This window comes from Pristiophorus japonicus, chromosome 7 (genome assembly GCF_044704955.1).
Source record: "Pristiophorus japonicus isolate sPriJap1 chromosome 7, sPriJap1.hap1, whole genome shotgun sequence".
Lineage (NCBI taxonomy): Eukaryota > Metazoa > Chordata > Chondrichthyes > Pristiophoridae > Pristiophorus > Pristiophorus japonicus.
The window spans coordinates 151,987,692-152,131,870 of NC_091983.1; the positions used below are offsets into that span (position 1 = coordinate 151,987,692).

The following is a 144,179-nucleotide window of genomic DNA, read 5'->3' on the forward strand; positions in this document are numbered from 1 at the left end:
ATAAAACGAGGAAGGTGGCTCAACCGTGGCTAACACGGGAAATTAGGGATAGTGTTAAATCCAAGGAAGAGGCATATAAATTGGCCAGAAAAAGCAGCAAACCTGAGGACTGGGAGAAATTTAGAATTCAGCAGAGGAGGACAAAGGGCTTAATTAGTAGGGGAAAATAGAGTATGAGAGTAAGCTTGCAGGGAACATAAAACTGACTGCAAAACCTTCTATAGATATGTGAGGAGAAAAAGGTTAGTGAAGACAAACGTAGGTCCCTTGCAGTCAGAATCAAGTGAATTTATAATGGGGAACAAAGAAATGGCAGACCAATTGAACAAATACTTTGGTTCCGTCTTCACGAAGGAAGACACAAATAACCTTCCGGAAATACTAGGGATCCGAGGGTCTAGCGAGAAGGAGGAACTGAAGGGAATCCTTATTAGTCAGGAAATTGACGGGATTGAAGGCCGATAAATCCCCAGGGCCTGATAGGCTGCATCCCAGAGTACTTAAGGAAGTGGGCCTAGAAATAGTGGATGCATTGGGTGATCATTTTCCAACATTCTATTGACTCTGGATCAGTTCCTATGGACTGGAGGGTAGCTAATGTAACACCATTTTTTAAAAAAGGAAAGAGAGAGAAAACAGGGAATTATAGACCGGTTAGCCTGACATCGGTATTGGGGAAAATGTTGGAATCAGTTATTAAAGATGAAATAGCAGAGCATTTGGAAAGCAGTGACAGGATTGGTCCAAGTCGGCATCGATTTATGAAAGGGAAATCGTGCTTGACAAATCTTCCATAATTTTTTCAGGATGTAACTAGTAAAGTGGACAAGGGAGAACCAGTGGATGTGGTGTAATTTGGACTTTCAAAACGCTTTTGACAAGGTCCCACACGAGATTAGTGTGCAAAATTAAAGCACATGGTATTGGAGGTAATGTATTGACGTGGATAGAGAACTGCTTATCAGACAGGAAGAGAGTTGGAATAAATGGGTCCTTTTCAGAATGGCAGGCAGTGACTAGTGGGATGCCGCAGGGATCAGTGCTGGGACCCCAGCTATTTACAATATACATTAATGATTTAGATGAAGGAATTGAATAATATCAATTACAGGTGTGAACTGTGAGGAGGATGCTAAGAGGCTGCAGGGTGACTTGGACAGGTTGGGTGAGTGGACAAATGCATGGCAGATGCAGTATAATGTGGATAAATGTGAGGTTATCCACTATGGGGGCAAAAACAGGAAGGCAGAATATTATCTGAATGGTGTCAGATGAGGAAAAGGGGAGGTGCAACGAGACCTGGGTGTCATGGTACATCAGTCATTGAAAGTTGGCAAGCAGGTGAAGAAGGCAAATGGCATGTTGGCCTTCATAGCTAGAGGATTTTAGTATAGGAGCAGGGAGGTCTTATTGCAGCTGTACAGGGTCTTGGTGAGGCCTCACCTGGAATATTGTGTTCAGTTTTGGTCTCCTAATCTGAGGAAGGACGTTCTTGCTATTGAGGGAGTATAGCAAAGGTTCACCAGACTGATTCCCAGGATGGCAGGACTGACATATGAGGAGAGACTGGATCAACTATGCTTGTATCCACTGGAGTTTAGAAGAATGAGAGGGGATCTTATAGAAACATATACAATTCTGACGGGATTAGACAAGTTAGAGGCAGGAAGAATGTTCCCGAAGCTGGGGAAGTCCAGAACCAGGGGTCACAGTCTAAAGATAAGGGGTAAGCCATTTAGGACCGAGATGAGGAGAAACTTCTTCACTGAGAATTGTTAACCTGTGGAATTCTCTACCACAAAAAGTTGTTGAGGCCAGTTTGTTAGATATATTCAAAAGGGAGTTAGATATGGCCCTTACTGCTAAAGGGATCAAGGGGTACTGAGGTTGAATGATCAGCCATGATCTTATTGAATGGTGGTGCAGGCTTGAAGGGCCGAATGGCCTACTCCTGCACCTAATTTCTGTTTTTACAGCTTTGACCCAGATGGAGGATGTATTGGGAAAGGCAAGATTGCTGCAGTCTGAACTTTGATCACCCGTGGAAATGGCCCAATACTATTTTAGCTCTGCTGTGCCTCTGCGCTTTAATTCTTCAGATCAGAAGGATGTACTTTTTCTTCCACAGGGAGGGAACTTTCTTCATGAAAAACATTTGCTCACATGAACATCTCTGATGAGATTGTTGCATTTACTAGCTGCGCTTGCCCTGAGGTTGGATTCAACAATTGCTCTGGAATAAAATGGATTCCCAAGCTTGTGTGCTTAGCCCAAAAATATCACTGCTTCAAGATCCTGAACCAATGTGAGGTAGGATGGGGAAAACAAGCTCCCTTCAGTAGTTTGAACAGATGTAACTTTTACCAGCTGCTTGACTAATGCCCAAGTAGAATTAAGAAGAATAAAACATAAGACCAGAGCAGGAGTAGAAGGAAACGTTTCACTAACCATTCTAGCTTGCTTCTAACAATAACATGTTTTTCTAAATTGATGGCGCACCCTCTGCTGGGTCTTGGTTTAAAGGCTGGCTTTTTAAAAATTTGTTCATGGGATTGTGGGTGCCGCTGTCAAGGCCAACATTTATTGCCCATCCCCAATTGCCCTTCAGAAGGTGGGGGTGAGCCACCGCCATGAATTGTTGCAGTCCGTGTGGTGACGATACTCCCACAGTGCTGTTGGGGAGGGAGTTCCAGGATTTTGACCCAGTGATGAAGGAACAGCAATATATTTCCAAGTCAGGATGGTGTGCAACTTGGGAGGTGGTGGTGTTACCATGCGCCAGCTGCCCTTGTCCTAGGTGATGGAGGTTGCGAGTTTGGGAGGTGCTGCCGACGAAGCCTGGGCGAGTTGCTGCAGTGCATCTCATAGATGGTACATACTGCAGCCACGGAGTGCCGGCGGTGGAGGGAGTGAACTTTGAAGGTGTTGGATGGGGTGCCAATTAAACAGGCTTCTTTGTCCTGGATAGTGTCGAATCTGTGGAATTCTCTGCCCAAGGAAGCAGTTGAGGCTAGCTCATTGAATGTATTCAAATCACACATATAGATTTTTAACCAATAAGGGAATTAAGGGTTATGGGAAGCGGGCAGGTAAGTGGAGCTGAGTCCACGCCCAGATCAGCCATGATCTTTTTGAATGGCGGAGCAGGCTCGAGGGGCTAGATGGCCTACTCCTGTTCCTAATTCTTATGTTCTTGAGTATTGGAGCTGCACTCATCCAGGCAAGTGGATTCCATCACTCCTGACTCGTGCTTTGCAGCTGGTGGAAAGGCTTTGGAGGCAGGAGATGAGACACTCGCAGCAGAATACCCAGCATCTGACCTGCTCTTGTTGCCCACAGTATTTGTGGCTGGTCCAGTTAAGTTTCTGGTCAAGATTGACCGCCAGGATGTTGATGGTGGGGGAATTCGGCAATGGTAATGCCGTTGAATGTTATGGGGAGGTGGTCATTGCCTGGCACTAATGTTACTTGCCACTTATCAGCCCAAGCCTGAATGTTATCCAGAAGTTGCAAATGGAATTGAACACTCTGCAATCATCAATGAACATCTCCACTGCTGACCTTATGATGGAACGGTGGAGGAAAGCCACCTCACTATATATTATACTTAAAGTGAGTGTATCCTTAGGTTTTCTCCCAGTATTATACACTTTATTTCGAGGGCTGTACTCTGGTTACTGTTAAATCACAAAATATAGTTTGGGTGATTTCACTGGCTGCCTTTTACTGGTTCATTGGTAATTTTCCTACCTGTTTATTCAAGGGAGGAAAATGGTATTCTTCAGTTTTAATATCAGGTACAAGTATGATGCTTGGCCAGTCAGTTGACCACTTTTAAAAGTTCTGATTGGAGAGCAGAGTTTCCCATACACCATTGCTTCTAAGTTGTATATTCTATTTAAACTTTACAAGCAGGGTGATTAAAGTGGCACTACTTGCATATACTCCAGCAATAGAATTTAGTTTTTTTTAAAGAAGGGTTTCTCCTGTCTATACTATGCACCATTCCTAATCAAGGAGCAGGAGCAACAGCAACAAACCTGCCCTGGGGTTTTTCTAAAACTAGTTTTAACTCAGTATCTCGAATATGCACAGCAACAGCCAGAGAGGAGGAAGGAAATGCACATTAATTCCCATCCTCCCTGCTAGAACCTCACTTAGCACTAACATAACAGCCAAGATCTGGAACATTTTATGCATGAGTGATTGCAGGCAGAAACATTCTGCAACTATATACCACATGATACATGACCCCTGTAGAAAATGAATGAAGAACATGAACTTTACCAAGACGCATCTGTTATTGTCGATTAAGATGCTTTATTTTGAACATCTTTACATTTTTCTAAATGTCACCATCTACTGAGCAGAGGTATAAAAACTCCAAATTTTAAACTATTGGAGAAATAGTTCACAAATGTTTAATTTGCATTCCCATTTATAGTTTATTTTAGTATAGATGGTTAACAGACACGTGATATGTTCGGTAACCTTGATCTCAAAGTATTTGAATTTTGCAACCAGCAGTAACTAGCTATAAGGCAGCCTTCAACCAGTATTTAACCTACCACAGATACTTCTAGTTAAGGCCAGATTATGGTAGATATTTGAAGTCAAACACTATTCTTGCAACACTAACGTGCTACAGTGAAAACCACAAGTTATTCAAGCAATCCTATTTTTGCCAATTGTAGCCCTGTGTTATTCTGTATTCAGTGCTAGGTTAAAGATGCAGGCTTAAAACATTTCAAGCATATATCATTAAAACATTGCATCAATGTGACGGTTTGTGGATTTAGAGAAGTGAAGGCAGTTGCGAAAACAAATCCTATTTTCCACAAACCCATAAACAATCTGGATCAGATTTGTCCACTTTAATGCACTACAACAATTTATAAGGTTAGTTTTACAATTCACTTTAATAGCAAAAAGACATCTGAAAATGTGCTTTAAGAATGTCAGTAGTAAAGTTTGTTGCTCTTCACTGTGAAGTGTAATAGTCTCTACCGACTTTCATGATTCAACAACTGTACTTTCAGAAAATATTTTTTCCCCACAGGTAAAGTCACAGCTATTAAAAAGTCATGTTTTAGGATGGCTCAAAAAGTACCAAATGTAATAATGCCCGATAACACAAATGTGTATCACTCTCTAACAGAGACAGGATAAAAAAGACTTGGATTTATATAGCGCCTTTTATGACCTCAATGTCCTAAAGCACTTCACAGCCAATTAAGTACTTTAAGTGTAGTCACTATTGTAATGTAGGAATAACAGCTGTAATCTCACAATTACACACATAATCTGATACAATTATACTTTCATAAAAAGGAATTCAGCATTAAAAATTGATGCCACTCAAATGCTGACAAATTTAATTAAAGTTATACAAAGGTGGAGTGTCAGGGGAGAAGGAAACATCAGTGTATGGGGACACAATTTTGCCAGACATGAACAGAAAATACACAAAGTATATGCATGTTTATGCTTCACCCATGACAAGACAGTCAAAAAGCAGCTAGAACTCAAAATGGCACTGGTCCATTTACTTTATTTTTAAAAATTCAGCCATCTGCTTTCAAGTTATTGAACAAATAAAGTAGCCAGAATAAGTTTAACCTTACTAAATATTACCATAATTGACTAACCTATATGACCATTTTATATAGATGTAAGGGCCAATTTCAAAGATTGGTTGCTATGTCACCAAAATGTTGCAATAGAGTCCTGCATCAACCAAACTGGAATTTACTCCTTTGAAAGTTTTATTTTAAAAATGGTATTTCTTCAGAATTTAATTTTTAAACATGAAGTAAAATGAGAAAATAAGTTTTACTCCAAAGCTTTTAAAAAATATGATGGATCAATGTCTAGCATTATATCTGGAAACTTGAGTGGAAAATCTAAACCTTGTCCTGGTGAAAGTTAGAAATATACCTGGTATATTTCTAGTTTTAAGGTATAAGGAAATGGACTGTCTGGAAAAGATTTTCAGGAGCTTACAAATACAATTAAGTCACTGCATTATACCCCTGTCTACCCGAATTGCTCAGCCATCTTTTCTTGGATTTTAATTCAGAATTGAACTCGGGAATCTGCATGAATCTTATATGGTGTAGATTTTATTACACACAATTCTAAAGCACAGTTCGAGTTGGACAATAGAATGTCCCCTCAAACACATGGCACAGTTACAAATATAAATGATCAAAGTTAAATGAAACTCAAGTGTTTGTTTTGCAGCAGCAACTCTGAAGAGTAATTTTCTTCGTTTCCGACGATAGCTTTTCTTTCTTTGAATAATTGTCATAATTCATGTCCAGTCTCACAAACCACATTAAATGTCTTCCCGCCACCGCAGTTACTGGCAGAAAGTCTTTATGAAGTGAAAGGAATTTCCTTGTCTATCAAGACAGTCCAAATTCACTTCGTTCCACATCTTTTGGTACACAAAACTGACAGTTTCTTAGGACTGGCTGTAGTTAGAATTTTGACTGCCATTAGGGCCCTGTTCTCCTTCACTGTTTATATGACAGAGAGGAAGAAAATGAATTAAAACAGTGAAAATAAAATCTCCAAAGATTATAAAAACATTTTTTGTAATCTATTTCTCTACTCAAAGCATTCAACAACCAAGCCAGTCAACTGACCCACTTCTAGGCCTCTACAATTGCCAACTAACGAGAAGGCATAGGCAACTCATCACAGAATGGTTGCAGTACAGAAGGCAGCCATCTAGCCCATGATGGCTCTCTGCAAGAGCAATTCAGATAGTCCCTTTCCCTGTAGCCCTGCAATTTTGTTTTCCTTCAGGTGCATATCCAATTTCCTTTTGAAAGCCATGATTGAGTCTGCCTCCACCACCCTTTCGGACAGTGCATTCCAGATCCTAACCATTTGCTGGGTAAAAAGGTTTTTCCTCATGTCACCTTTGCCAATCACCTTAAATCTGTGTCCTCTGGTTCTCAATGCTTCCACTAATGGAAACAGTTTCTCTCTCTCCTGTCCAGACCCCTCATGAACACCTCTATCAAATCCCTTCTCTGCACCAAGGAAAACAACCCCAGCTTCTCTAGTCTATCCATGGAACTGAAATCCCTCATCCCTAGAATCATTCTCATAAATCTTTTCTGCACTCTCTCTGAGGCCTTCACGTCCTCCTTAAAGTGCAGTGCTGAGAATTAGACACAATACTCCAGTTGAGGCCGAACCAGTGCTTTACAACAGTTCTTTCTTGCTTTTGTACTTTATGCCTCTATTTATGAAGCGCAGGATCCCGTATGCAATGCTTTCTCAACCTGCCATCGCCTTCAATGATTTTTGCATATATACCAAAGTCTTTCTGTTCACGTGTACCCTTTAGTTTATATTGCCTCTCCGCATTCTTCCTACCAATGGCGAAACATCAAACCTCCAGTTAGCTGAAATTAGGAAATCACTGAGGAATCACAGTCATCAAAACAGTCCACTTTGCATGTTGGAGTTCCACAGTACTGTAATAACTCATAGTTTTATGTCATACAATTTTGCCCAAGTACTGCTCATCTTTATTCAGAGATTCTAACCTTATATATTTAAAATCTCATTTCAGACAGTCTAACCCTCAAATAAAATGTCCTTTATTATATACCGATGAGCCAAATGGCCTTCTGTGCTGCATCATTCTATAATATACCTGTTTGGAGGTGGTTTCGGTTTTGGCATCTTGTTAAGGATTGCAGCCATTTCCTTTCGGTCATCAAAATTCTTCCATAGATCATATAGCTTCAGAATGACTCTGATTATCTCAAGGATCTGCTGACACAAACAAGAGCCATAATGTTAAAACTAATTCCTTTAAAACTAATTAAGAAAAGCAAGTAAAGTTCCTTATGTGTTAAAATTTTCCCCTCCAGTTATGCTATAAATACAATTTAGCATACTTTAATAAAGGTAATGTTCACCTCATAGATTGAATCTTCAGATTTTTTTATTCACTGGAAATTTTTCAGAGCAGGAGTAGCTGCTACATGGGACCTGGTTCAGGGGGGAAACTACTGAAATGTCTCTTACAGAAAGGCTTTATGCAAAGAGGTGGAGGTAACAACTACCAACATTTTTTTTTAATGATCTGGGCTAAAAAGGGCTAATGGCCAACAAAAACAATTAAAATTATTCAAAATAAAATGCACTTACATTTTCAGTTGTTTAAATTTCCTAGAAAGGTTTCATTTTTAGATTAGATCCGCCATCTATTCCATCAGCATCGGTGCACTTTATACTCTCTCACCTTGGTCCTCAGAATCCCACCACAATCAGCCCGAACAGCATCACCACCAGACACACCAGCAGCACCAACATTCTCTGCAATCAACTGATTCTGCAGAGGACACAGGGCATCAGCACCCGACCATGATGCTGCCCGGGAGGGTCTCACCATGGCCAGATTTGTTTCACTTGACGCTGTACACCCTGGCTGCCACATGATGTGCCAGGTTGGTACCCCCCACACCAACACCATAAAGCATCCTTACAATTTCAAAACCATTCCTTTCATACTCGTGACCATTGCGGGGATAACATTTTGATCCTGAAATTCCGATGTCCTATGTCCGTATGAAGTTTCTACGGACCCGGGAAGGCATCGGAAAAGCCAGGTTTCTGCGCGTAATGCACTGAAAACCGGCTTTTCCGATCTGTCAAGTTTCTGGCTTGACAGATCATCCGGAGATCGGGAGCGACGACATTTTCAGGGCAAGATTTCCAATATTTAGGAATATCTTGCCCTGCAAATGTCCTTTAAAATCTTGCGCCTGAAAAAGCAGGCATATAGCCTACTTTTACAGGCGCAAGTATTTAAAAATACACAAACATATAAAAAAGTTATAAAAACACATTTTATTTTTAAAAACCCTCCCCACTACGGTAAGTTTATTTTAAGGCTTAATTAAAAAAACTTTTAAAAAAATATTTTCCTGACTTTTTTTGTAAAAAAAAAAAGAACTTTAACTTAAATGAATGTTAAATATGTAGTTTATTTTTTTTATTGTGTTTGGGGGGAGAGGGGGGGGTTCTCATTCATAGTAATAGGAGTTCCGGACTTACGGAACTCCTATTACTATGAATGAGAATCTATACTACACTTGATTGGCTGCTGTCTCCAGATCCCAGCCTGCATACATCCCCACGTGCATGCGCTGCGACGCGCAGTCATGGGAGGCTTCAGGCACGGAAGTTCCAACGGGCGCAGCAGCAACAGGTAAGTGCGTATTCTTTTCTCTCTTTCTGGCGTTTGCCCGTGGGAAGAGCTCGAACGGAATTTCAGGGCCTATGTCTCACCATTCACTGCAACTCACTAAGCCACTTCCAAAAGGTGCACATAAATCTGTCCAAGAATGGAATGTGTTGAAAATAAAGGTTTCAATGTTTGACAGCACATTAACAGGAACTTTACATGAACAGTGGATAAAACACCCAAGTGTCTACCCTTATGTGTTGTGAGCTGGTATTGCACGAGGAGGAGAGTGAGTGAGTGAGTGAGGGGTGTCGAGTGAGATGAGGATGTAATAAAGTACATAAGAGGGATGGGTGGAGGTGCAAGGTAAGTTGCTGCGAGTAAGGATGTGCGGGAATAGGGTAGGGAAGGCAGAGTGATGGGGATGTGCTGAGAGGGACAGTAGGATGAGGTTGAGTGTGGCTTTGTACTAATGTTTCGTGATCTACTGAGATCATTGAAACTTTTGCAGCACCCAGGTCCTCCTGACCCTGCTTGTGCCCTCCTCTGTAATATGCAACAAGACTGTGTTGATTTTCTAGGGAGGTCTTCTCCGCCCATGGGAAGGGAAGAGGACCTCCCTGCCTGCTGTGACACCCTCCATAAGCATATGGAGGGAGTCATGGGAGAGTCTGGGTGCAGTCGTGCACCTCTGTACAGTGCTAGTCAGTATCTCAATGCTATAGAACACTGACAGCACAAATGTCAAAATAAAATTGACCCTGGCCCCTTTAAGGAAACTAGCTTATGATGCATCATCAAATGACATCACCAGACCCACTTCTTCTAATTGGCCAGGAAATGCACTGGGTGGGCTTAACAAGCCCAATTAGGGCAAATTCATTCTACACAGCGGGCTGGAGCCAGCAGTGGGGCTGGGATCCGACACCGATGTCGCCTGCCACTGTCCTGCCAAGGTTCGTAAAATCCACCCCTGTCTACTTCAACGGATTTCCCTACGTTCTAGTTCACTGTGGAGCTGCACTCAGTGCTTGAGCTCTGGATAGAACAAAAGAACCAGCACATTAGGAACTGCTGGATAATTCAATTAAAAAAGGTAAACTCTGATGGGAATGCAGCCCAAGCAGGAGAAACAATTAATGAAATCCTGCACCTCTACATTCTGATCCAGCTATACGTCCAACTGAGGGCCACTAAATAAATGTCTTTTGTCTTAAAAATCTCGAGTATTCTTGGGTCCAAGATACCGCTTCCCCAGAATTCTCCAAGGCCACAAAACAACCACAAACCATCTTTTTACCAGCCTACAATACCATTCCCCTCAAAAGTTTGCCTCTCTGCCTGTTGCTGCTCCAAATGACACCATACTTCTACCTCTCATCTCATCTCCATCCTATACCTTTTCCCAGGCCCATACAGTCACCGGTGCTCCAAATTACCTTCCCTGCCACCCACCCGCCCCAATTCTCCTTCATCATAAGCACTCCCACATTTCAAACCATACCCACAAATGCTCCTTCAGCCTGTCAACAACCCCCTCACCCCCGCATAGTATTCACCGACACCAGACGCACCAGCTTCGCTTAAGCTGCCAAAACCCTAGCTCACCCATTCCCTCCCAAATCCCTGCCCTATGCCCCTCCTCTCTGCAACATCCTAATTATGTGATCATCGACCTAAGGTGCCAACCTTGGCACAGTGAAAATGCTCTCGCCTCAACGCAGAAGGTTTGGATTCAAACCCCACTCCAGAGACTTGAGCACATAAACTATGCTGACGCTCCAGTGCAATACTGAGAGTGCGCTGCACTGTCAAGAGGTGCAGTCTTTCGAATGAGACTTTCTCAGGGGGATGTAAACTATCTCATGGCACTACTTCAAGAAGAGCAGGGGAGTTCTTCTAGTGTGCTGGCCAACATTACTCAAACAAATTAGTTAATTATATCATTGCTGTTTATGGGACCTTGCTTTGTAGAAGTTGGGTGCTACGATTGCTTACATTACAGCAGTGATTGCATTTTTTTTTAAGTATTTTATTGATTGTGAAGTGCTTTGGGACATCCTGAGGGTGATGAAAGCAGCTACAGGAATGCAAGTTCTTTCTTGCTTTCTTTGATGCCACCAGAATCTTGATTGGAATTATTAAATTGGAGAAAGTTCCATTGAACTCTTTCTGTAGGGTTTAGACATTGAAGTTCCTTACAAATGAGCTGCACAGTATAGTCAGACACAATATGATCTCAAAAGCACAACTTCAGAAGAGAAAGCCACAAACATAGGAACAGGAGTTGGCCATTCAGCACCTTGAGTATTTTCCACCATTCCATTAGATTGTGACTGTTCTACACCTTAACTCCATCTACCCGCCTTGGTTCCATGACCCTCAATATCCTTACCCAAGAAACATCTATCAAGCTCAGTATTGCAATTTCCAAAATAACTTGGCCTCAACAGCATTTTGGGGAGAGGGTTCCAGATTTCCACTACCCTTTATGTGAAGAAGTGCTTCCTGACATCACCCCTGAACAGCCTAGCTCTAGTTATGCCCCCTTGTCTGGACTCTCCCACCAGAGGAATTTGTTTCCATTTACCCAATCAAATCATTTAATCATCTTAAACACTTCAATTAGACTACCCCTTAATCTTCTACACTCAATGGAATATAAGCCTAGTCTATGCAACCTGTCCTTATAAATTAACCCTTTTAGCCCTGGTATCATTATGGTGAATCTGTGCTGCACCCCCTCCAAGGCCAATACATAACTGATTTCTGGACCCCTAAATCTCTATTATTATCTGAATGGTGACAGATTAGGAAAAGGGAAGGTGCAACGAGACCTGGGTGTCATGGTACATCAGTCATTGAAGGTTGGCATGCAGGTACAGCAGGCGGTTAAGAAAGCAAATGGCATGTTGGCCTTCATAGCGAGGGGATTTGAGTACAGGGGCAGGGAGGTGTTGCTACAGTTGTACAGGGCCTTAGTGAGGCCACACCTGGAGTATTGTGTACAGTTTTGGTCTCCTAACTTGAGGAAGGACATACTTGCTGTTGAGGGAGTACAGCGAAGATTCACCAGACTGATTCCCGGGATGGTGGGACTGACCTATCAAGAAAGACTGAATCAACTGGGCTTGTATTCACTGGAGTTCAGAAGAGTGAGAGGGGACCTCATAGAAACGTTTAAAATTCTGACGGGTTTGGACAGGTTGGATGCAGGAAGAATGTTCCCAATGTTGGGGAAGTCCAGAACCAGGGGTCACAGTCTAAGGATAAGGGGTAAGCCATTTAGGACCGAGATAAGGAGAAACTTCTTCACCCAGAGAGTGGTGAACCTGTGGAATTCTCTACCACAGGAAGTAGTTGAGGCCAATTCACTAAATATATTCAAAAGGGAGTTAGATGAAGTCCTTACTACTCGGGGGATCAAGGGGTATGGCGTGAAAGCAGGAAGTGGGTACTGAAGTTTCATGTTCAGCCATGAACTCGTTGAATGGCGGTGCAGGCTAGAAGGGCTGAATGGCCTGCTCCTGCACCTATTTTCTATGTTTCTATGTTTCTACGCTCATCCAGAGTTCCTAGCTCCTCACCAATTAGCAAATACTCTGATTTATCTGTCTTAAGTCCAAAGTGGATGACCTCACATTTCCCCACACTGAACTCCATCTGCCAGTTTTGCCCACTCACTTAATCTATCAATGTCCCGTTGCAACTTTCTACACCCATCTACATTATTTACTGTGTCACCTAACTTAGTGTCATCAGCAAACTTCGATATACGGTTCTCTATTCCTTCATCCAAGTCATTTATAAATATAGTGAAAGGCTGTGGCCCCAATACAGATCCCAGGGGACACCATTAGTCACTGCCAATTTGAGTACATATCTATATCTGTACTCTTTGTCTTCTATTTCCTAACCAATTCCCTATCTGATAGATTGCCTCCAATTTCATGCACTCTCATTTTTCTTAACAGTCTCTTATGTGGAACCTTGCCTTCCATAGACACTCCCATGTTAGTTAACGCCTCGAAAATTTCAACTGGGTTTGTTGGCCATGACTTACTCTTTACAAATCCATCTCTCTGATCAGCTCATATTTGTCCAAATGTTCAATCACTCGGTCCCTAATATCAGATTCTAGTAACTTCCCCACAACTGACGTTAGACGAATAAGCCTATAATTTCCTAGTTTATCTCTCCTACCCTTTTTAAATGTGACATTGGCAAATTTTCAATCCGAGGGCACAAGTCCTGAATCGAGAGTGTTCTAGAAGATCATGACTAACACATCAATTTCCTCAACTACTTCTTTTAATACCCTGGGGTGGAAACCCTCAGGTCCTGGAGATTTGTCTATCTTTAATAACAGTAGTTTCTACATCAACCTGATTTTACTTATATTGAATCTAGTTAGTTCTCCTGAATTTATTTTTATTTTTCCTTATAGTTCTGGTATTTTATCCTCATTCTCTAATATGAAGACCAACACAAAGTAGCTTAGGTGACTTAGGAGTCCAATGCGGGACCTACAGTCTCTGTCACAGGTGGGAGGTGGGGCAGACAGTGGTTGAAGGAAAGGGTGGTCGGGGAGCCAGGATTGATGCACGCTCCTTTCACTGTCTATGCTTGCTTTCTGCTTGTTCTCGGCGATGAGACTCGAGGTGCTCAGCGCCCTCCAGGATGCTCTTCCTCCACTTTGGCCGGTCTTGGGCCAAGGATTCCCAAGAGTCGGTGGGGATGTTGCACTTTGTCAAGGAGGCTTTGAGGGCGTCCTTGAAGCATTTCCTCTGCCGACCTGGGGCTTGCTTGCCGTGTCGAAGCTCGCATAGAGCGCTTGCTTTGGGAGTCTATTATCAGGCATGCGGACGATGTGGCCTGCCCAACGGAGCTGATCGAGCGTGGTCAATGCTTTGATGCTGGGGATGTTGGCCTGAGCAAGAACACTGATGGTGTGTCTGTCCTGCCAATGGATTTGCAAGATCTTGTGGAGGCAGCGCTAGTGGTACTTCTCCAGCGCTTTGAGGTGTCTGCTGTATATAGTCCACGTCTCAGCCATACAGGAGGGTGGATATCACTACTGCCTTGTAGACCATGAGCTTAGTGCCAATTTTGAGGTCTGGGTCGTCAAACACTCTTCCTCAGGCGACCGAAGGCTGCGCTGGCACACTGAAGGTGGTGTTGGACCTCGTCGATAATGTCTGCTCTTGCTGACAGTAGGCTCCCGAGGTATGGGAAATGGTCCACGTTGTCCAGACGCAATTGCGTCTGCACATACTTGGAGGCCGAACTCGAAGCCATCGTCGACACCTTCACCAGGCATACGAGAGCATGGACTTTACGCTAAACATCCGTAAGGCAAAAGATCCTCTACCAACCTTTTTCTTTGCTATGCCATTAGTCCTGACATGGACCATGACAACTGGTTCTGCCCCCTCCCTTTCCAAATTTATTTCCAGCCACACAGATATCTTTAGAACCAGCTAGGCAACACACCCTGCGAGACTCTTGATTGAGGCTGCAGAGGATGCTATCTATCCCCCTAATTATTGAATCCCCTATAACTACTATGTTTCTATTCAACTCCTCCCCACTTTGTACAGCCCTCTGTCTAACAGTGCCTCGGTCAGCATTGTGACTCTCCTCCCCGCTGTCTGTTTTCTTATTCTCACAGGTATCAACTACCTTGGTCCTGTTGGACAGGACCAGTGTTTGCAGGACCTCCTCCTCAGTTCCCCTTACCTTGCTGACTGACAGTCACATGCTCCTCTTCCTGTGCTTTCCTCGAGATGTGACTGTACTTTGGAGTAAACTATAAATAAATTCCTCCCCCTCCCTTATGTATCGAGTGTCTCCATCTCGCACTGTAGCTCAACAACTCCGCGGTTGAGTGACTCAAGGCAGAGACCTATCCTGCAGATGTGGCAACCCAGGACAGTCTCGCTGTCCACAAACTCCCACATATTACAAATAAACACTTCATCTCTCACTACTAAACCCGTGACATTTTGTGAACAATACAATGGGAAATCAACTAGTAACTTAAACAAATTAAAATTGCATTGGTTGCAATAACTATGCAGAAAATTGAGGATAAAAGAGGATTTGCAAAGCAGTAATGTCATACCATTAACTGCAATGAAGAAGTTAGAGAAGTATACAACAATCACCTGAACCGATAAATTAGATAATTCCTTTAAAACTTTCCCATCAATCTTCTATAATGTATACTGGAGTTTGAGAGGGTAGTTTTATTCTACTTTCTTATTTACTATTAGTGGATGACCTGACAGCCACAATGCTCTTGTGCAGGTGATGTAAAGGACTAAACAATTGATGCAATCATGCAAGCTTACCCAGCAGTACTTAATACTACTTTGTAATATCTGGTTGTGTTTCACAATTCCTTCCAAAGCTATTTTGAAAATTGGAAAATTAGAAGGCAATACAAACAATCAGTTGGATTTCTACACAATTGCATCACCTTCTCCATATCGACTGAGAGTTCAGCGAACCACTGGCGTGCATCTTTTTGCTGGACCACACATGCCACGTGCAAACAAGCTGTAAAGGGAAATCAAAGCAAATTCAATTTACTATTTGTTTACTCTTCATAAAACATTACTATTTTACAAGTCCCCACCCCCCCTCCTCCCTCCCAATAATAACAATGTATAAAACTGTGCTTTCATGTTGGGAATGCTGCAAGCACAAAGACTGAACCTAGTTGTTATACATATCCAAATTCCAAGTAGTCTTTACATATCCACATAGTAACTTAAAAGGATTAACCAGTGTGCAATGAGATGATCTCACAGATACTGATTAATCGTTTTGTACAAGTGAGCAAGCAAAAAAAAGTAAACACTTGTGTGACTACGTGGACTTAGAAACAGGACATGCATCTACCACTTTGGAAAATAAAGCAGGAAATAGTCTACTAATTGCAATGATCCTGATACATTGGATAACAGTTTGTGAATTAAATAAATAAAATATTAGAAAGTATTTCCACTTTAAAAAATAAAATTTAATGAACTGTTAGGTACCCAAGTTAATGCTGTTTTAGGATTTAGGTCAAATGGAAAGACAGCCTTGAGGTTTAGCAGATACAACAGAATTAACAAAATTAATTTAGAGTGCCTACATATTCGACCAAGGAACCCAGCAGTGAAATGTTTTGAGGTTTGAAGGCCCTATTCATGCAGCCACCTCCAAAATCTGATATGAGCTGGTGGGGATTCCTTTGATGGTAACAGCTCAGCATCACTGCACATGGTAGTTTAGCTAATCTTTAGACTTCTGAAATTATCTCAAACTTCATATCCAGCAGGGACAACAGAGGGGAATAATTTTTTGAAAGTTTTTTTTTTCTTCTGTGTCCCCTAAACTTTGCCCTTTGGAACTTGAACTGCAGGACTGAGGTCTGCTAATCTGCAATTTGGGTCTGATACCACCAGATTCCAGATAGGCGAGTCCAGAGATCATTCAATCTACCACTGACTCAGTTACCACATTATGTTTAGCGTCATGGTGAGGTGATGCGGTATCTACAGCTAAAGATGGTGTGTGAATGCACCAGATTATAAAATGTAGAAACTAGCTTTCAGACCACATACTTTGCTTTATCAGGGAAGTATTCATTTAATCTCATGACCAAAAAGCTACCAAAAATGGCTAAAACACTTATCTCTCCTTTCCTTTGTTACACTTCTGTGTAAAAATAAAATATAAATTTGTTCATCTGTTTATTACAAGTCTGAAATCCTCACCGACGCGAGCAAGCTCATTCTTTCTTCTTTACTTCTCACTAAAGTCTTTCAAAATAAATCATGTTCCTTATTTTAACACCAATACGGAGAATTCTATTCAAAATTAACTTCCAAATATATTAACAATTGAACTGCAAGTCAGTTATAAAATACTAAAACAAATTCCTATCATGAACTGCTAGTGATTTTATTGGTACTATTAATTCAATGTTAACTCCTGTTGGAAACATCAATTCAGAAATCCTTGAAAGAATGATAAATTTAGATTTATTAATGATACCCAACAAACTTTGTCAAGTCCAATGACTATATACTCACCCAAGGCTATCATGAATGGAGGATACATGAGGCATAGGTCTGTCCTGTAGGTGTCATTCACTATCCTCCTGTGCAGATTAAGGCACGTAGTTTTAAAAAGATAATTTCCTCAATGTAACTACAACTATTAAAAACTGAGCTAAGCAATGCTATTTCCAATAAGCCTTATTGCCAGAACCCAAAAGATCATTGACAGTAGCTTATCTACACCTAACCTAATTCAATTTCTGGTATTTATGTTCTGCAAGTATCAGCTACAAATAAAAATCATGTTTCATTTATCTTTGGCTCAGTTGCTAGTAGTCTCACCTCCAGGACTGGCCCACATAATCTAGGCTGACACCTCAGTGAAATACTGAGGGAGTGCTGCATTGTTACAGATGCCATCTTTCAGACGAGGCAGATGGTCGTAAAAGGTCCCATGGCACTTTTCCAAAGAAGAGCAGGAGTTTTCCCAGTGTCCTGCCGAACAGCCAACACCACCAAATCAGATTCATTGGTCCCTTTTCTCACTACTGTGTGCAAATTGGCTGCCACATTTCCCTACAAAACAGTGACTGCACTTCAAATATAATTAATTGGCTGTGAAACACTATGGGACATTTTGAGGACATGAAAGGTACTATATAACTGCAAGTTCGTTCTTCTTTACTTCTCACTAAATTCTGATAGGTATGCTTGTGAAGAACAGGCAGATTATCAATGAGTTGTTCATCATCGATATTTAACATAAAACATGCAATGTACAACTTTAAGTGAAAAAGTTCCAACACTGTAACTGCTGCTAACATTCTTCAGCTCCACTGTTTCAATGTACAAGCCTCGGAACTGCAGTCCAGTAATACTGCACAGTTACCAGTCACAATATTACTGTTTATGTATCAAAAATAGTTCTGCAGTTAATGTATTGGCTGTAACACGCTTTGAGAAGTCGTGATAAGGCGCTATATAAATGAAAATTCTCTTTCTGAAGGAAGCATTTTGTTGGAAGGGAAAAAGAGCTGAACAAAAATCCCTAGCATTTGTAAATATAAAATATGAAATGAACTCAGTAGTCTTGAACAACATAAGCAACAAAACTTGTATTTTTATAGAGCCTTTAACATCGCAAAACATCCCAAGGCGCTTCACAGGAGCATTATCAAACAGAATTTTACACCAAGCAACATAAGGAGATATTAGGGCAGAATCTTGGTCAAAGAGCTAAGTTTTAAGGAGTGTCTTAAAGGAGGAAAGAGAAGTAGAGGCGGAGAGGTTTAGAGAGGGAATTCCAGAGTTTTGGGCCTTGGCAGCTGAAGGCACGGCCATCAGTGGTGGAGCGATTAAAATCGGGGATGCTCAAGAGGCCAGAATTGGAGGAGAGCAGATATCTCAGAGGGATGTAGGGCTGGATGACATTACGGAGATATAGAGGGGTGAGGACATGGAGGAATTTGAAAACAAGGATGAGAACTTTAAAATCGAGGCATTGCTTAACTGTGAGCCATTGTAGGTCCGTGAGCACAGGGGTGATCAGTGAATGTGTTAGGACACGGGCAGCAGAGCATTTGGATGACCTCAAGTTTACAGAGAATAGAAGGTGGGAGGCCGGCCAGCAGAGCATTGGAATACTCAAGTCTAGAGGTGACAAAGGCATGGATGAGGGTTTCAGCAGCAGCGGTCTTAGTGATGGAGTGAATATGTGGTCGGAAGCTTATCTCGGAGTCAAATATGACACCAAGGTTGCAAACAACCTGCTTCAGCCTCAGACGGTTGCCAGGGAGAGGGATGGAGTCAGTGACTAGGGAACGGAGTTTGTGGCAGGACCGAAGATAATGGCTTTGGTTTTCCCAATATTTAGTTGAAAGAAATTTCTGCTCATCCAGTACTGGATGTCAGACAAGCAGTCTGACAATTTAGATAGTGGAGGGGTTGAGAATGGTGGTGACGAGGTAGAGCTGGGTATCGTCACTGTACATGTGGAAACAGATGTGTGTTTCGGATAATGTCGCCGAGAGGCAGCATGAGATGAGAAACAGCAGGGGACAAAGGATAGACCCTTGGGGGACACCAGAGGTGACGATGCAGGAGTGGGAAGAGAAGCCATTGCAGGCGATTTTCTGGCTACGACTGGATAAATAAGCATGGAATCAGGCGAGTGCAGTCCAACTCAGCTGGAAGATGGAGGAGAGGCTGCAGACAGGTTGAGAAGGACGAGGAGGGATAGTTTACCTGCATCACAGTCAAGTAGAATGTCATTTATAACTTTGATAAGAGCCGTTTAGGTACTATGGCAGGGACGGAAACCTGATTGGGGGGGGGATTCAAACATGGAGTTCTGCGAATGATAGGCATGGATTTGGGAGGTGACAACACGTTCAAGGATTTGAGAGAGGAAAGGGAGGTTGGAGATAGGGTGGTAGTTTGCAAGAACGGAGGGGGTCAAGGGTTGTTTTTTTTTTAATTAAGGAGAGGGGTCATGAAGGAGAGGTGGACAGCACCCAAGTAGAGAGAACTGTTAACAATATTAGCTAAGATGAGAGCCTGGAAGGGAAGTTAGGTGGTCAGAAGTTTAGTGGGAATAGGGTCGAGGGAACAGGAGGTGGGTCTCATGAACAAGATGAGCTTGGAAAGGGCATGAGGGGAAATCAGAGAGAAACTAGAGAAAGATGCAAGTTCAGGGCTAGGCGGGGGCGGGGAGGGGTGGAATCTTAGAGGAAGTTTGGCCTGGTGGGCTGGGGAAAGGGAGGGAAGTGGCAGAGGCAGCGGATCAGATGGTCTCAATCTTAATAACAAAGAAGTCCATGAACTCCAGCAACTTCTTGTTGAAGGTGAAGGTGGAGGAGACAGGGGAGTGGGGTTTAAGAAGACGGTTTGCAGTAGAGAAAAGAAGCCGGGTGTTATCTTTGCATTTCAGGATGATCCTGGAATTGTCAGCAGTGTTGGCATGTGAGAGCCGGACCCAATAGTGCTTTATGTGGTCCAGCCAGATCTGGCGATGAATGGCTAAACCAGTCCTCTGCCATATCCGTTCAAGTTGACTTAAGAGAGCGGAGAGGAGGGCCATACTAGGCAGAATGGACAGTGTGAGAGAAAGTAATGTTTTTAATGGAGACTAGGGCATCAAAGGTGGTGAGGATGTGGTTGAGCAGCAGAAATGTTGTGATGAATGGAGGGCCAATGGCTGGACAGTTGGGATTTTGCAAGTGCATCTGTAAACCCGTATCAAAAATGCAAACTCCCTTAATCCATTACAATCATAGGCGCATATCAAGGCTACTGATCACTAGACAATCTTACCATGCTAATGGCAGCAGCATGTCTTCTTGTCCCATATCTTGTACATACTGTAGCAATGGTCTATATGGATGGTATACTATCAGACAGCAATCCTTATAAAGAATGGAAAATAGTATTAAATAGCTGGCATGCGAGTCTCCAAAACAGTTTCAAAGGAAAGCACAAAACTGGATGGTGCAGTGGGTTAGCAAAATATCTTTTCATCTCTGGGATCAAAGTTTTCTCAACATCTCTCAACCCCTCTAAATTGTTAGACTGCTTGTCTGACATCCAGTTCTGGATGAGCAGAAATTTTCTCCAATTCAATATTGGGAAGGCCAAAGCCATTGTTTTCGGTCCCCGCCACAAACTCCGTTCCCTAGCCACTGACTCCATCCCTCTCCCCAATTTCTGTCTGAGGCTGAACCAGACTTTTACAATCTTGGTGTATATTTGACCCTGAAATCACATATCCACAGCATAACTAAAACTGCCTATTTCCACCTCCGTAACATCACCCATCTCCACCCTTGCCTCAGCTCATCCGCTGCTGAAGCCCTCATCCATGCCTTTGTTACCTCTAGACTTGACTATTCCAATGTACTCCTGGCCGACCTCCCACCTTCTACCCTCCGTAAACTTGAGGTGATCCAAAACTCGGCTGCCCGTGCCCTGACTTGCACCAAGTCCCGCTCACCCATCACCCCTGTGCTCACTGACCTACATTGGCTTCTGGTTAAGCAACGCTCGATTTCAAAATTCTCATCCTTACTTTCAAATCCCTCCATGGCCTCGTCCTTCCTTACCTCTGTAATCTCCTCCAGCCCCATCTCCCCCCCCACCGCTGCTCGGACACAATATTAGACCCAATTCGGCACCCGTAGCGCCCAAACAATGGGCACCATGAAACCAAATTTCTAGGTCTGGGTGTCTGAAATAGGGAAGTGGTCTATATTCCAGAGCTAACATCCCCTGATGAATATTTTAAAAAGCCAAAGCACTTACCATTAACTCTAACAAATAGAATTCACATTCCAATATCTGTAAAACATTAAATAAAAGTTTCCAATTAGTAAAAGCAGTTTAGCAAAGTAGAAATATTTAATTTATTTAGAAATTCTATAAATAGATGCTTTAAACGCATTGATGATTGCTGCCTCTCTGTAGGTGAAACATCTTATTTTGAAGGAGAGGAAATAAGTTATTTAACAGATAATATCAATGAGTATCTTAAAAGCCAATGTGATGAGAAATTATTCCACTCACTCGATTTATCAGGTCTCACTATTTCTGGAGCAGGGACAGCAGAAATAGGTGAGAAAGGCACACACACATAAGCACAGCACAACAGTAACAGAGGCCTGGGAGTAGATATTACACTAACATTCTTGTTAGTACAACTGTATAAACTCCAGGCGGATCTAAAAGAATGGAGAGAAAATAACTCACAAAATAAAGATACCCTGTATCTAATTTTTCTATCTTCATTTTAAGAATTATTTTGGCAATGGCAAACTGAACAAATCAAATCCTGCACACCAAATGGCAAGTTGGAACAAGAACAAACAAAAAGCTATAGCCCCTACATAGCCAGATTAATGCATCACATCGGCGAGAGAATAAAACGTTAATCTCACTCACTTAACACAACAACACTTGCATTTACATAAGAAATAGGAACAGGAATAGGCCGTTTGGCCCCTCGAGCCTACTCCGCCATTTAATAAGATCATGGCTGATCTGATCGTGGACTCAGCTCCACTTCCCTGCCCGCTCCCCATAACCCTTTATTCCCTTATTGCTCAAAAGTCTGTCTATCTCCGCCTTATATATATTTAATGACCCAGCCTCCACAGCTCTCTGGGGCAGAGAATTCCATAGATTTACAACCCTCAGAAAGAAGAAATTCCTCATCTCAGTTTTAATTGAACGGCCCCTTATTCCCCTAGTTTTAGTTTCCCCTAGGAGCGGAAATATCCTCTCTGCATCCACCTTGTCGAGCCTCTCTCATTATCTTACATGTTTCGATAAGATCCCCTCTCATTCTTCTGAACGCCAATGAGTATGGGCCCAACCTACTCAACCTATCTTCATAAGTCAACCCCCTCATCTCCGGAATCAACCTAGTGAACCTTCTCTGAACAGCCTCCAATGCAAGTATATTGAGAGGCTGGAGTTCGTGGAGGCACAGGCCTATAAACGCCCAGCGGGAGATCAGACAGGCAGCGGCAGTCGAGAGGCGGGAGTTCGTGGAGGCAGAGGCCTATAAAGGCCCAGCGGGAGGTCGGACAGGCGACGGCAGTCGCGAGGCGGGAGTTCGTGGAAACAGAGGCCTATAAAGGCCCAACAGGAGCGTCGGCAGTTCGGGGAGGTCGGCGGGGAGTCGAGGAGGCCAGCCGGTGCAGCTGCAGCGGGGTGAGAAGGCAAAAAAGTAGAAACAAATCGATGGGTGACGTCACAGCCAAGGGGGTAAGTGATTGGTGAGTAGCTTTTTTTTTCTTTATCAGTAAGTAACCTTCAGCATTGTTGTTGCTAAATTAAGTTTATCTAAGGGTTAAGTCATAAGGACAGCTCGGACATGTGTCATGCTCCTCCTGTACTATGTAGGAAGTCAGAGACGCTTCCGGTGTCCCTGACGACGACATGTGCGGGAAGTGTATCCACCTCCAGCTCCTGACGGACCGCATTGCGGCACTGGAACTGCGGGTGGATTCACTCTGGAGCATGCACGATGCTGAGAATGACATGAATAGCACGTTTAGCGAGTTGGTCTTACCGCAGGAAAAGGGTACACAGCCAGATAGTAAATGGGTGACCAACAGGAAGAGCAGTGCAAGGAAGGTAGTGCAGGGGTCCCCTGCGGTCATCCCCCTGGAAAACAGATACACCGCTCTGGGTACTGTTGAGGGGGATGACTCATCAGGGGGGAGCAGCAGCAGCTAAATTCATGGCACCGTGGGTGGCTCTGCTGCACAAGAGGGCAGGAAAAAGAGTGGGAGAACTATAGTGATAGGGGAGTTGATTGCAAGGGGAATAAATAGGCGTTTCCGACCTACGTTTGTCTTTACTAACCTTTTTCTCTTTACATATCTATAGAAACTTTTGCAGTCCGTCTTAATGTTCCCTGCAAGCTTCCTCTCGTACTCTATTTTCTCTGCCCTAATCAAACCCTTTGTCCTCCTCTGCTGAGTTCTAAATTTCTCCCAGTCCCCAGGTTCACTGCTATTTCTGGCCAATTTGTATGCCACTTCCTTGGCTTTAATACAATCCCTGATTTCCCTTGATAGCCACGGTTGAGCCACCTTCCCTTTTTTATTTTTACACCAGACAGGGATGTACAATTGTTGTAGTTCATCCATGCGGTCTCTAAATGTCTGCCATTGCCCATCCACAGCCAACCCCTTAAGTATCATTCACCAATCTATACTAGCCAATTCACGCCTCATACCTTCAAAGTTACCCTTCTTTAAGTTCTGGACCATGGTCTCTGAATTAACTGTTTCATTCTCCATCCTAATGTAGAATTCCACCATATTATGGTCACTCTTCCCCAAGGAGCCTCGCACAACGAGATTGCTAATTAATCCTCTCTCATTACACAACACCCAGTCTAAGATGGCCTCCCCCTAGTTGGTTCCTCGACATATTGGTCTAGAAAACCATCCCTTATGCACTCCAGGAAATCCTCCTCCACCGTATTGCTTCCAGTTTGGTTAGCCCAATCTTTATGCATATTAAAGTCACCCATGATAACTGCTGCACCTTTATTGCATGCACCCCTAATTTCCTGTTTGATGCCCTCCCCAACATCACTACTACTGTTTGGAGGTCTGTACACAACTCCCACTAACGTTTTTTGCCCTTTGGTGTTCTGCAGCTCTACCCATATAGATTCCACATCATCCAAGCTAATGTCCTTCCTAACTATTGCATTAATCTCCTCTTTAACCAGCAATGCTACCCCACCTCCTTTTTCTTTTATTCTATCCTTCCTGAATGTTGAATACCCATGGATGTTGAGTTCCCAGCCCTGATCATCCTGGAGCCACATCATATCCATTAACATCTATTTGCACAGTTAATTCATCCACCTTATTACGGATACTTCTTGCATTAAGACACAAAGCCTTCAGGCTTGTTTTTTAACACCCTTTGTCCTTTTAGAATGATGATGCAGTGTGGCCCTTTTTGTTTCTTGCCCTTGTTTACTCGGCCTTCCACTATTGCTTTTTACCTTTCTACCATCTGTTTCTGACTCCATATTACTTCGCCCTATCTCGCTGCATAGGTTCCCATCCCCCTGCCATATTAGTTTAAACACTCCCGAACTGCATTAGCAAATGTTACCCCTAGGACATCAGTTCCAGTCCTGCCCAAGTGCAGACCGTCCCTTTTGTACAGGTCCCACTTCCCCCAGAACTGGTTCCAATGTCCCAGGAATTTGAATCCCTCCCTCTTGCACCACTGCTCAAGCCACGTATTTATTCTAACTATCCTGCTCCCTCTACTCTGATTAGATCAATATGTCGAGGAACCAACTAGAGAGCTGGCCATCCTAGACTGGGTGATGTGTAATGAGAAGGGATTAATTAGCAATCTTGTTGTTCGAGGCCCCTTGGGGAAGAGTGACCATAACATGGTAGAATTCTTTATTAAGATGGAGAGTGACACAGTTAATTCAGAAACTAGGGTCCTGAACTTAAAGAAAGGTAACTTCGACGGTATGAGGCATGAATTGACTAGAATAGACTTACAAAGGATACTTAAAGGGTTGACGGTGGATAAGCAATGACAAACATTTAAAGATCACATAGATGAACTTCAGCAATTGTACATCCCTGTCTGGAATAAAAATAAAACGGGGAAGGTGGCTCAACCATGGCTAACAAGGGATATTAAGGATAGTGTTAAAATTAAGGAAGAGGCATATAAATTGGCTAGAAAAAGTAACAAACCTGAGGACTGGGAAAAATTTAGAATTCAGCAGAGGAAGACGAAGGGTTTAAATAAGAGGGGGAAAATAGAGTACGAGAGGAAGCTTGCAGGGAACATAAAAACTGACTGCAAAAGCTTCTATAAATATGTGAAGAGAAAAAGATTAGTGAAGACAAACGTAGGTCCCTTGCAGTCGGATTCAGGTGAATTTATAATAAGGAACAAAGAAATGGCAGACCAATTGAACAAATACTTCGGTTCTGTCTTTACGAAGGAAGACACAAATAACCTTCCGAATGTACTAGGGGACAGTGGGTCTAGTGAGGAGGATCTGAAGGATATCCTTATTAGGTGGGAAATTGTGTTCGGGAAATCGATGGGATTGAAGGCCGATAAATCCCCGGGGCCTTATAGTCTGCATCCCAGAGTACTTAAGGAACTGGTCCTAGAAATAGTGGATGCATTGGTGATCATTTTCCAACAGTCTATCGACTCTGGATCAGTTCCTATGGACTGGAGGGTAGCTAATGTAACACCACTTTTTAAAAAAGGAGGGAGAGAGAAAACAGGTAATTACAGATCGGTTGGCCTGACATCAGTAGTGGGGAAAATGTTAGAATCAATCATTAAGGATGAAATAGCAGCGCATTTGGAAAGCAGTGACAGAATCAGATGTAGTCAGCATGGATTTATGAAAGGGAAATCATGCTTGACGAATCTTCTGGGATTTTTTGAGGATGTAACTAGCAGAGTGGACAAGGGGGAACAAGTGGATGTGGTGTATTTGGACTTTCAAAAGGCTTTTGACAAGGTCGCGCACAAGAGATTGGTGTGCAAAATCAAAGCGCATGGTATTGTGGGTAATGTACTGACGTGGATAGAGAACTGGTTGGCAGACAGGAAGCAGAGAGTCGGGATCAACGGGTCCTTTTCAGAATGGCAGGCAGTGACTAGTGGAGTGCCGCAGGGCTCAGTGCTGGGACCCCAGCTCTTTACAATATACATTAATGATTTAGATGAAGGAATTGAGTGTAATATCTCCAAGTTTGCAGATGACACTAAACTGGGTGGTGGTGTGAGCTGTGAGGAGGACGCTAAGAGGTTGCAGGGCGTCTTGGACAGGTTAGATGAGTGGGCAAATGCATGGCAGATGCAGTATAATGTGGATAAATGTGAGATTATCCATTTTGGGGACAAAAACACGAAGGCAGAATATTATCTGAATGGTGGCAAATTAGGAAAAGGGGAGGTGCAACGAGACCTGGGTGTCATGGTTCATCAGTCACTGAAAGTTGGCATGCAGGTACAGCAGGTGGTGAAGAAGGCAAATGGTATGTTGGCCTTCATAGCTAGGGGATTTTGAATCTAGGAGCAGGGAGGTCTTTCTGCAGTTATACAGGGCCTTCGCGAGGCCTCACCTGGAATATTGTGTACAGTTTTGGTCTCCTAGTCTGAGGAAGGACATTCTTGCTGTTGAGGGACTGCAGCGAAGGTTCACCAGACTGATTCCAGGGATGGCTGGACTGTCATATGAGGAGAGACTGGATCAACTGGGCCTTTATACATTGGAGTTTAGAAGGATGAGAGGGGATCTCATAGAAACATACAAGATTCTGACGGGATGGGACAGTTTAGATGCGGGAAGAATGTTCCCGATGTTCGGGAAGTCCAGAGCCAGGGGACATAGTCTTAGGATAAGGGGTAGGCCATTTAGGACTGAGATGAGGAGAAACTTCTTCATTCAGAGAGTTGTTAACCTGTGGAATTCCCTGCCGCAGAGAGTTGTTGATGCCAGTTCATTGGATATATTCAAGAGGGAATTAGATATAGCCCTTAGGGCTAAGGGGATCAAGAGTTATGGAGAGAAAGCAGGAAAGGGGTACTGAGAGAATGGTCGGCCATGATCTTATTGAATGATGGTGCAGGCTCGAAGGGCCGAATGGCCTACTCCTGCACCTATTTTCTATGCTTCCTTAAATACGGAGACCAAAACTGTACGCTGTACTCTAGGTGTGGCCTCACCAAAAACCTGTACAGTTCTAACAGGATTTCTCTGCTTTTATACACTATCCTCCTTGCAATAAAAGCCAACAATCCATTTGCCTTCCTGATTACTTGTTATACCTGCAAACTAAGGACCCCCGGGTCCCTATGTACTGCAGCATTCCTTTTTACGTACCTGTAGAAACTCTTACTATCTTTTTATATTTTGTGCTAGTTTACTTTCATAATCTAACTTCCCTCTCTATCATTTTTAGTCGTTTTTTGCTGGCTTTTAAAAGTTCCCCAATCCTCTGGCCTCCCACTAGTTTTGGCCACATTGTATGCCTTTGTTTTCAATTGGACACCATCCTTTATTTCCTTAGTTAGCCACGGATGGTTATCCCTTCTCTTACAGACTTTCCTTCTCATTGGGATATATTTTTATTGTGAGTTATGAAATATCTCCTTAAATGTCTGCCACTGCTCATCAACCATCCCATACTTTAATCTATTTTCCCGGCCCACTTTAGCCAACTCTGCCTTCATACTTTTTATATAGCACCTTTAACGCAGTAAAACGTCCCAAGGCGCTTCACAGGGGCATTATTAAACAAAATTTGACGCCGAGCTACATGAGGCGATATTAGGACCAATGGTCAACGAAGTAGATTTTAAGGAGTGTCTAAAAAGGTGGAGAGAGGTTGAGGGGTTTCGGGAAGGAATTCCAGAGTTTTGGGCCCAGGCAGCTGAAGGCATGTCCACCAATGGTGTTGCGATTAAAATCGGGGATGTACAATTTCTAACTGGGCTTTTTTTAATATTTTAACTAAACTGCAACATGCTGTTTTCTTTTTGGTATTCTTCTGTCTCTATAAATCGCCTTACATAAGCAAAAGTAACTGTTATTTTATCCTAGACAAACTTTTTAAACTGACAAACTATGAAGATATAAACAAAAGCAAAATATTGCAGATGCTGGAAATCTAAATTAAAACAGAAAATGCTGGAAATACTCAGCAGGTCAGGCAGCATTGTGGAGGGAGAAACAGAGTTCACGCTTCAGGTCGGAGACATTTCATCAGAACTGAGAAAAGTTAGAGATGTAGCAGGTTTTAAGCAAGTACAGAGGCAGGAAAAGAGGGGGGGCAGATGGAAGAACAAATGGGAAGGGCTGTGATAGGGTAGAAGGCAGGAGAGATTAAATGACAAAAGGGATGATGATGCGAGGCAAAAGGCAGTGGTAATGGGACGAGTAAAGAAACAAAAGATGGGTCTAGTTGAGTTGTAAATGGCAATAGCAGAATAATTACCAGCACTTGCCGTCCAAAAAAATGGGAGCAGTGGTTATGGTCTGAAATTGTTGAACTCAATTTTAAGTCCGGAAGGCTGTAAAGTGCCAAATCGAAAAATGAGATGCTGTTCCTTGAGCATCCACTGAGATTCATTTGAATAGTGTAGGAGGCCGAGGACAGAGAGGTCAGAGTGGGAGTGGAACGGAGAATTAAAATGGCGAGCGACTGGATGCTCAGGGTCCAGCTTGCAGACTGAACGGAGGTGTTCAGCAAAGTGATCACCCAATCTGCGTTTGGTCTCCCCAATGTAGAGGAGACCGCATCATGAACAGCAAATAAAGTATACTAAATTGAAAGAAGTATAAATAAATCACTGTTTCACCTGGAAGGAGTGTTTAGGGCCTTGAATGGTGGGAAGGGAAGAGGTCAAAGGGCAGATGTGGCTTCTCCTGCACTTGCACGGGAAGGTGCCGTGGGAAGGGGAGTGGGTGTTGAGGTTGAAAGAGGAGTGCTTGTTGTGGAGGGAGCGGTCCTTTTGAAATGCTGAAAGGAATGAAGGAGGGCAAGGTGTGTGGTGGTGGCATCATGCTGGAGATGGCGGAAATGGCAGAGGATGATCTGTTAAATGTAGAGGCTGGTAGCGTGGAAGGTCAGGACAAGGGAAGCCCTGTTGTGGTTCTGGGAGGGAGGGGAAGGGGCGAGACCGAAGTGCGGGAAATGGGACGGACACAGTCGAGGGCCCGGTCAACCACGGTAGAGGGGAATCCTCAGTTGAGGTAAAAGGCATAGCGGAAGCATTAGTATGGAAGGTAGCATCATCAAAACAGATGCAATGCAGTCGGAGAAACTGGGAGAATAGAATAAAGTCCTTACAGGAAGCAGGGTGGGAGGATATGTAATCAAGGTAACTGTGGGAGTCAATGGGCTTATAGTAGATATTGGTTGGCAGCCTATCCCCAGAAATGAAGATTGAGAAGTCGAGGAAGGGAAGGGAAGAGTCAAAGATGGATCATTTGAAGGCGAGAGGGGGATGGAAATTAGAAGTAAAATTTATGAAATTTTCCAGTTCAGGGCGAGAGCAGGAAGTGGCACCGATAGAGTCATCAATGTACTGGATAAGAGGTCAAGGAGAGGACCTGTGTAGGACTGGAACAAAGATTGTTCCACATATCCCACGAAAAGGCAGACACAGCTCGGATCCATATGAGTTCCCATACCAACACCTTTTATTTGGAGGAAGTGAGTGCAGTCAAAGGAGAAGTTGGTCAAAGTGAGAACAAGTTCAGCTAGGTGGGAGAGTGGTGGTGGATGGGGACTGGTTGGGCCTCTGCTCAAGGAAGAAGTGGAGCACCCTCAGGCCATCCTGCTGGGAGATGGAAGTGTAGAAGGATTGGACGACCATGGTAAAAAGACAGGTGGGAAGAGACTGAAAACTGTTAAATGGCGGAGGAAGAAGAGTCATGGATGTAGGTGGGAAGAGAATGGACATGGGGAGAAAAACAGTTGATACACGAAGAAATAACTTCCATGAGCAAGATCAGGCTGAAACAATGGGTACATCAGGGCAGTCCTGTTTGTGGATGTTGGGAAGAAGGTAGAAGGGGACTGTATGGGAGAGCTCCGGAGGAGAGAAGATCAATGATAGTCTGGGAAATGATGGCTTGATGTTCGTCAGTACGGTCATGGTCCAGGAGGAAGTAGGAGATGTCAGAGAGTTGGCATTCAGCTTCCACAAGGTAGAGGTCAGTTCACCAAACAACAACAGTGCCACTCTTGTCAGCAGGTTTAATGACAATGTTAATGTCGAACCTGAGAGAAAGGAGTGCTGCAAGTTCAGAGGGAGGCTGCAAGTTCAGATGGAGTGAGTGAGCAAGGAAGATAAATCGAGATGACTGATGTCACGCCAGCAGTTTCCAATTAAAAGATCTAGAGAGGGTAAAAGGCAAGAGTGAGGGGTCCAGGTGGAATGAGAATTCTGGAGACGGGAGAAAGGGTCCGTTGTACAGAGGGAAGACTCCTAGCCAAAGATGTGGGCGTGGAGGCAAAGGAAGAAAAGTTCAGTGACGTGCCGAGCTCAAAATTCATTGAGCTGGTGGCGTAAGGGAATGAAACCGAGGCCTTTGCTGTGAACTGATTGTTCAAGGTCAAAGAGGGAATAGTGAAAACACGGCAAAGAGAGAGATCGGAAGGAGGGATGGGGTCAGAGGAAAGTGAAGGCGTAGAAGGATCCGGAGGGGCGTTGGTATCCAAGAGTTGTTGAAGCTTGTGGTCCTTGACACCAAAAAGGAAGAAAAAAAGTTTTTTTGGCAAAGCACCAGGTGAAGCAAAATGGAACTGCAGACCAGGACAGAAATAGATTGAATCGGTGCTGCTGAAGAGAGCCATGAACATTTACATTGTATCATTGAAAATGAACTGCTGTAAGAATGGGGTTTTACAACCAACTGAATAAAAATTAAAAACTGAGCAATATTGGGCAAGGGCTTCCTTATTAAAGGAAAAAAGAATTTTAAAATTTGAAGATACACTATGCAATGTAAAGTTAAGGTTGACAATATAATCTAACTGGAGTGTTAAAAGTAAAGAAAATTGAATGCTAAAAGGTGTTCTGCTGAAATGTCTGTAGAACCTGGGCATTTCACATCATTACACCAGTGTCTCAGATAGGAATTCATGACTTAACAAATACATCTTAAATATGCAAGAGTGCCCAACCTCAAATTCTCCATCCGATTAATATAATTAATTGCATTGGCTGTTCTATGAAACATGAAAGGCATGTAACAACCTTCTACAATATTGTGGACATGTTGAAACCCACCCAAAATGAATCACCACTGCAATGCTCAGCCAAAGGGATGGATTAGTGTTAAAGTGAAGCCTCAAAAAGATAGAACATAGAAAAATAGAAATTTACAGCGTGGAAGGAGGCCATTTCAGCCCATCGTGTCCGTGCCGGCCGACAAAGAGCCGCATGGCCCTCGGTCAGCAGCCCTGAAGGTTACACATAAACCTATGAACGATGAACAATGGCGGAAAGGTAAAGAGCAACCAGTCCGTCCCACACAACTACGACACCCTTTACACTAAAACATTCTACACTCCACCCCATCCTGGGTGAGGTAAAAACCAGATAAAAACCCAGGCCAATTGGGGGGATTAAAACTTGGGAAAATTCCTCTCTGACCCATCCAGGCGATCGAAACTAGTCCAGATCATCACCCTGGCCGTATTAGATTCCCTGCAGTACTTACCATCGTATCTGCGCCAGCCAACAAAAGGTTATCCAGTCTAATTCCTGCAGGTTACGTCACTTCAAGTGCCCATCCAAGCACCTTTTTAATGTGGTGAGGGTTTCTGCGTCCACCATCCTTCCAGGCAGTGAGTTCCCGACCCCCACAACCCTCTGCATGAAGAAGCCCCCCCCCTCAAATCCCATCTGAACCTTCCACCTTAAAACTATGCCCCCTCGTAACTGACCCCTCCATCAGTGGAAATAGGCCCTTGCTAGCCACTATATCCAAGCCCCTCAAAATTTTGTACACCTCAATGAGGTCTCCTCTCAACCTCCTCTGCTCCAATGAGAACAAATCCAACCTATCCAATCTGTCCTCATAGCCAAGATTCTCCATTCAAGGCAGCATCCTAGTAAATCTCCACTGCACCCTCTCTAGTGCAATCACATCCTTCCTATAATACGGCGACCAGAACTGCATGCAGTACTCCAGCTGTGGCCTAACCAGAGTATTATACAATTTAAGCATAACCTCCCTGCTCTTGTATTCTATGCCTCAGCCAATAAATGCAAGCATTCCGTATCCCTTCTTAATCACCTTATCCACCTGACCTGCTACTTTCCAAGCACGCCAAGGTCCCTTTGTTCATCTACACTATTAAGTGGCCTACTGCTTAATATGTATACCCTTTCCTTATTAGCCCTCCCAAAGTGCATTACCTCACACTTCTCCGAATTACATTCCATTTGCCACTGCTCTGCCCACCTGACCAGTAGATTGATATCCTCCTGCAGTCCATGACTTTCCTCTTCATTATCAACCACACAGCCAGTTTTAGTGTCATCTGCAAACTTCTTAATCTTACTCCCTATATTCAAATCTAAAATCATTGATATACACCACAAAAAGCAAGGGACCCAGTACTGAGCCCTGCAGAACCCCACTGGAAACATCCTTCCAGTCACAAAAACATCCATCAACCATTATCCTTTGCTTCCTACCTCTAAGCCAATTTTGGATCCATCTAGCCACTTTGCCCTGGATCCCATGGGCTTTAACCTTCACGACCAGTCTACCATGTGGGACCTTATCAAAAGCTTTGCTAAAGTCCATATGCACTACCCTCATCGACCCTCTTGGTTACCTCCTCAAAAAATTTTATCAGGTTAGTCAAACATGATCTTCCCTTAATAAATCCGTGCTGACTGTCCCTAATTAATCCTTGCCTTTCCAAATGTAGATTTATCCTGTCTTTCAGGAATTTTTCCAATAATTTTCCCACCATCGAGGTTAGGCTGACAAGCCTGTAATTACTCGGCCTATCCCTTTCTCCCTTCTTAAACAAGGGTACTACATTAGCAGTCCTCCGGCACCATGCCCAAATCCAGAGAGGACCGGAAAATGATGGTCAAGGCCTCTGCTATTTCCTCTTTTACTTCACTCAACAACCTGGAATGCATTTCATCCGAGCCTGGGGACTTATCTACTTTCAAAGCTGCTAAACCCCTTAATACCTCCTCTCTTACTATGTTTATAGATCTGTTCCATTTAGGCAAGCATCACTGAAATGACCATGCATCTAATGGGTAATTATATTCCATTAAAAAGAGGAAAATCTTTGATACTTACATGGTTCATTCTGTAGGGAAATTCCTTAGGAAATGCATAAGAAAACCTGGTTTTCACTACATTTTAAAAGAAAGATGACAAATTTAAAAATGAAACTCCAGTCCAACAGATATATATGAATATATGCAGCATATATGTTCTCTTCAGTTTTTATCTATTCACAAATGACAGTATTTGATGAAGAAGATGCCTAGGAAACTAAGTTAATCCATAACATGGAATACAGTAGTCCAAGGTCAAGTCAATTACTCACCTCCAACAACAAGTGCGAGGAGCTCATGGACACTTTGTATCAAAGATTGAGACCATCCGATCAGCTGCCTCTGTGAGTTCCCTTTCTTCACAAGCCCACAGGGCCAAACTGCATCTGACGCTCCCACCTGCCCTAAGCCAAAACTCATATCTTTTTCTAGCTTCTCTTTGATCTCCCCTCTTAAATCGTTCCAAACTCATCTTATCTATGAGACCCACTTCCTGCTCTCTTGACCCTATTCCCACTAAACTACTGACCACGCAACTTCCTTTTCTGTCTCCCATGTTAGCCGACATTGTTAACGGTTCTCTGTCCTCAGGTACTGTTCACCTCTCCTTCAAATAGAAACATAGAAATTAGGTGCAGGAGTAGGCCATTCGACCCTTCGAGCCTGCACCGCCATTCAATAAGATCATGGCTGATCATTCAACCTCAGTACCCCTTTCCTGCTTTCTCTCCATACCCCTTGATCCCTTTGGCTGTAAGGGCCATATCTAACTCCCTTTTGGATATATCTAACGAATTGGCCTCAACAACTTTCTGCAGTAGAGAATTCCACAGGTTAAGCATTCTCTGAGTGAAGAAGTTTCTCCTCATCTCGGTCCTAAATGGCTTACCCCTTAATCTTAGACTGTGACCCCTGGTTCTGGAACTCCCCAGCAACGGGAACATTCTTCCTGCCTCTAACCTGTCCAATCCCATCAGAATTTTATACGTTTCTATGAGATCCCCTCTCATTCTTCTAAACTCCAGTGAATACAAGCCCAGTTGATCCAGTCTCTCCTCATAGGTCAGTCCTGCCATCCCGGGAATTTATCTGGTGAACCTTCGCTGTACTCCCTCAATAGCAAGAACGTCCTTCCTCAGATTAGGAGACCAAAACTGTACACAATATTCCAGGTGAGGCCTCACCAAGGCCCTGTACAACTGCAGTAAGACCTCCCTGCTCCTATACTCAAATCCTCTAGCTATGAAGGCCAACATGCCATTTGCCTTCTTCACCGCCTGCTGTACCTGCATGCCAAACTTCAATGACTGATGTACCATGACACCCAGGTCTCGCTGCACCTCCCCTTTTCCTAATCTGCCACCATTCAGATAATATTCTCCCTTCGTGTTTTTGCCACCAAAGTGGATAACCTCACATTTATCCACATTATACTGCATTTGCCATGCATTTGCCCACTCACCTAACCTGTCCAAGTCACCCTGCAGTCTTCCAGCATCCTGCTCACAGCTCAAATCTGCTGTCATCACCCCTCTCCTCAAAAAAATAACACACTTGACCCCACTTTGCTTGCTACCTATCTCCCCATCTCCAACCTCCCTTTCCTGTCCAAAGTACTTGAACTTGTTATTGCCTCCCTTCAATCTGGTTTTTGCCCCGCCACAGTACCGAAATCGCTCTCATCAAAGTCACAAATGACATCCTTTGTGAGTGTGACAAAGGTAAACTAACCCTCCTCATCCTTCTGGACCTGTCTGCAGCCTTTGACACAATTGACCACTCCATCCTCCTCCAACACCACTCCACCAATGTCCAGCTAGGTAGGACTGCTTCACCTGGTTCCATTCTTATCGATCTAATCGTAACCAAAAAATCTCCAGCAATGGCTTCTCTTCCCACTCCTGCATCGTTACCTCTGGTGTCCCCCAAGGATCTGTCCTTGGTTCCCTCTTGTTTCTCATCTATATGCTGCCCCTTGGCGATATCATCCAAAAACACGGAGTCAGTTTCCACATGTACACAGACGACACCCAGCTCTACCTCTCCACCACTTCTGTCAACCCCTGCTTGGTATCTAAATTGTCAGATTGCTTGTCCGACATCCAGTACTGGATGAACAGAAATTTTCTCCAATCAAATATTGGGAAGACCAAAGCCATTATTTTTGGTCCCCGCCACAAACTGCGTTCCCTAACCACTGACTCCATCCCTCTCCCTAGCATCAATCTGAGGGTGAAGATTGTTCACAACCTAGGCGTCATATTTGACCCTGAAATGAGTTTCCAGCCACATATCCGCAGCATAACTAAAACCATCTTTTTCAACCTCCGTAACATTGCCCGCCTCCACCCCTGCCTCAGCTCTTCTGCTGCTGAAACCCTCATTCATCTCTTTGTTACCTCTGGACTTGACGACTCCAGCTCACTCCTGGCCGGCCTTCCACATTCCACACTACATAAACTTGAAGTCATCCAAAACTCAGCAGCCTGTGTACTAACCCGCACCAAGACAAGATCACTCATCACCCCTGTGCTTTCTGACCTACATTGGCTCCCAGTTAAACAATGCCTTGATTCAAAATTCTCATCCTCGTTTACAAATCACTCCATGGAATTGCCCCTCCCCATCTCTGTAATCTTTTTCAGCCTCACAATCCCACAAGATGTCTGTGTTCCTCAAATTCTAGCCTTTTGGACATCCCTCATTATAACTACTCAACCATCGGTGAACGTGCCTTCAGCTGCCTGGGCCCTAAGCTCTGGAACCCCCTCCCTAAACCTCTACGCCTCTCTACCTCTCTTTCCTCCTTTTAGACGCTCGTTAAAACCTACCTCTTTAAACAAGCTTTTGATCATCTGCCTTAATTTCTTCTGTAGCTCGGTGTCAAATTTATCTGTTTGACTGTTGTGAAGCGCCTTAGGATGTTTTACTATATTAAAGGCGCTATGTAAATAAAAGTTATTATTATTCATCTTATTATACCAGCTCAAAATTACCAGGTTAGCTGACTCCACCAGACAGCTAACATGCTAAAGCTTCAAACATTTCTGTGCTGCAAACAAGCAACATAGATGAACCGTAATACTGATAAAGGTTGGACCTCTCTGGTCTGGAAACATCCATGGTTCGGCTTCAGCATCCCGCACTTCCTGGCTCTCATTGATAAGTGCGCAACTGCTGCTTTGCATGCGTGGCGTCCCGGTTTCCCGTGCTTCAGTGAGGTGGCCAGGCAAGGAAAGGGAAGGGAAGGGCAGGTGGCTGACTGAGGCGCCGAAGCTGGGCCTGAGGGAGAGGAGAGTTTATAAAAAAAAAAGAGCACCAAACCAGCGCGTTAATTAAAAAATGTGGCTGGGAGATTTCTACACGAAGAGAGGAAGTGAGGCCCGAGTTTCGCAGCCTGAGCCGGAGCGTGGCGGAGGCGTTCAGGAGCCCGGGTGCTGTCATCAGTTACCGGTAAGCCTAGGTTCGGCGTTACCTCCCATGGTTCGGAAAATTCTCTGCTCTGGCACCGGTCAGGTCCCGAGCATGCCGGACCAATGAGGTCCAATCTGTACATGCTAATAGCTTCAAATTTATGGAATATATATATATTTTTTTAAAAACAATTCCATAATAATGCAGTTACTACAACTACTTTAACACTAGCCACTGACAGTTTAAAAATGCATTATGCAAGCTCTCAACATGACTAGCCTCAAACATCGTCAACAGTAGACAAATCTCCATATACAAGCCAATTCAAAGCAGTCTCACAAACCAAAATGTACAATCAGTAACAAAATTAGCCAAAGGTCTTCTCAATAGAACAGAACCAAACAAACTGCCACAAAGGCTGCCAATAACTCACACATCTTAACCATTCTCTTGGACAACTAGACTGCAACGGATAATGTCACAAGTACTGTGGTGATAATGGGCCCTAAGCATTCTGTGTGCTACTGCTTACAAATATGTAGGAAAAGAGAGTTTAAAAATTCTCATAAAATGAAAATCCCTTTTGAAATTTTAACTGTACCATAAATAAATTGAACAAATATGTACCTGTATCATCATCATAGGCAGTCCCTTGAAATGAGGATGACTTGCTTCCATGCCAAAACAAAGATGAGTTCACAGGTGTTTCAATGAAGGACCTAATATTCCAGGTCCTGAACTACATACTCAAAGGGTGAAAGATGCCCGTGCGTAGATTTTTTTAACGTGTGGTGGCCGTTGCACACCAGCCACCATACGGTCTTGACAGAGCTAGGTCTTGGTCCAGTGGCAAGGATTACCCAAGACTACTGGAGACCTGCTCTACTGCACGGACCTAGTGCGCACACATATCGCAGTGTGGGCTGGCCCGTGCTGCCCCTGGCCCTGAACTCACGCCACTCTTGGGCCCCAATCACATCCCTCCACAGTCTCTCGCCGCTCCAGCTGTATCTGCCCACGCTCCAATCACCGACATGGACCTTGATGATGTCACTCTTCGCTGCCGTCGCCCTCCTGCACCAGCTCGCGCTGCTCCCTGAAGTGGGACGCCTCTACGCTGCTCCGGGACCGCCGCACCTCCGCTCCTTTTATGGCCCCGACCTGCCGCTGGTGTTTTCACGCAGGTCGGGGCCTCCACGTTACCTGTATATGAAACTGTTGACCACTACATGTATTCCACTTGTGAAGAAGCCTGCAAAGTTCACTCGTGACGACTGTTCATAAGTTATGCAATTTCCCTCACTGATGCAATAAACAGAATTCAACAACTTCATATGCAGTATCTTCTGCATATCTTCTGTTAACTGAATGGTTATAAAATTAGAATCTTTCGTTCTGAAATGTCAAGATTTTCTTAACAGAAAAAGACTTTGTACTCACACACTGAGGTTGAAGCTGAAATCAAACGTGTGTTTGAGACAACACCAAATTCCTAAAAACAAAAAGTAGATTATAGCAGGCAATTATGTTCAATACAACATAACAAAGAGAGCAATACATTTATTTGGATGCTTTAGTTTTAGTACCTCAAAAATTAGGGCTGTGAACATATATAGATTAAACTTTAAATTTCCTCTCCTAAATTCACACAACAGGAGTAATCAATTCTTCTTCTCGAACTAAAGCTGTCTATATTTATCAGGGGCAGGTGGAGGGCTGGAGAAGTTCTCCTGCTTGGCCAGCGTAACTTCGGCAGAAGATCACCAGAAATCCGGTTTGTTCGTCTATCCAGGGTTTCCATTGATCTTCCATGGCAACCAATCAAGAGAAACCGAGAGGAAATTCCTGAATATCTTTTTACCTCTTACGATTTTCAAACTAAATTCCTCCAATACCATTTCAACCACTCTGAGATACACCTCTTTGCAAGAATTATTTTAGTTGGTGACAATATATTAGACAAACAGTTATAATGAGCAATTTTTTAATTACTCTTTAGTTGTAACAACTACTTTCACTTTTTCTGACTTTAAATAACAGTACAAGGCAACAATGGCTTTGTTTTAGATCATCCCAAACATTTGTCAACACAACTCTCCATTCAACATTGACAATCCTAGATGTAACTAGCTCCTGCCAATAATTGGAACCAGCTGCTAATTGTGAAAGATAATTTTATCCACGCAGTACTGTCTTGAGTACTCATGGTTCTTAGCATTAACTCTTGTCCATTTTTCTCAGAGTTCAGTAGCATTGTTACAGACAACATTTTAGGACATCTTTGGATATTTTTAGGGCTCTTTGGAGTCACTTGTCCTACAAAGGAAGAGAACTGCTCCCCAAAACTGCAACAACAATGTGTTAATTTCACCTCAAGGTTCAGAATTGTTCGAAACCACTTCAGTTTCATCTCAAAGTTTACATCATTCGAAACCCTTCACCAATTAGTGTCATATAATCACTCCTGGGTTATCAATTATTCTCCATGAATTTTCTAAAAAAATTTATATATTCACAATTTGCTTGAACAAAATTGTACCTTAGTAAAATCTTCACTAGAACTAGCAAGTCAAGTGATGAGGTTCCACTATCTGAATATCTATAATCAGAAACTGGATCACATTATAATATTATTATTTGAAAATACCTCTACTTTCGATGCTAAAAATACACAAGTTGGAGCCATCAGTACTGGATCTATACTCTTCAGTGAGTATCTGAAATGGCAAAAAGAAGGTCTCAATACCAGTTCACTCACCATAATACAGTAAAAATATTTTCTCTCAGTTTTAATCGACAATTCAATTTTCTATTGATAAACCCTGCTGCAGTATTGTGTCCAATTCTGGGCACCACACTTTAGGAAGGACATGTGGGCTTTGGAGAGGGTACAGAAGAAATGTATTCAAATAATTCCAGGGATGAGGGATTACAGTTACATGGATATATTGGAGAAGCTATGGTTGTTCACCTTAGAGCAGAGAAGACCAAGAGATTTGATAATTTTTTTAAGTCATGAACAGTTTAGATAGAGTAAGCAACAACAAAAAGAACAATTTGCATTTATAGAGCGCCTTTAATGTTGTAAAACATCCCAAGATGCTTCAAAGGAGCATTATAAAACAAAATTTGACACCGAGCCACACAAGGAGATGTTAGGACATATGACCAAATGCTTGGTCAAAGAGGTAGGTATTAAGAGGATCTTAAAGGAGAAAAGAGAGGTGGAGAGGTTTAGGGAGGGAATTCCAGAGCTTAGGGCCTTGGCAGCTGAAGGCATGGGGATGCCAGAATTAGGAGTGCAAATATCTCGGAGGGTTATGGGGCTGGAGGAGCGAGGCCATGGAGGGAGGCCAGCCAGGAGTGCATTTAAATAGTCGTCTAGAGGTAACAAAGGCATGGATGAGGGTTTCCATGCAGATAGGCTGAGGAGAGTCGGGCGGTTTTCCAGAGGTGGAAATAGGTGGTCTTAGTGATGGCATGGATATGTGGTTAGAAACTCATATCGGGGTCAAATATGACACTGAGGTTGTAAACAGTATGGTCCAGCCTCAGACAGTGCCAGAGAGCGGGTTGGAGTCAGTGACTAGGGAACGGAGTTTGAAGCAGGGACTGAAGACAATGGCTTCGGTCTTCCCAATATTTAGTGCGAGGAAATTTCTGCTCATCCCATACTGGAGAAGCAGTCTGACAATTCAGAGAGAGTGGAGGAGTCAAGAGAGGTGGTGGTGGTGAGGCAAAGCTGGGTGTCGTCAGCAAACATGCTGTTTCCAATGGCTGAAGGGTTGATAACAAGAGGACACAGATTTAAGGTGATTGGCAAAAGAACCAGAGGAAACATGAGGAAAAACCTTTTTATGCAATGGGTGGTTAGGATTTGGATGGACTGCCTAATAGGGTGGTGGATATAGATTCAATAATAGCCTTCAAAAGAGAATTGGATAAACAATTGAAGGAGAAAACATTCCAGGGATATGGGCAAAGAGTGAGGGAGTGGGACTAACTGGATTGCTCTTCAAAAAGAGCTGGCACAGACTCAATGGGCCGAATAGCCTCCTTCTGTGCTGTACTACTCTATGATTCTATAAAGCTACAGTAAATCCCGAGTGTAGTGCTTTCCGATGATACATTAAATCAAGGCTCTTTTTGTCCACTCCAGCAGTCCAATGGCCCTTTTCAAAGAAGAGTAGGGGAATTCTCCAGATGTCCTGGGCAACATTTATTCCTCAAGCAACATCACTAAAACAGATTTTCTGGATATTTATGTAATTTCTGTTTGTAGGATCTTGTTGTATGCAAATTGGCTCCTGTATTACAACAGTGACTGCACTTCAAAAGCACTTAATTGGCTGTGAAGCGTTTTGGGATGTCCTGAAGTCATAAAAGACGCTATATAAATACATCTACTATCTGCATGTGTGTGTGATGTCCTAAGTGTTTACCTAATAATTCAGAAACACTGTCCTTTCAATTATATCTTGTTTGTTTATAGTTTGTATTTAATGGAAAAGTGGGTGATATTTTTATTAAATAAAACTTGTAAAGACCCAGATTTAAAATTAATGGAATTCTATTCATAGGACTCTAGTAAAATAAAATAAAAACTTTTATAGAGTGCAAAGAACATAACTATACCAAAGGCAGTAAAACCATAATTTATCCACACCCCTTCTTCAATCAATTGACTAGATTAGGGAATATATAAAATACAAGTAGTCAGCTATCTGGCACAGAATGTCAGATATGGGGCAATGATTTTATCACTGTACACAACTGAAAGTTTACACCAAAATAAATAATGCATAATATGACTACATGTATATTGATACACAATACCCACCATGTGAAAGCTAACACATGTGAAAGCAAAATTCGGTCAGGCAGAGTCAGCATGGATTTATTAAGGGAAATCATGTTTGACAAATTTGCTGGAATTCTTTGAGGATGTAACGAGCAAGGTGGATAAAGGGGAACCAGTGGATGTGGTGTATTTGGACTTCGAGAAAGCATTTGACAAGGTGCCAAATAAAGGCTTACTGCAAAAGATAAAAGTTCACGGAGTTGGGGGTAATATATTAGCATGGATAGAGGATTGGCTAACAGACAGAAAACAGAGAGTCGGGATAAATGGTTCATTCTCGGGTTGACAATCAGTAACTAGTAGTGTGCCGCAGGGATCAGTGCTGGGACCCCAACTATTTACAATCTATATTAACGACTTGGAAGAAGGGACCGAGTGTAATGTAGCCAAGTTTGCTGACGATACAAAGATGGGAGGAAAAGCAATGTGTGAGGAGGACACAAAAAAATCTGCAAAAGGACATAGACAGTGGGCAAAAATTTGGCAGATGGAGTATAATGTTGGAAAGTGTGAGGTTATGCACTTTGGCAGAAAAAAATCAAAGAGCAAGTTATTATTTAAATGGAGAGAGATTGCAAAGTGCTGCAGTACAGCGGGACCTGGGGGTACTTGTGCAAGAAACACAAAAGATTAATATGCAGGTACAGCAAGTGATTAAGAAAGCCAATAGAATCTTGGCCTTTATCGCAAAGGGGATGGAGTATAAAAGCAGGGAAGTCTTGCTACAGTTGTACAGGGTATTGGTGAGGCCACACCTGGAATACTGTGTGCAGTTTTGGTTTCCATATTTACGAAAGGATATACTTGCTTTGGAGGCAGTTCAGAGAAGGTTTACAAGGTTGATTCCGAAGATGAAGGGGTTGTCTTATGAAGAAAGGTTGAGTAGGTTTGGCCTCTACTCATTAGAATTCAGAAGAATGAGAGGTGATCTTATTGAAACGTGTAAGATTATGAGGGGGCTTGACAAGGTGGATGCAGAGAGGATGTTTCCACTGATAGGGGAGACTAGAACCAGAGGGCAAAATCTTAGAATAAGGGGCCGCCCATTTAAAACTGAGATGAAGAGAAATTTCTTCTCTGAGGGTTGTGGACCTGTGAAACTCACTGCCTCAGAGAACTGTGGAAGCTGGGACATTACATAAATTTAAGACAGAAATAGACAGTTTCTTAAATGATAAGGGAATAAGGGGTTATAGGGAGTGGGCAGGGAGGTGGACCTGAGTCCATGATCATATTGAATGGCGGGGCAGGCTCGAGGGGCCATACAGCCTACTTCTGCTCCTATTTCTTATGTAAAGGACATTCATTATGTTCTTATGTATTACAAAAAAGCCACATCCCATTTGTACACAATTTAAGTGTCTGCTGCAGCTGTCAGATATGCCAGACAAGCATCACTAACACAACTTGCAATGCTCTTAAATATTTGTGCCTCTGTTGCAGCAGGTGTACAATGTAGACATATAATGGAATGAGCGACGAGACATATGCAAGTCTTAGTATCAAATGTGAATGGTCTGTCTTGTTCCAGTAGGTACTGTATATTGATGGAACAGTTTCATGTAAAATTGTATTTAAAAAAAACATCTTACCTGGCATAGAATCTCTTGAAGTAGACTGTTGCAGTTGCAATAACCTGCTGCCTCAGTTTGAGGTGTTCCCCTAGGGCTTGGATTACTATTGGTGAGACAAGAAGAAATGTTTATTTACGCTTTAGTGATATACATAATTTATTAAACTAGGGAAATTTTTCATTATTCCCAAAATAAGACAATAATGTTCCTTTACAAGAAAAAAATATATATTTTGCTTTTCTCATACAGCCTCTCTCTTTAGCAACAATTGATAGAAACAATGGTGAACAGAATTACCATTAGCAAAAAATATTTGCAATTTCCAATATTCTTCTTCAGTCAGGAACTTCAAGTCTTTCTGCCGCTCCTTCATTACATCTTGCTTATCAAGGATCCACTGTAAACTGACACAGAACAAACACAAACTTGGTACAATATTTAAAGCAGACAATGATAGGTGGCAGTGGGTTGCACAGAAGGCAAATTACAAGTTTAAGTATATTACAAGTTAATTTCATAAGGAGTTCAGAAAGCTCATCATGGTCACCTAAACCCTGGGATGGCTTATTGCCTTATAATGTATAACATGCACTGGAGAATTTTACAATATATATGGTGGAGTGTTTTTGTTCCGTTTTTGCACTGCTTATTTTCTTTTTAGGCAGTGGTGTCATAAGAACATAAGAGATAGGAACAGGATTAGGCCATTCAATAAGATCATGACTGATCTGATCATGGATCCAGCTCCACTTCCCTGCCCGCTCCCCATAACCCTTTATCCTCTTATCGATTAAGAAACCGTCTATTTCTGTCTTAAATTTATTCAATGTCCCAGCTTCCACAGCTCTCTGAAGCAGCAAATTCCACAGATTCACAACCCTCTGTCACAATTAAACTGATGGGCAATCTCCCGTCAACTCTACGATTTAAACTGAAGGGGAAATCAGGTTTTATTTCAATGCATTAAGAGAAATGGTGTATTCTGGATACAATGAAACAGTTTAACCTAGCAAACTGCTCCGGTTTTCCCTTGCAGTTTTACAGAAATATCAGTCAATGCAAATTAGGTTTTGGGAATACAATCCGCTTGCTACAGCTTTTCTTTTTTCACAAGGAGCGTTTCACCTTCATCTGCCTCTCCATCCACCAGACTGGCTGACAGCCAAGAGTCCAAGCAACCAAACGATTGCTCTTCGCTCTTTGGCTGGAAGTCAAGCCCACCTACTGCATAAGATTTAACAATGACTATAATAGAATGGATTTTCTCAGTTTCTATACGTCATCATCATAGGTGGTCCCTCGCACGAGGATGACTTGCTTCCACGAGAGTTCACAGATGTTTCAATGAAGGACCCGATGTTCCAGTCCTGAACTCCAGTTGAAGGCGTGGAAGATGCCTGTGCGTGGATTTTTTTTTAAATGTGGTGACCATTGCACATCAGCCACCATACGGGCTTGACAGAGCTAGGCCTTTATCCAGTGGCAAGGATTAACCAGGACGACTGGAGACCTGCTCTGCTGTATGGACCTAGTGCGCACACATATCGCAGTGTGGGCTGGCCCGTGCTGCCCCTGGGCTCTTCTGGACCCTGTACCCTCATTCGCTGCACCTCCGCCACAAGTACAACTCCACTGACTACAGTTGTGGAGTTCACGAGGGCAATAAAATATATATCATCCCGGAATTGAATATATTCACATGCATTCTTATGAGTTACCTCCTAGATCTAAATAAATACTTAACAGTATTCATGTCCCTAAAACCTCAAAAATATGAGCACAACAAAAATCCAAAACTCACTATTTGACAGAGCCTCAAAAATAACATCACTCACCAACATATTTTGGTGTCTAGAGCAGATTGCAGCATTAAGACTTTATAGCCAAAATTCTCCCTTACAGTCCCATTATATCAGTTGATTATGGTAACATTTCAATTACATTTTAAAATAAACTAGATTTATAGAACACTATTATAAATATACTTAGTATAAATTAGTCTTGTTATTTCTGGACAACCCCACCCCCAAATATAAAACAAAAATCAACCTGCTCTATCTGTTCAAGTTCTTTCATTGTCTCCCCCTCCCCCGGGGAGTTGGTTTTAATATTAATTTCAGACTGATGCAGTTTGTTTAAAGACACTAGAACAGGAAGATAGGCCATAATTTAATCTGAGATGCACCACAACAGGAATAACGCAGAGCAAAGGAAGAGCACAAGCTGCAGTTTGAAATAAGATGGGAGCAACTTTAGAAATTATTGACTAGAATCCTCTTCTTGCACATCTTGTGTTTAGGCCTCGCACTCTGAGCCCTGACATCAAACACTCACTAGTGCGAGCTCTGCCAGAAGTTCCCCGCCATCTCCTTGCACTCAGGGCGGGCCGGCCGGCCGGCTCACCTCCCGCTCCGCTCGGATCCTCCGGGTTTTCGCCGATTTCTTGTTTTTTTTTTCCTTCTGGGTTAATTTCTGCAAAATGTAAATCCTAAATTTCCAGCCCTGCTCCCTCTGTAACACCGAAATGTTTCCGTCAAGCAACCCGGGGTCACGGTGAAAGTGCCCGGCTAAAAGCTTTCCGGGGCAAGTTAGACCTGCTGCAAAGAGGAGAGTGGAGGATCTGTGCTCTTAACCTTTAGGGAAGACAGGGTTGATTATATGATGCAACGCATATTAGCTTTATTTTACATTTTTTTTAAAATAAAATCAAGAATAATAGTTCATTGGTTAAGGATAATAATGAATTGTGATTTATATTTTTTAAACTGCCAAAATAAATGTGTTTGTATTATTTTTCTCTGGCCCATTTAATAAATGTATAACTTGCATTAATATAATTCATTTTTCCAGTTTGTTTTTTAAACATCTGAATGAATTAAAGAAACACAGAACACCAGTTACAGCATGAAGACAGATGTTTCAAGTTGGGTTTTTTTGTGTTTCAAGTTGTTTGCAATCCTCTTCGTGTGCAGGTGGAAATTCTGCACAGCCAGTGATTGAAGCATCTCGAACATTGCAAGCTGAGGTTGCAATTGGTAACTCCCTTCAGTTCATTGAGTGAGCTTCGACTACGTTTTCAGCCAAATGGCGGCCTATTAGGGACAGAGTGACTGAGCACTGAGACAAACATGAGCTGACCAGGGAAGTCATGCCGAACGAAGCGAGTTGAAATTTTTGATGAGCTAACTAACGTGGTAGATAGGGAGTATCTATGGATATTATTTAATATGGACTTCCAGAAGGCATTCAACAAGGTTCCACATAAGAATCTGCTAACAAAAATGAGATGGGTAGGGAATTGGATGGGAGACAAAGAGTAGGGGAAATGGGTATGTACTCCAATTGGCAGGATGTGACCAGTGGAGTCCACAGGGATCTGAACTGGGGCAACAGCTTTTCACTATATTTATAAATGACTTGGATGAAGGAATAGAGAACCCTATATGGACTTTAAACTCGAGGGGAATCAAGGAATAAGAAGATTGGGCAGGAAAGTGGAGTTGAGATCGAAGATTGGCCATGATCTTATTGAATGGCGGAGCAGGCTCTGGCAAAGGGACAAATTAAGTGAGTGAGCAAAATTGTGGCAGATGGAGTTTAACATGGGGAAATGTGAGGTCATTTGCTTTGGACTGAAGAAAGATACATCAAGAGTATTTTTTCTAAATGTAAGAAGCTAGGAACTGTGGAAATCGCAGTGCAAAAGATAAGTAAATAGATTAATGGAATGTTTGCCTTTATCTCAAGGACTGGAATACAAAGTTATGTTACAATTATATAAAGCTCTAGTTAGACCCCATCTTGGGCACGGCATTCAGTTCTGATCGCCACACCTCAGGAAGGATATATTAGCCTTGGAGGAGATGCAGTGCAGGTTCACCAGAATAATACTGGGGCAAAAAGGGTTAACTTATGAAAACAGGTTGCATAGACTAGACTTGTATTCGCTTGAGTATAAAAGATTGTGGGGTGATCTAATTGAAGTTTTCAAGGTAATTAAAGGATGTGATAGAGTAGATAGAGGGAAAAAAATTCCTCTGGTGAGGGAGTCCAGATCAAGGGAGCATAACCTTCAAATTAGAGTTAGTCCGTTTGAGGGTGATGTCAAGAAGCACTTCTTCACACAAAGGATAGTGGAATCTGGAACTCCACAAAAAGCTATTGAGGCTCTCTTCCTGCAGGAAAAAAAAAACTAGTCAATGGTTGATGTCTGCTTGATGTATGGCTGAGTTTGGGAATCTGCTGCGTTGGAAATTATGTTATGCTACATCAGCACACGATACAAAGTACCATCGCAGCACAACAACAGTATTTGAAGTTCTGACGTCATTCTCTTCATGTAACAGAGACATATTAGAAGAGCAATAAGGAAAAAAGTTTGTATGAAAATGCTAAAATGTAGAGTCACTTTGTGATAAATCAAAGGAAATCATTATTTAAGATTCTTAGGTGTAACATAAATTAATATTGCACAATTAACATTTACTGAAAATATATCCATAAACTTTACCTCTAACATTTTTGAGGAAACATAGAAACATAGAAAATAGTTGCAGGAGTAGGCCACTCGGCCCTTCGAGCCTGCACCACCATTCAATAAGATCATGGCTGATCATTCACCTCAGTACCCCTGTCCTGCTTTCTCTCCATACCCCTTGATCCCCTTAGCCATAAGGGCCATATCTAACTCCCTCTTGAATATATCCAATGAACTGGCATCAACAACTCTCTGCGGCAGGGAATTCCACAGGTTAATAACTCTCTGAGTGAAGAAGTTTCTCCTCATCTCAGTCCTAAATGGCCTACCCCTTATCCTAAGACTGTGTCCCCTGGTTCTGGACTTCCCCAACATCAGGAACATTCTACCCGCATCTAAACTGTCCCGTCCTGTCAAAATCTTGTATGTTTCTATGAGATCCTCTCTCATTCTTCTAAACTCCAATGTATAAAGGCCCAGTTGATCCAGTCTCTCCTCATATGTCAGTCCAGCCATTCCGGGAATCAGTCTGGTGAACCTTTGCTGCACTCCCACAATAGCAAGAATGTCCTTTCTCAGATTAGGAGACCAAAACTGGGCACAATATTCCAGGTGAGGCCTCACCAAGGCCCTGTACAACTGCAGTAAGACCTCCTTGCTCCTGTACTCAAATCCCCTAGCTATGAAGGCCAACATACCATTTGCCTTCTTCACCGCCTGCTGTACCTGTATGCCAACTTTCAATGACTGATGAACCATGACACCCAGGTCTCGTTGCACCTCCCCTTTTCCTAATCTGCCGCCATTCAGATAATATTCTGTCCGTGTTTTTGCCCCCAAAGTGGATAACCTCACATTTATCCACATTATACTGCATCTGCCATGCAATTTCCCACTCACCTAACCTGTCCAAGTCACCCTGCAGCCTCTTAGCATCCCCCTCACAGCTCACACCGCCACCCAGTTTAGTGTCATCTGCAGACTTGGAGATATTACACTCAATTCCTTAATCTAAATCATTGATGTATATTGTAACGAGCTGGGTTCCCAGCACTGAGCCCTGCGGCACTCCACTAGTCACTGCCTGCCATTATGAAAAGGACTCGTTTATCCCAACTCTCTGCTTCCTGTCTGCCAACCAGTTCTCTCTCCACATCAGTATATTACCCCCAATACCATGTGCTTTGATTTTGCACACCAATCTCTTGTGTGGGACCTGGTCAAAAGCCTTTTGAAAGTCCAAATACACCACATCCACTAGTTCTCCCTTGTCCACTCTACTAGTTACATCCTCAAAAAATTCCAGAAGATTTGTCAAGCATGATTTCCCCTTCATAAATCCATGCTGAATTGGACCGATCCTGTCACTGCTTTCCAAATGCGCTGCTATTTGATCTTTAATAATTGATTCCAACATTTTCCCCACTACTGATGTCAGGCTAACCAGTCAATAATTACCCGCTTTCTCGCTCCCTCCCTTTTAAAAAGCGGTGTTACATCAGCTACCCTCCAGTCCATAGGAACTGATCCAGAGTCGATAGACTGTTGGAAAATGATCAACAGTGCATCCACTATTTCTAGGGCCACTTCCTTAAGTACTCTGGGATGCAGACTATCAGGCCCCAGGGATTTATCGGCCTTCAATCCCATCAATTTCCCTAACACAATTTCCTGCCGAATAAGGATATCCTTCAGTTCATCCTTCTCACTAGACCCTCGGTCCCCTAGTACTTCCAGAAGGTTATTTGTGTCTTCCTTTGTGAAGACAGAACCAAAGTATTTGTTCAACTGGTCTGCCATTTCTTTGTTCCCCATTATAAATTCACCTGATTCTGACAGCAAGTGACCTACGTTTGTCTTCACTAATCTTTTTCTCTTCACATAGCTATAGAAGCTTTTGCAGTCAGTATTTATGTTCTCGGCAAGCTTCTTCTCGTACTCTATTTCCCCCCCTCTTAATTAAACCCTTTGTCCTCCTCTGCTGAATTCTAAATTTCTCCCAGTCCTCAGGTTTGCTGCTTTTTCTGGCCAACTTATATGCCTCCTCCTTGAATTTAACACTAACCTTAATTTCCCTTGTTGGCCACGGTTGAGCCATCTTTCCCGTTTTATTTTTACTCCAGACAGGGATGTATAATTGCTGCAGTTCATCCATGTGATCTTTAAATGTTTGCCATTGCCTATTCACTGTCAACCCTTTCAGTATCATTTGCCAGTCTATTCTAGCCAATTCATGCCTCAAACCATCGAAGTTACCTTTCCTTAAGTTCAGGATCCTAGTTTCTGAATTAACTGTGTCACTCTCCATCTTAATAAAGAATTCTACCATGTTATGGTCACTCTTCCCCAAGGGGCCTCGCACAACAAGATTGCTAATTAGTTCTTTCTCATTACACATCACCCAGTCTAGGATGGCCAGCTCCCTAGTTGGTTCCTTGACATATTGGTCTAGAAAACCATCCCTAATACACTCCAGGAAATCCTCCTCCACCGCATTGCTACAGTTTGGTTAGCCCAATCAATATGTAGATTAAAGTCACCCATGATAACTGCTGTACCTTTATTGCATGCATCCCTTATTTCTTGTTTGATGCTGTCCCCAACCTCACTACTACTGTTTGGTGGTCTGTACACAACTCCTACTAGCATTTTCTGCCCCTTGGTATTCCGCAGTTCCACCCATACCAATTCCACATCATCCAAGCTAATGTCCTTTCTTACTATTGCATAAATTTCCTCTTTAATCAGCAATGCCACCCTGCCTCCTTTTCCTTTCTGTCTATCCTTCCTAAATGTTGAATACCCCTGGATGTTGAGTTCTCCGTGATGCCAATTACATCATACCCATTAACTGCTATCTGTGCAGTTAATTCATCTACCTTATTCCGAATACTACTCGCATTGAGGCACAGAGCCTTCAAGCTTGTCTTTTTAACACACTTTGCCCCTTTAGAATTTTGCTGCAATTTGGTTCTTTTTGCTTTTTGCCTTAGGTTTCTCTGCCCTTCAATTTTACTTTTCTTCTTTCTATCTTTTGTTTCTGCCCCTCTTCTACTTCCCTCTGTGTCCCTGCATATGTTCCCAACCCCCTGCCATATTAGATTAACCCCTCCCCAACAGCACTAGCAAATACTCCCCCTAGGACATTGGTTCCGGTCCTGCCCAGATGCAGATCGTCTGGAAAATACATTCATAGAATTTAAAAAAATTAAATATCTGTTTAAAATATTGTATTTGGTTTATTAAACATTATGCTTGTATCATGTTGGACATTTTGCTGCTAGTTTCTGCTTCTTTTCCATCAAAGTTAATACTGAATTATCCATACGTACGTATGGAAAACTTCACCGTTGGAAAAAATATTTCTGAAAGTATTTTCAAAAATTTCTATCATTATGTATATTATAAGCAACAACAATTTTCATTTATATAGTCATTTTAATATAGAAAATACAACAAGACACTTTGCAGAGGCATAATCAAAAAATGGACCCCAAGCCAGAGATGTTAGGAAGGAGAGTCATAATGCAGGAGAGGGAGATGAAGGAGTTTAGGGAGGGAATTCCAGAGTGTGGGGCTTAAGTGGCTGAAGGCAGATCAGCCAATGGTGAGGCAAACGTGGGTGGGATACATAAGAGACCAGAGCTAGAGGAACCGAGAGATTGGGGTTGGAGGGAGTGAGGGGGGTTAGGAATGGAGAGTTTACAGAGATAGGGATGGTGAAACCAGGAAGGGATTTAAACACAGGCATGAACACTTTAAATTGGAGGACTAGGAACCAATGAAAATCAGTGAGGACAGGGGTGATGTGTGAACCAGACTTGGTGCAAGACAGGATATGGACAGCAGAGTTTTGGATAAATTTATGGAAGGTGAAGGTTGTGAGCCAGGCCAAAAGTGCACTGGTGACAAAGTCATGGATGAGGGTTTCAGCAACAGATGGGCTGAAAGTAGACAATCTTTCTGATGGAGAGGATACAAAGTCAGAAGCTCAGCTCAACTCAGTTCAGGGTTGACTAGAATGCTGAGGCTGCAAACAATCTGGGTCAGCTTGAGATAGTGGCCAGAGAGAGGGATGGAATCGTATTAAGTGTGCCGAGTTTGTGGCGGGGGCCAAAGATGAGGGCTTTTGTATTCTCAATATGTAGCAGGAGGAAATTGCAGCTTATACAAGACTGGATGTTAGAAACTAAAGATGCCTAAAAATGTATATGGTTATGTGATTAAAACTGTGACACAAAGAAATGCTATGTGTGAATAGTTGTGCTCAAACTGCAGGTAGAAAGTCTCTTCGGACCAGAGAAATACTTAGAAATGCTAATGTCTTGGTTTCCTGCAGAGGGCATAGTTCTTTGTACTATATGCAATCTTCCTGTTGCAAAGCGATTATCTGTTGTTTTTAAGTTAAGACTTGAACCTTGTTTATGTATTTTATGTATAATGCTAAGATAGGATTTGAAGTTAGCTTAACAGAATTGGTTGCAAAGATAATGGAAGGAAGTTCGTAGGATTTAACATAAACACAGGCAGTTTGCTACGTTGTAAAGAAGCTAACGACCAGTTAGAGGTTGAAAGCTCTTCTTTGAGCTCATAGTTCAAAGGGTAGAGGACTAAGGCCTTGCATTAATTGTACCCAAGAGAATAGGGACAAAGAGATATTAAAGGAATTCCACAGAAAAGCATCTTCCGAAAGGTATAAACAAAGACATGTGGCCAAAATCATAAGACATCATTAGGGCGGGGTCTTGAAACAAGAATCGAGACAAAGAACACAATACGGTATTGGATAACAAGTTTTTAGGGGAATCTCTATAGGTCAAAAGGGCTTGTCAATATCCCAGTTTAGGCCCACCCCTAAAGGTAGAATAAAAGTGATGTCCCACGAGCTTGTCCTCACAGATGGAAGAAAGAGAGAGAGAGAAGGAAGCTCGCAGATGGAAGAGAGAAGGAAGCTCACAGATGAGAAAGAGCCAGCTTGTCCTCACAGACGGAAGAGAGAGAGAGAAGTTCTAGATGAAAGGAATTGCTCACGTGTATCAACCGTCTGTCCAATTGGATTGGTATCAATTATGTGTCATGGTCGTATGTCTTTGCTTTATAACTAATGTGTTATATTCCGTTTTAAACTCTGATTAAACACAATATACACACCATATTGGTTTGCATTCGAACCTGATTATTTAAAGTGACCAGAAATAGCCGTAACTTGGCTGTTTCCAACATGAATGCCAGACAGTCTAACAACACAGAGGCAGTGGTTAGATGGAATGGCCTGGTTCCATGCTGTACTTCTATGTAGAGAGCAATAATCTCAGCAAAGTCTAAAAATATAACATTGATCACCAATAGGGCTATCTCTGACAATTTTCTTATCTTTGTTATCACTCACATCATCTTGTCTTCTCCCAAGCCCCGCCCCTACCTCAATCCTCCACTGAAAGAAAAAAATTCACCCAGCTACCTCATTAATTCACTCTCAAACCCCCTCTCCTCTAGTCCTCCACCCATCATGACATCTCTGCCACTGCTGACCTGTTCAACTGCTGCCTCATTTCTACCTTCAATGTCCTAATTTCCACCAAATCACCACCTCCTACTACTGCTGCTCTGTGGTTAAAGTTTCCATCTTCACTCCCTTAAGCCCAAGGAATTCATATTCAAGTGCACTGTGTGCATGACTGGTCTTGTCATTCATCGCCAGTCAAACACTGTCAAACACTGTCTCTCTCTCTCTCTCCTCCTTCTACTACTCTGCAGTTACGTTGATGGAAGTATAACCTTCAGCTTCTTTTCTCCATGATTTAACCACTTCCTCAAAGCTCTTTCCCCTGCTCCCTCCTCCCCTAACTCCAATAAGAAGTGCAAAGAGCTCATGGATTTATTTTTCTCTAAGATTGAGACCATCTGCATAGCTACCCTTCTTGCCACAATCCCTTCCTTTTCCCTCTCTTTGTCCTGCCCACTACCAGTCACCTCTCACATACCCTATCTCCAATCCCCATCAATCTGCAATTCCCTTTCCACAGCTCCACTGTCCTCTTCAAGCACATCTCCTGCCTGACACCACTGACCTACTGCTCCCTCGATCTCCCAACACATAACCACTTACTTACTTTTCCTAGACCCTATATTTGTTGACATTGTTAATGACTCCATTCAGTCAGTCACCATCCCTCTCCCTTTCAAATCTGCTATCTTCAGTTGTCTCCCCTCAAAATGCCCATTCTCAATTGACCCATTATTAACCTCCCTTTTATCTCTAAGATACTTAAATATGTCATAGCTTTCCAGCTCCATGACTATCTCTCTCAAATCTTCTTATTCAAATCCCTTTAGTCTGATTTCTTTCTCACTAATAGCATTGAGACAGCCCTAGTAGTCAAAGTCATAAATGACATTCTCTGTGACTGTTGCCACGATGGATTATCTCTTCATGTGGTCCTCAACCTCACCACCGCATGTTATGAATGAATCAAAGCTTCCTCCAACTAAACATAAAGAAGACCGAAGCCATAAACTATGTTCTTGCTACTGACTTCAGCCTCCTTCCTGGCCAGTCAATCAGGCTCTGCAAAATTTTGATGCCCTGTTCAGACCAGCTTCAAAATTCGTAGCCTATCCATTACAAGGACTGCTTACTCCCACTGCTGCAACATCTGCACAACCTCCCTCCACCACTGCTGAAATTCACATCTACACTTTCTTTTTTACCTGTAGACTTGATTTCCCCCATGTTCACCAAATGCATTACATTTTAAATCCTCAACTTCAAATTCCTCCATGGTCTTGCCCTATCCTACTCTGTGACATCCTCCAGCCTTCAATTCCATCTTACACCCTTCAGTTCCCTAATTCTAGCCTTCTGTGCGGTATACTGGTGCCACGAGGCTAGCCCACCCAAAAATACAACTTGCACTGGCAAAAGGTGTGTGTAATTACAAATTTATTAAATCTTTGCCATTTTCTAACATATGAATAGCATTTGTTTAAAAGGTGGCTGTAAATTATTGTAACATGAGTTTCTGATTGTTAAGTGTTTGTAAAAAGTATCACATAAAAATGCACATTTCTAATAGTCTAACTTGCTCAAACATAGTTAAGACACACGTAAATTCCCCGAACCAGCCTTTTATTCAGCAGGACAGAAACAAAATGGTACCACGCCATTTAATGATCTTTCAACCCGATCACAGACAATTATAGCTTGGGTTCAGTGGTCTTTGAAGGATGTTGCAGTAATTTGTGTCCTTAAACAAATTATTTATAATGTATTACATGGCACGTTAAAACAAAAGTACAGGTTATTTAAAATCTTATATTGAGGTTAAGTTATGTTATGGCCTGGATTTTGCGGTTGGTGGCGTACCTAGGAAGTATACCGCCAGCATTCGAACAGAATGCGAATTTAGGTGATAGGGACCTACCTTCGCGAACTTGCTGTTTGATGCTGCGTACTAGACGGCAGCGTAATGGCCCACGGATCCCAGATGCGCAGCAGGTGCGGAAATGTAGCTGGGATCACTTGGGCCTGCTACTCCAATCATCAAACAGAAGGTCTCTCATTCATGTATGATCTCCGGAAAGGAAAACAAAAAACTTCATCACTAGAGCCTTCCGAGATAAACATCTATTCTTTCAGCTTCGATTTTTTTAAAGCTTATGCTCCACATAGATGCCAAAAAAATAAATAATTTTTGCAATATAGCAACCGCTTCCTTCGAACTTTTCACGGACAAATAAATACTTTCAATTGACAAAATCCTAAAATGCTTCCATTTCTGGCCTCATAAGTTTTTTTTAAATGACTTGCATTTGTCAGGAGGTATTCCTTTACGCTGTAGAAACTGGTTCTGCGCCCGTTTGCACCAGCCGTAAAATTTCCGTACGTAATTGCTGGGCAGTTGGTGGGCAATGAGCCCAACTCTGCGCCAGCAATTAGTTTTTCGGTGTCGGCGGGGTGTCGGTGCGGATGATCTCTCAATCCGAATTTGACAGATTACAAGTTTGGGATTTAGCAAATCCAGAATTTGCGGTCCCTTCTAAAGGTGTTATGACGGCGTACTCTGGAAATATGCCGTCATACACACCGCAAATTCTGGCCCAATATTAATTTGATAGAAAATAATATGAAATGATCAGTAATGATTAATAGCTGTGAAATATAATCTTTATTCTGACCTAGATATTCAGAGATAAGTAAATAACCTTTTGCTAAACCATGTAATGCAAATACATCTTGCAATCTAATTTGGTGTCTACCAGGATCTCGTTAATTTGATTACATCACGTTAAGTAAGAGTGAATATTCTTAAAATCTGGAACAAAAAGAATAATCTCCGGCAGAAAATGTTATTTCTGAAAGTAGATGATAAATAAATGTCTTTCGGAATAACTAGCAAAACTTATTAAACAAAGTCATCCGCGAGGCAAAAGTATAGAGACGATTTTTAATTGTAGCTAATCAAATACATTTATGTTGTAAAGAGATGATCTGCATGAAGTGCACGTGCTCCACTTTCCGTGTGATCAGGCTTCAGTCCCATCCAGAAGGATTACATCAACATGGTGTCCTATTGCTTAAACGCTTTATTTTAAGATCGAGCATTTTTTTGTGCCGCTTAACACGACTTTGACAAATATTAGGGGAGAAGGCCCGCCTACAAATTGAACTTAGGTTTAAAAAATTCCAAGCAGTCTCATGTGCTGATCTGGCATTGCAGTCAGTGTATAAAATGTCTCTCTGCTGCCCGGGGAAGTTGCACAGGATCAGCCCTCACGAAAGGAAATTAGCTAACAGCCAACAGCCAGCCAGATGAATCGCAGCCCGGAAAGGATGTCCTCGTACCGCCGCCACTTTGAGGATTGCAGCACCAGCAGCGCCTCGTACCGCGTGCGGGTATCCAGCCCGTCCCCCCCTCGCCGCCAAGCGCGGCATCGCTCGGCCAGTTCCAGCCGCACCACTGGCCGGCTGGTAGCGAGAGGTGGAATTCAGTCGGGCAGGAGGACCGCTACGGCAGTCTGTGGACCTCGCATTACCAGGTAAGCATTAGCAGGGATTGAACATTTTTTTATTCAATTCTTGTGTAAAACAACCGGATTGTGAAAGAGATTTAAAAGAAAGTGGCGATTTGATGTCAAACAAAAATACACGAAAAAGAGTCTTACAAAAAGAATCTTCAAAATTGTTTGGCAAAAGACGGTTTGATCAGACATGAAGTCCTTCAGTTGCATAGAGCCTTGGCCAGACCTCATCTGGAGTGTTGCATTCAGGAAATATATACAGTATTGGCAGTGGAGGAGGTCGTGTGCCAGAGTTATACAGGGCTTACGGGGACAGGTTACATAAACTACCCTTGAATTTAGACAGTTGAGGGATGATCTAATTGAACGTTTGAAATGATGAAAATATACCATACAAATGAACTATTTCCTCTGGTGGGGAAACCCAGAAAAGAGCGGGGTGGTAAACAAGAAAAGAAAGTTTTGCATTTAAATAGGGCCTTTCCCGATCTCAGGACGTCCAAACGCATTCTACAGCCAATGAAGTACTGTTGTAATGTAGGAAAAGGTGACAAGCCAATTTGCGCACAACACCTGGGAGGACAGACCGGGCTTCGGTTTAATATCTCATCTGAAAGATGGCACCTCTGACAGTGCAGCACTCCCTCCGCACTGCACTGGAATGTCAGCCTAGATTTTGTGCTCAAGTCTCTGGAGTGCAACTTGAACCCACAACCTTTTGACTCAGCGGCGAGAGTGCTACCCACTGAGCCGTAGCTGACACCTATAAATAATCTTAAAAATAGAGCTCAGCCATTTAGGAGTGAAATCATGACACTTTTTCACCACAAGGGGAGTAGAAATCCGGAACTCTCTTCGCCAAAAGGCTGTGCACGTTCGAGCAACTGAAATTTTCAAGACTCAGTTCCATTGATTTTTTTCTATTAGCTAAGGATATCAGGGATATGGAGAAAAGACAGGTAAATGCAGTTGAGATACAGATCAGCCATGATCGGATTAAATGACAGAATAGGCTGAAGGCCTGAATGGCCTCCTCCTGTTCCTTTGATATTGTACAGTCTTGTGAAAACGACACTTCATTATACCAAGCAGTGTCACCTTTAAAAAGTGTAATTAAATATTTGAATATTAGAAACAAAAATTCAACATTACAGATGGTGTGAATTTGTAGTCGAATAATCTGTATTTGAATAATGAGATTTTTAAGAAATGATTGTGGTATCGAATTAGATGACAACGGATAGGTCAAATAGGTCAAGATGGGTTTTTTAAAGTTGCTAATATGCGTTGGGGGAAACAGTCCTGAGGGTGATTTTAGGAAGCTGCGACCTAAGGAAAAAGCAATCCTGGAAGCGATGCTATCTTGTCATTGGACCGTTTGCACAGTTCATCAGAGTTTTACTGCTCTATCACATTGGGATTGAACGAGAGGGTGGGGTCTAGTTATTTCCTGGACACAGCAAAGATCGTTTTATAAAATCTTCCCAAACCTAGGGGAATGTACAAGTGAAGTAAAGTAAATCGATTGTCAGTTGTTATGCATGAATATATTTTATACAGTCGTTGTCTCTTATTTATGACATGGGTATATTAACAACGGAAATCCTGGCAACTTTAGCGAATGTTCTTTGACCTCCAAAATTGTAAAAGGAAACGATGCTATCAAATGTGAGCCCAGAGGGATTTAATATATGCGTTCAGTCCCGCCATATCATAAAACCAATAGGTGTAAATACCTAACAACAATGAAGTAGCAGTAGTTTCACGGTGATATTCGATCTATTATTGACAGAAACAATGTAGTGCCCACAAAATTCTACACAATACTTCAAATCCTTTGCAGGAATTATATTTTATCGTGGCCTATATGTTATTATTTTTAATATCTCCCCACGAAAACCACCAATATTTAAACCTATGAAGGCTGCAATAGTGCTGGCGCACCTTTAAAATACAATGTAAATTCGGTTAATCTTCTGCCTTGCTTCTCTATACTTGACTAATGTAACTTGAAGATAAGATTTGAAAAGTAGGCACGTGAGATTTGCAAGCGACTGGAAGGGCTATTTCCTCCATTAGCTATGCCATCTCATTCCACTTTACTGGGGCGATTGTAACTTACTCCCGTCTCTTCAGTCTTTTAATATCCCTTTGTGTCTAACGATCCTGACTATGGATGGCGGTACAGTGCAAAGTGATTTGGATTGATTCACTTTTGTTTAAATCGTCATTTAAAAAATAATTAATATATATTAATTTCAAAGGAAATATGCTTTACAATAGGAATTCCATTGTGGTTTAATCTGTCCATTTTCTCTTTATGTGTTATAAAGATAGCTCCGCAAGGTATGCTTTCCTTTAAGTGTGCGCTTGGGATGTAGATTTGGTCCACCCCGCAAGGTTCAACCTGGAGCCGAATCAATCTCTTCAATCCAGCGTCAAAAGCTTGGGGATCTGAGAATTCATGCGAGTATTTGTTTAATACGCTTTAATAGGAAACCAGTTTTTTTCTGTAGCAATAAATAAACTTACTGGAATTTCTAAATAGTGACAATGAAAAAGGTAACATTGAAATGAATACATCAGAAAGGAGGATGGACGTTTGATCCATTTTTAAAGTAAATGTCACCCTTCTCTCCACTGCTATGGTGGTATTAGAATAATCTAACCTCGTTCAATTCGCTATGGTAATGTATACTATCAGTCACGGTGTAGTAATTTAAATATACCGTGCTTTGTGCAATTCAAAATGAACGTTTTACTAATGCTATGCTAAATAATTCAATACAGTTTATGTAGGGACAGGAAAAAAAGATATGAGAGCTCAAAGTGTTTCATCGAGCTCCATATTTAGGAACTCCCTATTCCAGGACAAGCTCTGGGTCATTCATTACAATTATTCATGCTTGCTGGCAAATGAAGCATCCTCTATTTACTGGATTTCCCGGATTTTTTTTCTGCTGACCCATTCTTATAGTTTCCCTCCAATAGCTTATTTTTTTTATACCAGTAATGAATGACAATTAAAACTTCGGCTGTACTCGGCCATGATGAATCTTCTAGCCCAGATTCCGTTGCTTCTAATTTGGAATGGAAGGAAAAGGAGAATTGATTCAACTCTAAGTCTCAGTTCCGAAATAAACTATTGTGAAACGTATATTATATTATTTCATCAATAGTACATGAAGATCCACCAGACTGCTTTCACTATGTATCAATGCTTGACATCTTGATTAGTCAGGTTGTTTCTGCTGAATAGGAACGTATCCAAATAATACATTTTAATAATTTATATGCATACCCACCACTTAATTATAAGTAGGCACTTGGTGACAGGGTTTGGTGAGTAAAAGGATGGAGAACATATTTTTTAACTGAACTTTGTTTCTCATCCTTTTTGCAAAACAAGATAACTTTGGGCGGTTAGAGGTTTATTCAGGCGCCTGCAGGTTAATGGATTGGCACACATTCCCTCAATGAAAATGTTGGGTCAGTAGACATTAAATTAGGATCTCGTATTTTCATTCCGTTCTAAATCATAGATTAGTAGCGGCAGAGTAACGGGTAACAGTTGAGAATAGAATAACGAGAGCAGATGAAAGATGAAAGCACGAAACTCGCAAATAACGCAAAGGTGATATAGTATTCTGTAGAATGTCAGACAATATTGTGCAATATCGCACGGTGAATATTTTACATACTCTGTTTCAGAAAGTTATTTTTTCCACAATAATAATAACTTGAAGGATACCTTGAAAGGATCAATTAGCTATTTTCCCTCTAAAATATGTGTTTAGAAATATTTTTAATGAGGTTCTGACGTACTTGCTTACAGGCTATTGGGAAAGAGCCACATTCTTGTGGGAGACCTTCCGAACACTGCAAACGGACTGGCGTGGATTTGTAGCAAAGGTGTAAGCCATTATCTACCGAGAATCTGACAGCAGCTCGAAATATCACATCTATATTTAATATCATTAATCACACGAGGATGAATCTTTGCAACAGTCTGCTTCAAACTAAATTAGAATTCAATTAAAATGCTCCCCTGTCACATCTCCTCTTGAAATATCTGGGGGAAGTGAGGAAATGTCAGTGTAATAAACATATCGTCAGCACTGACACATGGATAAGAATTGTTTAATTTATGCGCAATGATTGTCAAACTATTTTACGACTCAAAAACGAACTTTTGATTGATTTTTCAGTATTTTACTCGTTATTCATATTGCTATAGTAAAAATAATGGAAGTATTAAGGGAACATCAGTTCGTGCAAGTCAAGAACTGAACAGTTAATGATCTACAATGTCAACAATGACTGGAACATTAATGACTTGTAATTTAAAATTGTGCACTGCCAAATATACCGCTATTTTCTAATTTAATGAGCGATTCGTGCACAGCGATTTGTAAGGACTACGACATTTCTGACCATCAGTAGTGCAGAATGCAATCTTCTACACTCACAGACACAGACTGCAGGATCTTTACTAGTCGGCAGGAGTTATTCCTGTTTTAGATTCCGTTTTAAATGATCTAACCTATTAAAATTACGCGAAGGGATTCCGTATTGTGTGTGACAGCACACGTAAAGCGGGACCTTCCCGTCTGCAAATGCAATTAATTCTTGGTAAAAAAAAATATAGCCTTTTAATTGTTTCCATCAGTTATGTGAACAGTGGAACGAAGAGCAGTTTTAAATGATGTTTGTAATAATAGATTACATTTAAATGAATTCAGACACTGGCATTAATCTAGCATTGAACTGTGTGGTCCGTCTGTATTTATATTCGTCTCGACCAGATTTGCTTTGTACATTGCAGCCCTAGCAAATAACCAGTCTTCAAAGAAAGTTAATGTTTTTAATGTAGTCTTCATTTTTCAAAGTATGTTATATTTTTAAAACATAAATACAAAACCGCATTAAAGTAATACATTGGAAAGAGCAGAAAGCTACTCATAAGGATTTGAAGTCGGCGTTTATTTTCAGTGGTCTGAACCCTACATTTTAGCTGATATTGTAATCGCATTTATATTGTTATTAATAATAAGTAAATTTGATGTAGCATTAAATAATAATGATTCACAAAACTATTACAGTGAAGCACTGTGCAATCGCGGGTCCAATGTCTTTGTTTAACACTTTTTCCTTTTTTCAGTTTCCCCACCATTCACACCAATATCTTGTACAGGTGCAATATTAAGTTTTCATAACTACATTGGTAATCCAATTCTCTCAAACGAGAATAAGTGGGTTAGATGATTTCGAAATGTAATAACTAATATATATATATATAAACGGAGAATCTGTTGGAACCTCTTGTTAATAACTTGCGGTTTGAATGTTGCTAACGGCCTGAACTCTTTGTGACAGCATGGGTACAATCTACCTTGGAGCGGTGATAGGACCGGCTTTGGATTTGGACGCCGTGTCTGCAACAAATCAGGAATTTCTGAGCACTAGAACCAACGAGAGGAAAGAGATGATCATTCTCAACGACAGGCTGGCTGCTTACATTGAGAAAGTAAGAAACGCTTAAAATTGTCGCATCCGTAACATAAATCACAAACCCAGAAGCAGTTTCCATCCAGAACTAAGTACATCTAAATTTGGTGTGATATGATGAACAATTACTAATATATAATTATACTTATTATAAATTGATTGAGAATGTCAAGGGGGAAAATCCTTAGTATTGAAGCTGGATTTTTTTTAGAACTTGAAACATCAGTTTCACTAAACTGAAGGAGATTGAGTCAAAATTTAAACAAGTAACATTAACGCTATCCAGCTGTAATCATGTTTTCGAACAGGAAAAATGAATATTTTTTAATATAGTTAAAAAGTGAGCTGGAAACGTTACTTTCTTTGCAAATGTGAAATATTGTATCATGGATTGAAAGTAAATGAAATCAGAAGAGAAAAAAGGAAGATAAAGCGATCAATACTCTAGACATGTCAATGCAAGTAAAAATGAAAGGCACTGGAACGTCTCGTGTCGTTGTAGCAATTCTAATACAACAATATCATACAGTAATTCTGTAAAAAAAAGGTCAGAATATTGATGTGTGTTTTGTTTCTGGTGCATTTAAATGATATTTAATGGGCATTTTGTAGAATATACCAATGGATCTCCATGCGGCTGTTCACGTCAGATGATGCATTGTTTTATAAGGGCAGGCGTGTTACATCATATAATTTACAATGCATATTGTCCTGTTAAGATAGAGCTGAGTATATTTAAAGCCACAACATCTAGTTGTTAAGTAATGACAGCCTCAGGTGAATCAGAGTCTGATTGTTGCAAATTGGAAAGTGCTTGTGAATTTCAGGCTCAGGTCTGTCTTTTTAAGATTGCTTTGCAATAAAGTGACATTTGGAGTAATATAGACACATGTAGATGATAGTGTGCCATGTTGTATGTAAAACAATGTTGATTTTGTTGCATTCATTAAGGCTGCAGTTACACTACATCACCAATCTGAGACCAATAGCTGTAGAGTTTAAAGTGCAATCTGCAAGACTACAATTATGCACCAGGCTGCACGTTGCATTTTGCTTGGGACTAAGTGAATAGCTCTTTTCAAGAGTCGGCATAAGTGTAATGGGCTGAATTATTTCCTTTTGTGCTGCAACACTGTAAGAGATCATTTTCACATAATGTGATGCAACGGATCACTTGCCTGTTACAGAACTCATCCAATTCTCAGCACATTGATTTCAATGAGATGAAAATCAGATGAGTTCTACAGTGGATGTTGATCTGCTCTCTCACATTACAGCTTGACAATTGCCTCCTATGATTGTAGGGGAGAGCTCACCATATTTTTTAATGAGAGTATGGGATGCAATGTCTGTCTTCTCATAATATTAAAAAGACTCAATATAAAGTTTATAGCATTCAGGAGATTTAATGCCTGACAACATCTTAAATCTGACTTCGCCCTGGCTTATATTTTTACTTCAGTTAGTGTGAAGTCCAAATTGTGTGAGATAGTTTCTTGGAGGGGATTTCACACTGCTGACTTTAGTGTGCTTCAGATTCGGATTGGGATCTAACTCCTGAGTTATAATACCAGATTTACACTGATGTGCTCCTGAAACTGTTTTGCATCAATATGTAAGTGGAAGTATAACTACCTAATTCACACTGTAATATTGATGTGCATTGCACTGATCTCGAGAATTTACTGCTTTGTAATGTGTATGTTGCAGGTGCGGAATCTGGAACAGGACAACCGAATTCTGGAGACTGAGGTGGAGACTCTGAAGAGTCGCTGTTTACATCCACAAGGCCTGAGGGTTCTGTATGAAGAACAACTCCGAGATCTGTGCCGGATAGCTGACCAAATGAAAGTTCAACAGGTAACATCCAGTCAATTCTTAGAAATCCAGCATTTGGACCAATTTATTGTACTACACAACCTGTATTAATACCAAATGGTTTCAGATCTGCCTTGACACAAAAAGTGTTACAATTAAAATGTGACATCATTAACCTGACTGCATAGAGGTGAATTTCCACGAGGGATAATCGTACCTTCGGTAGAAAACCCTGGAAACCCTGGAAAAGCAGTGTAAACTGCGTCTGCACCATTTCCCCAGGGTTTTCATGGCACTTCCACCGAAGCTGAGTTGGGTGAGTGGGAAAATCACTGTGGAATTTCACCCCTATCTATTGTTTCTTTCAAGCTTTTTTAAAAAGCTACTTTATATGCTCATCAAAGTGAGTGATGTCAGTGCATCAATGGGAGCTAGATTTGAACCCAGGTCCCAGAGGTGAAAGTCCATTATGTAACCCATGGCACTATCTTGTTCCCTTATATCTGTCTTTAAGTTATTTTGCTATCAATGAATATACTCCAATTATCTAAATTTATAACAAATTTAAATTAAGATAAAAGTGTACACAGCCACCAGGCAATGTAATTAAGGAACAATTTGTGTAGATCAGACCCTAAATCTAGTGTTTCAGGATAGCTGGAACATACATTAGAGTTTGATAAATGTACAAGTTACGTTGGTACCCCAATACATTTCCGTTAGAACTTTCTATGCTTCTAGTAACTATCAGGGTGGATTTGTAAGGCAGCTATTCTCATTATAGTTGACTTGTTTGTCACCAAACAAAAGTATTGCTAGAGATAAAGACCATTACACATATGCTTTGTGTTTATAAAAGTCTAAAACAAACCTTGAATCTTCATATTGCCTTTTACATTCTCATAAGGTTTCCAAGTGCTTCACAGATAATGAATTACTTCTGAAGAATTGTTTAGTAGGCACCAATTTGTGCAGAGCAAGATTCCTCACACAGCAATGAGATGACTGATCAGTTAATCTGTTTTAGTGGTGGTATTGTTTGAGGGATGAGCGTTGGCTAAAACACTGCGAAAATGCCTTGCTCGTTTTCAAAAATGCCATGGGATCTTTTCTCTGCATCTGAGCAGGCAGAGCATGCTTCATTTTAAAATCGCACTTCTGACACAGCTGAACTCCATCAGTATTGCATTAAAATGTCAGCCCAGATTACAAGCTTAAGCCTGCAATGGGACTTGAACCCACACTCTTCTGACTTTGAGAGGAGAGTGCTATCACTGAATTAACCTGGCCCTCTATAAATATAAATATTTAGCCTCTAATCTTTCCACCCTGTGCATATTTTTGCATTCAATGTGCAGATTTATTTCCTATTCCTATTTAAAATTGCCTTGGAATAAAATATCATGGATGAAAATAAGCATTTTAAGGAAGTGTGCTGTTTGATTCACTACTTCATATTTTCTGTTAGTCAGATTCTCCTCATTCACATTCAAATAGCATCCTTGTGTCTACAATATTTGACAGTAACTCATGAGTAACAACTGTTTGCAAGCAGTGTAAACTTTTAGAATTTCTAATTATCACTATGAAGATATTTAATTGTATATTTCCCTTTACTTACCCACAGTGTTCCAGTCTAACTGAAGTCTCCAGATTTTTCTTAAGCAGAAGCTGCCTTTCTATTCATGCCTGCAAGAATCAGATACCAGTGTACCAGTTATCTGTGTGAGTGTTGCAGTGTCAGTGGCAGAATCTAGATCAGCAAGGATTAAGGAAGACAAAAGCAAAATACTGCAGATGCTGGTTATCTGAAATAAAAACAAAAAATGCTGGAAATATTCAGCAGGTCAGGCAGCATCTGTGGAGAGAGAGACAGTTAATGTTTCAGGTTGATGACTCTTCGTCAGAACTGGAAAAAGTTAGAGATGTAACAGATTTTTAAACAAATGCAAGAACAAAAGTGAATGTCTGTGATATGATGGAAGGCAGCAGAGATTAAAAGACAAAAGGGATGATGGTGCAAGGCAAAAGGAGATGGTAATGGGACAAGTTAAGAAACAAAAGAGGAGTCTAGATGAGGTGTGAATGGGAACAGGAAGATCTGTTTTCCTGGGCTTCTTGACTATTGCTAGTCTTACTGGGGCTAGTAAATGTGTTGCTGCACAGCCAGCAGGTGTGTTTCGGTAGTGACATCATAATGTGTCGCAGTGTTATCACACACAAACATCCCTGTAGTGACACCAATAGTCTGCACATGTGCGCTGGTCAAACATAGCTGCTAGCCTATGCATATGTGGAGTATTGGACTCCCAGAGTGCAGCCAACATATAGGAAGACTGACTGTTTGCTACAAAACTAAATTTGAGACAGCTTATTTAACTGATCTCCTGAGACCCTGGACTGCAACATAAGGGCAATTAGATAATAGTTTTGACATTTTAACCATACAAGTTAAATTCTATGTGTCTTTCTATGTGTCTTTAGATCAATATAAATAAGTTCTAATTTGGTACAGGAATAGCCACAATTGGTCTTGCACTTAAGTTATTCAAATGAATTGCTTATTATAATATCGTCTGTACATTTAACTATTTCAAAGAGGAAGCTGTGACCACAGAATTAGCAACATTACTTCAAAAAATCAGATTATCTGATCATTATCTAATTGCTGTTTGTGAGATCTTGCTGTGTGCAAATTGCCTGTTGCAATTGAATACAAAACAGTGTCTATATTTTAAAAGTAATTGTCCTGGTGTGCTATTTAAATGCATGCACTTTCATCCTTTTCAACAGGGAATAGCCAATTATGGCATTTGCTAAAGAATACAAAATGGACTGTGTCATCATTGCATTAGAAATGATGGGGCAGAATGTCCTCCATATTACTGCCTGAAAATAGGTAATCCTGTGGTGGAGATTGAAGGAAAATGGAGCAGGAAATCTTCTGCCACATCCTTGTCCCTGAAACTGGCCACCTGTATTTTCCTCCACCTTCTCTGATACCAGTTTCAGCTGCCTGCTCACTGAAGAGAGGAAGTTATAGGCACTGTCCACAGCCTAATTTCCTTAAATTTCTGCCCAGCTTTACCTCATGGTAACAGCACTGGAAAAGAAAAAGCACATGGGATCTATAGTGAGATCATTCTAAGGGGCTCTCCCTTTTACATGGCGCATTAGATCATCAGCAGTCGCAGTCAGCCAGAGTTGACCTGGTATTTTGCTAGAACTGGAAAATCCATAGCAATAAGGAAATGGGGCTTTCAGCATGTAATTATATTTATGTGGTAGCCACTCCAGTTAAATATGCTGGTCCTTTTTACTGCTATAGCAAGGGCTATGGAGCAGCAGCAGATAATTTCCCTCTCCTGAAGTGGTAGATTCCCAATTCAGGACAGTGACTCTGTTGGGAGCTTGCCCTGTGCACTTAATTGTTCTCAACCCAGGAAAATAGGACAGAGTCATGTGGGATCAGACGGGACTTCTGGTGGCAACTCCATGCTTGATGAAAATCCAACCTATTAAAGCATGATAATGTCAAAGACACAGACCTCCCTAGAAAACTGCAGCCTTTTGATATGTATTGCGATCAAAGATGATGGTGTATCTTAACAAGTAGTATCCATGTGTACTCTGTTGTCTTAGTTGGAGAAATACATTTTGCATCTTTAATTGAATGAATACTTAGTGTTTCCATGCACAAAAAGTATCACACTTTTTTGGTACTGTCACTTTTTTCTAAAAGTGGTTAAAGGTGTCGGCATTTTGTAACATAGAATATTATGTCTCGGTTGTTCCGTGGAATATAACATTGCAAGACTAAGAAAAATTATAATGAGGTAAAAATTAAATCTTATTTTATCTCCACAAGGATATGGCAGTTGCTGCAAGGGATGCTATGGCTGGACAACTGGAGACGATAAAGATCAAATATGAAGAAACTGTTGTGGCTCGGAAGAAGGCAGAAGATGAAATTGAAGCTTTCCGTCCAGTAAATAAACTGCTTGCTATCTATCTTCCTACCTGTTTATCAATCTATAGTATTTATCTCATGTCTGTTTTTCTGTCTCCTTCACTGTTTGTTTACCTTTTTACTTCCAAAAAGGCTCAGTATTAAAATATCTACATCTCAATTTGTAATTAATAAGTTACAGGAAACATTCAGAGTAAATCTCTTAGAGGCAACTTCAACTCATCACCCACAACCTCAGTGGCAGTAACCGTGGAAACACTGTTTATGACATTTTTCTGGGGTTTCCACAGATCTTCCATTGAAGTTATAGTAGATGAATGGGAGAACACTATGGAAATTCGTCCCTATTTTATTGCATAACTTAAAGTCTACATACATACCATTAGATAGTCTTTCTTCATTAATTTATATTATATCTATCAGTAAGTAACAGGATTTATAATTATTTTAGGATGTTGATGCTGCCACAGCAGCCCGTATGGACCTTGAAAAGCAACTGGAGAATCTTGACGTTGAACTAGAATTCTTACAGAGAGTGCACAAAGAGGTATAGTTTCATATTCAACATAACACAAAATCTGATTTATAAGTTACACATTCATGCCAGTTTTATGATTTCTAATTATAAGGGAGGAAGAATTTAAAAAGCAAATACAAAACTAATAATATTGGTCAGTTCAATTGTTTCAGTTCTCCAACAACATAATATAGAATATGTGTAGAAAGAAACGCTATTGTGGGTATGATTAGGCAGATAAGTAACAGCAAGGAATAGACACGTAAGAATTTTGTGTGACTTTTTAATGAATTATTTGAACAGGTAAACATGTCAACTTGACAAGGGCTGCATTGAAAATCTTGTTAAAAAATCTTTATTATAGGAAGTTATCAAAGAGCAAAATATAGAAGTCCATAAGTGACAAAATCATACCAAAGAGTTGTGGTTTTCCTCCAAGCCATTCTAATTATGCTGCATGTAATTGTTAGCTTGAATGATCTTGTTTTTAATGAAATTATCATTAAATATGTATTATTTATATTTTAAATAGGAAATTGAAGAACTAATGAAACAGATCTACAGTGTTAGTGCCAGTATTGATGTGACATACACTATTCCAGACCTTACTGCTGCACTCAAGGACATTCAACTTCAGTATGAAGACATATCAGTGAAGAATCTGCAGGTAAGATGGTAAATAAAGTGAGCTATTGCCCACTCTCTGGCTAGACCTTATGTGTCTTACATGCAGTATTTATATGAGACTTAGTGAACACATACATTGTAGTGAATTTCATCTTTAGGTATAAATCAGTTCTAATTTGACTTTCACTGCTTTCATCATCATCATAGGCAGTCCCTCGAAATCGAGGAAGACTTGCTTTCACTCTAAAACTGAGTTCTCAGGTGACTGCACAGTCCAATACGGGAATTACAGTCTCTGTCACAGGTGAGACAGACAGTGGTTGATAGAAAGGGTGGGTGGGGAGTCTGGTTTGCCGCACGCTCCTTCCACTGTCTGTGCTTGGTTACTGCATGCTCTCGGCGACGAGACTCGAGATGCTCAGCGCCCTCCCGGATGCTCTTCCTCCACTTAGGGATTCTCAGGTGCCGGTGGGGATGTTGCACTTTATCAAGGAGGCTTTGAGGGTGTCCTTGAAACGTTTCCCCTGCCCACCTGGGGCTCGCTTGCCGTGTAGGAGTTCCGAGTAGAGCGCTTGCTTTGGGAGTCTCGTGTCGAGCATGCGGACGATGTGGTCCGCCTAATGGAGCTGGTCGATTGTGCTCACTGCTTTAAGATCGGCTTGAATCTTAAGTGCTAATAACACTCAATTCTTTGGTCTAAAAAGAAAAAAGCAAGACTTGGATTTATAAAGCGCCTTTCACGACCTTAGGACATCCCAAAATGCTTTACATAGAAACATAGAAACATAGAAAATAGGTGCAGGAGTAGGCCATTTGGCCCTTCGAGCCTGCACCACCATTCAAAAGGGTCTAGTAAGAAGGAGGAACTGAGGGAAATCCTTATTAGTCGGGAAATTGTGTTGGGAAAATTGATGGGATTGAAGGCCGATAAATCCCCAGGGCCTGATGGACTGCATCCCAGAGTACTTAAGGAGGTGGCCTTGGAAATAGCGGATGCATTGACAGTCATTTTCCAACATTCCATAGACTCTGGATCAGTTCCTATCAAGTGGTGGGTAGCCAATGTATCCCCACTTTTTAAAAAAGGAGAGAGAAAACAGGGAATTATAGACCGGTCAGCCTGACATCGATAGTGGGTAAATTGAAGGAATCAATTATTAAGGATGTCATAGCAGTGCATTTGGAAAGAGGTGACATGATAGGTCCAAGTCAGCATGGATTTGTGAAAGGGAAATCATGCTTGGCAAATCTTCTGGAATTTTTTGAGGATGTTTCCAGTAGAGTGGACAAGGGAGAACCAGTTGATGTGGTGTATTTGGACTTTCAGAAGGCTTTCGACAAGGTCCCACACAAGAGATTAATGTGCAAAGTTAAAGCACATGTGATTGGGGGTAGTGTGCTGACATGGATTGAGAACTGGTTGTCAGACAGGAAGCAAAGAGTAGGAGTAAATGGGGACTTTTCAGAATGGCAGGCAGTGACTATTGGGGTACCGCAAGGTTCTGTGCTAGGGCCCCAGCTGTTTACATTGTACATTAATGATTTAGACGAGGGGATTAAATGTAGTATCTCCAAATTTGCGGATGACACTAAGTTGGGTGGTAGTGTGAGCTGTGAGGAGGATGCTATGAGGCTGCAGAGCGACTTGGATAGGTTAGGTGAGTGGGCAAATGCATGGCAGATGAAGTATAATGTGGATAAATGTGAGGTTATCCACTTTGGTGGTAAAAACAGAGACAGACTATTATCTGAATGGTGACAGATTAGGAAAAGGGGAGGTGCAACGAGACCTGGGTGTCATGGTACATCAGTCATTGAAGGTTGGCATGCAGGTACAGCAGGCGGTTAAGAAAGCAAATGGCATGTTGGCCTTCATAGTGAGGGGATTTGAGTACAGGGGCAGGGAGGTGTTGCTACAGTTGTACAGGGCCTTGGTGAGGCCACACCTGGAGTATTGTGTACAGTTTTGGTCTCCTAACTTGAGGAAGGAGTGGTGAACCTGTGGAATTCTCTACCACAGAAAGTTGTTGAGGCCAATTCACTAAATATATTCAAAAAGGAGTTAGATGTAGTCCTTACTACTAGGGGGAATCAAGGGGTATGGCGAGAAAGCAGGAATGGGATACTGAAGTTGCATGTTCAGCTATGAACTCATTGAATGGCGGTGCAGGCTCGAAGGGCCGAATGGCCTGCTCCTGCACCTATTTTCTATGTTTCTATGTTTCTATGATCATGGCTGATTAGGCACTTCAGTATCCCATTCCTGCTTTCTCTCCATACCCCTTTAGCTGTAAGGGCCACATCTAACTCCCTTTTGAATATATCTCATGAACTGGCCTCAACAACTTTCTGCAGTAAAGAATTCCACATGTTCACAATTCTCTGAGTGAAGAAGTTTCTCCTCATCTCGGTCCTAAATGGCTTACCCCTTATCCTTAGACTGTGACCCCTGGTTCTGGACTTACCCAACATCAGGAACATTCTTCCTGCATCTAACCTGTCCAATCCCGTCAGAATTTTATATGTTTCTATGAGATCCCCTCTCATTCTTCTAAATTCCAGTGAATATAAACCTAGTCGATCCAGTCTTTCTTCATATGTCAGTCCTGTCATCCCGGGCATCAGTCTGGTGAACCTTCGCTGCACTCCCTCAATAGCATGAATGTCCTTCTTCAGTTTAGGAGACCAAAACTGCACACAGTATTCAAGGTGTGGCCTCACCAAGGCCCTGTACAACTGTAGTAAGATCTCCCTGCTCCTATACTCAAATCCTCTCTCTATGGCCAACATGCCATTGCCTTCTTTACCGCCTGCTTTACCTGTATGCCAACTTTCAATGACTGATGAACCATGACACCCAGGTCTTGTTGCACCTCCCCTTTTACTAATCTGTCACCATTCAGATAATAATCTGTCTTCCTGTTTTTATCACCAAAGTGGATAACCTCACATTTATCTACATTATACCGCATCTGCCATGTATTTGCCCATGCACCTAACCTGTCCAAGTCACCCTGTAGCCTCTTAGCATCCTCCTCACAGCTCACACTGCCACCCAGTTTAGTCCCCCCAAAACCAATCACACCCCTTTCTGAGTAGCACGTGGAGAGGCTCCAGCAGCGTACTCAAGTTCTGCATAAAGTTCCCAAAGTAATTGAGTAGCCCGAGAAAGGCGCGCAGTTCCGAGACATTCCGGGGCCTGGGTGCCAGACGAATTGCTTCGGTTTTGGATTCTGTTGGGCGGATTCCATGAGCGGCAATCCTTCTGCCCAAAAATTCAACCTCGGACGCGAGAAACAGTCACTTGGATTTCTTAACTCTTAGGCCTACCCAAACCAATCGACTTAGTACTTCCTCCAAATTGCGGAGATGGGAGTCGGTGTCCCTGCCCGTGATGAGCATGTCATTTTGAAACACAACCGTCCCGGGATGGACTTGAGCAGACTCTCCATGTTGCGCTGGAATATAGCAGCTGCCGACCTGATGCCGAATGGGCATCGATTGTACATAAAAAGGCCTCGATGTGTGTTGATGGTGGTGAGTAGCTTAGACTCTTTGGTCAGTTCTTGCGTCATATACGCAGATGTGAGATCTAGTTTCGAGAAAAGTTTTCCTCCAGCCAATGTGGCAAATAGGTCCTCCGCTCTGGGCAGCGGGTATTGGTCCTGTCGGGAGCCTCTGTTTATGGTAGACTTGTAATCCCCACAGATTCATATGGATCCATCAGGCTTCATGACGGGGACGATGGGACTTGCCCAGTCGCTAAATTCCACGGGTGAGATAATGCCTTCCCACAGAAGCCGGTTCAGTTCATGTTCAATCTTTTCCCTCATCACATAAGGCACAGCTCTAGCCTTGTGATGGACCGGTCTGGCATCCTGTGTGATGTAGATTTTAACTTTAGCCCCTTTGAAGGTGCCCACACCTGGCTGGAAGAGATGTTCAAAACAACTTAGAACTGTTGAGCAGGAGGTTCGTGGCGTGGTGACATGATGACATGGCGTGAACATCATCCCATTTCCAATTTAGTTTTGCCAGCCAGCTTCTCCCCAACAGTGCTGGGAGATCTCCAGGGGCAATCCACAGGGGAAGTTGGTTCACCATCCCTTTGTGTGTGACTGAGAGCATGGTGCTGCCAAGGACTGGGATGATTTCTTTGATATAGGTCCTTAGTTTGGTGTCGATCCTTGTGAGTTTTGGCCTGTTGCTTTTGTGTGGCCACAGCTGTTCAAATTGTTGGACGCTCATGAGAGATTGACTAGCTCCCGTGTCCAGTTCCATGTTGACGGGTAACCCGTTGAGTAGGACCCTCATCATTATTGGAGGCGTCTTGTTGTAAGAACAGTGGACATTGATCGTGTTGACCCGCTGTACCTCGGTGTCCCGGGCACTGTCCCCACCGTCTTCTGGTCTGCTTTCCGACCCTTCCGATTCGTATACCAGCCGAGCTGCTGTTTTTCTGCACATGCGAGCCAGATGCCCTGTATAGTTGCAGTTTCTGCAAACAGCATGCTGAAATCGACACCCTCTTGTTGAGTGACTTCTCCCACATCTCCAGCACAGACCGCTTCTATTGTTTCCGAAGGATGAGCTGCGTCTGGCTGATCTCTCTTGAGCTTCTCTCAGTCTGTAGTTGATTGCTCGCATTGTGGGTTAATGAGGTGTGAACGGCCGTTCATGTGGCCCTTGATGGCTTCTGGCGCCACTGCCTGCTGTTGAAGGCCTGCTCTCCTGCCTTTGTCTGTGTGTGGGGGTAGCAGCTTGTTCCATGCTGTGAACCCCTTGTTCCGATGTTTCGTTAGTTGTCGTACCCGCAGTATAGATCAACCTCTTTTCTTCTTCTCCTGCCAAGAATGTCTGTGTGACCAGTGCTGCTGCCTCGAGGGTCAAGTTCTTGGTCTCTTTAAGCTTTTGGAATATGCCTGCGTGGCCTATTCCTTCAATAAAAAAGTCTCTCAGTACTTCTCTCCTTAGTTCATCGGAGAACTCACATAAACTAGCCAGCCTCCGAAGTTCCGCCACAAAGTCGGGTATGCTCTGGCCCACACAGCGTCTGTAGTTGTAGAACCTATGTCTGGCCATGTGTAGGCTGCTCACTGGCTTCAGGTGGTCTCTCACCAGTGTGCTCAAATCCTCAAACTACTTGCTTGCTGGTTTCTCGGGTGCCAGCAGGTCCTTCATTTAAGGCGTATGTTTTCGAGCCACAGCTGGTCAAGAGATGGGCTCTTCTCTTGTCTGCCTTATCATCACCCAACCAGTCTTTGGTTACAAAGCTTTGCTGGAGCCTTTCTATAAAGTCCTCCCAATTGTCCCCAGCATTGTATTTCTCATCTGAGCCGTTGGTAGCCATTCTGTGGATTCTGTGATCCCGTAACTCGTCGCCACTGTAAAGTCCTGACCTTGCAGTGCAGACTTACACGAGGCACATGCTGAAGTCAAGGTCATTCTGGACCTGCACCTTTATTTCACAGCTCTCGAGTGCCACACTTGCCTGAGATCTGCCTTTATATACCTGTGTGGAACAGGTATGCAGTGTCTCCTGCAAGTGCACCCCTGGTGGTAAAGTATGCTTGTGGTTACAGGTCATATCTAGTTACAGTCATGTATAGCATGGTAAGATACAGTCATGTACAGTAGTGTGAGATACATGACAACTAGCATGAAGAGAAAGGAACCCCTAAGTACAGGTATGATCTGCAGACTAGTGACAGCAGAGTCCTGCATCCGGCCCCCTCTTTGATTGCTGTTGAAATTGAGGTGCTGCTGCACGAGAAGCTTGCAAAGAGGGTTTTCCTCGTGCACCATCCCATACGTCAACACTGCGGTTTTCCTGCAAGAAAGTATAGACAGGTTTCAGGTTACAACTGACAGTTATTGTCCCTGCACATCTGCAAGCAGTACACTGCATTGTAGCCCCAGCTATCCTTCCAGCAGTTGTCACAGCTCAGCACCTGTCCCTCTGCTGATCCAGACCCTAAGAAGGCAACTTCCCATTTCCAATCCCAGGTAAATTTTGCTAGGGCATGTAAAAGTAGTTGATGGCATCTTGGCAAGTGTGGCCAAACATGGAATGCTGCTGACTCCTGATCACACTGACATGCCTTCTTTTAGGTAGTAGGTGTGATTGGAGTGATTCTGAAGAACCTTCCAACAAACGGTTAATCAGTTATTCATGTCACATTGGATTTCATTGGGCACCTGCTGGTGCAGTGTCCTTTAGGAAGAGGAGCCTCCACCAACAACATCTGCCAAAGTGAGGTATACTATCTCTCTGAACAGATGTGGTGGTGTGGATTGCACAGAAAACTTCTTAGTCTTTCTGACTTGCCTAGCATCCCTCCATAGCTCCTACTCTTCCTTCAAATGAGTCAGTTTAGATGATCCCTATTGGCAAACCCTCCAGTGCCAATAAAGGCAGCTTGTCTCTATAGTTAGCACTTTCCACACATGACTTTGAATCATACAATTTTATAGCACAGAAGGCGATCATATGGTCCATCATGCCCGTGCTGGCTCGTTTGGTCCCATTAGCCATACTGTTTAATTTTTTTTTCACATATTGATCCATTTCCCTTTTAGAAGATATTATGAATTCTGCTTTCACCTCTGGTAGGGTATTCCATGTCCTAGTAACACACAGAATTTTTTTCTCCCGTCTTCTCCTTTCATTCTTTTGGTGATGTCTTAAGTATATACTGAAATGCTGAGGGGCTGCAGTATTGTTGGAGGTGCCATCCTTCAGATGAGATGTTAAACTGAAATCCAGTTTGATTGTTTAAGTGGATATAGTGAATCCTATGGCATTATATGCAGAAGTACAGGGAGTTCCTCCAGTGTCATGGCTGACCTCTCTACTTAAATTAACATCACCTGAACAGATTAAGCAGTCCTTCATCACATGGGATCTTCTTGTGTTCAAATTGACTGGCATATTGTCCTACACAAGAACAGGCACCATACCTCCTCGTATTTCATTGTACATGAAGCACATAAGGGACTGTATATATGTAAGTCTCTTACACTTTATTTTGCTTTTTATAATTAAAAAATCAGACAGCCTTTTTATATTGCCAAGTTTTTAATTCTAATTGAAAAGAACTGATTTTTAAAAATTAGCTCTTTCCAATCAAAAGCAAATAAAGTGGCAGTGCAGGGTTGGGGACTGGTAAAGTCTCTGAACATGTGTTTAAATGTGAATGAGTAGAACTCTATCACCCTTTCCCTGTAGAGCACTATAAGCAGCCATTAGAACTGAATAGCTTCTGGTTAGATTACTAGACAAGTGGTGCTGGTAATGTATTGATACTGCCAATATAATGGATGCATTACAAAATCTGGGTTAGAGTCATGTCTGGAATAGGCATACTGTATAGCTACAGTACTTGTATGCTGTTCTTTGGTTGAAAGTGATGCACATCTGCAACTGCTAGATTATATGTTTGAATTGGAAGAGTTTGTTGATGTAACTGCGTCAAAGTTATAAGAAGTTCCTTCTCGTGTTTGAGGCAGACACCAAAATGTAAAAAGCATAAAGGCATGACATGTCAAAAAAGAAATTGGATTTAGCTATAAGTCAACCTTATTTACTCGCACAGCATTTAACACAAATAATGTTACAGATTTAATAAATCCACGTTTATATGGACAGCTAAGTGCTCATGTACCAAATAATTGCCTTGCGATACTGGCTCTCCTCAAAAAATATATTTGTTTCTTAAATAAATGATTGAACATAAATTAAAATACAACAAAGAAAGGAACATTATTATTAATAATGTTGTGAATGAAATTTAGGAAATGAGGAGAGCTGCTATGTGTGAGGAAAGAAACAACCTCTGTCCATTTCAATCCTCCACAGTTAGGTTAAAGAAACATTGTCAGAGCAATCTGAGGAGAGCTTACACTTGGAATCCATCCCTTGCCATACCTGATCAAGATGTTGTTTTGTTCCATTCTGCAGCAATATCATCCCTGACCTTGAGGAACACAATAAACCATCTGGTTCTATTCATGCGAATACAGTTACTTGTCAGGCAACTGACAGAGAGTTTGAATATATCTTTGTATGCATTTGTTCAATGAATGCTCAAGGTCTTTCTAGGTGGTATGCCATGCTATTGTGTATGTTGAAAGACTGTGGGTAAAAATGAAATACATTTCTGAAAACATTTTTTAACAAAAAAAGCAATAGAATATCTTTTTGATGAGCTGGACATGATGTCAGGTGACAGGCTGTTCATCACTTTGGCATAGTGTAGTGCTTATATCAGGTTATTTTCCTGTTTGTGACTAGAAATTGCCATAAAATGTTTGGTCACAATTTTGATTAAAAAATTATGCAAGAATCTTCAGTGACTAATATTTTCATATTGCTTTGTTTACCTTTATTTACAAACTATCATTGATTATAATATTTACTTATATGTTTCTCCTAGGAAATGGATGAATGGTATAAAAGCAAATTTGTTGATCTGAATCAAACATCTGCCAAACGGATAGAAAATATGCGATGCACAAGGGAAGAACTTGCAGAGTGTAAGCGGATTGTAAGTAGTCATCAGACCAGCAAAGTTCTGTCCTTCCCTTTATTGATAAATACTTGCTGCTTGCAAAATACACTTTGAACTCATCCATTATATCATACTGCTTTCCCAGTTAGACAAAAGGAATTATTAGGCAATATGGTTGCATGATGATCTAATGTGTTGTAACTCATTAGGTGTAACTCATTAGGTTTTTGGTGCCATTTCACTTTTTTTGGCAAAAACCCGGTCGGCGGAAAATTCGGTGATGTTTTGCGGTGGCGCTTTCCACGTAACGCTGGGGAAGGAGTGCCACTGCGCAAGACCCAAAATAGTATTTTCGCCAAATATTTGGCTCTCTCCGCACCCGTATTCTGCGCTCAGAATACCGACAGGATAACACCTGTCGTAGCAGCCCTGCCAGCAGCGGTAAGTATGAAAACCTGCAAAAAGGTAAGTTAAAGTTTTTATTTTTTAATCCTTTTGCAGCAATTCAATAGATAAGTGTCTTATGAATATTTTGTGAAGTTTTGTTTTTTCCAATTTATTTTTTGGTGTTTTTCCTCTCTCACAGCGGTATTGGCCTCAGACTAAAGTTGCTGAAATTCACGGTTTGCGCCGTGAATCCTCGTGACACGTCAATTTTTACCATTACGCAAATTAAGGCCTGAATAGCGAAGTGAAAACGGTAATTTTGGCGAAAAAATACAATTTTCGCTGAAAATCTAATTTCTAGCCCAAGGAGTCGTAAGATTCAAGCTCACAGCCATGATTTCCCCATGTCTCTCCATGGGAGAGAAGGAAAATCACAAGATCAGTCACCTGCAGATACATCTCAAGCACCTCCTCCCTAACAACGACAGAAAAGATTTGGGTTTTCCCATTTGCCCTCTCTGCTAGCAAGTAATATATGGCCCAGAGCGATCTAGAAGAAGAGAAAGTAAAAAAAATCAATAACTTACAACAAATGTCTGAAATACTAGTGAACCTCCTATGGAGATGTTCATGATGTGATGTTTATAAAAGGAGACATTTTCCTTTATATAGCACCTTTCATGTCTTTAAGATATTCCAAAAGCACTTCACAACAAATGAAGTTGATTTGGAGTGAAGTCACTGTTGTAATATACAACTACAACAGCTTGCATTTATACAACGTCTTTAACAAAGTAAAATGACCCAAGGCGCTTCAAAGGAGCATTATCAAATAAGGTTTGGCACCGAGCCACATAAAGAGATAGAAGGACAGGTGACCAAAAGCTAGATCAAAGAGGTAGGTTTTAAGGAGCATCTTAAAGGAGAAGCAAATTCCAGAGCTTAGCACCTAGCAGCTGAAGGCACACCGCTAATGAAAATCAGGGATGCACAAGAGGCCAGAATTGGAGGAACGCAGTGATCTCGGAGGGTTGTAAAGCTGGAGACGGTTACAGAGATATAGAAGGGCGAGGCCAAGGATGGATTTGAAAGCAAGGATGAGACTTTTAAAATTGAGGCTTCACTGGACCAGGAACCAATCTAGGTCAGCAAGTACAGGGGTAATGGGTGAACGAGACTTGGTGTGAGTTAAGATACGGGTAGCAGAGTTTTGGATGAGCGCAAGTTTACGGAAGGTGCAAGACGGGAAGCCGACCAGGAGAGCGTTGGAATATTTGCATTCAGAGGTAACAAAGGCATGGATAAGGTTTTCAGCAGTAGGTGAGTTGCGGAAGGGGCGGAGATGGGCGATGTTACGTAGGCAGAATTAAGTGGTCTTGGTGATGCAGAGGATATGGGGTCGGAAGTTCAACTCAGGGTCAAATACGATGGCAATATAGGCAAACATGGCACAAATTTGCACACATCAAGGTTCCATAAACAGCAATGAGATAACCAGATAATCTGATTTAGTGGTGGTGGTTGAGGGATGAAATTTAACTAGGACACCGGGAGAAATCCCCTGCCACTCTTCAAATAGTGCCATGGGATCTTTTATATCCACCTACAAGGAAAGACTGGATCTCAGTTTAATGTCTCATCCAAAAGATAGCACCTCTGATGGTGCAGCACTCCCTTGGCACTGACTTATGGCAGCCTAGATTATGTGCTGAAATCTCTGGCTTTCTGACTTTCTGACTTTCTGAGTGTGCTGCCATTGAGTGAAGGCTGCAGCAACATCTGTCTCTCCTTCCTGCAGAACCAGAATTTTCCCTCCTCTGCAACAAGCATTTACTCTCTTTCCACACTCAACAAAGGTTTACTTACTCTCTTCATCACAGGCATCTTTACCCTCTCTTTCTCCCACTCAAAGGGGTCCCTCTCTCATTCTGTGACAATTTATCCTTGCTGCACTCCGACAAATGGCCTCGAGCGACACATCCAACCTTGCGTCCACTGTGTGCACCGATGACCTCAGTTATCATACATTCCCCTTCCACCTCCTCAAAATCTCCAAAAGATGAGAGTTTGGCCAGCTTTTGAAACAGAAACTGAACGATTCCAAAATGGAGGGCCTGTCTCTCACTCAGCAGCTAAAGACACTGCATAAAATATGATGGGCCTCACAATTCCTGCTGACAAATACCACTGTCTATTGAACCAATGTGCTGGAGACCAATCCTCACAGAAACATGTTGGCTAGTGTAACTGCCAATATTAGCTATGAAAACATGCATTTTCCCCAATGACAAGGTGTAACGCTCCCCACAGCAAATACATGGTTGAACTATTTGTACAATATATACCAATTAGAATGGGTATTCCATGGACTTTGCCTAGAACTCCGGTAGTATTAGGCAGTCTGGAGACCTTTCCTGAAAGTCTATATGGCCCAATACATGTCCTGGCTGCCCCAAAGAAAGTAAAATTGGACCAATGCAGAACATGACTACAACAAAATCAGAAAATGCTGGAATTGTCTTCTGTTTGATTGGATTCCTAAAGTTCCACACTTAGGGCAGTGGCTCAACCCTATGAGACTTGTCTCTGTGCAGCAAACCCTTGAGAGTTAAATCAGAGTTCCCCATGTGCAGTGAAAAAGAAAAAGAAGCAGAGTACTACTATGTAAGGTCTCCATCTACTTTGTGTCCCACCTGGATTCCCCGAGGCTTTCCCAAGGTATGGAGGCCTGACGTTACTAATTTTATGATGGGGTGGGGGCGGGTGGGGGGGGAGGAGGAGAAGTTGTTCCTGGCCTTTCTTCTCAGTTTTCTCTGAAAATGTTCATTCTGCACTGCAGCAGCAGTGCACCTGGACAAACTTGGTGCTGGGACCTGTCCCAGAGACCCCACAGACTTTGGTCCGGTAGTATCGAACAGTCTGGAGACTGTGGGGTTCCCAGGGGAAAGCTGAAGATGAAGCAAGCAAGTCTTAAATTTTTGTTAATCTCCCCTCCTCAGATGATCTAAAGGCAGGAAAAACACAGTCACAAAAGCAAAATAGTTCGTTTGCTGTTATTACCCACTGCAAATTCCGGGACAATATTGTTATGTCCTTGGATGCTCTAATAATGACTCCATGAGGCAGTGTGTTGTACTTGAACTGTAGTGACCTTAGTCCTTTATTTGTTAACTCTAGAGTGAGGATCACACCTGGTGGCCTGCCTTTTATACTAGGCCAGGCACACCTGTACAAGTAACCTACAAGTCTCCCACTGCTGTGCCCTCTGGTGGCACACCTTGTGATAGTACAAACAGTAGCCATGTAGGATACATGACATCACTCTTCCCCAAGCCTTTAGTGCAAATCACCTCTGCATTGACAGTGCTCTGGGCTTAGCTCGATCTGGTTGACCCTTGGCGGGTTGTTTCAATCTTGGGTGAGTTGTTGGTGCAGTAGAGTGCTGGTGGTTGCTGTTTGTTTGTGTCCCTGATCACTCCATTCTCCCCGCCCCCCACCCCCGCCCCCCCACATATAGATTATGCCGGAGGCTCGTTGCGTTCATAAACATTCAAGTTCAGAAAAACAATTTTGCATTAATTTGTAGTTCAGTTATGAGACCGGTACGTTAGACTGGTGAGATACATTATCGATGCATACTGGGGATCAGTGACCGGTGCGTAAGGACAAACTAGTTCCAGAACTGCTGGATGGTGTCTCTGCAGTCTGGTGGTGGCGTGGTGCCCAGTGCTGGCAGTGGGAACCCAGTTGGCTCAAGTTGCAAGCTCTTGGGGCTGTTGCCGTGGTTCCTAGCATCGGGCAGGTTCACAGATGCCTGTGACCTCCCTGTCCTTTCTTTGCGCCCTGGGTCGCTGCTGCTCCCTGAGGGGCTGTCGTCTAGCAGTGCACAGGGAACTGCTGACTCACTAGCCTGGGCACTGTTTGGTTTGGGATCCTGGCTGGTCTTGATCTCCTTTGGGAGGACTATAGCGAGTGACCCTTCGTTTCTGGGTATAGCCTTGGTGGCGATGGGGTCTGGGGGCTGCGCCTTAGCACAGTTTGCTCTTTCAGGCCCGTGGCGGTTGGTGCCATCGGCTACCTGGGAGGTGGAGCCGATCAGGGGCAGGGTATCGATACTAGCGCCATTGCCCTCCTGAGATCGCTTGCTCTGCAGCTTGTGTGCATTGGCTGCTTGTGGCCACACTCCATGGTGCGTAATTCTGGTCCCAGGGACGCAGGCTACAGCATTGGGTAGCTCACTGGATCTGTGTGCTCCCGATGGGTGTCTGCCCGCTGCATTGGTTGCGTGCAGTTGAAATCCTACATCGCACAACTTTTCATTACTTATGATGGATACTTCGTAGCGCCGATTGTGATCGCGCGACTTTTCCTCCCTGGTTGCATGTACACAATTCTGAAAATCAATTACACATTTTACATGATCGCGCGAATTTTCCTTGCTTATTGCATGTACACAACTCTGATCATCAGTTACACATTTTATCTCTAACTTACAGTTGCTATTACATTGCTTGAGTGTGTGGAACTGTCCCTTTACTTGTCGTGGGTTGCAGGCCTCCTTTAAGAGAGCCTTGCTTTCTTTACCCCAATCCTCTTCTCCGTTTGGTGCCACGTGTTGCTCCATCAGCTCTGCACCTCGTGGTCTGGCCGCAGTCATCTTTTTCTTCAGCGCATCACCTCGTGGCCATCTTTCCTACATCCACGATGTCGACTGCGGTGATCCTCTTCTCCCTGGGTTCTGCAACCAAAGCCCGGAAGTCGCCTTTGGATCCGATTTTCTTCCTCCAGAGTCCTGCCACTGGAGCCTGGAAGGTGCATTCGGGTCATCTCAGCTGGATCATCTCCACGCAGTCGTGCTGAGCGGTGTGTGCCTCGGGTGCTGTGCTGGTCTGCTCTCTGGTGCCGGATCCAACCTCAGGTGGGGGTTTGCTTTGTCTCTGAGCATAGAGGGCATCGATCGCTGGAGGGGTGATGTCTTCCCACTTCCAATGGATCTTCTCCATCCATCTTCTTCCGAGTAGCGTTGGTCCATTACCTGCAACAATCCACAGAGGTAACTTGTGCACCGTGCCATCATGGAGTACCTTTACATTCACACTACCAACAACTGGGATAAGTTCATTGGTGTAGGTGCGCAGCTTTGCCTGAACCGGGACCAACTTGGGTCGTTCAGCTTGATTGTCCCATAGCCTTTCAAAGGTTGCTTGATTCATTACTGACTGGCTCGCCCCATGTCCACTTCCATGAAGACTCGAACGCCATCTATCTCGACTTCCATCCTCAACGGGGAACACTGGGTGGTGCAGGTAAACATGCTATATAACTCATTGTGGGGCTGAGCTGCCTCTCTGCCTATCATTTCATAATCCGCACTGGATTCATGGCCATCTGCAGACACAGTGAGTCATATTTCTCTTACACATTCGCTGGAGGTGGCCCTTTGTGCTGCAGCCCTTGCATACATAGTCTGTAAAGCGGCACTGGTGAGCCCTGTGATTCCCTCCACAATGCCAGCATGGAGCTACTCGATTAGCCCCCCTCGGCAGACTCTGAGTTGAGGGACTCGGGAGCCTGTTCTCTCTTCCCTCAGAGGGTTCACGTTCTACAGTCCAGCCTCTAAAAGGCGCCACTTGGTGCACAATACTTGCCGGGTTTGAGTCCTGAGGGTGAGTCATCTGCCTAGAACCGCAGGTCGAGGTCATGAATGCTTGGCTCACAGTGATGGCCTTCTGCAGTGTGACGGTGGGATCCGCTGACAGTAGCTTGTGAAGAAGGCCCTCATGGCCAATTCCAATGACAAAAATGTCCCGCAGCACTTCGTTGAGGTGGTGGCCGAAATCATATGGTCCCGCCAGCCTCCTGAGGTCTGCAGCGTATTTCGCGATTTCCTGGCCTTCGGTCCGTCAGTGGGTATAGAACCGGTGTCTGGCTGTGAGGATGCTCTCCTTGGGCTTGAGTTGCTCATGGATCAGTGTTACGAGCTCCTCATACGTCTTGTTCATTGTCTTCACCGGTGCCAGCAAGTCTTTGACGAGGCCATAGACGGTGGGCCCACAACTGGTTAGCAGGGTAACTCTGCGCTTATCAGCCAGTTGGCCGGATCGTCTCCTGCCAGGTCGTTTGCTGTGAAGAAATGGTCGAGCCTCTCCACAAAGTCATCCCAATCATCACCATCAGCGAACTGAATACAACGTACTGCAACAAAAGGGTAGTCATTCTCGCGTGAAAGTCCGTAATCTTGTCGCCAAATGTTATGTCCTTGGATGCTCTAATAATGACTCCACAAGGCAATGTGTTGTACTTGAATTGTAGTGACCTTCGTCCTTTATTTGTTAACTCCAGAGTGAGGATCACACCTGGTGGCCTGCCTTTTATACTAGGCCAGGCACACCTGTACAGGAAACCTACAAGTCTCCCACTACTGTGCCTTCTGGTGGCACACCTTGTGTTAGTACCAACAGTAGCCATGTAGGATACATGACAATTATCATTGTGCTGTTACTATGTAATTTGTTAATTTGCAGATCTGTAAGAATTTCAGCAGACATTTTCAAATAGTCAAACATCAGTACAATAGCAAAATACTGTGGATGCTGGGAATCTGAAATAAAAACAGAAATGCTGGAAATACTCAGCAGGTCAGGCAGCATCTGTGGAAAGAAACAAATTTAATTGCCCATAGAGCAAAATTGGCCTCTTGATAGCACCCAAACTCAGCTAAACCTCAAGGATACTGGCAATTATCCTGACCCAAAAGGCCCATTGTTCCCAGTGTGTACTCAACTCACCAATGTGTCAGTGTATTCTCAAAATTATACATTGGTTTCACAAAATATACGTATGTAATCCTTTGCCTAAGTTAAAAAAATTTTAAACTCACAATTTTTCTACTTTTTTCAGCTTCAAAGCAGTCAGATGGAACTGGATGCACTGAAGGCCCGTAAGGCAGTACTGGAGGCTCAGAATAAAGAGACAGAAAATAAATATAAAAAAGAGATTGAAGAATACCAGGTATTCACAGTGGGTTTACTTCACTTTACATTGGGCCTGAAAATGCAATGCAGGTACACAATTTAAAAGCACTTCCAACCATTTGTCCTGAAAGTTAAAGAACAGCTAATTAGTATTCTGTTTAAGGATGAATTCTCTATTTAGCAATAAATCTATATTGACCCCGATTTTGTGGTCAGCGGCAAAGGAACGGCGCTCACCATTCATTACGCTTGTAGCTGCCCACAGATTTTTTGCGGGCTTTTGAGCGGCAACTTACTGTCATCGGGCGTCTGATCAGCATGACGCCCTCTATAGGGGATCTGTGGCTTGTGTGAGCAGGCAAAGCAACAGTGTGTCTCTTCAATTATTCCAATTGAAGAATCCTCGCTGAGACATGCTGGAGAAAATTTGAATCAATAAAATGGGTGGGTTGGGGGCGTGTGGGTCGCTAAAGTGTTCAAAATGTGAATCCCGATCTGAACCCGCCTCCAACCCGCCCACTTCCGGTTGTAACGGAGGCAGGACCGGGGTCAGGCAGCCAATTCACTGCCAGGAGGCGGGTTGTCTATTTAAATATAATGAGGCTGAAAGCTTCTGGTTTAACCATCATTTTGAATCGAACCTTAGTTGGTCAGGTTTTGCATGCCTTGTGAAACCGGCCAGCTAACACAAGGTGAGGACTGCTGGATCCAGTAGCTAAGTGCCTTTACACTTACCTCCTGGATCCAGGGTCCCTATCTAATCACCCCCTGCGATCAGAAATCCCCCACTCGGCCTTCCCCCCCCCCCGCCGCACCCCCACAACCCCGCCCAGGCCTCCGATCCCCCTACGAGGTCTAACCCCCATCCCACACTCCTCTGGCCTTCCCCTGCTCCTCTATCCACCGATCTTTGCTGACATTTCTCCGCTCCTCCAGCCCATCCTGAACTGCGCCTAGCCTCCGATCCTTCACCGACTTCCCCCCGCCCCCGCCCCCGATCCTTTTATCGGCCGCCTCCCGGCACGCAATCACTAATGCACACCCATTCCGCTCCTGCAGCCACCCCCCTGCCCCCACACGATCCTGCCCTCCCACCTCTGTGCGGCCTAGTGCCGCTGGCCTACACGCACAGAGCCTTTTAATCTGGCTGACTGCAGGTGGGAAATTGAGGTTTTCCATTCAAATTATTAAGTGCTGAATTTAACAGCAGGGCCTGCGGGAAAAATAGTTCTCCCGGTTTCCTGAGCACATCCAATCCCCTCACACCTCGCTCCCAACTCGCCTTTCCCATTAAAATTCAGTCCACAGAGTTTCAACCAGGAAGTATGAATTAGAATTTTTAATTCAATGTAAGATCATGTAGAGAAAGTGAAATAGAGAGGGAAAGAAAGATGGGATTGAGAGAGATATAAAAAGAGAGAACAAAAAAGTAAAAAAAATGATTTTAATTTTCATTTTTGTTTTACTTCTCCAACAAAACTTAAGGAATGAGACCCCACACTTGTACAATTAAATTTTCACTGCCCAAGAGATTGTTTGGCAGTAATTAAGACTTATGGTGCCATTAAAAATTAATTTACACTTGATACCCCTAATTTTTTCTGGAGTGTCTAATGCGTAACTAGTGGGTAAGTAATACACTGCATGTGTTTTAATGTTGAATCTCTCAGCGAGGTACTGGTGTAGCAACACTTGTGGAGGAGCAGGGCAAATCGGACAACAACTTCCTGATTCCTGCATTTAACTGTGCATGTGCTGATGCCAGAAGTTGCTGTCCAGTTTACTCCATAACGGTGAGTGCTGGTAGCCTCACTATTATTCCTATTTCAAAATCCAGGTGATAATGTTTATGCAGCGAAAATATCTTTAAATCGCTTAAGAAAAGTTACAGCAATTTTGCCGTTGCGATATATGCTCTTTACAAACATAGAAACATAGAAAATAGGTGCAGGAGTAGACCATTCGGCCCTTCGAGCCTGCACCATCATTCAAAAAGATCATGGTTGATCATTCACCTCAGTACCCCTTTCCTGCTTTCTCTCCATACCCCTTGATACCTTTAGCCGTAAGGGCCATATCCAAATCCCTCTTGAATATATCTAAAGAACTGCCTTCAACAATTCTCTGCGGAAGAGAATTCCACAGGTTAACAACTCTCTAAGTGAAGAAGTTTCTCCTCATCTCGATCCTAAATGACTTACCCTTTATCCTTAGACTGTGACCCCTGGTTCTGGACTCCCCCAACGTCGGGAACATTCTTCCTGCATCTAACCTGTCCAGTCCTGTCAGAATTTTACATGTTTCTATGAGATCCCCTCTCATTCTTCTAAACTCCAGTGAATACAGGCCCAGTCGATCCAGTCTCTCCTCATATGTCAGTCCTGCCATCCCAGGAACCAGTCTGGTGAACCTTTGCTGCACTCCGTCAATAACAAGAACATCCTTCCTCAGATTAGGAGACCAAAACCGAACACAATATTCCAGGTGAGGCCTCACCAAGGCTCTGTACAACTGTAGCAAGACCTCCCTGCCCCTGTACTCAAATCCCCTAGCTATGAAGGCCAACATGCCATTTGCCTCCTCACCTCCTGCTGCACCTGCATGCCAACCTTCAATGACTGATGTACCATGACACCCAGGTCTCGTTGCACCTCCCCTTTTCCTAATCTGCCGCCATTCAGATAATACTCTGCCTTCATGTTTTTGCCACCAAAGTGGATAACCTCACATTTATCCACATTATACTGCATCTGCCATGCATTTGTCCATTCACCTAACCTGTCCAAGTCACCCTGCAGCCTCTTAGCATCCTCCTCATAGCTCACATCACCACCCAGCTTAGTGTCATCTGCAAACTTGGAGATATTACTCTCAATTCCTTCATCTAAATCATTGATGTATATTGTAAATAGCTGGGGTCCAAGCACTGAGCCCTGCAGCACCCCACTAGTCACTACCTGCCATTCTGAAAAGGACCCGTTTATCCCGACTCTCTGCTTCCTGTCTGCCAAACAGTTCTCTATCCCCGTCAATACATTACCTCCAATACCATGTGGTTTAATTTTGCACACCAATCTCTTGTGTGGGACCTTGTCAAAAGCCTTTTGAAAGTCCACATCCACTGGTTCTCCCTTGTCCACTCTACTAGTTACATCCTCAAAAAATTCTAGAAGATTTGTCAAGCATGATTTCCCTTTCATAAATCCATGCTGACTTGGACCGATCCTGTCGCTGCTTTCCAAATGCGCTGCTATTTCATCTTTAATAATTAATTCCAACATTTTCCCCACTACTGATGTCAGGCTAACTGGTCTATAATTCCTCGTTTTCTCTCTTCCTCCTTTTTTAAAAAGTGGTGTTACATTAGCTATCTTCCAGTCCATAGGAACTGATCCAGAGTCGATAGACTGTTGGAAAATGATCACCAATGCATCCACTATTTCTAGAGCCATTTCCTTAGGTACTGGGGGATGCAGACTATCAGGCCCTGGTGATTTATCGGCCTTAAATCCCATCAATTTCCCTAACACAATTTCTTGACTAATAAGGATTTCCTTCAGTTCCTCCTTCTCGCTAGACCCTCGATCCCCTAGTATTTCCGGAATGTTATTTGTGCCTTCCTTTGTGAAGACAGATCCAAAGTATTTGTTCAGTTGGCCTGCCATTTCTTTGTTCCCCATTATAAATTCACCTGATTCTGACTGCAAGGGACCTACTTTGTCTTCACTAATCTTTTCCTCTTCACATATCTATAGAAGCTTTTGCAGTCAGTTTTTATGTTCTCAGCAAGCTTCCTCTCATACCCTATTTTCCCCCTCCTAATTAAACCCTTTGTCCTCCTCTGCTGAATTCTAAATTTCTCCCAGTCCTCAGGTTTGCTGCTTTTTCTGGCCAATTTATTTGCCTCTTCCTTGGATTTAACACTATCCCTAACTTCCCTTGTTAGCCACGGTTGAGCCAATTCCCCGTTTTATTTTTACTCCAGACAGGGATGTTTAATTGTTGAAGTTCATCCATGTGATCTTTAAATGTTTGCCATTGCCTATCCACTGTCAACCCTTTAAGTATCATTCGCCAGTCTATTCTAGCCAATTCATGCCTCATACCATCGAAGTTATCTTTCCTTAAGTTCAGGACCCTAGTCTCCGAATTAACTGTGTCACTCTCCATCTTAATAAAGAATTCTACCATATTATGTAGAATATCTTGTGAAAATGAATCCTGATAATACCTGCCTTTAGATGCTGCACTGTGAGCAACAATGTGAATACTGGTGGCTTCAAATAATTGAAAATTTCTCTTGGTAGATGATCACAAATTAGACAGTAGCAAAGTCATTTTAAAATGTTACTCCTGCAGAGCAAAATTGAAAGCTTGCAACAAGAGCTGAGTACCATCAAGGAAAAGATAACTCTGCATTTACGTGAATATCAAGATCTGCTCAACATTAAGATGGCACTGGAGGTTGAAATTACTACATACAGGTAAGGGACTTTACATAGAGATAAAAATAAAAACATAAAGTTTGGAAATACACAGCAGATCCATTTGTATCTGAAAAGAAAAATGATCTGTTAATATTTCAGGTAGTGCTGCTTCATCAGATATGACAAAGGGTAATTTCCAAAGTATGTGCTCCTAGTGAGGAGTTTCACCTGCATCTTGGAAATTCGGGTGTATGCGGCGCATGATTTTCCAACCATTTATCTGAAGTGTTAGCCTATCATTTATCTTTTCAGGTCCTGTTGGATTTACTAGTCTAATTTTGAAATGAGTTAGAAGGGGCTCAAAGTTGGCCATGACTTGCTCCAATTTTTTTGGAATAAGTTAGTTTTTCTGGCGTAAGTTAAAAAGCGGCACTTTACCCAATCAATTTGCTCCAGAGAAACTCAGTTAGGTTCGAGTTTTTTTTGTTGAGTTTTTTTTTTCAAAAGGGGGTGTTCCCAGCCACTTACGCCAGTTTTGGCCATTTATGCCACTTTGGCCAGCTAAAACTTACTCCAAATCGACTTAGGTCAGCATATGTGGCCAGCTCTGAAAAGCCTTGTGGACAGTTAAGAAATTGGCGTACATTAGTACATCGGCGGACATTCGGCCTGGGATGGGGCGGGAAGGGAACCAGAGAGGATCTGAAACTAAACAACCAAGCACCAAACATTGCAAGGAAAAGCTCAAACAATTAAAATACTAATAGAAATCAAGTAAATTCTACCTTAATCTTTAAAATCGGCCAGGGAAGGCAGCAGGCCAGCCTGTGCATGAGGCCATTCAGCCTGGGATAGCGGCGGCAAGACGTGCACCGGGAGTCCAGTCGGCCAGGGCTAGGGGCGGCTGCAAATGAATGGGGGGATGCGGAAGCAGAGCGACCAAACGCGCCATTGGTGGGGGGGCGGTGGAGAGAGAGTGAGAGATGCTGCCCTTTAAATCAAGGAGAGGGGGGGGTGGGGGTGGCGAATCAACACTTAATTTGAGGAACTAACACAGGCAGGACACTGCTGCTTGTATTCAGCAGTTAATTCAGTTCACAACTCTCCTTCTGGCACAAAAACAAAACCAGTTGCGATTACCTTTAAAAATGACCGAGTGCCAAGTTTCGGCACTACAGAGCATGTGCGCACAATGGACCCGACACCAATGCGCATGCGGAGAGCTATCGGCAGAGTTTCTGGCGCAGGGCCTTAGCTCTGCCCCCCAATCGACTGGCCAGGCTGCGCCAAGCCACGGGACACGCAGCAGAGCGGCCAGGATGGGGGCACATTTTTTCGGCGCCGTTTTCAGCACACAAAGTCGGCGTATCTCAGGTGAGTGCGCTGAAAAAAGAGGTTGGGGAAAATTTGAGCCCAAGAAAACAACAATTAATTAAGCGCAAAAGCAGACCTGATTTCCATGGCTCTTCCGCTGAAGTTATGGAGGATGAGCGGCAGAACTCCTGGGTAAATTTATCCCATAGACTCTGGATTGTCTTTCACACAGAAGTTTAATAGAACATGGGTTATTACCACACGTGTTTATTAAGACACAAACTGTAACATAATTTAAAAGGGCATTGTATAAGTGTTTGAGAGATAAGAAAATAAAAGGATACAGGTAAAGGGCAGAGAATTGAGACAGCCCCAGGTCAAGCGCTTGTACCAACGCAGGTGCATTGGCCTCAATGGTCTCCTTCTGTGCAATAAATTCTATGGGAGGGGGCGATTTTCATCTACAAGTCTGAAGTGTTCTAAACAGTTTAAAACTGGTCCTAATTCAACCTGAATTTTGAGTTCAAATACTACTCCAGCCTAAGCTAACTTCAATGATTATTCACAACTCCAGGCGCAAACTCAAATGTGTCTGAGGAAGATATTGGCCTGGGATGTCTTCGGATCCGGGGAGGCATCACAAAACAAAAGTTTTCAGCGCACAATGTGCATGCGCTGAAAACCGGCTTTTCCGATCTGTCAAGCTGGAGCCGGATTTACCCATATCTTGCCCAGTAAATGTCCTCAAAACTCTTGCGCTTGAGAAAAGCATGCGCATAGCCTACTTTTACAAGTGTAAGAATTTTACAACATACAAAAATATAATTTAATTAAATTTAAAAAACACATGTTGTTTAAAAACCCTGCCCACTAAGGTAAGTTTATTTTTAGCCCTAATTACAAAAACTTTTTTAAAAATCAGAAAAATATATAATAAGGCATTAATTTCAATTCATTTTAATTATGTGAGGTGTGTTTTTTATTTTTTTATTATGGTGTTTACTGTGTTTTTATTCTCATTAATAGCAATGAGAATGCGTAGATCCGGAGTTCTCATTGCTATTAATGAGAAAGCTGTGGAATATTGTACTTGATTGGTTGTGCAGTCACATGTGACTACACCTTCTGTGTGGGAACCTGGAGGACGGGAGCGCACTTCACAGCATGGGAAAAGAAGGCCTCCCCAACTGAATCTCATGCTCCTCTGGGACCACCAGGTACTTTCGTAGAACATTTTCAGGTCGGAGGCATCTGCCCGCGGGAAGCCTCCAACTGCAATTTCTAGGCCATAAGGAACATAGGAGCAGGAGTAGGCCACTCAGCCCCTCGAGCCTGTTCCACATTCAATAAGATCATGGTGGATCTGCATCTTAACTCCATCCACCTGGCTTGGCTCCATATCCCTTAATACATTTGTCGAGCAATAATTAAACTAGAGGGCTAATTCCATGGTTGTGTGCTTCTAGCACAGAATGGCATGCAGAGAATATTTTCTGGGATATCACAAACCCACAGTGCCTGATTTTTCATTCACTAATAGAAGTAGACAAAAATCAGGTATTGTAATTTCCCAACTTGGGGTAAATATTGGCCAGCACCATTTTGTGCCATAAATGTCCAACTGTGAAATCAGGCCTTAGTGGTAAGAGAGGAAACTGGTGTGCAAATGAAATTTACAAGGATAGGGATAATTAAAGGGGCAGTGGGATAGGGCAAGCATTTAGAGAGCCTTAAAAGGCACCAATCAGCAGCCTTTGCCAATGGTGAAGGGACAGAGATTAAGACAATGTAAGACAAAAACAAAGGCACAGGGAATCCTGGGTGCAGACAAATGATGTGATGGTCCAGTACCTCTCCATTATATATGCTGTTGGTTAAGCTGCCTGTGGTGCTTGTAAGGAGGGTTGCTATCTGTGGAACTCCACAGCTCCATCCCTGTATGTCAGCACTGCAGCAGGACTGCAAGTCAGTGTTCTTTCATGAGGTCAGCCATCTGCTGGATGGTAGCTACAGGTGCACTTAGAGCCGATGGCAGAGCTCAGCATCTGCCTTCCTGCTGTCCCAGACCCTGAGAAGAGATTTGAACATCATTCTCAGTTAGGTCTGCCTGGGTCTGCAGAATTGGTTGGTGGCAACGTGGTGAGTGTGACCAATAAAACAGCGCTGTGACTTGGTTGCTGTTGAAGAATCTCCCAGCAAACAGTTAGCAAGTCATTCATTTCTCGTAGTGCTTCCATGGAGGTGTGTTATCACGGCCTCCTTTGGGATGAGGCATTTCCATCATCACTGAGGAAGGACATTCTTGCTATTGAGGGAGTGCAGCGAAGGTTCACCAGACTGATTCCCGGGATGGCGGGACTGACCTATCAAGGAAGACTGGATCAACTGGGCTTGTATTCACTGGAGTTCAGAAGAATGAGAGGGGACCTCATAGAAACATTTAAAATTCTGACGGGGTTAGACAGGTTAGATGCAGGAAGAATGTTCCCAATGTTGGGGAAGTCCAGAACCAGAGGTCACAGTCTAAGGATAAGGGGTAAGCCATTTAGGACCGAGATGCGGAGGAACTTCTTCACCCAGAGAGTGGTGAACCTGTGGAATTCTCTACCACAGAAAGTTGTTGAGGCCAATTCACTGAATATATTCAAAAAGGAGTTAGATGAGGTCCTTACTACTAGGGGGATCAAGGGGTATGGCGAGAAAGCAGGAATGGGGTACTGAAGTTGAATGTTCAGCCATGAACTCATTGAATGGCGGTGCAGGCTAGAAGGGCCGAATGGCCTACTCCTGCACCTATTTTCTATGTTTCTATAACACCTGCCAAAGTGAGGTAATTCACCTTCTCTACCAATGCTGAGGTGTGAGTGCCTGTGGCAGGGCATGGAACACCTCTGTGGCAGTCTGATCTGCCTGGTACTGCTCCCCAGATCCTTCTTTTCCTCTAGATATATCAATTTGGAGCATCCCCATTAGCAAATCTACTGGCACCAGTAAAGGGAAAGTGAGACAAAAATAAATAATTAATGAAAACTGGCACAAAGGTTCACAAAAGCCTAAATGTCAGATTTTTTTTTTTACGAGACTGGGCCATAACAGGCCTAAAATACCTACCTTTGAAATAAGAAGGGGCTAGATTTTATACTTTTGTGCTTAAGCACTCCAATGGTTTTCTCCACGATATTGCAAGTGGCTCTGTGGCTCTCGTTGTATTGTATTGTCTCTCGGCTTCGGTGGGTGTTACGCAGGGGGGTCATCAGCCAGGTGGTGAGGCCATATCCTTTGTCATCAAGCATCCAGCATTGACCTTGTGGCTCATTGTTAAACAAGTCAGATACAGTGCTCTCATGCAGGATGTGAGCATCATCGATGCTGCCCGGTAATTGAGCATTCACTGCCATTATAATTTGCTGGTTGGACATTCAGGAAGTGGAATCCCTTGCGTTCCTGAAAACCTCTGCATCCTGAAAAGGTGCCCGCATCGCAATGTGCGTACAGTCTATTGCTCCCTGCACCTTGGGGAAGTTTGCAATTCTGGAGAATCCTAGAGCCCTATCACTCTGTGCCTCCCTGGTCATAGGGAAGCTGATCAAGTCCCTCCTGCATGCGTACAGGGCTTCAGTGACCTGTCTAATGCAGCAATGTGTGGTATGCTGAGATAGAACGCAAATGTCGCCAGCTGAGGCCTGAAAAGAACCCGACGCAGAGAACGACAGTGCCGTGGTGACTTTGACCTCGACGGACAATGCAGCACTGATGGTGCTGGCAAGCTGCAGATCTCCCCTTATGAGCTGGCATACCTCAATGATAACCTCTTTGTGGAAGCGGAGTCTCTGAAGGCAGGTGGTGTCGGGCAAGTTGAGGTAAGACCGCTTGTTCCTGTACTTGCGCGGGGTGTAACGTCTGATCCTCCTTATCAGTCTGGCATGTGTTACATTGGGCACATAATGCTGTGGAGCATATCTTCAGCCATCTCGAGTCTGCAGCATGTAATTGGTCATCAAGAGAGGGTGAGAAAGGACAGCCCCATTGCAATAACTCTCTATTTCCCACCGATTGGTCACAAACAATGAATGTCCCGATGAAGACACCTATCAATTCCAATCAATCACTGTATGGTCAAGATGTTTGTACAGATGTTCACATCAACTCCAACGACCTCCAGAGTACATCCGAACTCCGCTGAGGTTGAAGCACAGCAGCCTTTTAAAGGATGTGTCATGTGATGTAGAACATGGCGTCCATAACGCTGTGATTAGTTCCGGTTAGTTCCATTTTTTCCGGGCGGTTTTTTGGGCGAGCGATATTGTTGGTGATATGTGTGCAAGGTGGTGAAAGTGATGCTGGGCGATCTCATGGCCGTTAGTTTTGGCAAATATGATCTTTACGACAAAAAAAAGTGGGCGGGCGGTATTATTGAATCTTGGTGTTAATTCCGTGTGGAAACTAATGCCGGGTGATATTACGGGCGTTGATTTTGTCCATTCTGATGATTCTGCCCAAAAAGTGATTGCGGGCAATATTATTTTTTCCCGGCGTTACGCACAAGGGGAAAGTAACGCTCGCTGATAAGTTTCCGAAAAATGACCGGCAATTTCCATTTTATGGCTAAATAGGCGATATATGGGCGTTATAGGTCATTTCAGCGGTAAAATGTACATTAAGTGGGCATTAAGCATGAAAAAAAAGTGGAAAATCTAGCCCCAAGTCTTTTAAAGGCTCCTCTGCCTAAAGGTGAACCCAGCAGTTCCCTTTTTGCCTGGTAACCAACATGTCTGCATGCCAGAAAATAGAGTGGCACCCTTCCCTGCCTGACCCCTTCTGAATAGGTTAATGAAGCGCCTGGCTGCTTCTGACTGTAGCTCCAAATGTCTGCTTCGGCTTGCCTGGAAAGTGGAATCGGGTTCAAATTATCTGCATGAATCCCTTACTCCCTGTTTGCACCCAAAATCAGGATTTAAAGATTCTATAAAGGGGAATTTTAGACATGATGATGTACCATTATATTTTATTTATATTGAGATTATATTTTATGCTTTGTTATTTACACATTCTCTATGGTTTAAATTTTCAGCTTAGCCCCATTGGTAGCACTGTTGCCTCTGAGGCAGAGTGTTGTGGAATTAAGCTGACTGCAGGACTTGAGCATGTAATTTAGGCTAACAGTTCAGTGAGGTGCTGAGAGAATGCTACATTGGCTGAGGTGCCATCCTTCGAATGAGACATTAAACCAAGATCCCGTTTGCCTGTTCAGGTGGACGTCAAGGATCCCAATAATCGAAGAAGAGCAGGGCATTTCTCCCAGTATCCTGGCCAACCTTTATCCCTCAAGCAACATAACTATAAACAGGATAACTGGTCATTTATCTCCTTTTCTGAGTGAAAATTGGCTGCTGTGTTTGTCTCCATGACTATAATGAATACACTTAAAAAATAATTAATTGGCTTTGTAAGGGGAAAATGGGAAGGTTTAATTTCCCACGAGCGGGCCCACTGATATAGAGGGTCGACGCTCGCCCCAGCCCACGTAGCAATTCTTGAAGTTAGCAGACAGAGACGGATGGCAAAGTATAACGATCTTTATTACGAACGTCCGGGAACAACCCTCATCACAGCCGCCTGTGAGTGGAGATGCTCCCCGAACAGCACAATCATACAACTTTTATACATTTCAAAAACCCCTCTGTTCCCGGACAAGACCTCCCTAGATTTCTAATTGAACTACCTTATCAGTGCTACTTCTCTAATTGGACTACCTTATCAGTACTACTCCGGATTGACAGGTCATGAGCTCTGATTGACAGGTCATGATCCCGTGACCATCTTAGACCGTTCCCAGAATGGTATCTCTAGGATGGAATTTGTTATACATTTCCTTTGGTGCCATGAAGTCTATCTCGGGTCTCTTCTCACGTCCTTATCAGCGGTCTGTTTAGGTTCTCTCCTATTGACATTCCATGTTGGAATACTATCTGGTATCCCAACCCATAACAGTACCTTCTGAAGCCTTGGTGCTGGAATGTACAAGGCGTGAGAAAAAAGGTCTTTACCTCCTTATGGGCCAGTGCAGGAACCAGCACTTTAACCCTTGTCCCGCTGGTACCCCTAATGCCAAATTTCTCTTACAGCTTTAAATTGCTTTGGGATGTCCTGAGGAGATGAAAGGCGCTAAATAAATGTAAGTTCTTTCTCTAATAGAGCCATTATTTTCTGCTGCTAACTATTTTGAAAAAATAAAAGCAAGTTTTTCCCTTGTTCAATTATTCTACTCAACTCCAGTACATGGTTTCAGGGTTGTTTGTTAGAAGACTGAATTCCTTCCTGTTCAAGAAAAGTTTTTTTTATTTACCAATCTCACAGGAAGTTGATTGAAGGAGAGGATTCTCGCCTGTCAACAGTGATGGGTGGGTTCTGCATGATGGGGCAAGGGAACCTCAGCGACATTGAGAGCATTTCCAAGAAACAGGCTGTGGAGATGACCAAAAGGAAAACTGTACTTATCAGGTAAAAGTAATCACTCCTGAAGAGCAAATTATATATTGGAAGTCCCTTTAGGTATTGCAATATACCTGTGATCAGCAGCAACACAATATTTCTCATTTATTGATTGCGCAATAAATGGTAAGATAGTTGAAGAAAATAATAAACATATTTTAATTTTACATATGGGTAACACAGAATTTTAGCTTTAATTGTAAATATGTTTCTTGAGAAATTTTGGTATCAGATGCATGTGCTTTCTTTCATTTTCCCCCTTTTGATGGAGGAGAAAAATACAGGAAAAGCTGTTAATAAATAATACTTAAAATGATGCATACTATTCCATTTTAATTGAGATGTCCTCAGATGTTTATATTTATTTTATAATGGTAATTTCAATCATAGTTTAAATCTCAATGAATAAATATGCAATACACTGCACAATAACCGTTGATTCTTACGTGCTGCTTAATGTGGCAAACAAATATTTGAGTTTCCACATAAAATGTTTTTACTTTATTGACTAGCTCCCATTTCAAACACTAAGGAGGTACTTTAATGAATTTGTGCTGCTGGTGCAGAGGCTCACTGCTGGAGTCATGTATTAGGAATTCAGGCACATGCTCTCCATGATTTTCTATCCATTTTCTGATGGGCAAGACCCTGCACTGGCAGCACACCCTCATAAAATTACCCCTGAAATGTTCCAAAATTCACTGGACCCATGTCATGCTTGGACTGTAACCCAGACCAGGATACTGTTCCGTGCTTAGTTCAATGGTCACTGTGCTCCAACCATTTATCAATCTATCACTCCATCCCATAAGCCAATGAGTTAGCATATTCTGAAAATTCAGAAGTTAATAAACATCCACAGGATTGTCGTACAAACAGAAAATGCTGGAAATACTCAGCAGGTCAGGCAGCATCTGTGGCGAGAGTAACAGGGTTAATGTTTCAGGTCAATGAACCTACGTCAGACTGGAAAAAGTTAGAGATGTAACAGATTTTATGCAAGTGCAGGGGCAGGGAAAACTGGGAGAGAAGGAAAGAGCAAAAGGGAAGGTATGTGATAGGATGGAAAACAGGAGATTTTAAATGACAAAAGGAATGATGACACAAGGCAAAAGGAGGTGGTAATGGGATAAGTAAAGGAACAAAAGATGGGTCTAGTGGAGGTGCAAATGGCAATAGCAGAATCATTACTCTGAAAAAATGGGAGAAGTGGTTATGAGCTGAAATTGATAAACTCAGTGTTGAGTCCAGAAGGCTGTAAAGTGCCCAATCGAAAGATGAGATGCCATTCCTTGAGCTTTTGAGTTTCATTAGAACAGTGTAGGAAGCCGAGAACAGAGAGGTCAGAGTGGGAGTGGAGAGAATTAAAGTGACAGGTGACCGGAAGCTCAGGGTGCAAATTGCGGACTGAACGGAGGTGTTCAGCAAAGCGGTCACCCAATCTGCATTTGGTCTCCCCAATGTAGAGGAGACAACATCGTAAGCAGCGAATACAGTATAGTAAATTACAAGAAGTACAAGTAAATCGCTGTTTCACCTGGAAGGAGTGGGAAGGGAGGTGGCAAAAGGACAGGTGTTACATCTCCTGCGCTTGCACAGTGGGAAGGGGAGCGGGTGCTGGAGGTGATTGAGGAGTGGACCAGGGTATTGTGGAGGGAGTGATCCCTTTGGAATGCTGAAAGGGGAGGGAAGAGGAAGATGTGTTTGGTGGTAGGATCATGCTGGAGGTGGCAGAAATGGCAGAGGATGATCCGTTGAATGTGGAGGCTGGTGGGCTGAAAGGTGAGAACAAGAGGAACCCTGTCGTGATTTTGGGAGGGAGGGGAAGGGGTGAGAGCAGAAATGTGGGAAATGGAACAGACACGGTCAAGGGCCCTTTCAACCATGGTGGAGAGAATCCTTGGTTGAGGAAAAAGGAAGACGTATCGGAAGCACTAATATGGAAGGTGGTGTTGTCAGAACAGATGCGCTGGAGATGGAGAAATTGGGAGAATGGAATAGATTCCTTACAGGAAGCGGGGTGGGAGGAAGTATAGTCCAGGTAGCTATGGGAGACAATAGACTTATAGTGGAGGTTTGTCAATAGCCTATCCCCAGCAATGGAGACAGAGAAGTCAAGAAAGGGAAGGGAATAATCGGAGATGGATCATGTGGAAATTGGAAGCAAAGTGAATTACATTTTCCAGTTCAGGGCGAGAGCAGGAAACAACACCCATACAGTCATCAGTGTACCGAAAAAAGAGGTGATGGAGGGGTCCTGAGTAGGACTGGAACAAAGAATGTTCCACATATCCCACGAAAAGGCAGGCATTGCGAGCACCCATGCGGTTTCCCATAGCAGCACCTGTTATTTGGAGGAAGTCAGTGGAATCAAAGAAGAAGTTGTTCAATGTGAGAAAAGTCCAGCCAGGCGGAGGAGAGTGCTGGTGGATGGGGGACTGCTTGGGCCTCTGTTCAAGGAAGAAGCGGAGCGCCCGCAGGCCATCCTGGTGGGGGATGGAAGTGTAGAGGGATTAGATGTTGGATGGAGGTGTAGAGGGATTAGATGTTGGATGGAGGTGTAGAGGGATTAGATGCCAATGGTGAAAAGGAGACGGTTGGGGCCAGGAAACTGTTACAGTGGTGGACGGTGTTGGAAAAGTCGTGGATGTAGGTGGGAAGAGATTAGACAAGGGGAGAAAAATAGAGTCGAGTTAGGAAGAATCCAGTTCTTATGAAGGAGGTAGAAGTGGGCTGTGCAGGGTTGGGGTAGAAGCGGGCTGTGCAGGGTTGGGGTAGAAGCGGGCTGTGCAGGGTTGGGGTAGAAGCGGGCTGTGCAGGGTTGGGGGACTATGAGGTTGGTGACCGTGGAGGTAAGTTCTCCAAAGGAGATGAGGTCAGTGAGTTTTGGAGACGATGGCTTGATGTTCAGCAGTGGGGTCATGGTCCAGGGGGAGGTAGGAGGAGGTGTCAGAGAGTTGGCATTCAGTTTCCGCAAGGTAGAAGTCAGTTCGCCAAACAACAACAGAGCCATCCTTGTCAGTACATTTAATGACAATGTTGTAGTTGTATCTGAGAGAGTAGGAAGTGGCACCAAAACAGTCATCAATGTACCAGAATAGAGGTCAAGGAGATGACCTGTGTAGGACTGGAACAAAGATTGTTCCACATATCCACGAAAAGGTAGTTCCCATAGCAACACCTTTTATTTGGAGGAAGTGAGTGCAGTCAAAGGAGAAGTTGTTCAATTTGAGAAAAAGTTCAGCCAGGCGGAGGAGGGTGTTGGTAGATGGAGACTGGTTGGGTCTCTGATCAAGGAAGAAGTGGAGCACCCTCAGGCCATCCTGCTGGGAGATGGAGGTGTAAAGGGATTGGACGGCCATGGTAAAAAGACAGTTGGGAAGAGACTGGACATGGGGAGAAAAACAGTTGAAATACGAAGAAATAACTTCCATGAGCAAAATCAGGCTGAAATGAGGCATCTATCAGGGCAGTCCTGTTTGTGGATGTTGGGAAAAAGGTAGAAGGGGGCGATGTGTGATTAGGAAACTATGAGGCTGGAAGTTGTGGGGTGGGGAGATCTCCAGAGGAGAGAAGATCAGTGATGGTCTGGGAAACAATAGTTTGATGTTTGGCAGTGGGGTCATGGTCCAGGGGGAGGTAGGAGGAGATGTCAGAGAGTTAGCATTCAGCTTCCACAAGGTAGAGTTCAGTTCGCCAAATAACAACAGCACCACCCTTGTCAGCAGGTTTAATAACAATGTTGTGGTTGGATCTGAGAGAACAGGTTTGTCATGTGCTATTTATGTTAATTTATTCCTCTGTGTTCATTTAAATGAATACATAAACCCATTGTTTATATTGTTGCTTTAAAAATTATTAAAACTATTGCAGGAAAGAAAATATATGGGTTTGTTCATATTTGATAGTTGCAATTTCTTTCTAGTGGGGACAATTTTAACTCTACCCACCCAGTGGAAAGCAGGTGGGTAGGCAGTTAAAATCATTGTGGTTACATATCTTCCCTGGAAATATCAGGAGATGTCTGTTAACCTGCTCTACTGAGCAGGCAATAAGGACACCTGTCCAAAGTTGGCAGGTTCTATTTTTAAATATGCATATCAGGTCCCGATCACATCATCAGGACCTGACTGTAACTTTAATTGGACGGTCTGAGCGGGAGGCAACAGCCAAGTGAAGATTGCAGGGAAGCGGATCGGGGCCAGAGAAAGCCCAAACAGGTCATTGTTGTTTTACTTATAGGGCCTGGCGTTATGTGCCTTTGCCCATTTTTCCTCTACCTAATGTCCAGAAAGTGGGTGGACATGCGGCATTAAGCTGAGGAAAATCAGCTCCATTTTGTCCTGATATTGTGAAGTAGCTCAATGATTTAAAAGATGCTGCCTTCAGCTGGACATCGATGCATTATAAAAAGTATACACACAATGTTTCTTCACAGCCCTTATTTCCACTTGGAAACTATGGGAACAGATTTTTCAGTTCTTGCACCTGAGTTTATTGGATCACAACACATAGAGATGGCACACCCATAAGGGAGTCCGCCTGATTTTCTATCCACTTCACTGTGAAACTGCAAATGCTGTAACCTTTTCTTTTAATCTTAGAACAGTTAAAACAGATGAAGACATGTTGCAAGAAGATACTCAAGAGAGAACCATTACAATCTCTGGGGCTGCAGATTATAGCGATGAAGAATAAGAATCTTGGAAACAATGTTGATGGTCAAACATATTTTTTAAAATGCTGCAAACATTTAAGTTATAATGCTTTGAGTTCTTTAACAAATGTGCCATTTAAAAAATGTAATTGCCTAGAATGCTGTGGTCAGACTCTGTGATGCTGCTTCTTTAAAGAAATAAAATTACAGGCATTAAATCATTGTGTGTGGGAGTCATCATGTCTGCTGTATCAAGCACTGCATTTACTTAAACCAAATTCTGTTATATTTTATGATAATTATTATGAAACTTTATATGAACATTCAAAAGTCAAGAAATGTTTCCCCCATAACCTTTAGTATATGTGGCAACTTGGTGGCCATGTTACACCCAATATTTTCCAAGCTTAGCACCACCTCCTTAGAAGCTTGCACAGGACAACCTCCTGCAATCTCCTTCTATACACAGCACTTGTGTGCTGCACTTTTCTATCTTCACAATACCTATGGAGAGCACCCTGACACATGGGAGACAAAATAAAGACATGCCATTAATTTCAAATAAAGATCCATGCAGTAGAAGATAGCACATAACAAAGACAAGAGGAAGACTACTCAAGGAGGCATAACCACGTAATGAGATTAATGACCAGATAATATGTTTCACTGATGTTGGTTGAAAGACAACAGTTGGCCAGGACACCGGGAGAACTTCCTTGCTCTTCTTCAAATAGTGCCAGGGGGTCTTTTACATCCACTGAGAGGGCAGACAGTACCTCGGATTAACATCTCATTTGAAAGGCAGCACCTCTGAATGTGTAGCACTATTTTAAAATAACTCACCTGGTGTGAAACTGACAGGATTGGATCAGCTGCCTGATTTACGTCCTGCCCAATTTTACCTTCCATTGACTTCAGCAGTGGATTAGATTAAAATTACCCCAAAGCTGTCAGCCTTAATTACATACTCAAGTTTCTGGATTGGGACTTGAACTCATGACCTTCTGGTGGTGGGGAGGGGGATTGGTGGTGCAAAACAGGTGGTAGCGAATTGTCTGCCCAATACGTACCCTGCCTGATTCAATACTGCCTATTTTGTGCTTCCGTCAAAGTTGAATTTCACCTTCTCTGACTCAGAGGTGAATGTGCTACCACTGAGCCAAAACTGACACCCAATTGGGAAGTAAATTGGGAAGTAATGACTATGGAGATGACCAAGCTTGAATTTTGAAAATGTATAAACTATATGAGGAAAGAAGACAATGAACTGAGATTAAAAAGGATATTGGGAGAATGGCATCTAGTTGAATGGTTGGATTTGCAATAAACATAGGCTAGAAATTGGTCCAGCCTCATTTTCCGGTCTGTTATAGGCAGCATGCATGGAGCATGTGTCAGAAGCTGGAGGCCCGATGCTCACCCCAGATTGGGCCTTGAGTCACATTTTAAGAATTGTGGCACGCTATTGACAATGGTTGTGCCTTCAGAGGTAGCTCGTGAGTCATTGCGGGACCAATTTGAACCGCTGCCTCGGCGACAGTGCCCCTCAAATGGTTCATGGGGTGGTGGCAGGAGGAGAATGAGATGGGAACTAGCATAGGTAGGCACCAGTCCTCAGGAGTGCTGTGGAGCTGGGAGAAGCACTCCTGCTCAACAGGGTTCAATTTTTTTCCCTGCATGACAGGGTTTCCAGGAGCATAGAGCATTATAGATGGCACCCATGTACTCTACAGACTATTAAGTCTTGCTGCTACATCCTGTCAGAGATAGTGCATTTCTGTTCTCTGTGGAGATGTCTCGGAGTGTCAAACAAGGCAACCCTTATCACACAGGGTGAGCCACTCTGACACTTGCTCACAGACACAACTTCTTGTCAGCACATTGAGTTTCCATTTACTTCATGTTTGCTTGGCACTTCTTCGCCTGTAACCCACACACGCTGCCCCCACCACACTGTGGCCATGGTAAAGGCTGACAAGTGTCTTGGTTCAATGTCAAGACTTTATAAAAGCTAAAACAGTATTCCAATATTCAACCCCATATGTGACCACTTGCTTTAAGTGGACACATCTCTAAGTTTGAAATGCAAGCCAGATTTTCCAAATCCTCCACTCGGCTAGCTCTTGGTCCAAGGCCAAAGTTATGCTGGGAGTTTATGCTAAATTATTCGAATGAGCTGACTCCACAAAACTGATGGCAGTCAGTTCAGTGTGCTTTTGGCTAGCCTTGCTCTGGCAACTAGCCATTCCATGCTCCATTTTGGCAGGATTACAAAATCAGCGCCTTATCAAGACCCTCAGAAATGTCTTAAACACTTCATGTAGAATGAATTACATTGCAGTAGATCTGTAAGAAAAAACATTAGTCATTTTGTGCACAGCAAGATCCCGCAAACAACAAATGAGATAAATAACCAGTTAATGAGCTATATAAAAGCAAATTCTTTCTCAAATCTTTTTGGTTTTGGAGATAATTGTTGGGGACTAAATATTGGAGAGTCTGCTTTTCTTTGAATAGTGCCATAGGGTCTTTAGGGATGAATTTTCCTCCAGTAGATTTATGCCCACAATTTGAAGCACAGCAGGATTGTAGTCACCTTACATTGGCGCATTTAACCCCAAACTTTGTAACTTTACTTATGTAGTATTGAATCAATTTTTCTCACAATTTTGGGGGATTTTTTTTGTATCACTGAGACCTGTGCTAAACGTAACCAAATTGCAGTCAGTCTCTAAACTTTTTAAGAATGCCATACCCCTCCACTTTCTGGCAGGATCAAGCAACTGCAATGGTCTTCCTCCCTGGCCAGCATCATCATGAAAGAGTAAGAGCAGTAACAGAGGAAAGATTCCCTAAGAATGCCGCACCATGCCAGGAGACAGTGCCTCACTCACTATTATTCCACCCAGATAGGGTACAGGCAGTGGATGTAATTCCAGGACCTGTCAGAGGGGAAATGCATCAGGATTCTATGCTTCACAAAGGAAGCATCAGCTGTTTATGTGAAATTTTGCAGGATGGCCTCAAGCCATGCTCTACTTCCCACAGGGCAGTATCTATTGAGATGAATGTCACCACAGTCCTGAACTTCTACAGCTTTAGATCCTTCCATTCAGCTACAGGAGATCTATGCAACATCAGCCAGGAAGCTGTAAGAGCCCTATGTTCACCAGGTGACAGATCCCCTTTTTCACAGGGCACCAGAATTAATCTCCTATGCATGTGTCAAATAGAACAAAGGACAGGGCCATACAGTTCTACAGGCTTACTGACTTCTCCAGGGTGCAGGGGGTGATCAATCGAGCCCACATGGTGCAGAAACGCCACAGCAGAACCCTATTACTTACATCAACAGGAATGGCAACCAATCTCTTAATATGCAGATTTTCTGTGATGCCCAACAGCAGATACTGGGCATCACATCAGCATGCAGGGAGCTGCTCATCATCTTTATCCTTCATCCTTCAACCACTGCCCAGTTATTCAGTGAAGATTGGGGAATCAACAGTTGAATCCTGGGGGAACAAGACCTAACCCCTGACACCATGAATGTTGACACTATTCTGAGCTTGTGATCTGAAAGAGTAACAAAGCAGAGATTTAAAGTGAAGTTTTAGCTTTAACACAACAAACAATAGAACACAAACTGGCTTTAATGAACACCAAGGGCACAAAAAAAAAGAACTGTCAACAAGGATACATAAATAATGGGATTCTGACTCAGCTCCATAAAATGACACTACTGATCAGTGACAGAAAAAGTGGACAGTCAAGGTGTATACAAACAGGGAGCAGCACCAGCCCTTATACATGGCCTTTTTCGATCTTACAAAGGCCTTTGACACTGTCAACTGTGAGGGTCTATGGAGCGTCCTCCTCCATTTCGGATGCCCCCCAAAAGTTTGTTAACATCCTTCACCTGCTTCACAATGACATGCAGGCAGTGATCCTTACCAACGGATCCATTACAGACCCAATCCACGTCCGGACCAGGGTCAAACAGGGCTGCGTTATCGCTCCAACCCTCTTCTCAATCTTCCTCGCTGCCATGCTCCACCTCATAATCAACAAGCTCCCCGCTGGAGTGGAACTAAACTACAGAACCAGTGGGAAGCTGTTTAACCTACGCCGCCTCCAGGCCAGGTCCAAGATCACCCCAACCTCTGTCATTGAGCTGCAATATGCGGACGATGCCTGCGTCTGTGCACATTCAGAGGCTGAACTCCAGGGTATAGTCAATGTATTCACTGAGGCATATGAAAGCATGGGCCTTACGCTTAACATCCGTAAGACAAAGGTCCTTCATCAGCCTGTCATCGCTGCACAGCACTGCCCCCCAATCATCAAGATCCACGGCATGGCCCTGGACAACGTGGACCATTTCCCATATCTTGGAAGCCTCTTATCAACAAAGGCAGACATTGATGCGGAGATTCAGCATCGCCTCCAGTGCGCCAGCGCAGCCTTCGGCCATCTGAGGAAAAGAGTGTTTGAAGACCATGTCCTCAAATCTACCACCAAACTCATGGTCTACAGAGCATTAGTAACACCCACCCTCCTGTATGGGTCTGAGGCATGGACAATGTACAGAAGGCACCTCAAGTTGCTGGAGATATTCACCAATGATGTCTCCGCAAGATCCTGCAAATCTCCTGGGAGGACAGGCGCACCAACATCAGTGTCCTTGACCAGGCTAACATCCCCAGTATTGAAGCACTGACCACACTCGATCAGCTTCGCTGGGCAGGCCACATAGTACGCATGCCAGATACAAAACTCCTTAAGCAAATGCTTTATGCGGAGCTCCTTCATGGTAAACGAGCCAAAGGAGGACAGCAAAAACGTTATAAGGACACCTTCAAAGCCTCCTTGGTAAAGTGCGACATCACCACTGACACCTGGGAGACCCTGGCCGCAGACTGCCTGAGGTGGAGAAAGTCCATCCGGGAGGGTGTTGAGCTCTTTGAGTCTCGACGCAAAGAGCATGAAGAGGCCAAGCGCAGGCAGCGGGAGGAGTGCATGGCAAACCAGCCTCACCCACCCCTTCCCTTGACGAATGTCTGTCCCACCTGTAACAGGGTCTGTGGCTCTCGTATCGGACTGTTCAGCCATCAAATAATTCACTTTGGGAGTGGAAGCAAGTTCTCCTCAATTCTGAGGGACTGCCTATGATACAAACTTTGCAATAAATAATATATGCTCCACTGAATTCTATTAGTGCACTTTGAATCTTAATAGGAAGATGGACAAGGGACCTGCGGACCTGCATCAATGACACGGAAAAGAAAAGGAGCAATGTCAAACCGTTTACAAATTTTGCTAAATAATGAACATTCTTCATTGGATGTGTTTAACATTGTTTTCAATGTTTGCTAGATTAGAAACATTCATTATTGAACTGTATTAATGCACATTTAACCTTAATAAAAACATTTCAATGAAAAATGCATTACTGACTCAAATCAAATTAAGTGCAGTATTAAAGAGCATAGAATAATTGCAAGGGAAAACAAAACATATTTCATGGAACTGTTATAGTTCAAGTACAAACAACCATTATAAAGCAATGATCAAAACCAAACAGGCCAACATAAACAACTCTGAACACAAAGCGGGAACAGTCACTTGTCAGGCAAAGCAGCTCACAGTTACAGGACAAAAACCCAGCAGTTACAGGAGGTTAAGGTGTAGAAAGACCAACAGTTATATTTTAAGCAAATCCTCCCTAGTAGCTGCAACAGCAGTTTTAGAAATTTGAAAGCTGCTATTAAGGTGGTGCAGGGAAGGGTGAAACAAGGTGGGTAGAAGGACCCTGCGGAATCCAAAAGCAAGTTCAAAACATTTGTGTTTACTGTTGTAAGACGATTGTTTAAAAGACGGAAAACGTAGAGAAGCATTTCTATGATTCTAAGGTGAACCCGACACTTAAGTTTCTAACTTTAGAGCCAAGAAAAATAAAACATAGAATTTGCTACTATGGATGTTTGAATAGTCACAGGAGTAAAATGAACTAAAAAGAGGTGGACAACAAGCAGACAGCCATCCTACTCTTTTGGGACACTGCGTTTTCCCTGGTGTCTGGATAAGCCTTTCGGGCAAGTTCTCTACTGTTATTTCTAACTTTGGCTTTGGGATCAGGAAGGTAGGAAATGGGGGCTCCTGCTGCTGGAATCAAAAGTCATGGGGCTGAGGTGGCTTGTGACTCAAGGCAGCAGGTTCCTAATACAGAGCTGCATCACTGGAGTGAGCTTCTGGAGAGCCTGGTGTTGCCTACTGTTCCACTGGACTGCTGGTTCTTGGGGGCAGGCCAGAGCCCTGGCAAATGCTACCATCCTGAGAATCTACAGCATCATACACTTGGACTGCAACCACCGACCTGCCACTTGGTCCTAGATCTGCTGTCACCAAATCCTGTAAGCACTGAGTCACAGCCGTTCAGCAACCGGAAGGCACAAGTCAAGCCCTCCAATATGACCCCCAGTGCCGTGAAAGCTGCAGTCTGAGCCTCTGATGTCACACTGTGAGCTGCCGTTCATCATGGAGATGTTCCCTAGAGCACCACATACCTCCTGAAACATCCATCTCTTAAGATATGCAACTGTAAGGTCTGGATCGCATGGCTCTCCAATCTTTGCCTAACTTTCACTCTTACTCCATCGAAGAGTGGCCATATGCTCCTCCTTCTGACTCTTCCTCATCCTCTAGACTATCAGACTCAGCCAGCAATCTTACCTGGCTACGTCTAACCCCTGGGGACCTACCGCTGCACTAGTGTCGAGAAAGGTGAGCTGGGTGATGCTGATGGTGGAATGTGGAATCTTTGAGGTGGTGAGGAAGGTGACCTCCTAGATGAGAAAGTAGCAATTTAGCTCTGCTCAATTAACTGAATATAGTACTCAGTTTTAGGTTAAAACTGTTCCATAATTTATCGATTGAGTATGCTGTCTTCACATCATAAACAGCCTTTGCTAAGTGTGCATTCATAAACTAATGCACTCCTGGCTGGCCTCCCACATTCTACCTTATGCAAACTTGAGGTCATCCAAAACTCAGCAGCCCGTGTTCTAACTTGCACCAAGTTCCGTTCACCCATCACCCCTGTGCTCGTTGACCTACATTGGCTCCCGGTTAAGCAATGCCTCAATTTCAAAATTCTCGTGCTTGTTTACAAATTCAAGATATCTGTGCTCCTCAAATTCTGCCCTCTTGAGCATCCGTGATTATAATCGCTCAACCATTGGTGGCCGTGCCTTCAGCTGCCTGGGCCCTAAGCTCTGGAACTCCTCTCTAAACCTCTCTGCCTCTCTTTCCTCCTTTAAGACGCTCCTTAAAACCTACCTCTTTGATCAAGCTTTTGCTCATCTGCTGTAATTTCTTCTTAGTGGCTCAGTATCAAATTTATTTTTTGTCTGAAAACACTCCTGTGAAGCGCCTTGGGATGTTTTACTATGTTAAAGGTGCTATATAAATACAAGTTGTTGTTGTTCTTATTGTTGTTTAGCACACTTCAGCATGGTTCCTGCTTCACAAAGATGTTATAAATGGTAGCCTGGGGTTTCTGTATGATTTCTACCCAGACAGCAGCGTACTTTGGATGTAATCAAATGAAATAATGCTAAGTCTGTCCACAACCCTGGTGCCATATTTGATCATGAATTGAGCTTCCTACCTCATATCCATTCTATCACTAAGACTACCTATTTCCACCTTCGTAATATGTCTTCTCCCTGTCTTCTCCCTTACCTCAACTTATTTGCTGCTGAAATCTTCATCCATGCTTTTATTACCTCCAGTCTTGACTATTCCAATGCTCTCCTGGCCTCCCTAGTTCTACCCTCCATGAACTTGAGGTCATCCAAAACTCTGCTGCCCATGTGCTAACTCACACTGTCCTGTTCACCCATCTGCCTTGAGCTCGCTGACCTCCATTGGCTCCCGGTTAAGCAACGCTTTGATTGTAAAATTCTCATCCTTGTTTTCAAATCCCTCCATGACCTCGCCCCTCTTTATCTCTGTAATCTCCTCTAGCCCTATGATCCCCCTAGACCTCTGCGTTCTGCCTATTCTGGCTTTTTGAATATCGCTGGTTTTAAATACTCTACAATTGGTGGTCATGCCTTCAGCTGCCTAGGTCCCAAGCTCTGGAATTACATCCCTTAACCTCTCTTCCTCTCCACTTCTCTTTCCTCCTTTAAAACGCTCCTTAAAACCTACCTCTTTGACCAAGCTTTTGATCATCTGCCCTAACATCTCCTTATATGGCTCGGTGTCAATTTATTTTTTTTAACACTCCTGTGAAGCTCCTTAGCACATTTTATTACGTTAAATGAACTATATAAATATAAATTGCTGTTGTAAACATTGTGGAATTTTAAATGTGAGTTGCACCCATAACACTTTACGCTGGTGTATCCATGATCTTTTACGCTGGTTCAAAAGTTCATTGACCCAAACCAATCCCCGTTCACAAAACTGACTACACCCCCAAGTCAGTATGGCGAGTTTCTGCCGATTGTGGTGTTCATCACATTGCGCCCAGATTCTCGCACCCGTGGCCATATGAATCCAGCGTTCATCATCTGTACCTGCTGTTATATATATATACTTGTATTTACTCTGTACAGCCAACAGAGGGTTCATCCCCTGGAGTCCCAAGGGATCCCGTAATCTCTTGAAAGCACAAGTATTTAAGGAGGCTTCACAGCTTGTAGAGGTACTCTGGAGACATACAATAAAAGGCTAAGGTCACACTTTACTTTGAGCTCACAGTGTTCAGTCTGACTCTTTCTCCATACACAACAACTGGCGACGAGATACAGATAACAAACCCAAAAACGCAGAGAACAGTGGGCATCCTGGAGAAATTCTCCGTGGGAGATGATTGGGAAACTTTTGTGGAGCGACTCGACCAATACTTCGTGGCCAACAAGCTAGATGGGGAAGAGAGTGCTGCCAAATGAAGGGTGATCCTCCTCACCGTCTGTGGGGCACCAACGTATGGCCTTATGAAGAATCTGCTCACTCCAGTGAAACCCACAGAGAAATTGTATGACGATTTGTGCACACTGGTCTGAGAGCATTTGAACCCGAAGGAAAGCATTCTGATGGCGAGGTACCGGTTCTACACCTACAAAAGGTCTGAAGGCCAGGAATTGGTGAGTTATGTGGCCGAGTTAAGACGCCTTGCAGGACATTGTGAATTTAAAGGATACTTGGAGCACATACTCAGAGACTTCTTCGCACTATACTTTGCAAACTTTTGACTGTAGAGACCCCAACCTTGAGTAAGGCAATAGCGATAGCCCAGGCATTCATTGCCACCAGTGACAATACGAAGCAAATCTCTCAGCACACAAGTGCTGCTACAAATACCATGAACAAAGTGATGTTGTTTTCGAATCATAATATACAGGGCAGGTCACACATACCTGCAGCTACACGTCCGCAGATGTCTCAGAATCCACCATCAAGGGTGATGAATGCAAGGCCATTAACACCTTGTTGGCGCTGCAGGGGTGATCATCATTTCCATTCATGCCGAATCAAAGAGTATGGTTGCAAGGGCTGTGGAACAATGGGACACCTCCAACGAGTGTGCAGGCGAGTTGCAAAGCCTGTTAAACCTGCAAACCATCATGTTACAGAGGAGGACAGATCCACAGAGGATCACGACGAACCAGAGCCTCAGATTGGGGAGGCAGAGGTACATGGGGTGCACACATTCACCACGAATTGTCCCCCGATAATGCTCAATGTTGAACTAAATGGACTTCCAGTGTCAATGGACCTGGACATGGACGCAAGCCAGTACATCATGGGCAAAAAGACTTTCAAAAGGTTGTCGTGCAACAAGGGCTCAAGGCCAGTCTTAACTCCAGTTTGCACGAAACTAAGAACTTACACGAAAGAACTGATTCCTGTAATTGGCAGTGCGACCGTAAAGGTCTCCTATAATGGAGCGGTGCACAAGCTACTACTCTGGGTGGTACCGGGCAATGGTCCCATGCTGCTCGGCAGGAGCTGGTTGGGAAAGATATGCTGGAACTGGGACGATGTCCGAGTGCTATCGCCCACTGATGACACTTAGTGTGCCCAGGTCTTAAACAAATTTCCTTGGCTGGTTGAACCAGGCATCAGGAAATTCCAAGGAGCAAAAATGCAGATCCACCTAATTCCGGGCACGCGGCCCATCCATCACAAGGCGAGAGCAGTACCGTACATGATGAGAGAACAGGTAGAGATCGAGCTAGACCGGTTGCAAAGAGAAGGCATAATTTCCCCAATCGAGTTCAACGAATGGGCCAGTCCTATCGTCCCAGTCCTCAAGGGAGATGGCACTGTCAGAATCTGTGGTGATTACAAAGTAGCTATCAATCGTTTCTCCCTGCAGGGCCAATACCCAATACCAAAGGCCGATGACCTCTTTGCAACGCTGGCGGGAGAAAAGACGTTCACAAAGCTGAATCTGACTTTAGCCTACATGACGCAGGAACTGGAAGAATTATCGAAAGCCCTCACCTGCATCAACATGCACAAAAGTCTATTTGTTGAAAACAGATGCCCGTTTGGAATCCGATCGGCGGCGCCGATATTCCAGAGAAACATGGAAAGTTTACTGAAGTCGATCCCGCACACCGTGGTCTTCCAGGATGACATCTTGGTCACAGGTTGGAATGCAGTCGAGCATCTGCAGAACCTGTAGGAGGTTCTTAATTGGCTCAACCGCGTGGGGCTCAGGTTAAAATGCTCGAAGTGCATTTTCCTGGTGCCTGAAGTGGAGTTCCTGGGCAGGAGGATTGCGGTGGACGGCATCAGGCCCACCAACGCGAAGACGGAGGCAATCGAGAATGCACCAAGGCCACAGAATGTGATGGAGATGCGGTCATTTCTGGGACTCCTGAACTACTTTGGTAACTTCTTACCGGATCTCAGCACACTGTTAGAACCACTGCATGTCTCACTATGAAAAGGGCGAATGGGTTTTAAGGCAAAAGCCAAGAAAATGCTTTTGTAAAAGCGAGTAAATTGTTATGCTCAAACAAATTGCTTGTGTTGTATGATTCATGTAAGCGTTTGGTACTAGCATGTGATACGTCATCATATGGCGTCGGGTGTGTATTGCAACAACCAATGATTTCAGGAAACTGCAACTGGTTGCTTATGCATCCAGGAGTCTGTCTAAGGCTGAGAGAGTCTACAGCATGATTGAGAAAGAAACGTTAACATGTGTCTATGGGGTAAAGAAAATGCATCAATACCTGTTTGGGCTAAAATTCGAATTGGAAAATGACCATAAGCCACTTATATCCCTGTTCTCTGAGAGTAAAGGGATAAATACCAATGCATCGGCCCACATCCAGAGATGGGCGCTCATGTTGTCTGCATCCAACTAAGCCATCCACCACAGGCCAGGCACAGAAAACTGCGCCAATGCCATCTAGGTTGCCATTGCCCTCCACCGGGGTGGAAATGGTGCAGCCCGCAGATCTAGCCATGGTTATGGAAACATTTGAAAGTGAGCAATCACCCATCACTGCCCGGCAGATCAAAACCTGGACAAGCCAGGACCCCTTATTATCTCTGGTCAAAAGCTGTGTGCTTCACGGGAGCTGGTCCAGTGTCCCAGTGGAAATGCAGGATGAGATAAAGCCGTTCCAGCGGCGCAAAGATGAAATGTCTATACAGACAGACTGCCTTCTGTGGTCCCCAAGAAGGGCAGAGACACCTTCACCAATGACCTCCACAGTACCCACCAAGGCATCGTAATGATGAAAGCAATAGCCAGATCCCACGTGTGGTGGTCCGGTACCGATGCGGACTAAGAGTCCTGCATTCACAGATGTAATACATGCTCGCAGTTAAGCAATGTACCCATGGAGGCGCCGCTAAGTTTATGGTCTTGGCCCTCCAAACCATGGTCTAGGGTACATGTCGACTATGCAGGCCCGTTTTTGGGTAAAATGTTCCTTGTGGTTGTCAACGCGTACTCGAAGTGGATTGAACGTGAGATAATGTTGGCTAGCACATCCGCTGCTACGACCGAAAGCCTGTGGGCCATGTTTGCCACACACGGCCTACCCAATGTCCTGGTGAGCGACAACGGGCCATATTTTACCAGTGCTGAGTTCAAAGAATTCATGACCCGTAATGGGATCAAACATGTCACATCTGCCCCGTTGAAACCAGCATCCAATTGTCTGGCAGAGAGAGCAGTGCAAACCATCAAACAAGGCTTGAAGAGGGTAACTAAAGGCTCACTGCAGACTCACTTATCCCGAGTCCTGCTTAGCTACCACACGAGACCCCACTTGCACACTGGGATCCCACCTGCTGAACTGATCATGAAAAGAGCACTTAAGACAAGGCTCTCGTTAGTTCACCGTGACCTACATGAACAGGTAGCGAGCAGGTGGCTTCAACAAAGTGCATACCATGATACGTGACACATTTGCGCCGAGATTGAAATCAATGATCCTGTATTTGTATTAAATTATGGACAAGGTCCCAAGTGGCTTCCCGGCACTGTCGTGGCCAAGGAAGGGAGCAGGGTGTTTCGGGTCAAACTTTTAAATGGATTCATTCACCGGAAACACTCGGACCAAATCAAACTCAGATTCACGGACTATCCTTGGCAACTCACCTTGGACCCTACCTTTTTTGATCCCCCAACACACCCCAGTGGCAACCAGCACCACGGTTGACCACGAAGCAGAACCCATCATCCATAGCAGCCCTGCAGGGCCCAACACACCAGGTAGCCCAGCAAGGCCAGCTGCACAGCAGCCCAGCGAGGGCCCAACAAATGATTCAACAACACCAGCTTTCACACCGAGACGAGGGCAAGAAGGGCCCGAGATCGACTCACATTGTAGTTACACTATTGACTTTGGGAGGGGGAGTGTTGTTATATATGTATACTTGTATTTACTCTGTACAACCACGAGAGGGCTCATCCTCTGGAATCCCAAGGGATCCCATAATCCTTTGGGAGCACAGGTATTTAAGGAGGCTTCACAGGTTGGAGAGGCACTCTGGAGACCTGCAATAAAAGACTAAGGTCACACTTTACTTTGAGCTCACAGTGTTCAGTCTGACTCTTTCTCCATACACAACACCTGCAGTGACCAGCAATCAATTAAAGCCAGACCAGGGTTTGCTTCTCTTGCTGCTGCTGACATTACTTTAAATTCAGTTTAAATTAGTCTAAATTCAATCAATTACAGCAGAGCAGGACATACTTGTGTGGCTTCCCACCTGCTGGCCACAGGTCTTAGGTACCAAGCGCCGATCAAAGTAGTGAATTGAAACCAATTGAAAAGTAAGACCAAGAGCATTAAGGATGAATGTTTCAATTCCTGGCAATCCTACTTTTTGTGATGCCGGAGAATGCTCTGAATCAGTTGCTTGATTGCGCTGATTATTGGGAGATTTTGCGTTGGTGCTTATGCTAATCAGATTGCGTGGAAACTTCAACGTAACTTCACCTCAGCAAAACAGTGTCCAGCACATTTTGGATGCATTTTACCAACTGCGCCCCTAGAGGAACTCCACGCCGGTCTGTAAACAGGGTCGCTGATGGGCCAAAGTAGTCTCCAGACTTATTAACATCTCCGCACTGGTGCTTTCAGATTCATATTGCAGATCTCAGACCTTGGAGTACATCTTCCCAAAGGGCCAGTGTTAGGAGAAATTGCTACTAATATCTGAATTCAATGCTCCATTGATTGCCTTTTCTGGGATAAAGTAGAAAATAATTTCAATGCCTCAAAGTTTTCACCTAACTTCATGCATGCGTTCCAATGTCATGACCAAAGGAATCCCCGTCAATGCAGGTCAGATTTTGGATGTGTCTGTGTGAATGGGGTCTCCAAACCTGAAACAAGCTTGAGAGTTTGCAATTGCCACCAAGTTCTATTGACGGAGTGTGAATGTGCTGTGACAATAAATACATATATATTTACATCAGTTACAATATAATATATATTTACATCAGTTACAACTCAAAATGCAGTAGAAAGGTAGAAGGATGAAAAATGCAATTAATTTTCTTTATCTTTTGTGTTTTATATTAACTTACCTCACTTGACATCCTATACTTAATTATCAATTTCAACATGAATACAATGCCAAAGCACTTTTACAATGTCTTTACAACACTTGTCTTTGTCTCTCTGAGCTGTTACTATAATTTTGAGAAATAATGTTTCGTTTAAGAAGGCAGGTGATCCAAAGGGTGAAAATTCAGGGAGTAGTTTAACCCTTTTTTAATGAAAGTAGTGGTCTGAGTGCAGGTGTACTCGCTTCGGTGTGGGCACAGATTATGCATAACATAATTCCTGGGGTCCTGTGGCCCATGAAGTACCATTTGGAGAGAGAGGGAGAGATCTCATTCATGGAGAAACCTGACATTTTTACTAAAATCTTAAATAATTTTCTGCTCAGACATTTTTTTAATTCTTAAATAGAACAGCCCAGTAGTTTGATCAGAAAGGACTCCCCATATACTTTCTCTTTAGTCATTTTTACTTTAAAAGCTATCTCCCCAACATTAGATGAGTGAACACATAAACAAATGAAATGACAGTCACTTCTGGCTTTACATTGTCCAGGGTGTCTCGAAAGGGAGTCTGGGCTCCCCGTGGAATTAAATTGATCAGCCAATGGTCCTGAAATAGAGGCAATCAAACCAGATTGCTCCAGCAACCCGATGATTGCCCTGCTGATACTTCAGATTGTCCCTGTTCACTAAGTTAAGGCCAAGTCTGCCCCGGAGTAAAATTCTCAATTTTAGAATTTTCAATTTCCTCATTATTAACCTCAACAAGCAAATGTTGCTTTTTATCACCTTTTTGCTAACAATCTGTTTGTGGAGAGGTAGAACTGATCAGAGGATTGGTAAACACAGACGACCAGCATTCTCTCCCTCCATTCTACCACTTTTTACTTATATCTGCGTTTTCACTAAAATTATCGGCTATTAAATTCTCCCAATACTTATTTTACCCAATATACTTTTGCACTTTAACTTGTATATACATTATATAGGAATAAAATGCAGATAAAACGGCAATGTAGATAAACAGAATCGACTGTAAGATGTTCAATTTGAATGAAAAGGAAAAGTGCCTTGGAAAAAAATGTATCTAAATATGGGATTTTTAACTTTCTTTTGTGCTTCCCGGAAGTTACTCAGAAACGATTTAAACAACAATTGTATCCCGAAACAGAAGCAATCATACCGGATCAACTTTACTTTAACACCCAATGTCCTGGGTCACAGAAATGTGGCTATTTAAATCTGTACATCTTCATCGTGTCATTTAACTTTTGGATCCATCCCACACTTATCTTAATCCTATTCGAAAGTTTTATTTCAATGATTACTCAGAAAACAATGGCACATCAGTGATAATTTAATCCCGATATTCAGAATTTCCTAAAAACGAACAACCTGCTCCCATGCATTAAGCAAAAATACCATTTAAGTTGTGCAAAGCTGTAATAAGATGACCACAATGAATAGAGTTACAATTATTTTTGTGTTCCCCGCACGCAGTTGAACGCAATGTAAGTCTTATAATATAGGAGTTTACCACCAACATATAGAGAGCTCCTGGAAATTTAGAGATCCTTATATGTAATAGACAACAAATAAATGAAAATGAGTGCTTCTGATTTTATGAAATTTAAAAAAATAATAAGCGAAATATAATGTGCATCCGCACCAAACTACTGAAGGGTTTACCTTGTCGACGTGCAAATCAACTATTATAATAGATTTCTAATAATGCACGAAAACAGATATGTAATTGAAAAAGATAAAATTCAAAAAAATAACTATAGCAGACTCCAAAGGCATACCTGATCTGCGCATAATTCTGATTCAAGCATGGAATTCTAAAGTACCAAGCCACTTCCCATTCACTCATATTGTATAGAATTCTTGATCCAAGCATAATTGTTAAATACAAAATCCTTATCCAAGCATAACATTTCCTCCAATTATCCGATAGGTTATGCTCAGCGCACTGAAAATGGTCAATCCGCCGCCAAATTTCACCCGCAGCCAGCAGGATATTTCAGAAATGTAATTCTTTCCGTGTAAAATGTCGTTTTTTTTTTGTTAAGCGATTTGTTGTTTCTCTTTGAGTTAAATTGTCGAATAGATTATTAAAAAGGCGGTGGTACAAAGCTTTGACAATGCACTATTTTTTGACTGCAGTTTATGGAAATCCTAGCACAAGCATAACATTTGGCAAACTATTATGCCTTTATCAGGATTCAGTTGTAGTGTAATGAATAGCGTTATCCACTAGTCATGCATATATAATTACATATATCCATACAGTCATACATAAACTCCTTACCTGTATTCTGAATATATTAGTAGTGCTTAGCCCTACTTGCAAGTTCAAACTGCTAATTTTGTCAATTATCTTTAAAAGCTTGGAATTAATCTTAACTAGTCGGTTAAGTAGTGGATAACTATATTTTAATACACAATGCAAAATCCATATTATGTGCAATCTACATCAATGCATAGTTGTCAGCAGTGCATGAAAAATAACACTAATTTAAATCTGATTATTCTAATGGTCCCTTACTCGAAATTGACATCACTGTCTCGGCAATCAGGCACGCCTGGATCATTTGCTTTCCCTCTCTTTTTAAATCAATGTATTTCCACATGGCATGGACGAATCCGATTGCGGGACTAATTGTTCAAATATTTGGATCAATAGCCAATAAACATGGACCGCTAACTAACCATGCGTTCCTGAAATTCGCAAGCCCAGTAAATGCTCCCGTCCATTAATATTCTATCTTTAATTTACTGATAATGCTGTTTAAAATGGGGGCGGGGATCAGATAGGTGCGAAACCTCCCTGCATGTTGCTGTAGTTTATGGATACGTGAGATGATCAAAGAACCCGAAATACCAGATCACATACTTAACTAACATAAAGGTTAAATATGTATTGAATCTAATTGCCCTGGTGCATTTTATCGACGCATCTACGGATTATAGATCATATAAAGTTATTAGCCAATGCAGACATCTGATTATACAATGTGGTCTCAACACACAAATAGAATAAAATTCTGTACCAAACTTCGCAGTTTTCTAAGTTGCTTTCTGGTAGAACCACCAGGCCCCATTTTATAGCGCTTATATGTCATTCAAGTTGCAGGGCATAATCAGGTTTGTTTATTGGTCTACAGCGTACTGACATTTAAAAGGCTGCGGTCGCTTTTGTTCGTCTTCTCAGACATGTGCTACTCAAAGCACGGCTCTGAAAGCAAGTCGGTCTTCTCTGTGAGCAGTTTAGCAAACTCTGTAAACTTTGTAGATGACAATAACATAAAATAACGCCGTTCATGTTTCCATCCCGTTGGTTCATTTAAAAACTGCATCAATCGGTATTTCGAATGGAGAAAAATCTATTTTTCAAACGTCCTTTCTAACGCTTTCAAGCAAGTTTTATAAATCTCCAAATAAATTTTAAAGAAAGGCTCATGGATTAATTTGGCAGTATCTTAATTTCTATATTGAAATAATTACGCTAATATACTTTTCGCGTGCTATTTTGACTATATAGAGTTACAATGGAAGCAAGAAAAACGCTGCGTGTCTTTTATTGAAAAGGTGGTTTTATTTTTGATTTTCCCATAGAGTTGAAAAACGGCCTAGGTATGCCAACAAATAAGCCTTAGACTGTATTGTAAGCAGCTATGTTATTCAGAAGGATGGCTGGAAATTGGCTGGTTACTGATCTTGTCGTGTTATACAATGAAACCTGAGAATTTCTGTCACTCTGTGCATATGGTCCCGAGTGCTTTAATCCCAATTAGGGGCGGCTGACACACGGTCCTATTCATAGGGCTCAGGCTCTGAATTCATTTGCCTAGAAATGAACTTCATAAATAGAGTCTCTCCTAAATGTGCCCAACAGCAAGGACAATCGAATTGAGTGGAGAACTCATTCTAATGCGATCGAGTGAGAAAAGGTATGAATTTATAAGGTACACCGAAACATTTCAATTCAGCCCCAAGTCTCTGGCCTTTTATCTTCATCACGTCAACCGAAAACGAAGTAAAAGTTAGAGAATTCTGTTAAAAGGACAGTTGACTTCTTGCATACTGAAATCGTGGCATAAAGACATCTTCAGCCTTAGGTAGGGGTTTTAAAATCTTAATTTTAGATCCGCTTAACTTGCATGGGAAGAATAAGTGCAGCCCATACTTGTTTACTTCAACAGATGTGAAATGTTATATTAATTATAGTGTTTAAATTGTAAGTAGATCATGTGGCGGGATCCACAAATAACCTTAATTTTGACAAAAGCTTAATAAATGATTAGCAACCACCAAAGTGTGCTGCTGTTTCTGTTCTTTTTGTTAATTCATATGACTCTGCTGTATTTAGTTCAAAATTTAAAAAAAACCTCTTTAACATTCATTCACGGTGAATTTACCTCCTATATCTTTACGTTAGGCTACAATGAGGATGCATTTCCCATATATTTGATACCCTTACGCGATTCTAAGCATATTAAATACCTTTGGTAGGTTACAGCAATTTCCTTCATCCAAAATACAGTAATAATAGTCTGTGAAATCAAAGTAGCTAATGTTGAATATAATTAATAAACAATATTAAAACTTTTCAAAACTGTTTTAAAAATTATTTGAGAAACACCGCAGGGAGTCTTACAGTACCAAAGTTTCAGAAGGGTTAAATTAAGAAAGATTCCCTTATACACTGGAGTTTGCGAGAACTTCTGATTTATTCCAGTGTTTGCCTATAATTAAGTTGGCTCTATATACAGGCATTCATGCTGGTTTGAATGTAATGTTGAACCTTCTCTAGCCAGAAGCATTTTGATGTGTTGAATGGAGCTCCCTGGTGGGACATTGGCCCAGGCTGCTGTGGCTCTGGACGTCTGTTGTTCTTCAACATTCATGGCTGATTATCGGGCAACCTGTTAAATCAAAAAGAACATTATGCCAAAAATGTTACTTGATGGCAATGACAGTTCAACGGCACGCGCAAAAGAGCTCAAGCTGGTGCAGGATCTCTTATCAAACTATATTTTGTGCAAACCCGATCATCTTTCGTTGGTGCTTGCAAAATATTGTTTTGCCGTCAGTTAAAAGTCTGTGACAGCAAGCCCTGGAATGTTTTGATTATTCCCCAGTCCACAACATTGTCCTGGAATAAAGCTGAAACCATGTAATTAATGTGTCCTTTTATAAGACACAATACAGTCGTTCAAGCTATTTAATTTCATTTAATTTTCCATCCCATTTGCTTCGAACACTGCTTTTACTTTTAACACCCCAGCTTTCATTCTGGCTCCTGCTCCAGTGGACACATTAGATTGGTTTCACCCTTGCTTTTTTTTCATGGGGAAATATAAAAGAAAACGTGTTTCTTCCCTCTCCTCCGGCCAATTTATTTCACTTGGAATAGTGCATCTTTGAGCCGGAGTGGAAGAAATTGCCGGCTGGTGTGAATGATTTCAGATCAGGGCCTTTTATTTTCTATGGCTGGGAACCAGTCACAATTGGCGTACATTAATAAATAACTTTCCTCCCAGTCAGATTTTACATGGTTCTATTGATAAAATTGTTCGCGTGTCGTTCACGCTTTGAGATCATTAAATAAAGTATGGAAAGGCTCCACAAATGGAGCAGTGGGGTACCTTGCAGTCCAAAGCCATCTACCTCTGCTTGTCCAATTTAACTTGGTGTCATCCTAAAGTCGCCAGGCCAGAGGTTACAGGGGCATGTTCATGGCTTAAATTTATTGGCCCTAACTTCTTGTTTCTTTTTTCCGCCATTTAGAGAAATACCAATGCAGAGTTATCAAAGAGGTCAGACCCTACTTTAAAAAAAAATCCCTGCTCCACGTAATTAGTTATTCGATATTTTAAATAAATATAATTATATAACAATGAATGCAAAAAGAATTAAGAACGTTGTCCAAAAAATATAATTTGTATTGATATAGATATATGTAATCGTATATGATTTCCATTAAATTTTAATTTGTTTTCCATATAGGCGAAATCATTAGAAACATAGACGTCATACCTTTCTGTATCATATGTATTTTTTTTATTGTTGATAATTGAATATATTTGATACAAACATGGCTGGACGAAATCTCTCCTGATAATCAAGTGTTATTGATTCAGTCAAATTCATATTATGATCCAATGACAAGTAAGAAGATGAAAGATGTCTACAAAACCCAAAGCCTTTGTAAAATAACATATCGGAAGAATTAAAGGATTTTTTTTGCAGCAGAATGGATAGGCTCTATGTGGTCTCTCTACCGATTTCACAGTGCGTCTGAAGGTTCACTAACCTTCTGGTAACACGTCGCAATAATCAAGTGTCTATTGATTCTGTAGTGGCAACATTTCGAAACATAAAAATATAAAATATGACAATTAATATTTAAAATTATCAATGTTTTCTGCACTCCAATTGTATGATCAAGAACTGGGCATTCGGCACAGATCATTTATACTTGCTCCAAATGTATGACATAAAACCATTTTGCTATTTAATTATTTTATATAATACATTTAAAGCTGCCCCACAGCTGGTGTGCTACGTGCACGGGGTATAGTAAATCAAAAGGATCATTGCCAACGCCTTTGAGTGTTGTTGAATCGCAATCCGCCGTAAAGTTATTGTTACATTTTAATATATTTTCTCAATAATGGACCTTTGACAGGATATTAAATGCTAGCCTTAAAAGAATTTTAAAAAGCTTACCTGATTTACATAAAATGCACCAAACACGTCCTTAATTTTAAAAGTCGGGTGTTTGAAGTACAGCGCAGGTTAGTAAAACACTCTACAAGGCATTTTAATGCTCCCTAGTGCAAATAAGAAAAGGAACACGTTTCTTAGTATGAAATATAAATAACGTTACGTTTAATACACTTCCCAAGTAATATAACTTGTTTTAACTTTGATAGAAGGTTGAACTGCGAACCGTGTTATTTCACTTAAGTAAACATTTTGCTCATTATTACCGCCTGACGGTCAAAGGACGAGAATCTTTCAATTGACCTCAAATTATCTTTCTTAACCTTCAAGTGGAAAACAGATGCCAAATTATTCGGTGCGTTGTATTTCACCTGTAAATGGTTAGATTCAAATCAATTCATACCCCCAAAGATACTTAATAAATCGCTAATAAACGTTATGGCGATCATGTTGAGGACGAAAATCTGTTCTTTTTTTAAATAGTTGTTAAAATGGATAAGATATTACCTAAAGCTTTCTAATTTTGGAGCAATGTTAAAACGAAGAGCGGTTGAAATTCGAGATGTTGCTTGCATTTGTTCTTCTTGGAAAAGTTGGACATGGAAAGCTGAATCTGTGCAGTCGCTGTTTGTTTTAAGAACGTGGGTCAGTCTGAACTTCCCAATCATCGTCCCAAATAGTCTCTGAAATAGCCCAATATTGCCAAAGGTTGTATGGAATCGCTGGGTTAAAATAATTCGCCCAACTGTAGAGACCAGCAGTTTAACGGCAGAGCTGGACAAATGTAGATGGTGGTTATGTTGAGACGGTAGCTACTTTTCTGGTGTTTTACCATCAAGTACCTGCCCTGTTTCTATGCGGCACACGCCGAATCAATAGAAGTTAACAAGTCCTCCAAACATTCCTGCTCTCTTTGTTTAACTGAGATCCACTCCTCTGAGAAAATAAAAAAAACCGAGGGGGAGAGAAAAATCTTTGAAGTATATTTAACCTGAAAAGAGTCAGCCAAGTAGACTTAACTTTAGTCACTTATTTTCCCAAAGTTTTGTTGGTCGCAATAAAAGAAGGCAAAATTTATGGAGAAATTATACAGTGAATTTGTCATTTAAAATATCGTAACTGTCTGTTGGACAATAACACAAGCTGACGATTAATGGTCCCGCCAGACCTTTGATTCACAATCGCCTTTTTTGCGCCCTTGACAAATTGGATTTTAGGAATGGGAAGGTCGCCTGGGCCATTGTTCCTGGCCATTCCGAGCACTTTATTATTCAGTTGGGTAGGGAAAGTCTCCATGTGTGTCTCTCTGACCCTCTTGGCTGTGGCTCGCAGCTGTGATCGTACCAAAACTCTCTCACCAAACTGAGGCACTCTGTGCACTCTGCTCAAACGCAACGTTCCCCCCTCTGGATAGAAAAAGCGCAGCGCACGGGCTCCATCGCGTCACTTTGCAGGCGGAGACCAGTCTGTGCCCATCTCTCTCTCTCTCATCTGTCTCATCTCGTTGTCAATCCATCCCTCTTCCTTCGCTCCTTCTTTTCCCCCCTGCATCCCCGGAGCCATGCAAACCCCCCGGAGCTCGGCGATCGCAGTGACCGCGGAAAGCATCATCCCAGCCGGGCTTCGCCTGGGTCCCGTGCAGGGCGTTTTTAGGCTGGGAAAATATATGTCCGATCGGAAGGAGCATTGCAGCAAGAAAAAGGTAACAGATTTCGTTGCACTGGCATAAATATTTTAATTTTCCTTTTGCTTTATAATTTCTCGGGAGTGGAGGAGAGAGCTTCAACTTCTGATCAGAGTGTATTTCTCTCTCACAAAACCTGACAAAACAATATTGCAAGTCAATTCTTTATATCAAAAAGTTACCGGACAAAAAATATCCATGACCTTTGTGCTCTGCGGTTACTGCGTTAGGTTGTCTAATGCCATGGATCCGAATTCATCGCTTGCTCGCTAATTGTTAGTTAATTGTATTTTCCTGCAAATTACCATACTGTGTTAACTTCTGTTAAAGTTATTGACAGACCGCTTTAATTGGATCTAATTTCTGCTCTAATGTGCTGCTAAAGGATTCAATTTTATTGTCTACAATTAACCGTGCGGTTAGACTTCAATTAATTTATTTTACTCTTGTCGGAATCCATAACCGAGATCGAAAATGCTTATTGTGAGTGATTTATTATTCATCTTCGTGGCTGGAATTGTAGTAGCTACATGGCAGTGTTAACCATGCCTCTGATGATCCAGGTATCCGTTTTTTTTTACCTGATTGAAATAATCTAATGATAAGTAATTGGATTATTTCAATTTACACACTTGGCAAGATAATTTAGAAGAACAGCTTTTAATAATTCGGCACTGGTTACTCCATAAAGCCGTATTTAGTTATCAGTGGCTGAATTGCATTGCATAGCAGAATCAGTCGCAATTGATGCAGTTCAGCTACAGATATTACTGTGTGTATATATTATATATATATATACTAGTAATATACACAGAATCTTACATACGGAGGAAAAGTTATTCAAGCTTGATGTTTCCAGTGTCCAATGCCACATATTGCCACGGGCTTCCTTAAACAGGTGCAGACACCGTGTCGCATGTCATGGTTAGATTTTTAATTTGTTAAACCCCTTTTAAACGGTCTGACAAACTATGTTATTTATTTCTCGTCTGTTTCGATTTTATTTCTTGCCGAAGAACCGTTCTGCCTAATTATAGCTAACTTTTCCCCAGCGACTCTAAATGGCCGCACTTACTCCACCCCATCCCAATATTTTGTTGGCATGCTGGTTTTATGGCGAATAATTAATCGGCGCTATTTTCACCGTCTGTTCTCTATTCGTACGTTAGGATATTTATTATCTAAAATAATTTAAATACATGAAAGGTATAATATTAGTGAGGAGATAAGTACGGTGCACCTCGAAATTCAATAATACCATCGGTCAACTGCCAAAAGTGAACAGGTGTCACTAAAACATGCGACAATGGAAATCCTTTATGCACTGCAGTATTACATAAATACATTCAAAGTATTTGAAGGTTTTAATTAAGTTTACATGAACATCGAAGCTCGGATTTGTAATTGACTGCTTATTGATAAACAACGCAGCCTTTCCATTTGTTTTCTTCCGCGGATAATTTTAATTTTAAACATTTATTCGGAATTCTTAGTATCTATAAATGCTGAATTTTAATTGATCCGAAGAAGCTTGAGAAGTATCTGAATATAAAACTTAAACAGTTCGAATCCTTCTTATTTCTAGCGAGGTGAAATGAACTGTATATGCTTGTGTATAACATGCAACTTTTCTCTCTCGCATAAGCAAGGCTGTGTATCCCCAGCTCCACCCCCCCCCCCCCCCCCAGTCATTATAATTCTTAACTGATTTAGGGCCATGTTACGGTCAGGTATCTTGAGATATACTTTCCTTTAACATACCAATCCTGCCTGGAGTCTTCACTCAATGATTTTAAATACATATAGCAAATAAATTATTGCTAAACCAAAATAAAATTATACTTAATAATCACACATTTGGGTCAAATATATGTGTCATACATTTTAATATTAACTTTAATCATGTTTTTACGTGGAGCCTTTTGGGTATGACTTTAAATGACATGATGCGATCTGTGTATGTTGGAAATAAACTAACGAAGTGAAACAAATGTATGTGAATTAAAAGAACATTGTAGGGATAATGCTGGAATCTTAAAATGTCCTTTCCTAAACTGTAGTGCTGGGGATGTATTTCAGGTGCGCTTTGTCAGAGGGGATTTGGTTGATGAAGCTGGTGACTCCGTCCCGGAGTGGATAGAGTTAATCCGAGCTGCCAGACATATCCAAGAGCAAAATCTGGAGGCGATCACTGACCTTCCAGGGGGACAGGTACATCACATTATATTTCTGGCAAAGTATGGCTTTTATCAAACCAAAAAAAAACACTCCAAAAGGTTAAATCACATATAATCCTTGGATTTCTGTATCTGTTCTCTTCCGCAGATCTTTTACAGAACACTGAGGGATATCCAGCCTGGGGAGGAGTTGGCAGCGTGGTACTGCAGCGCTCTGGCGCAGTGGTTCGATATACCAACCACAGCCACACCGACACACGATGAGAAAGGTAAGGGCAATCAACGCAGTCTCACTGGATAAGAGCAACGAAGAACACTGAAAGTGTCTTTAGTTAGTAAAGTATGCACTTAATCCAAACAACATCTCTAGGTAGCTCAGTAAAAAGGGTTTTCCGATAATTGTTTATGTAGGTATAAGAGTAAGTGCGAGTGTACACATCTATTGTGTGTATAGGAAGTATATACACAGATTTTCTGTAACTACAATGTAAAATGAACAAGGATATAATTTATGTATGAACGTACATATACGTCCATCAGTATTTATGTGCACCCAGGATTATTACAGCACTTCAGCGGTGTGCACTGATATAACGAAAAGCATCACAACATAATTAAGAAATATTTGATTTTACTTTAATCGAAATCAAAATATATGTAAAGTTGCAGCAGGTGGACAATTCTATTTTCTATGCCCATTCGTAAAATTGTTGGAATAACTGTAAACCGGGAGCTAATGCAGTGACCTTAATGCTTTCAGTGGGTACCCAAGATATGCTTAAATGGAATGGCCACTTAAAGGGGAAAAAGTTTCCCCAAAAAACACAATGTTTTTGTTGAAAATGCCTTTTCCGTGTAGATGCAATCGTTGCATCCATCGTTTTGGTTGCACCGAAACAAACGAAGTGAACGTGTCCCTAGTGCCACAGGCCATGTGCACATACTAGATACGGTTCGGTAAAATGTCTAGCAGTTTCTGCGTGGCAGCATTTAACTCCTATTAATTTTATAGGCGATAAAAGGTGCCGTTTTTTCTGAAACATTCAATATTGATTGCAATAGGTTGTCAATAGAATTGAGAAGCGAATTCATGTCATTGCCGGACTACAAGTAGCAATACATTACAGATATTTATACTTCTGTTGCTCTGCCAGAGTCTATATAATGGGACAGTGTGTCGGGGAAATAATTTGAATTTGATAAATACTTGGGATAATACAATGTTCCTTCATTAACCAGCATATTTAGCTTGTATTTGTAATAATCGGGCTTTCGATCGTGCTTTGCTTCTTTGCAAATTACAATTCTTTCAGCATCACTGTTACATTCGAGATTTTAATCTGCATCACTGGGTAGCGATGTTTTTGCGAATCATGAAAGTTTCTATTGATCTTCATAAGCAATCTGTAGGCATACTCTTGACATCAGTCAACCGAGGACCTACAGTGAATAGATAGTCTTTGGGTCTATTGACGTTAAAATAAAGGAAGAAATATATTAGAATCACCTACCAGTTCGGTGGTCAGGATTGAATTTAGGATTACGGTTGAAAATTTGGGGCATTTAAACAATATATTTATCAGAATATTATATTTTTGTATCATGTTTGACGTTTTATTTCATTCGAATGGAATTCTAATAATCTGTAGAGGTGTATGGGGAAACGAATACTTAGGAGTCTAATATTTGATGGACGAAACTTAACAAAGGCCCACTAGAGAAAAGCAGCTCTTGGATTCGAACTGCAAAATATGCTGACATTGTCACCAGACCACCATTTTATCATGAACAGTTCTTTGAAGATATATGTGTTTATGTTTACTTATCTCGTGCATAAATCTCCACTGATATTTCTGTATCCAAAAAACTGAAATGCATGCAAAAACATACCAATAAAATATATTCACATTTGCATAAACTTAACAATATACATGTTTGCATGATTGCAGTTTATTTCCGTACATATATATGTAAGACATATTTATTAACATGCTAAGATTAAAGTGACAATAAAATTGAATATACAGTATGTCAGTTTTGAAGAACTTCTGATTTTTTGCCTCTATTTTCATTCATGGCTAATAATCCGCTTCAACTCTAGCCATACTTGGTAAATAAATAATTGTTCAAAATAGTGTCTTTGTGATTGAACCGTTCATAAAATTGGATTTCATGTGCGTTCTATTATTTTAATCTAAGGTATATGGACGTAATGCAATCGACTAATGCAAGGGAAATAGACACCAACTATTTATACGAAATTCCAGGAAAAAAAACGGCGAGGGAATTGTCACCAAACTGTGTACGGCTATAATATTGCATTCCTGAAAGGATTAATAGCAAGAGAGATCCAGTAGCGAATTCCGCTATTAAATCTCATTTTTCAAAGGAGTTGGGTACTGGTGGTCTCGGATGGGGGAGGGGGTGGGTGGAGACGTTTCAATAGTCTCTAAACCAAGTTGTAGCTAAAGTGCAAGGTAATAGGATTACTGCCGTTGTTGCTTCGGCCTTAGCAATTAAAAGTAAGGTTTGCAGACACTCCCCAAAATCAACAGACAGCATACAAACCCACTGCTTGAGGCTTCCAGTTCTGCCTCTACAAAGACCACCTACTATAAACCAGCGTGGATAGGTTGTACTCGAGGAACCCTGAATAATATTACACAAAATGCAGAAGGACTGATATTTTTCCCTTCTTTTAGTGGTATAATGGAAACAGCTCAATGTTTTGCAAGGTAATCAGCTATGCAGGGTAATTACATTTCAGTAAGCGTTAACCAAGCTGGTATAGTTAAACCAAACCAGCACGGCTTATGGCAGTGACATGATTCATAAATAGTTTTGGATATTATTTTATTGGCCTGCGTGTTATTGAAATCATATATGTTACCTGTTTTCTTTAATAACTTGTTTCCGATCATATTCTCTTAAAATCATTTCACTTCCAGTGTGGTGCTATCATACCCAGGCCCCTTGCTGATTTTGAATTCAGGTGATTGAACTGAAATTGTCAAATAGATTGCTGGATCAGGCACTGTACATCCTTAATCTTATGGCTGCACCTGGAATTAATGTTCCTTAACATTAGCTTGCTTTGTAGTTCAAACGGTGTGAACAGACAATAGAGTGAACATATCTGAATCAATTAGCTCCTGTACAATTTAAAATATGCTTGAAACTACATACCTGACTGGTTTGCATTTTTGCACAATATTCAACATGCGAAAAATTATTTTGAACCTAATAATGGGTTTCCACAAGTAAATCATTGTTAAAAGTTGCTTTATAATATAATCTCTTAGTTATTTTGGCGCCTGGCCTCACGAATTCCCTCTTCGCACAATATATGTTTGTTCGGGTACAAAATACTTTACATGACGATCAGATAATCAACCGATCATGTTCTGTAAAGTTGCATTAGTTTCACAAGATTTAAGCACAGGTTTACACGGAGGATGTATTAATTAAAGCTAACAGTTTGTAATTGTTTTTAATGTAGTTTTCTCGAAACACTAAGGATTATCTATTTAATGTTTCGCTTTTGAAATGCATTTTAACAGCCGGACTGAACATTTCGGGAGAAAATATTACACACATATTTCGATTTTGTACGATTTTTCTGTTTACCCGAAGGGTTTTGGAATTAAATATTTGAAATGTAACAACTGAAGTTCCCAGTATAACTTTAATGGACAAGGGCTTTGAAACACTCGGCCTTCTATATCGAAATAAGAAACAATATAACCAATTTTAAGGTCCGCTACCAGATCCTGAATGAGATAAAATCAGGTATCTTAACTATAAACAACAAGAACCATGTATCAAGGGCAATCAAAGGTGTCTGATGCGCCCTTTTGCTAATTGTGCTCCATGAGGTAGAAGCAGAATAAAATTATCAGCAAATTAGAGAGATTAAATGCATTATCCGCATTAATTTTCAGCAAATAACCGGAGGACCAATATATTCAGATGCTTTACAGATTTTTGCAATTGAAAGGCCCCAGAACAAAGTTCGATTTAATTATTTCAATTGTGCACAAATAATCTACATTGTTAAGGTCAATGTCGAAAAACTGCCAATTTAATTTTAATTATACACGCAATATTGGATTGCGGGCTACAATATAAAATTGATGTTAGCATGAATGTAGGAATAGACGAGGAGCAAAATGTAATAGTTAATCGTACGAAGAAACATTTTTGTACAGAAAGGAAAAGAAGAGAAAGCAAAGAAACTAAAAGGGAAAATAAACGAAGAGACAAGACAAAGCGAAATAAAAAGGTAGAAAGAAAGGGAGACAGAAAAAAGAAAGTATAGAAATTGAAGCTTTGGGAAACCGCATTTATACAATATCTATAACAAGAGAAACCAAAAAGAAATGATAAAAAGGAAAAATGAACATTAAAAAGATTGCCAAAGATACAGAACCATGCTTTAACTTGTAAAATGAACAGTTTGTTGCCATTCTTTCATTGCAGCATCTACAAATGAGAGTACCTCAAGGAATTGTTACTCTTTGAATAGCAACCTTAATATCCTAGGCATTGTTCTGAGTTTAATGAGAAGCTTATGATATATAGATTGTTCTTTTGGCCAGTTTGTTGAACTCCTTGCCATACGCCTCCTTTCTTCAGCATCAACAGATGGGCCAAGTGTATTGTTTCAAGCGCCCCATGATTTCAAGGAACAGCTGTTATCACCTCCAAGGCTAGTAAAGGCCAAAACATTAACAGTCTAGATTGTATATGTCTGGTCAGGCTTGCGTTTCCTCCTTGGAGATCAGAATAATTAAATAACAGGAATAAGAATTACATATAAATTATCTTACCAAATGATTCGCCTCATTGACTTCCTTTTACATTTATTACCATTTAATTTGTAAAATGATCGGTTTGGGTCGCAGAAACTGGTCTGGCGAAGTGGGAGGGTATTCTAAAAAGAAGTGACAGTGAGCATTGAATCGGCATGTAAGGATTATTTTAATAAGTACGTGCTTGTTTGCAATCTATAACTTCCCTACACCTATAACTGCTGAAATGTGGGTAATAATTTGAAACGCTGTCACATATTTATATTGCCCAGTAGCCTTTGGGGCATAATTCTTGTTATGTTTACAACCTTATCCCAAAACTTAGTTTTCTTCCTCGTTCTTTTATTTAGGGGAGGAACGTTATATTTGTTGGTACTGCTGGAGAACATTCAAATATCCGAACACTTTAAAAGCTCATATCCACTTCCACTGTGCTCTGAGCAACGCCAGGGGCTTCATCAACAGCGATCAATGCAGAATTTCAGAGACTTTCACCAAGTCTCCGAAGGCAGCCGACACATCTAACTCATCAACGTCTCTGAGAAATGGACATCACATCTCGTCTGGCTCTACAGAGGGGGTCAAACGACCAACATCGCCAGTTTTGGCCAAAATGGCTCTGACCAAGAAAACGGCGGGACACGAGGATGAGCAGGATAGGGCCTTGGACATGAGTGTTAATTCAGCCAGAAGCCACGGGCCTCTGACGACTATAAGCGGGACTTCTTCAATAGTCAACGCGATGGGCTTTCATCCTGGGATTAGATCCGCTTTTAAACCTACGGGATTATCAAAATTAATATCTGATCCAAGCGGAGACAGCAGCACTAAAACAAATGGATTGGGTTTCAATAAACTTCTGAGCAGCATGAAATCCCCACGTTCTACCAGTGAGACCATGGCGGGAAACCACCTTTCCAAGTGTGTCCATTCCATAGAGCCTCCACCCCCTGCACTACCATGCAGCAATACAACGAGGGGGTTTCCTTTATTTCCTAATTTTGAAGAAACATCTGCATTCAAACATGTCGAAAGGGGCCTTCACACCAGTTTATCTCCTAACCGTTACACCCCAATTCCAACGGGCATTCATTTTGAGAGGTTTTCCATTCCGCCATTTGAAGGAGTTAAACCTTTCTCCGGGGAATGCAACATTCCGATAATGCCCTTAACAGTTTACAATGGCGAACTTCTCTATAGCCCTCCCTATTACCCCTTAAAATTCCACTTCAGCAACTTGATCAAATACCCAGAATCTGTCACCTACTTTGGAGCTCCATCTCTCAACCCAGAACTTGGTTCCATCACCAATATTGACAGAGAAATTGCCATGCACACCCAACAGCTATCGAACATTGCTGCAGAAAAGAGTAGATCTAGACTGGAGTCCATGTCTGCCACCACCGCATCTAGTGGCAAGCCCAAAAAAGGCCACCTCTGCTTGTACTGTGGGAAACTCTACTCCCGTAAATACGGACTGAAAATTCACATGCGGACACATACAGGGTACAAACCTTTAAAATGCAAAGTCTGCCTTCGACCCTTTGGGGATCCCAGCAACCTAAACAAACATATCCGTTTGCACGCGGAGGGCAACACGCCTTACAGGTGTGAGTTCTGTGGCAAGGTGCTTGTGCGCCGCCGAGACCTGGAGAGGCACGTTAAATCCAGACACCCGGGTCAAAGTGTGCACAAAACAGAGAGCAAAACAGAAACTTCCTTGGACGAGACTGAGCAGAAAAGTGACCACAGCAACGAGAGCGACGTGGACGTATGCTTTACAGACGATCAGAGCGACCAAGATTCAGGAAGGAACAACGATCAGTGAAGAGTTTGAAGAACTGACGCGAGTAAACACCGAATTGCCAAAAACGAAAATGATTGAAGCATCTAAAAATGCCTGTTTATTTTGTACATAAGATGATAGGAATTGTGCCTTTCGGTGACTGTTATCGGAAAGGATATTTATTAGGGTCGAGCAATATTCATAGTTCCGGCCAATACAATGTATGAATGCCAAGTGATGGCCGTTTAATGAATTACTATGAAATTAGAAATGAGCTCAAAGGGTCTGTAAAAAAAAAACCCTCAACAAATTGAATAACACGAACGTAATAAAAACTATCTATGTACTTCCTATCAGTTTTTAGCCGTCGATGTAATATTTTCATAAGGTAAACGTTAATATAATCGACACATTTTAATAAATGGAATGACCCTCATCTGGGAATCATGATGATTAATAAGACGACAGGCCCAGAGTGAATATCAATCATTTAAGCAAATGTGTGAAGGTCAATATACTTTATTAGCAGACAAAGCTAAAAGTGACCTATGATGTAGAGCTGGGAGCAATTATTCAATTTTGTGTGAACTCGCGTCTTTAAAGGGACAAGCATTAAAGCACTATAAGACGGGCGCAAAACATAACAGAGAGACTTTTGTTGATAAATTAGTAGTTAAACTATTTAAAATAGGGCATCCATGATTGTTTTGATCATCTTTATGTACATATGTTTTCTGGAAACATATTAAGAGCATGAATCTGAAAGTACGTGATAATGCTATATATAATTTTAAAGAAAAATATAATTTTTTGTGAAGTAGAACAATATGTTGTGTATTTTGGTTTTTATATTGAATGATGTACAGTGCACTTGGTATCCGCCTCTTCATTGCAACGCATTGTGCGAGAATTTTCGAATAAACTTACGTAAAAGTATCTTTGGACCAATCTTGTTTATTTTTGTAACATATTATGGGGGTTTGTTCAAATTTTCTAATTTGTATAGTTTTAAAATCTGAAATAAGTTCTATGAGTTCGAAATTGCCTATGGAAATGACGCAGTCATTGTGGGATATTATCAATTTTCTAGACATAATTAAACAATCTTTTTTTCCCTCCATGTAATTTAGTTGACTAAACTCACACTAAAACTGTAATGCAAACCATTAGTGACTCCCCTGTCAAACAGGACCGGGGTGTGTGAAGTGTGACAACAATGAAATATTGGTGTATGGTCTATAAAACGATACTACATTTAAGAATGTCTCAATTGAATCTTATTTTGATTAGGCGATAGTTTTGCACTGCAAGTATAACAAGTATGATTCCAATTATTTTTCCCATTGATCAAAAAATTTAAAAGAAACGACAGAGCTTTTGGAGAGTAACCGATAGCATTGGTTCACTGATACTGTGAACCAACTATTGCGTATCTGGTTAGTTCAAGAGTTCTTAAAAAAATCTCTCCAAAATAATAATAAAAAGCTTTTTGAAAAAAAATTGTTAGTGACTTCGTTATTTCAACATTTTGGGTATGTAACATGTGTGGATTTACAATCATATGGCGGGATAATTATTCAGCAGAGAACGTAAATTCTGACCAATTGCCCGCACCACACCTTAAATTAACGGCCCACAGATGCTTACTGATCTGTTGAACGTTTCACGCATTTTCTGTTTTGTTTCAAATATCTAGCATCGGCAGTTGTTTTAGTTTAAGTGTTAAAGAAAGTTCCAGCTTTATTTACAGCTGCTGGTCCTCACGAATATTCGGCACTAGAGTTTGTCAGGTGTCACGTGCTCCATCACACGGCGGATGTTACATTTTCGAGGGTTGGATTGAAATGTGTCACAAGAGGGAGCGAGAATAGATGGGACGGTTGGTCAGACGGCCTCCATGGGAATAAAGCACAGCTTCCGAATGCCACCCCCGATCAGACCACTGCCCCGGTATGCAGTTAAATAGATTGGAAAAACTTACATCCTTTTCAATATAACCCGGCCTTTTATTGTAATTTAGTGAAGTGAGATAAATCCAGGGGAAAGGCGCTGAAATAGGGCGTGATTAATCACAGACTGAATGCTTGTGAAGGCCAGTGTATGTTTGGTGATCCATTGTTCGTTGAAGAACGGGTGAATTATTATAGGGGTGTACACAGCCTGAAGTTTTTTTTCCGGCCGGTATGGTTCATGAGTAATGAAGCCAGATTATCCCCTAACTAGCAGGGACTCCCTTCACTCATAGTTTTTGGTTTTGTATACCATACATAAGAGTGAGTTCTTTGAAAGCCATTTGCTTCTTGCTTGCGAAAAATGTTCAGCAATCTTTTGGGGATGGAATGATTCCCCAGTGAGGAGCAAAGTGTCTGCGAGGTAGCAGACAACAAAAAATAGGTGTTAGATCCCCAAAAAAGAAAATATATATTTACATATAATCTGCAATAAAGCTGTTTGCAGAGGAATTATTTTCAGAAAACAGGTAGAAGGATATAAATCTATATATACACGGAGATGACGGTTGCAAAGAGAGTTTAATGAAAGTCAAAACGTTTCAATTTAGAGTTGAGGATTCTTTTAATCATCCTCTAGAGTTTTTTTATTGGGATTTATGTATATACACAATTCAATGAATAAAGATTGCGATTTCCTGGAAAGTTGTACCCAACAAAAACCCTTTCAATATACATAGATTTGATTGGTTGGAAATTTTAACCAACAGGTGGAAAAATATTTAATTTTACCTGAAAAAAAATGTTTTCACAATGAATCCTTTTATTGTTAGGAAAGTTTATATAGAACATGCTTGCTGAAGAGACCTGGAATGCGTGTTACATCCTATAAGTGGGCTGACCTAATAATTTACAAGTTTAAAAAAATTTGTTCCTGGGATGAGGGCGTCACTGGCAAGGCCAGTATTTATTGCCAATCTCTAACTGCCCTTGAGAAGGTGGTGGTGAGCCGTCTTCTTGAACTACTGCAGTCCTTGTGGTGAAGGTACTCCCACAGTGCTGTTCGGGAGGGAGTTCCAGGATTTTGACCTAGCGATGATGAAGGAATGGTGATATATTTCCAAATCAGGATGGGGTATAACATGGAGGGGAATTTGCAGGTGATGTTGTTTCCATGTGCCTGCTGCCTTTGTCCTTCCAGATGGTAGAGGTCGCGGGTTTGGGAGGTGCTGCTGAAGAAGTGACTAAAAAAATGATTAAGAAAATGAAGACCGACTATGAAAGTGGTGAGTTGCTGCAGTGCATCTTGTAGATCGTATACACTGCAGTCACGGTACGCCGGTGGTGGAAGGAGTGAATGTTTAAGGTGGTACATGGGGTGCCAATCAAGAGGGCTGCTTTGTCCTGGATGGTGTCGAGCTTTTTGAGTGCTGTTGGAGCTGCACTCATCCAGATAAGTGGAAAGTATTCCATCACACTCCTGACTTGTTTTTTTGTTGATGATGGAAAGACTTTGGAGAGACTGGAGGTGAGACACTTGCTGCAGAATACTCAGCCTCTGAACTGCTCTTGTAGCCACAGTATTTCTGTAGCTGGTCTAGTTAAATTTCTGGTCAATGGTGAACCCCAGGATGTTGATGGTGGCGGATTCGGTGATTATAATGACGTTGAATGTCAAGGGGCAGTGGTTAGCAACTCTCGTTTGTTGGGGATAGCCATTGCCTGGCATTTGAGTAACATGAATGTTACTTGCTACTTATCAGCCCAAGCCTGAATGTCATCCAGGTCTTGCTGCATTCGGACATGGACTGCTTCATTTTCTGAATGGAACTGAACACTGTGCAATCATCAGTAAACATCCACACTTCTGACTTCATGATGGAGGGAAGGTCATTGATGAAGCAGCTAAAGGTTGGGCCCAAGACACTGCCCTGAGGAACTCCTGCAGCAATGTTCTGGGGCCAAGATGGTTGACCTCCAATAACTGCAACCATCTTCCTTTGTGCTAGGTATGACTCCAGCCAGTGGAGAGTTTCCCCCCTGATTCCCAATCTCCTAGTAAAGGATCCCCTTGGAATAAGTGACCATAGCATGGTTGAATTTCAAATTCAGATGGAGGGTGAGAAAGTTGAATCTCTAACCAGCTTACTAAGCTTAACTAAAGGAGACTGTGAAGGTATGAGGGCAGAGTTGGCTAAAGTGGACTGGGAAAATAGATCAAAGTGTAGGATGGTTGATGAACAGTGGCGTACATTTAAGGAGATATTTCACAACTCTCAAGAAAAATATATTCCAGTGAAGAGGAAAGGGTGTAAGAGAAAAGATAGCCATGCGTGGCTAACTAAAGAAATAAAGGACCCAATTAAAAACAAGGGCATATAAAGTGGTCAAAACTAGTGGGAGGACAGAAGATTGGGAAGCTTTTAAAAGCCAGCAAAGAATGACTAAAAAAATGATAAAGAAAAGGAAGACAGACTATGAAAGTAAACTAGCATGAAATATAAAAACAGATAGCAAGAGTTTCTATAGGTACATAAAAAGGAAAAGAATGGCCAAAGTAAATGTTGGTCCCTTAGAGGATGAGACTGGGGAACATGGAGATGGCAGAAATGCTGAACAAATATTTTGTATCAGTCTTTACAGTAGAGGACACAAACAATATCCCAACAGTGGATAGTCAAGGGACTATAGGGTGGGAGGAACTTAACACAATCATAATCACTAAGGAGGTGGTACTATGTCAGATAATGGGACTAAAGGCGGATAAGTCCCCTGGACCTGATGGCTTGCATCCTAGAGACTTAAGAGAAGTAACGGCAGGGATAGTGGATGCATTGGTTGTAATTGGTTGTATAAAAGGCCAGAGGCGGCGGCAGTCCGAGAGGCGGGAGTGTGTGGTTGGTGAGGCCTATAAAAGGCCCAGCGGCAGCGAGAGGCGGTGGCAGTCCGAGAGGCGGGAGTTCCTGGCATTGGTGAGGCCTATAGAAGGCCCAGCGGCAGCGAGAGGCGGTGGCAGTCCGAGAGGCGGGAGTTCCTGGCGTTGGTGAGGCCTATAAAAGGCCCAGCGGCAGCGAGAGGCGGCGGCAGTCCGAGAGGCGGGAGTTCCTGGCGTTGGTGAGGCCTATAAAGGCTCAGCGGCAGCGAGAGGCGGTGGCAGTCCGAGAGGCGGGAGTTCCTGGCGTTGGTGAGGCCTATAAAAGGCCCAGTGGCAGCGAGAGGCGGCGGCAGTCCGAGAGGCGGGAGTTCCTGGCGTTGGTGAGGCCTATAAAAGGCCCAGCGGCAGCGAGAGGCGGCGGCAGTCCGAGAGGCGGGAGTTCCTGGCGTTGGTGAGGCCTATAAAAGGCCCAGTGGCAGCGAGAGGCGTACCTGTGCAGCTGCAGCGGGGAGAGAAGGCAAAAAAGAAGTAGAAAGAAATCAAAAGGTGACGTCACAGCCAAGAGGGTAAGTGATTGGCTGGTGATTGGTGAGTAGTTTTTCTCTTTTCTTTTTTCTCTTCCATAACAGTGAGTAACTTTTAACATTGTTGTTGCCAATTTAAGTGTATCTAAGGGTTAAGTCATGGCAGGAGAGCTCGGTCGGGTGTTATGCTCCTCCTGTACCATGTGGGAACTCAGGGACGACACCAGTGTCCCTGACGACTATATCTGCAGGAAGTGTATCCACCTCAAGCTCCTGACGGTCCGCGTTGGAGCTGAGGGTGGATTCACTCTGGAGCATCCACGATGCTGAGAATGACGTGAGTATCACGTGTAGCGAGTTGGTCTTACCGCAGGAGAAGGCTCCACAGTCAGCTAGGGAATGGAAGACCAGCAGGAAGAGTAGTGCAAGGAAGGTAGTGCAGGAGTCCCCTGTGGTCATCCCCCTGCAAAACAGATACACTGCTTTGGGTACTGTTGAGGGGGATGACTCATCAGAGGAGGGCAGCAGCAGCCAAGTTCACAGGGAATTATAGACCGGTCAGCCTGACATCGGTCGTGGGTAAAATGATGGAATCAATTATTAAGGATGTCATAGCAGTGCATTTGGAAAGAGGTGATATGATAGGTCCAAGTCAGCATGGATTTGTGAAAGGGAAATCATGCTTGACAAATCTTCTGGAATTTTTTGAGGATGTTTCCAGTCGAGTGGATAAGGGAGAACCAGTTGATGTGGTATATTTGGACTTTCAGAAGGCTTTCGACAAGGTCCCACACAAGAGATTAATGTGCAAAGTTAAAGCACATGGGATTGGGGGAAGTGTGCTGACATGGATTGAGAACTGGTTGTCAGACAGGAAGCAAAGAGTAGGAGTAAATGGGGACTTTTCAGAATGGCAGGCAGTGACTAGCAAGGTTCTGTGCTGGGGCCCCAGCTGTTTACACTGTATATTAATGATTTAGACGAGGGGATTAAATGTAGTATCTCCAAATTTGCGGATGACACTAAGTTGGGTGACAGTGTGAGCTGCGAGGAGGATGCTATGAGACTGCAGAGCGACTTGGATAGGTTAGGTGAGTGGGCAAATGCATGGCAGATGAAATATAATGTGGATAAATGTGAGGTTATCCACTTTGGTGGTAAAAACAGAGAGACAGACTATTATCTGAATGGTGACAGATTAGGAAAAGGGGAGGTGCAACGAGACCTGGGTGTCATGGTACATCAGTCATTGAAGGTTGGCATGCAGGTACAGCAGGCGGTTAAGAAAGCAAATGGCATGTTGGCCTTCATAGCGAGGGGATTTGAGTACAGGGGCAGGGAGGTGTTGCTACAGTTGTACAGGGCCTTGGTGAGGCCACACCTGGAGTATTGTGTACAGTTTTAGTCTCCTAACCTGAGGAAGGACATTCTTGCTATTGAGGGAGTGCAGCGAAGGTTCACCAGACTGATTCCCGGGATGGCGGGACTGACCTATCAAGAAAGACTGGATCAACTGGGCTTGTATTCACTGGAGTTCAGAAGAATGAGAGGGGACCTCATAGAAACGTTTAAAATTCTGACGGGGTTAGACAGGTTAGATGCAGGAAAAATGTTCCCAATTTTGGGGAAGTCCAGAACCAGGGGACACAGTCTAAGGATAAGGGGTAAGCCATTTAGGACCGAGATGAGGAGGAATTTCTTCACCCAGAGAGTGGTGAACCTGTGGAATTCTCTGCCACAGAAAGTTGTTGAGGCCAATTCACTAAATATATTCAAAAAGGAGTTAGATGGAGTCCTTACTACTAGGGGAATCAAGGGGTATGGTGAGAAAGCAGGAATGGGGTACTGAAGTTGCATGTTCAGCCATGAACTCATTGAATGGCGGTGCAGGCTAGAAGGGCCGAATGGCCTACTCCTGCACCTATTTTCTATGTTTCTATGTTTCTATGTTTCTAATTTACCAAAATTCCCTGGATTCTGGAGAGGTCCCAGCTGATTGGAAAACTGCAAATGTGACGCCCCTATTTAAAAGAGGAGGCAGACAAAAAACAGGAAACTATAGACTAGTTAGCCTAACATCTGTGTTTGGGAAAATGTTGGAGTCCATTATTAAAGAAGCAGTAGCAGGACATTTGGAAAAGCATAATTCGGTCAGGCAGAGTCAGCATGGATTTATGAAGGGGAAGTCATGTTTGACAAATTTGCTAGAATTCTTTGAGGATGTAATGAGCAGGTTGGATAAAGGGGAAGCAGTGGATGTGGCATATTTGGACTTCTGGAAGGCATTTGACAAAGTATGCAAATGCATCCAAAAGTTTGTCAAAAGCAGAAAAAGCCTACAGTATGGTCGAAAAAGAAGCTTTAGTGTGTGTGTACGGTGTTAAAAAGGTGCATCAATACCTGTTCTGTCTGAGGTTCAAATTAGAGACTGATTACAAAACGCTCATTTTGTTGTTTTCCGAGAGCAAAGGTATCAATACCAACGCTTCATCCCGCATCCAAAGGTGGGTGCTGACATTATCTGCCTATGATTACGTCATTCGCCACAGATGTGGCACAGAGAATTGTGCCAATGCTTTGAGCCAGCTGTCGTTGCCCACACCAGAGGTGGAAACGCCACAACCGGCAGATTTAATGTTAATCATGGATGCTTTTGAGAGTGAAGTTACCCCTGTCACGGCTCAACAAGTTAAGACTTGGACTAGCCAGGACCCGATATTATTGGTGGTAAAGGGTTGCATCCTCAAAGGGGATTGGTCTGTCATACCTAAGCAAATGTGCGAGGAGGCCAAACTGTACATTCGTCGCAAGGACGAACTGTCTATTTAAGCAGCTTGCATATTGTGGGGCAATCGAGTTTTAATGCTTAAGAAAGGGAGAGAGAAGTTTGTGCATGAGTTACACAGCACACATCCTGGTATAGTGATGAAGAAGGCCATCGGCAGGTCCCACATATGGTGGCCAGGAATTGATTCTGAGCTGGAAGCATGCATGCATCAGTGCAACACCTGCATGCAGCTCAGCAAAGCACTAGCGGAATTGCTGCTGAGTCTGTGGTCATGGCCATCCAAACCTTGGTCCAGGATCCATGTAGATTTTGCAGGTTCCTTCCTGGGCAAGATGTTTTTAGTGGTGGTGGATGTTTATTCGAAGTGGATAGAATGCATAATCATGTCATCCAGTACGTCCACGGCAACCATAGAGAATCTCAATGTCATATTCGTGAAACATGGTCTGCCTAACATAGTGGTGAGCGACAATGGATCATGCTTCACCAGTCAGTAATTTCAGGAATTTGTAAAACTTACTGGCATAAAACATGCAAGATCAGCACTGTTCAAGCCTGCATCCGACGGGCAAGCAGAACGTGCAGTACAAATTATCAAGCAAAGCATGAGGAGAGTAACCCAAGGGTCACTGCAGACCCGCTTGTCTTGCATACTGCTGAGTTACAGGACAAGACCCCACACACTCACAGGGGTCTCACCTGCTGAACTCATGATGAAACGAGATCCTAAGACCAAGTTATCTCTTGCACACCCGGCTTTAAGTAATTATGTTGAATACAGAAGGCAGCATCAACAAGAGTACCATGATCACGCAACTGTGTCACACGAGATTTCTGTCAATGATCCTGTGTATGTGTTGAATTATGTTCAGGGTCCAAAATGGATCACTGGTATGGTCATGGCCAAGGAGGGTAACAGAGTATTTGTTATGAAGCTCAAGAATGGGCAAACTTGCAGGAAACACATGGATCAAGCAAAGCTGAGGCACACAGATGAGCCAGAGCAGTCGGACGAAGAAACCGTCAACGACCAACTAACCAACCTACCAGCAGCCTTCAGTGGACTCAAGGGTAATCAGTGAACCCGGAATTTTCCATCACAGACTTGTTCAATAAAAATGGACTTGCAATTCCTGACATGGCCACTGCCACCCCCAACAAGTCAGACATCCAGCCACTAGCCACAACAGACTGCGTACATTCAGTGAAGGCCAGAATCGAACTGAGACGATCAACCCGGGAGCGTAAAGTACCGGACCGTCTCAACCTATGAAAGATTGATAAAATCTTAGAGGAGGGTATTGTCATGTATGTACATGCTGTTTATAGCCACCAGATGGTATCATTGTTGGAGGCCACTGAGCAGTCATGGTGCTGCTTTGTATAAAAGGCCAGCCATTTTCTGAGTCAGGCACCTTGGGCCGTAATAAAGCAGAAACAAGGTTGTACCTTGTTCAGTTAAACAGTACTCAGTTTGTACCTTTATTGCATACATAACATTTACAATCTATATTAACGAGTTGGAAGAAGAGACCAAGTGTAACGTAGCCAAGTTTGCTGATGATACAAAGATGGGAGGAATAGCAATATGTGAGGAGGACATAAAAAATCTGCAAAAGGACATAAACAGGCTCAGTGAGTGGGAGTATAATGTTGGAAAGTGTGAGGTCATGCACTTTGGCTATCAGGAGGGGACAAGAATTGCCTGACAGAAACATAGAAAATAGGTGCAGGAGTAGGCCATTCGGCCCTTCGAGCCTGCACCACCATTCAATGAGTTCATGGCTGAACATGCAACTTCAGTACCCCATTCCTGCTTTCTCGCCATACCCCTTGATCCCCCTAGTAGTAAGGACTACATCTAACTCCTTTTTGAATATATTTAGTGAATTGGCCTCAACAACTTCCTGTGGCAGAGAATTCCACAGGTTCACCACTCTCTGGGTGAAGAAGTTTCTCCTTATCTAGGTCCTAAATGGCTTACCCCTTATCCTTAGACTGTGACCCCTGGTTCTGGACTTCTCCAACATTGGGAACATTCTTCTTGCATCTAACCTGTCTAAACCCGGCAGAATTTTAAAAGTTTCTATGAGATCCCCTCTCATTCTTCTGAACTCCAGTGAATACAAGCCCAGTTGATCCAGTCTTTCTTGATATATCAGTCCCGCCATCCCGGGAATCAGTCTGGTGAACCTTTGCTGCACTCCCTCAATAGCAAGAATGTCCTTCCTCAAGTTAGGAGACCAAAACTGTACACAATACTCCAGGTGTGGCCTCACCAAGGCCCTATACAACTGTAGTAACATCTCCCTGCCCCTGTACTCAAATCCCCTCGCTATGAAGGCCAACATGCCATTTGTTTTCTTAACCGCCTGCTGTACCTGCATGCCAACCTTCAATGACTGATGTACCATGACACCCAGGTCTCGTTACACTTCCTCTTTTCCTAATCTGTCACCATTCAGATAATAGTCTGTCTCTCTGTTTTTACCACCAAAGTGGATAACCTCACATTTATCTGCATTATACTCATCTGCCATGCATTTGCCCACTCACCTAACCTATCCAAGTCACTCTGCAGCCTCATAGCATCCTCCTCGCAGCTCACACTGCCACCCAACTTAGTGTCATCCG

At 42.4% G+C, this 144,179-nt stretch overlaps 3 protein-coding genes across 6 annotated transcripts; 2 read left to right on the top strand and 1 right to left on the bottom strand.

Annotated features, from left to right (window-relative positions):
* Nucleotides 1-4,300: 4,300 nt before the first annotated feature.
* On the bottom strand, nucleotides 4,301-46,027 carry ccnc (cyclin C). Of its 3 annotated transcripts, none has more exons than XM_070885423.1 (12): nucleotides 45,868-46,027; nucleotides 43,762-43,868; nucleotides 43,483-43,567; nucleotides 39,677-39,746; nucleotides 38,470-38,521; nucleotides 33,635-33,690; nucleotides 21,565-21,600; nucleotides 20,581-20,672; nucleotides 17,302-17,369; nucleotides 15,696-15,775; nucleotides 7,676-7,794; nucleotides 4,301-6,521 (listed from the first exon to the last, which is right to left on the bottom strand). In XM_070885423.1, the coding sequence occupies exons 2-12, from the start codon at nucleotides 43,835-43,837 to the stop codon at nucleotides 6,467-6,469; spliced, it is 789 nt and encodes a 262-aa protein (XP_070741524.1). In that variant the 5' UTR covers nucleotides 43,838-43,868; nucleotides 45,868-46,027; the 3' UTR covers nucleotides 4,301-6,466. The 3 variants fall into 3 exon arrangements, with proteins under 3 accessions (XP_070741524.1, XP_070741523.1, XP_070741522.1); XM_070885422.1 differs by having other exon boundaries at nucleotides 43,762-43,861; nucleotides 45,799-46,027; XM_070885421.1 differs by having other exon boundaries at nucleotides 45,799-46,027.
* Nucleotides 46,028-56,753: 10,726 nt separating this feature from the next.
* LOC139266879 (desmin) lies at nucleotides 56,754-102,321 on the top strand. Of its 2 annotated transcripts, none has more exons than XM_070884488.1 (11): nucleotides 56,754-56,980; nucleotides 62,339-62,489; nucleotides 64,181-64,330; nucleotides 68,157-68,276; nucleotides 68,710-68,805; nucleotides 69,308-69,442; nucleotides 77,838-77,948; nucleotides 85,200-85,310; nucleotides 89,633-89,757; nucleotides 97,372-97,515; nucleotides 102,111-102,321. In XM_070884488.1, the coding sequence occupies exons 1-11, from the start codon at nucleotides 56,754-56,756 to the stop codon at nucleotides 102,202-102,204; spliced, it is 1,464 nt and encodes a 487-aa protein (XP_070740589.1). In that variant the 3' UTR covers nucleotides 102,205-102,321. The 2 variants fall into 2 exon arrangements, with proteins under 2 accessions (XP_070740589.1, XP_070740590.1); XM_070884489.1 differs by having other exon boundaries at nucleotides 102,116-102,196.
* A 22,191-nt stretch (nucleotides 102,322-124,512) lies between these two features.
* Nucleotides 124,513-133,451, top strand: prdm13 (PR domain containing 13). The gene is made up of 4 exons (XM_070884232.1): nucleotides 124,513-124,653; nucleotides 126,715-126,846; nucleotides 126,961-127,081; nucleotides 131,974-133,451. Exons 1-4 carry the CDS (start codon nucleotides 124,513-124,515, stop codon nucleotides 133,449-133,451), a joined length of 1,872 nt encoding a protein of 623 aa, XP_070740333.1.
* The last annotated feature ends 10,728 nt before the right edge of the window (nucleotides 133,452-144,179 follow it).

Bases quoted from the DNA above. Each gene is read 5' to 3' on its own strand.
- ccnc (XM_070885421.1), bottom strand. From the start codon at position 45,830: ATGGCGGGGAACTTCTGGCAGAGCTCGCACTA. The intron at 43,869-45,798 runs GTGAGTGTTTGA...GTTCTGTGTCAG, and splicing joins TTCTGGCAGAGCTCGCACTA to TTTACAGTGGATCCTTGATA. The intron at 7,795-15,695 runs GTGATGCAATTG...TTGTGTCAGCAG, and splicing joins TCTCAGTCGATATGGAGAAG to ATCCTTGAGATAATCAGAGT.
- prdm13 (XM_070884232.1), top strand. From the start codon at position 124,513: ATGCAAACCCCCCGGAGCTCGGCGATCGCAGTGACCGCGGAAAGCATC. The intron at 126,847-126,960 runs GTACATCACATT...TCTCTTCCGCAG, and splicing joins CTGACCTTCCAGGGGGACAG to ATCTTTTACAGAACACTGAG. The intron at 127,082-131,973 runs GTAAGGGCAATC...TCTTTTATTTAG, and splicing joins ACCGACACACGATGAGAAAG to GGGAGGAACGTTATATTTGT.
- LOC139266879 (XM_070884488.1), top strand. From the start codon at position 56,754: ATGAATCGCAGCCCGGAAAGGATGTCCTCGTACCGCCGCCACTTTGAG. The intron at 56,981-62,338 runs GTAAGCATTAGC...TCTTTGTGACAG, and splicing joins TGTGGACCTCGCATTACCAG to CATGGGTACAATCTACCTTG. The intron at 69,443-77,837 runs GTAAGATGGTAA...TGTTTCTCCTAG, and splicing joins TATCAGTGAAGAATCTGCAG to GAAATGGATGAATGGTATAA.